The 132,377-nt window shown below is 43.0% G+C and overlaps 1 protein-coding gene across 6 annotated transcripts; it reads right to left on the bottom strand.

Annotated features, from left to right (window-relative positions):
* Positions 1-13,314: 13,314 nt before the first annotated feature.
* LOC118388428 (prickle-like protein 2) lies at positions 13,315-125,655 on the bottom strand. 6 transcript variants are annotated; one of them, XM_035777503.2, is made up of 11 exons: positions 125,293-125,655; positions 124,567-124,650; positions 117,189-117,237; positions 116,847-116,960; positions 25,638-25,821; positions 19,952-20,065; positions 19,649-19,786; positions 18,735-18,938; positions 17,815-18,001; positions 15,811-16,668; positions 13,315-14,804 (listed from the first exon to the last, which is right to left on the bottom strand). In XM_035777503.2, the coding sequence occupies exons 5-11, from the start codon at positions 25,767-25,769 to the stop codon at positions 13,897-13,899; spliced, it is 2,541 nt and encodes an 846-aa protein (XP_035633396.1). In that variant the 5' UTR covers positions 25,770-25,821; positions 116,847-116,960; positions 117,189-117,237; positions 124,567-124,650; positions 125,293-125,655; the 3' UTR covers positions 13,315-13,896. The 6 variants fall into 6 exon arrangements, with proteins under 6 accessions (XP_035633396.1, XP_035633400.1, XP_035633399.1 ...); XM_035777507.2 differs by lacking the exons at positions 116,847-116,960; positions 117,189-117,237 and adding exons at positions 74,410-74,504; positions 74,728-74,832; XM_035777506.2 differs by lacking the exons at positions 116,847-116,960; positions 117,189-117,237.
* Between the last annotated feature and the right edge of the window lie 6,722 nt (positions 125,656-132,377).

Here is a 132,377-nt window from a genome sequence, read left to right as displayed (position 1 = left end):
GCTCCCGTAATGATGTGGCTGGGTCTTTGATGGAATTTACTTTTCCAGTATGGTTGTGAACCTGCTGGCTCTGAGAGGGCTCCCCATCTCCCCCTTATCATTGGCTGCCAGCTGCTGCCAGGCACAGGGTCTTCATTCGCAGTTAAAGGCGCTAGGTGCACAGCTCCCATTCAGGGATGGGGAGTGATTGATGTTATCTTAGATGGGTGAGATGTTTCCCCGGCGTCCCACTGTTGTGCGTTATCTCTAGAGGGGATTCATTAGAGGTACCATAGTGACGACCTAACCGTTTCTCCTCACTGACCTGCCTGCCTGGCCAATGGGCTGTTTTTACTCTTAGAAAATAGAAAATGCTGACTGAGGTAACAATCATGGACACATACAGTATAATAGACATTTCCATCTGAGCGTATGTGTCAAATAAAGGGTTGGACTTAGACCAAACAATGTTCATGACAAGTGCAATGTGGTATATTTCAACTGTAAATAATAGTAGATTGATCTTGGGAAGATTAATGCTTAAATATGACAAAATTGAGCGTTCGTGATAAACCAATATGGTCTATTATTTATTGTGCTGTAGTGAGACCAAGTTCAACAGATGGCAGAGTTAATCTGCATTGTGAAAACAACTTAATTCAAGGCATAACAGCACAGACGTTGTGGCACAGTAATATACACGCAACATGCAACGATGTCAAAGATTCTACTGAATTACAGTTCATATAAGGAACTCAGTCAGTTTAAATTCATTAGGCCGTAATCTATGGATTTCACATGACTTGGAATACAGATATGCATCTGTTGATCACAGATACCTTTAAAAAAGTGTGTACAGATCCTTGCAGCATGGGGCCATGCATTGTCATGCTGAAACATGAGGTGATGGCGACTGATGAAATGCACGACAATGGGATTCAGGATCTCGTCACGGCATTAATTCACTGTCTTCATATTGCCATCGATAAAATGCAATTGTGTTCATTGTACGTAGCTTATGCCTGCCCATACCCCCAACAGGGGGCACTTTGTTCACAACGTTGACATCAGCAAACCACTTGCCCACATGACGCCATACACGCTGTCTGCCATCTGCAGTGTACTGTTGAAACCGGGATTCATCCGTGAAGAGCATAGTTCTCCAGCATGTCAGTGGTCATTGAAGGTGAGCATTTGCCCACTGATGTTGGTTACAATGCCAAACTGCAGTCAGCATGCCAATTGCACACTCCCTCAAAACTTGAGAAATCTGTGGCATTGTATTGTGTGACAAAACTGCACATTTTAGAGTGACCTTCTCTTGTTCCCAGCTTCTTGATATGCCACTCCTGTCAGGTGGATGGCAAAGGAGAAATGCTCACTAACAGGGATGTAAACAAATTTGTGCACAAAATGTTAGAGAAATAAGCTTTTTGTGCTTATGGAACATTTCTGGGATCTTATTTCAGCTCATGAAACATGGGCCCAACACTTTACATGTTGCGTTTATATTTTTGTTCAGTGTACATTCACACTAACATCTTTTGAGGGAATCAGTGATAAAAATAGGTTTGGTTGACTGATACTGCTTCTCAATGCGTCACAATACAACAAAATGCATTTTTTTGAAAGGACAACCATTAAGGTCAGTTCATATGATCACTGAAGAACCATTTTGCTGAAGTGAAAATGATATTATCCCAAAACCACTGTACAAGGTCATACCGTGAAAGATACATTTTAAAATGTCTGGTGCTATTTTTAGGACTTTTACTGGCTTCAATAAACTCCTGCCTCTGCACATAATGGAAAAGCCGGCTCCAGTAGCTGTTCCTCATGGACACAGAGGTGAAATGTGGGCCAAGCACTCAGTAACAATATTGCAAACAAAACTTACAAGGCATTCATGGTAGTTCCGTAAAATGACCTAGTTTAGATCTACAGTATATGACTGAAACCTCCTGGCCACACAGATATACACTGAGTGTACAAAACATTATGAAAACCTTAATATTGAGTTGCACCCCCTTTTTCCCTCAGAACAGCCTCAATTCATTGGGGTATGGACTACAAGGTGTCGAAAGTGTTCCACAGAGATCAAATCAAATGTTATTTGTCACATGCGCTGAATACAAATTTACCGTGAAATGCTTACTTGCAAGCCCTTAACCAACAATGCAGTTCAAGAAATTACTAAATAGACTAAAGTAAAAATAAATAAAATCATAAGTAACAAGACAATTACATAACAATACAGGGGGTGCCGGTACAGAGTCAATGTGCTGGGGTACAAGTTAGTTGAGGTAATTTGTACATGTAGATAGGAGTAGAAGCAGTGTAAAAACAAGGGGGGTCATTTGATTAATTGTTCAGCAGTCTTATGACTTGGGGGTAGAAGCTGATAAGGAGCCTTTTGAATCTATACTTACCGCTTGTCGTTCGGTAGCAGAGAGAACAGTCTATGACTTAAGTGACTGGAGTCTTTGCCAATTTTTTGGGCCTTCATCTGACACCGCCTAGAATATAGGTCCTGGATGGCAGGAAGCTTGGCCTCAGTGATGTAGTGGGCCGTACGCACTAGCCTCTGTAGCTCCTTAAGGTCAGATGCCGAGCAGTTGCCATATCAGACGGTGATGCAACAGGTCAGGATGCTCTCGATGGTGCAGCTGTAGAACTTTCTGAGGATCTGTGGACCCATGCCAAATCCTTTCAGTCTTCTGAGGGGGGAAAGGTGTTGTTGTGCCCTCTTTCAACTGTCTTGATGTGTTTGGACCATGATAGTTTGTTATCTTAGTGATGAGCTTTGTGGGCACTATGGTGTTGAACGCTAAGCTGTAGTCAATGAACAGCATTCTCACGTAGGTGTTCCTTTTGTCAAGGTGGGAAAAGGCAGTGTGGTGTGCAATTTAGATTGCGTCATCTGTGGATCTGTTGGGGCGGTATGTGAATTGGAGTGGGTCTAGGGTTTCCGGAATGAGTCTTTCAAAGCACTTCATGACTACGGACGTGAGTGCTTCGGGTTATCTTCGCTGTCTTGGGCACAGGGACTATGTTGGTCTGCTGGAAACATGTAGGTATTAGACTCGGTCAGGGAGAGGTTTAAAATGTCAGTGAAGACACTTGCCAGTTGGTCTGCGCATGCTTTGAGTACATGTCCTGGCAATCCATCTGGCCCCGCGGTTTTGTAAATGTTGACCTGTTTAAAGGTCTTGTTCACATTGGCAATGGAGAGCGTGATCACACAGTCGTCCGGAACAGCTGGTGCTCTCATGCATGCTTCAGTGTTGTGGGGGTGACGTCATCGATGCACTTATTGATGAAGCCTGTGGCTGAGGTGGTATACTCCTCAATGCCATTGGATAAATCCTGGAGCATATTCCAGTCTGTGTTGGCAAAACAGTCCTGTAGCGTAGCATCCGCGTCATATGACCACTTCCGTCTTGAGCGAGTCACTGGTACTTTCTGCTTTAGTTTTTTCTTGTAAGCAGGAGTATAGATTTGCCAAATGGAGGGCGAGGGAGAGCTTTGTATGCATCTCTGTGTGTGGAGTAAAGGTGGTCTAGAGTTTTTTTCCCTCTGGTTGCACATGACATGCTGGTAGAAATGAGGTAAAACGGATTTAAGTTTGCCTGCATTAAAGTCCCCGGCCACTAAGAGCGCCACTTCTGGATGAGCATTTTCTTGTTTGCTTATGGCCTTATATAGCTCGTTGAGTGCGGCCTTAGTGACGCCATTGGTTTGTGGTGGTAAATAGACGTCTACGAATAATATAGATGAGAAATCTCTTGGTAGATAGTGTGGTCTACAGCTTATCATGAGGTTTTCTTCCTCAGGCAAGTAGTACCTCGAGACTCCTTCAATATTAGACATCTCGCCCCAGCAGTTATTGACTGGTCCTTCTGTAGCTCAGTTGGTAGAGCATGGCGCTTGTAACGCCAGGGTAGTGGGTTCAATCCCCGGGACCACCCATACGTAGAATGTATGCACACATGACTGTAGCGTCTGCTAAATGGCATATATTATTATTATATTATAAATGGACACACACCCCCTCCCATCGCCTTACCAGACGTATCTGCTCTTTCCTGCTGATACACAGAAAATCCAGCCAGCTCTATATTATGTGTCATCGCCCAGCCACGACTCGTTGAAACATAATATATTACACTTTTTAATGTTTCGTTGGTAGGATAGACTTAATCATATATTTTCCAATGATTCCATGTTGACCAATAATACGGAGGGTAGTGGTGGTTTACCCACTCGCTGGTGAATTTTCACAAGGCACCCCGACCTCCTCCCCCCTTTTCTCAGTATTTTCTTCACACAAATGGCATTTGGGCCTGGTCTCGACAAAGCAGTATATCCTTCATGTCGGACTCATTAAAGAAAAACATCTTCATCCAGTTTGAGATGAGTAAACACTGTTCTGATGTCCAGACGCTGTTTTCGGTCATAAGAGACTGTAGCAGCAACATTATCTACAAAATGCGTTACAAACAATGCAAAAAAACAAAACTAAATGATGCTGTGTCAAGTTGGCTGGAGGACCATTCTTGATACACACAGGAAACTGTTGTGCATGAAAAACCCAACAGTGTTGCAGTTCTTGACACATTCAAATCGGTGTGCCTGGCACCTACTACCGTACCCCATTCAAAGGAACTTAAATCTTTGCCTATCCACCCTGACATAAATAAGGGAGTATAGCTTTAACCTTGATTCACCTGGTCAGTCTATATCATGGAAAGAGTAGGTGTTCCTAATGTTTTGTACACTCAGTGCATAGTGCCTCAAACATTTTTGCATTGTGCAATAACAGTTTAAAGAGTATTTAAACCCATAACCTGGGATGGGATCAAACAACGCAATAGCAACCTTGTATGAATCACTCTAGGTAATGAGTGCCAGCCTGGTGATGAATAAAGAAAAGTATGTCCTGGAATGAAAACATCACCGACACTCTCTGCCTCATTTACATCTGAGGGCTAAAGTGGTCAACCCATTATACTGGGAAAGAGAGAGGGGGGTGAGAGAGAGCAAAAGAGAGAGAGAGCGAAAGAAAGAGGGTTATTAAAGAGAGAGCGAGAGAGAGAGGTTTTGGTTGTGGTGATTTAGTGCAGGTGGCACACAGATGGGAACCCTCTGGGACCTGGGGCTCATTAATGAGTTACTGCCAGAGGGCCTGGGGACGTGACACCATGAACCAGACGGAGCCCTCTATCGTGGCGGTATAAAGATACCCGGTGTGTCACTCTCCATTAACATGAGATGTCTCCCAGTTGTTTAATTTGTGGATTACTACCCAGCCCCAAGCTGGCACAGTTTCACTGTGGATGTGGCAGATCAGGAAAAAACACATTATGAAGGGAAATGCTGCATGATGTGTTACAAATTCTAGCTAGGTGGCTAATGTTACAGTGCCTTGCAAAAGTATTCATCCCCCTTGGCGTTTTTCCTATTTTGTTGCATTACAACCTGTAATTTAAATGGATTTTTATTTTGTATTTCACAAAATAGCCCAAATTGGTGAAGTGTAATGAAGAAAATAACTTAAAAAAAATACAAACTGACGTGGTGCGTGCATATGTATTCACCCCCTTTGCTATGAAGCCCCTAAATAAGATCTGGTGCAAAAATTACCTTCAGAAGTCACATAATTAGTTAAATAAAGTCCACCTGTGTGCAATCTAAGTGTCACATGATCTGTCACATGATCTCAGTACATGTACACCATTTATGAAAGGCCCCAGAGTCTGCAACACCACTAAGCAAGTGGTGGCACCATGAATACCAAGGAGCTCTCCAAACAGGTCAGGGACAATGTTGTGGAGAAGTACAGATCAGGGTTGTGTTATGAAAAAATATCAGAAACTTTGAACATCCCACGGAGCACCATTAAATCCATTCAAAACATTTTTAAAGAATATCGCACCACAACAAACCTGCCAAGAGAGGGCCGCCCACCAAAACTCACAGACCAGGAAAGGAGGGCATTAGGGGGCACTATTTTCATTTTTGGAAAAATAACGTTCCCAAAGTAAACAGGCTATTTTGTCAGTACATGATGCTAGAATATGCATATAATTGACAGCTTTGGACAGAAAACACTAAAGTTTCCAGAACTGTAAAAATATTATCTGTGAGTATAACAGAACTGATATTGCAGGCGAAAGCCTGAGAAAAATCCAATCAGGATGGAACTCTTATTTAGAAAGATCTGCGTTCCTATGCGTCCCTATTAAGCAGTGAATGAGATATCAACCAGATTCCTTTTTCTATGGCTTCCCTAATGTGTCTAGTGTCACAATACATAGTTTCAGACTTTTATTTTGAAAAATGAGCCTGAACGTCAGTGGTCAGCTGGAGGCTGACGCTTTTTGGAAAAAAGGAATATTTGCTATCTAACTGGGAGTCTCGTGAGTGAAAACATTTGAAGATCATCAAAGGTAAACTATTTAATTTGATTGCTTTTCTGATTTTCTGCTTTGGCTGTAAAGCATAATTTCAAAAGAGATGACAGGGTGATTAACAAAAGGCTAAGCTGTGTTTCAATATATTTCACTTGTGATTTCATGAATATGAATATTTTCTAGTAATATTTATGTCTGTTGCGTTATGCTAATTGGTGTCAGTTGATGACAATTCTCCCGGATCCGGGATGGGTAGATCCAAGTTTAATCAAAGAGACCAAAGATAACCCCGAAGGAGCTGTCCACAGGACAACTTTAAGCCGCACACTCCACAGAGCTCAGCTTTACGGAAGAGTGGTCAGAAAAAAGCCATCGCTTAAAGAAATAAATAAGCAAACATTTTTGGTGTTCGCCAAAAGGCATGTGGGAGACTCCCCAAACATATGGAAGAAGGTACTCACTCTGGTCAGATTAGACTAAATTTGAGCTTTTTGGCCATCAAGGAAAACGTTATGTCTGGTGCAAACCCAACACCTCTCATCACCCCCAGAACACCATCCCCAGTGAAACATGGTGGTGGCAGCATCATGCTGTGGGGATGTTTTTCCATCGACTGGGACTGGGAAACTGGTCAGTATTGAAGGAATGATGGATGGTGCTAAATACAGGGGAGAAAAAAAAGTCTTCCAGAGATTTAAAGAAACATGAGTGGTTTAAGGAGAAACATTTAAATGTCTTGGAATGGCCTAGTCAAAGCCCAGACCTCAATCCAATTGAGAATCTTTGGTATGACTGAATTGCTGTACATCAGCGAAACCCATCCAACTTGAAGGAGCTGGAGCAGTTTTGACTTGAAGAATGGGCAAAAATCTGAGTGGCTAGATGTGCCAAGCTTATAAATCAAATCTAATTTTATTTGTCACATACATATGGTTAGCAGATGTTAATGCGAGTGTAGTGAAATGGTTGTGCTTCTAGTTCCGACAATGCAGTAATAACCAACAAGTAATCTAACCTAACAATTCCACAACTACATTTACATTACATTTAAGTCATTTAGCAGACGCTCTTATCCAGAGCGACTTACAAATTGGTGCATACACCTTATGACAACCAGTGGAACAGCCACTTGCATCTAAATCTTGTTGGGGGAGAAGTGTAAAGGGATAAAGAATATGTACATAAAGATATATGAATGAGTGATGGTACAGAATGGCATAGGCAAGATGCAGCAGATGGTATCGAGTACAGTATATACATATGAGATGAGTAATGTAGGGTATGTAAACAAAGTGGCATAGTTTAAAGTGGCTAGTGAACATGTATTACATAAAGATGCAGTAGATGATAGAGTACAATATATACATATACATATGAGATGAGTAATGTTGGGTATGTAAACATTATATTGACTCTGGGGAGGGGTGAATAGTTATGCACATCCAAATGTGTTGTCTTATTTCTTGTTTGTTGCAAAATATTCTTTATTGTGAATCTTCAAAGTGGTAGGCATGTTGTGTAAATCAAGTGATACAACCCCCCAAAAATCAACAAATGCCAAGGGGGGTGAATACTTTTTGCAAGCCACTGTAGCTAGCTGGCTAATGTTAGTTAGGCTAGGGGTTAGGGCTAAGTTTAGTTACGTTAAAGGGTTAAGGTTAGGGGAAGTGTTATCTGAAAGGGTTAAGGTCAGGGTTAGGCGAGGGTTAGCTAAAAGGGTTAGGGGAAGGGTTAGCTAACAGGCTAAGTAGTTGCAAAATAGCTCAACAGCAGTAAGTATTTAAAGTTCTACCTCAACTACTCCAGTATCCCAGCAAATTGTAAAATTGGTACCTGTGTTTAACTTACATTATCCATTTTTTTCTTCCTTTCTTTATTTCTCATGTTTTGTTATACTATTTTTATATTGAATACTACACTGTTGGGAAAGGCTTGCAAGTCACGCATTTCACAAATAAAAACGTGAAACTTGAAGGTCCTGTGTAGATTGTATTTTCAACCAGCAACTATCAGGAAATAACACTGATCAAATGTTTTCACAATTTTACAGTGTTAGTTTCATCAGCTGTTGTACAATATGATATAACACACAGAATTGCACTGAGCCTTTTTAAAGCCTGGATTAAAGTGAGAGTTAAAGAAGGCTGTGGATGGAGAACAGTTTAAGGCGAGGATGAGGATGAGGACTGGGTTGGAGCTAAGCTTAGGTTCATGAGTTCAGTTGAGTGGAGGTCCAATTCCTACCTGCTATGACCTTGATTAACACTTTTGGTATAATTCACTTAATTCATGGGACACTTCACAATTTCTCACCTTTGTATTTTGGTGGGCAGCTGGAATGAGATGTGGGTCCAGTATGTCCCCCAGTTTTTGATCTGAAACTGGGTAAGAGTTAAAGCAGTGCGGGGGGGATGCCCAGTGAGTTGAGGTATAGCAGATGGAGTTAATACCAGATAGAGGGGTTACTGACTGTCACCCTGTATTAACACAACATCCTCAGGAGATGGGTCAGGCTCAGGACAGCCAAAGGCACTCATGCACAACTTTGTGAGGGAGCGGGTCCTGTTGTTTAGGAGAGGACTCTGGGTGGTCATCAGAGAATGAAATACCCTGCTTGTTCCTGAACCGCAGAGTCAGGATTAAGGGTCATATTGGCCAATTCTCCAAAAACATCCAGCTTTAGTCAGTGGAATACAGAGAAAACCTGCAAATCTCTCTGTATCAATATCATCTACATCGGAGGTTGACAAATTGCAGTTCAGCCTTTAATTGTTTTTATATCTTCTCAGCTAACAAAATCACTTTATTCCATATTGATTCATCAATCTCAATGTCAGCTACTATCAAAGGCCAGGTATGAGGCTACTTTTATCGCTGTGCAGTTTGTGTGTGTGTTATGGTGATTTCTTACCATGGTAATTGGACACACGACGAGGGGTAGACAGCCAGGAAAAGCCTCAGCCATTCCTGTCACGCATCTTCACCAGCTAAATAACTGAATCAGGCTATTTCAGTCCCCTCTGAGTGGAGCTGTAATTTGGTGCCGTTTTGGTCCTGTACTCTCTACATACAGCAGATAGGCAGGCGCCTTCTCTGTGCTGGCCTTGAAGATCACTTAATCGCTTTACCTTCCTCAGGGATCTCAGCAAACAGGAGAATTATCCGTCTTTATGTCTCAGCTGATAACCTTATAAATTGCCACTTCCCATGATGTGCATACCTCCCAGTTAACCAAGACAGAGCTTAGTGTTCCCAGAACAGCCTCTGACACACAAGAATAGAAAGATGTGTTCTGTGTTAACCACTGGACAACGTGCTAGTTTTATTCAGTCATGGTCATGATACAGGAACAGCCTCTGGATTTCAGACTCTCTCTGTGTTTCATCCTATGAATCTCTGTCTGCTAACTTTAGCGTCATCACATGACTGAGTTCCGTGCATGCCAGGGCCAATGGAATGTCAGGAACATTGGTTAATTGGCAGTCACATGCTACAGACATTCTATTTAGAATCATTTGAATGCTCTTCATGAGCCCTACACTGGCCATGAGAGAGTCAGTCAGTCAGAAGGACAAACAGAAATTCAGCAAAAAAATAAACAACCCTTTTTCAGAACCCTGTCTTTCAAAGATAATTCGTAAAAATCCAAATAACTTCACAGATCTTCATTGTAAAGGATTTAAACACTGTTTCCCATGCTTGTTCAATGAACCATAAACAATTAATGAACATGCACCTGTGGAACGGTCGTGAAGACACTAACAGCTTACAGACGGTAGGCAATTAAGGTCACAGTTATGAAAACTTAAGAGGCCTTTCTACTGACTGAAAAACACAGAAAGAAAGATGCCCAGGGTCCACGCTCATCTGTGTGAACATGCCTTAGGCATGCTGCAAGTAGGCATGAGGACAGCAGATGTGGCAAGGGCAATAAATTACAATGTCTGTACCATGAAACGCCTAAGACAGCGCTGCAGGGAGACAGGACGGACAGTTGATCGTCCTCGCAGTGGCAGATCACGTGTAACAACACCTGCACAGGATCGGTACATCCGAACATCACACCTGCGGGACAGGATGGCAACAACAACTCCCCGAGTTACACCAGGAACACACAATCCCTCCATCAGTGCTCAGACTGTCAGCAGTAGGCTGAGAGAGGCTGGACTGAGGGCTTGTAGGCCTGTTGTAAAGGCAGGTCCTCACCAGACATCACCAGCAACAACGTCGCCTATGGGCACAAACCCACCGTCACTGGACCAGACAGGACTGGCAAAAAGTGCTCTTCACTGACGAGTCGTGGTTTTGTCTCACCAAGGGTGATGGTCAGATTTGCGTTTATCATTGAAGGAATGAGAGTTCCATTGAGGCCTGTACTCTGGAGAGGGATCGATTTTGAGGTGGAGGGTCCGTCATGGTCTGGGGCGGTGTGTCACAGCACCATCGGACTGATCTTGTTGTCATTGCAGGAAATCTCAACGCTGTGCGTTACAGGGAAGACATCCTCTCTCATGTGGCACCCTTCCTGCAGGCTCATCCTTCCAGCATGACAATGCTACCAGCCATACTGCTCGTTCTGTGCGTGATTGTCAGTGTTCTGCCATGACCAGCGAAGAGCCCGGCTCTCAATCCCATTGAGCACGTCTGAGACCTGTTGGATCGGAGGGTGAGGGCTAGGGCCATTCCCCCCAGAAATGTCCGGGAACAGGCAGGTGCGTTAGTGGAACAGTAGGGTAACATCTCACAGCAAGAACTGGCAAATCTGGTGCAGGAGATGCACTGCAGTACTTAATGCAGCTGGTGGCCACACCAGATACTGACTGTTACTTTTGATTTTGACCCCCCCCCCCCCCCCCTGTTCAGGGACACATTATTCACATGTCTGTGGAACTTGTTCAGTTTATGTCCCAGGTTTTGAATCTTATGTTCATACAAATATGTACACATGTTGAGTTTCCTGAAAATAAACGCAGTTGACAGTGAGGACGATTATGTTTTTGCTGAGTTTATAACACACATGCCTTTGTTAGCAGTCTCCTCAGTAACAGGTGGTCAATCACACTTCTTTTCACTCTGTTGACCTGCAGCAGTTTAGCTTCATTTGAAATATGTGATCGTCATTAGCTTAGGCATGATCAACTTCATTCTGCAATTAAAATGCAAATTGAAAAGACACAAGCTGTTTTCAAGTTGCTTTGAATGTTACATACTTCGACACTTTGTGCTTTTCACAAGCCCCATACAAACTCCCTATGACAAACACAAGTATAGAAGTATTCAAACCACATTCCCATAAGAATGTACTGTGTAAATACATGGACCACAACATTCAGTGAGACAAATAACAAAGATGATATTACCAGAGGGTAGCCTAGTGGTTAGAGCGTTGGGCCAATAATGGAAAAGTTGCTGGATCAAATCCCAGAGCTGACATGGTAAAAATCTGTCCTTCTGCCTGAGCAAGGCAGTTAACCCACTGTTCACTGGGCGCCATGGACATTGATTAAGGCAGCCTGATTCAGAGGGGTTGGGTTAAATGCGGAAGACACATTCAGCTGGACAACTGACTAGGTATCCCACTTTCCCAGAGCCATATATGGGATGTTTGTTCTCTCCAGTGTAATCTTCCTGGAGTCAGCTGGCCCCCAGTGGACCAGACCACTGACCTGCATCAACACAACTCAGGGATTATCTACTCCTCTATGGTGTGTAGCCCAGAAAGCAATTGGCTTACAATCTGTGGTGCCTCTCATCTCAGCTTTAATTAAGCACGTGGAAAAGACACTTGTTCTCAGTGCCAAACCATTGACACACACACTGACTGCACAACCCCTCTGTCCTTGGGTAAAGGCCCACAGGGATGAGAAGATATGTAGACGAAATGAATAAATATATGGTTTGGGTTAATGAAGTAAGGCTGTGTGCGCTGATGAGTTTTGAAACATGTGTTCCGTTAGATTAATACACAGATGACTGGTGACAAAAGGGGGGTTTGTTTTTTCCACTACTCATTTCTTTGGTGACAATGTGCATCTCTGCGGGTATGACTTAATGGCAGTGGCCTAGGGGCTCAGTAAAACAGGGGTAAAAAGACAGAACAGAAATGTGTCTCAAGTTTGTGCCGCTGTTTTTGTCATAACAGTCAACAAAATGAGAACTCCTCTCTCGCCCTTTGTCATTTGACCACAGCAAAACATAACAATGAAAGACAGCCTCTAAAAGGAACCTACATAAACACATACTAATGCCCCCAACATGTCAGTAGCATTGGTCTTCAATCACTTTTAATCTAGAGCGTGTAGTTAAATACCTATAGTTTTGAGACCTGCAGCAGAGGGGAGGGTGTGGAGTGGACACAGATTACGAGGGCCCGAGACCTAGCTAGCGTAATCCTCTGACCACACTGACACAGTCCAATTTATTGCCCTGCTACTTCACCTTTCAAACACAAACTTAACCTGGATCTCTTGTCTAAGTGTAAAAGTAGAAAACGGGAGAATAAAACGACGAGAAGTAAACTACTCCTGTCATTTTGGATGTAAAGGTTATATTAATTGAGGAGACAGCTTGTGAGTTACAAACTGCGCTTCAGTGAAGACCATATGAATCCCATTAGCATAGCTTTTAATGCATTAATTCATGGAGATGTATCATCAGCACATCATTTATCTGGGTTTATGATGAGCTCAGCTGGAGCTCACAGACATCTGTTTACAAACAGTGCTGTAAAGGCCCATTAATCACAATATTTGTAACACTTGACTCATGACCTCATGGGGGTAATGACATTTACAGAGAGGTGTGCTTTTGCCATGTTCTCATTCATTTTAGCACTGAGCAGATGGTGAGCGTGACTGTTCAGTGGTAGACATAGCTTCACATGAACCCACCAGTCTCCAGTGAGGGTACGGACACCTGTCAATCTCTCTCTGAAATGCTATTTTATTCCAATGCAGGACAACATCAGTACATTAACAGGCATGCAGTTTCTATTTCTACATTATAGATATTCAATACATAAATGATTCTATACAAAATATAAAAATATGTGGGACATCATTTACATCGTATTTACATTACTTCCTTAATTTAGTGAATTAATTAATTTAGTTATATACAGCCTATAAACTTGAGTATAATGGTATACACCTAATCACATTGCATGAAATAGCTGGACCTTACTAAACTGTCTGTACCTTACTGTTGCTGAATGGAAATGACATTATTATTACGATTGCACATTGTCTTTGATAAACATGGTGACAGACAAGCATAGCGCAGAGTGAGAGTCAGAGAAATATAATCAGTACTCGGGATATCTTATTCTGAAACATTAAATGGATAAACATGCAAAACATTCTGTCAACGGTTTACCCAACTGCATATCAAACATTGTCAATCTCACAATACCCAACTTCAGACTTATTTTCTGAACAGATGAACTATGTTAGTGTATACTGGGGAGGGAGGGCACATTGTCTTGACTCTTGCCATGTACCGAATGTTAAGAGATTATGCAATTCTTGCTTTTCCGGCGTTTCCGGGTGTGCAGCTGTCCTCCTCTGCCGCTCATTTGGTGCGGTCCGCCCACCCCTGTGGAGCTGTACTTGTGGAGGAGCTCCTGGCTGCTTAGGTACCTGAGCTGCACGGGCCTAGGAATGGGCTCTCCCAGGAAGTAGCCCTCGTCATCTGACTCAGATGATGAAGAGCAGGTGGAGCACCACTCATCCTCATAGTCGTCCCATGAGTAGGGCCCGGCAAGACGGCGGTGGGCACCTGGGTTCTGCAGGGTGAGGTCAGAGGTGGTGCGAGGGCACTGCCGGAACGGCTCCGGCCCCCTGCACCTCCCCCTTGCACCCCCAAACAGGTCCCTGGCGCCCCGGGGAGGGGGGAATTGGTCATAATCCTCTCTGACTCTCAGCTGGGGCCTCTCCCTGCGCTCAGCGGCCAGGTGCAGGGCATTCTCCGAGCGGGAGCGTCTGGAGCGACGGGACCGGTGGTGGTGGTGTTTACGGCGCTGAGGGGTGTCTTCAGGGGCAGCCATGTCCGGGCCCTCTCCTTGTCTCCGGGTGCGCTCGCTGATGGGCGGGAGGCGTGCAGCATTAGCGCTGCTCACCAGGCTGACCCTGTCCTCCTCCTGGTAGGTGAAGCCGGGGGGCAAGTGGCCCATCCCCATGCCCAGGCCCGGGGGCTCACAGTACTGCAGAGGATACTGCACCGGGGGCTCCAGCTCCATGTAGGGCTGGCCTGAGGTCAGGCTGCGCAGAGACTCAGAACTGTGGAACTGGACCGAGGAGTTGAGGGTGCCAATGTTGCTCTTCTCTGACACGTTCATGCCAGAGTCTTTGCTCAGGTCGGGCATAGAGAAACGAGACAGGTGCTCCTGGCGCTTCCCTCCATCTGCTGACGTTCCTTCAGAGAGAGAAGAGGGATTAGTCAGTGGTCAACTTCATCAGTTGTCCTCATTATGGTCATTAGGAGTGTGCTGACATTGCTATACTCGTATTCCTAATCGTATCCGTAAGTTGACAGTTGATAGTCAGATCGAATGGTACTCGTGATAGGAAAAACGGAAGTGTTTTAATATACCCAAATAAATGGTGGGCAAAATACCTCCTTGCATGTTCTCACTACAAAAAAGCTGCAGATTAGGAGCAGTGCGCAGAGGGGTGGGTGTGTATATGTCCTCAACTTGCAGTGGGCAGCCAAGTTTGCTGTCACTCAGTCAGAATGTGCATTAGCATTTCATATTTTTTCCCGACCCTTGCCCCACTTGTTAGATATTATGCACATTGATAGCATGATAGCAAACGTCTTCGCCATGTGATTTATCATAGTAGCAGCAGAAATCTAAATGATCTGAAAACACGTGAGGGAAAGTGATCGAGTGAAATTATGAAGCGAGTAGATGGAGAAATACAGCTTCACTCTATCCAAATCAGAGCAGCAGAATCATTGTCCCGCCCGCCCTTCTCTTTACAGACAGGAAAACTAGCCAGTTATTCAGAGCACACACATGACCGACTCAAATAGAGCACCGCATGGTTTAGAAACTCTGTTTCTGACTGACATGAGAAAGATGCTTGTTGGCATATTTTTTTTCTCCTGATCACTGATAATGACAAAAAAGACTTGAATCATAATCATATCCAGAAAATTGCCCATATTCGTTACGATACTCAATTTGTCAGACTAATTGGCACTCCCCTGAATATCATTACTACATCAGGATAGTAGTCGGTTATAACCATCAATATAATAGACATTACACTCTTATGTGAACGATACTTGTTTCGTTAGCCCCAGATCGGTTGCAGTATTATGTGAGAAATAAAATGTCCTGAGCAGTAAAATATATTGCTTCAAATATAATCACATGAATTCATCTTCACGTGATGGTGAATTTTGAATGAGTTACCTGTAGCGTTGGACAGGGTGAGTGACTCCATGGAACCCGTGGGTGTCTGCTCTAGGGGAGTGAGCTGCTCCGTGAAGCTAAGTGCACTGATGGGGTTCCTGCTGCGCCCCATCTGGGGAGGCCCCACCTCCCTGTCCCTCTGGTTCTCCCTCTGGAACACATGCAGACTGACTGAGCGCTTGTCAGAGAAGCCATTGTGGGGTGAGGAGCTGTGGGGTACATCAATGCTTTGCTGGGGTTTCAGTTTGGGGGAGTAGTAGTTGACTGAGTCCTTGTGGAACCAGTTCTCATTCATAGAGTGGCCCTTAACGGCTGAGATGAGCGGCCTCTTGGGGACACCCGTCTCCTTGGACCTGGGGTCTGGTTGGCTGCCCTGCCCGGGGGAGGTGGAGTTATAAGCAGTCCTGACGTTGCATTGGCTGAGCAGCTGGAGTGGAGTGGGTGTTGCTGTATGGTCTGATCGGCCCTCGTAGGGGTACGTGTCGCCTCCCTGTCCCTGGCTCTTCCATTCCGGCTCACGGGTCAGACTGGGCGTCTGGCTGGACAGACTCAGCAGGTCCATCTGTAAGGAGAGAGGGTCCACCTCGCCCGAAAACCGCCCCGCCTGACCCCTGTTCTTCCCAGCCTTGGAGCTGCGGTGGGGCTCTCGAGTGGAGTGTGTGCTCTGGAAGGCAGAGTCTGAGGAGTCTGACCCGTTAGGCTCACCTCCAAGGCTGCAGGAGCGTGAGCAGAAGATTTGTCCCTGTTTGGGCAGGAAGGGGCGACCTAGGAGGGAGCACTTACAGCGGGCACAGCAGAAACAGCCCTCTGTGGCGTGCCAGTGCTGCCCGTCATACGTCATCTGGCCCTGGTCAATGCCTGCGGGAAAGAGTGGAAAGACTTGTTAGCATATAAGCCAAAATGTCCATGAAAAAGTCCCAATACATTTGACTGTTTTGCTCAGTAATGCTTAGGGTCAATGCCTGCAACAGAAAACCCTCAAAAGTAATCATTGTAGAAATACTGTTGCTGGGGAATGTGAAAGAGAAAGTGCTATAAGCAGCTAGGCAAATTGAGGCTAATCAAATACAAAACATGAGCTAAATATTCTAGAGGGAGAACTCATATCCGAATCAAAAGATAACGATATCATCCCTAAACTGGATTTAAAAAAAAAACTGTAGTAGCAAATTATAAGTAAACTTGAGTGAAGAAAGGCTTTGGGGCTATGACACTTAGCTGAGTTTACTCATTATGTACCATGCCTGGCACTGTATAAACACATTGCATTTGAAGTATGTTTGGAATTTCCGGGGAGAATGGTCCTAGGCTAATGGCTGCCATCTGGTTTCAACGTGTTTTTTGATGGTTTCAATTTATAATCAGTTTTACTCAAATACTTTCTTTATCCTGTATAACAAATAATTACAGAGCTGCATGTCTGTCTGTTGAGGGCCATGCCAGATCACAGCTGGGGATCCTGTTGAGGGATAAACCAGCAGCTCTCTGGACTGAGAGGAACACACAGAGCTTGCACTGGGCCAACTGGTGATACGGTGCTGGGTTTACCCTCCAAAATAAGTTATTCTACTCAGAACAGGGTTGGTTAACCTACAGAAAATAATGTGTGAAACATGTATCTGAATACATTTGAAATTGTATTGATTTCACACACTGATCTTTTTCCCCTTTGTGAAAACGGTCTTAAGTTCACATAGTCCGTATTTAAGGACAATACGGTATCTGCATGCCAGTGTTGCATTAAGTCCTACCCACAGTTACTCTCAGCTAAAAGCAGGTAATCTCTGCACCATTGCAAATTTCTCCCTGAAATGTTTCTCCAAGCTAAATCCAGGTCATTCCTCTGTTCTCTATTACCATTACAGAAATCCTTCAGCTGAAAGAGCGTCAGTGAAATCATCTAGCTTTGCATATGCCAGTGCTCTAGCGCTCAAGAATAGGATTCACGTATTGGACCTAGGGCCCTGCGTTGGCTCTGATGGATGGGTTGGGTGTGTGGCATACCAATGTGCTCCCCACAGGAGTCACAGTACTCTGCATAGAGGGACTGAAAACAGCTGCAGCAGTAGGGCCGGCCCTCCTTCATGATGTACCGCTGGCCACCCAGCATCGTCTCACACTCGAAACAGCAGAAGTGCTTCATGTGCCAGTGCCTGCCCTCCGCCTCCGTGCACTCGTCCGCAAAGATGATCTACAGACGGAGAGAGGGAAGAGGGATGGGGAAGGTATCATTTATCATGCTGCTTTTTCTCTGAGGCAAGGCCCTTCTCACCCAATTACAGAGAATGACAGGACAAAGACATAAAGGCCTCGCTGCCTGCTGCTGTAGACCTCTCCCTCCTGCATACTGACAGACACCGTCCTACTGTATTACACCACTTTTACAACCCACTCTTTGGGATCATGTGTATGGAGATCAAATTGGAAATAATGCTTAATTATTCCCATATTATAGCAATGTATTTCAAGACAACACCATATAGGTCTCTTCTGTTTACCCATCTCTAAATCATCTATTGTGTTTTGCATGGCAGTTTTTAAAAAATGTATTTTTATTGAACCTTTATTAAACTAGGCAAGTCAGATAAGAACAAATTATTATTTACAATGACGGCCTACCCCGGCCAAAACCCTAACCCATACGACGCTGGGCCAATTGTGGGCCGCTCTATGGGACTCCCAATCACGGCCGGCTGTGATACAGCCTGGAATCGAACCAGGGTCTGTAGTGATACCTCAAGCACTGAGATGAAGTGCCTTAGACCGCTGCGCCACTCGGGAGCCCAGTTAGTGTCATAGTATTCAATATAATATTTGCTGGAAGGCCTATGAAAGGTTTAGTATCAGAGAGGATTGTGACTGCGTGGGTGTACTGTATGTGTGTTTGTGTGCCTGTGGGTGTGTTTAGCGGGGTATGCACTCACCTCGTCACATGCGGAGCAGCGTGGTTTGAGTCTCTCTGCGTGGTGCCGACCACAGTAGATCTTCCCTTCCTGGTAGAAGTAGATGAGGTCCACCAGCAGCTCGTCACACATGCTGCACACAAAGCAGCCAGGGTGCCAACACACGCCGTGGCCCGCCCGCGACGCAAACACTGCAATGTCACCTCCGTTTATCTGCCCCCCACACTGAGAGATGGTCAGAGACAGAGATGGTGGAGGGGAGAGATGGGGGAGGAGAAAGAGACATGGGGGAGGAGAAAGAGACATGGTGGAGGAGAGAGAAAAAGGGAGGAGGGAGAGGAGAGGAAGGGGAGAGGAAGATTAGAGGAGAAGAAAGGTACAGGGAGTGGGAATGAGTGGGGTTTAACAGCGAGAGATGGTAGGGAGGGGAGAAAGGAGGGAGATGGAGTGAAGGAGACAGAGTGACAATGAGAGAAAGGTCAGGGAGTGCAGCAGAGATTTAGAGGGGTGGGAGAAAGAGGGAGAGGAGAAAGTTACAAACAGTCGGGGAAACACAAGACCCTCAAGTCTACCATTGGTGAAAGACAGGGTCATAACTTGAATGTGAGGCTCCATTATATGAGCTGCTTTTAAATGTCAGCTGAGCACTTCACGTGGTGAATCACAATAAAAGTGAGAAATGTCTCTGGGTACTTAGAATCTGTTAGATTCTACCACAAAAGAGATGTGCATGTCCCTCACCTTCATAGTCATTTCCTTTGATAACCTGCTAAAGTTTTTTTCTTTCTTGTGAGAGATCCCTCATAGTGATGTGACTATACACGTATTTCTATCATATCTCACCAACTATAGCCACTGATGTATAACGTCTGTCCTGCCTCTGCCCTACTCATCATGTGAGTGCACCAGTCCCAGTCTCGCAGGAGTCAGTGTACCTGCTCACAAATCACTCCGGTCATCGTCACAGGAAACGGTCTCACACTACCGCGGCCCAGATTATCTCGTTTCCGTTGGTTACTGAAGAGTTTGAGCTCCCGCTTCTCCTCATCGTCCAGAGTGTTACAGTAACGTACCTGGAAAACACACACAGATTGTTAAAATAAATGGCAGCAGAGAAACACAAACTCTGTAGTTTGTTGTAATTATTAAGCTAGAGACATACGTTACAATGTCACTGTGACAAATGACCCCTTTCCAACGTCTTTGTGCCCAGGGGCCCGTGAGGCAGGGGGTCTCACCTCATTGTCGTGGGGGGGCAGCTGATGGAGGAGCTGTTTGATGCGGTGCTTCTCTCCTGGGCTGTTTACATAGGGCACCTTGTCCTCAGGCAGGGAACTGTAGTACTGATGAACCTGACGGGAGAGAAACAGACTTGTCAGGCCACCACTACGGTAAGCTGTCAGATCCACCACTACGGTAAGCTGTCAGAGCCACCACTACGGTAAGCTGTCAGAGCCACCACTACGGTAAGCTGTCAGATCCACCACTACGGTAAGCTGTCAGATCCACCACTACGGTAAGCTGTCAGATCCACCACTACGGTAAGCTGTCAGAGCCACCACTACGGTAAGCTGTCAGATCCACCACTACGGTAAGCTGTCAGATCCACCACTACGGTAAGCTGTCAGAGCCACCACTACGGTAAGCTGTCAGAGCCACCACTACGGTAAGCTGTCAGATCCACCACTACGGTAAGCTGTCAGAGCCACCACTACGGTAAGCTGTCAGAGCCACCACTACGGTAAGCTGTCAGAGCCACCACTACGGTAAGCTGTCAGAGCCACCATTACGGTAAGCTGTCAGAGCCACCACTACGGTAAGCTGTCAGAGCCACCACTACGGTAAGCTGTCAGAGCCACCACTACGGTAAGCTGTCAGAGCCACCACTACGGTAAGCTGTCAGAGCCACCACTACGGTAAGCTGTCAGAGCCACCACTACGGTAAGCTGTCAGAGCCACCACTACGGTAAGCTGTCAGATCCACCACTACGGTAAGCTGTCAGATCCACCACTACGGTAAGCTGTCAGAGCCACCACTACGGTAAGCTGTCAGAGCCACCACTACGGTAAGCTGTCAGAGCCACCACTACGGTAAGCTGTCAGATCCACCACTACGGTAAGCCGTCAGAGCCACCAACACGGTAAGCTGTCAGAGCCACCACTACGGTAAGCTGTCAGAGCCACCACTACGGTAAGCTGTCAGAGCCACCACTACGGTAAGCTGTCAGAGCCACCACTACGGTAAGCTGTCAGAGCCACCACTACGGTAAGCTGTCAGAGCCACCACTACGGTAAGCTGTCAGATCCACCACTACGGTAAGCTGTCAGAGCCACCACTACGGTAAGCTGTCAGAGCCACCACTACGGTAAGCTGTCAGAGCCACCACTACGGTAAGCTGTCAGAGCCACCACTACGGTAAGCTGTCAGAGCCACCACTACGGTAAGCTGTCAGAGCCACCACTACGGTAAGCTGTCAGAGCCACCACTACGGTAAGCTGTCAGATCCACCACTACGGTAAGCTGTCAGATCCACCACTACGGTAAGCTGTCAGAGCCACCACTACGGTAAGCTGTCAGAGCCACCACTACGGTAAGCTGTCAGAGCCACCACTACGGTAAGCTGTCAGATCCACCACTACAGTAAGCTGTCAGAGCGGCTAACAGATCGCTGCAGCTTTACACAGCCCATCTGTAAATAACCCAGCCAACCAACTACCTACCTCATCACCATATTTGTTTTTGATTTTCTGCTCTTTTGCACACCAGTATTTCTACTTGCACATCCTCATCTACACATATATAATTACTACACCACTATGGCCTATTTATTGCCTTACCTCCTTACTCCATTTGTACACACTGTATATAGACTTTTCTATTGTGGTATTGACTGTACGTTTGTTTATCCCATGTTTAACTCTGTGTTGTTGTTTGTGTCGCACTGCTTTGCTTTATCTTGGCCAGGTCGCAGTTGTAAATGAGAACTTGTTCTCAACTGGCCTGCCAGGTTAAATAAAGGTGAAATATATATATATATATATATATATATATATATTTTTTTTTAATACCAGTGACATGGTACAAAGATTAGGCTACAAGTAGCAAATGAACATTTATTGGAATCATGTAGGCTATTTGAGGAAGGAGAACATTTATATCTGCAGTGTGACTCTAACCCTACCACAAGAACACACATACATGCAGCACATACACACAAGGACACACACACATATACAATCACTTTGATTTATGACCCTCCGATGCAGTCTTAATGGAATCTGGCTTTTTATTCCCTCCCAGCATGTTGACATGAGAATGCAATGCATTACCCCTCGACATCACACACACACACCACACCACACACACACACACACACAGATGAACCGTGTTTGTGTCAGACAGAGGATTAATACTAACCCCACTATTCAAAATGACTGCTACATTCTTTACATTATGCCGGCCAACAATGTACATCATTTTGGTAGAAATGTATTACAGTCTCTCCATTATAGAGTAACAGAGGGGCAGAACAGAATGGGAGCCAGCGGTCTTCACTTGCGTTGATGTCAGGAGCATCGAGCGCCAGAGGATGGAGCAAAAGAGAGAGAGAGAGAGAGAGAGCGAGAGAGAAGGGGGCCAGGGTACAGGAGAGGCAATCAATATGTGCTGACCACAGAGCCACAGGCAAGCCCATTTTAATAGTCTATGTACCCAATAAATGGATCTTTGGACTGGAACCTATCGGCTTTGTCCTTGGGTGCGATACAAAGGGCCTGCTACCACAACAATAAGAATAGCCCTGAATAATGAAGAAAGTCTTCTGCATTTAATAAATACAAATATATACACTACCGTTCAAAAGTTGGGTCACTTAGAAATGTCCTTGTTTTTGAAAGAAAAGCAATTTTATGTCCATTAAGATAACATCAAATTGATCAGAAATACAGTGTAGACATTGTTAATTTTGTAAAAGACTATTGTAGCAGGAAATGGCAGATGTTTTATGGAATATCAACAAAGGCGTACCGAGGCCCATTATCAGCAACCATCACTCCTGTGTTCCAATGGCACGTTGTGTTAGCTAATCCAAGTTTATAATTTTAAAAGGCTAATTAATCATTAGAAAACCCTTTAGCAATTATGTTAGCACAGCTGAAAACCTTTTTTTTTTTATTAAATAAGTAATAAAACTGGCCTTCTTTAGACTCGTTGAGTATCTGGAGCATTAGCATCTGTGGGTTTGATTACAGGCTCAAAATGGCCAGAAACAAAGAACTTTCTTCTGAAACTAATCAGTCTATTCTTGAAAATAAGTATTTGTGTGTATGTATGTATGTATGTATGTATGTATGTATGTATGTATGTATGTATGTATGTATGTATGTATGTATGTATGTATGTGTGTCTGTGTGTGTCTGTGTGTGTCTGTGTGTGTCTGTGTGTGTGTGTGTGTGTGTGTGTGTGTGTGTGTGTGTGTGTGTGTAGCCTCTGGATTATCTATAATCTCTGATGTCGAAATATATACCCAAACACACTACAACATGTTCTATGACCGCTGGAAATAGTCTGTGATTCTTGGAAATAAAACTAGGTGCATGTTTATTGTGGGTTACACTTTTAACTTTTATGCATGTCCAGGGTGAAACGTCCCCCTTTTATAAGTGTGTGCTGCTTTAAGTGCAACTCAATTCCTCTGGTTGTGTTTTGGTTGGCTTGGCTCAGGTCGAATAGGGAAGCGGCTCAGGGATCCTTGCATATTTCATGAAACAACAACTGTGGTCAAGCCCTGATACATCAGAGAACACACAGACACACACCCACGAAGACCAAGCCCTGATAAATCACTTAACACACAGACACACACACCAACGGAGACCAAGCCCTGATAAATAACTGAACACACGTCCAACAACAACCACTGGCCTATACACTTGAGGCCCAACACACACACACTGTGGTAGAGATGTGTGGAGCAGGACACACATCCACACTCCCCAAAGCCAGTTAGGACGAGCAGATTAGGATAATAATAGTAATCAGGGGCATGGAAACTAAATGTAGTAAGATTCAATCTGCTTTCTAATTGTATGGAGAATGTATTACTTTTAAAGGGTAAATCAAATGGCAGAGTTTTGGGGTTTATTTTGGAAACCAACAGAACAGAGTCCTCCCCCCACACCTGTTTTTCATCATTGTTCACTGGCAAGACTGACAGCGTTTAGGACACAATCAAAGTCCAGTCCTGAAACATGCAACAGTGAGTGTTTATTGGACATACCATACTTTAACAAAACACCATTGCAACAGCCCATCACGCATGAAGGAAGGACAGGTAAAGAACAAGAAGGCCCGCACACTGTTAAATCGCAACTTTATTGACAACAATATGATCCGAAACGGATCTTCGTCAGGTCAAGACGGAAGGACTGCCATTCCAAAGTACAATGAATGGTAACAGGCTGCCATTTCCTTCAACGTGAGTGTAGACATTGTCTTTACAGCTACAAAAACAATGAAATAGTCAAAGCTTTTTGGTTTAATTTCCTCTTGGATGAGCAGGCAGATTCTTCCTCGTCTCTTGTGACAAGGTAAAAGCAACGGGAGACAGACTGAGTGACCTGCCTTTCCAAAAGCAGAGAGACATCAGTAACGGCTGCTTAGTAACACATTTGGCCTGAACTTCCCTGTATCCTGGCAATGTCCTGACATTTTATTAGCTCTGACATCAAAGGAGAGAGTGTATATTGGCTGGACCTTCCTGAGGCCAGAACCAATAACTTCTCAGCACAGTCAATAATGGCAGTCTTATAAAAATAAGAACTTGTAGTTGAAATGCAGCCGAGAATCCTTCAGTTTCACATTACCAATACAATTTAGCTACATACATGCATCCAGGCGTTCATATCATTGCAGAGCAAGGGGAAAACATGTTTAGCTATCCCCGGAAACACTGTTTGGTGGAATGGCTCCCACTATCTTTGTGGAAAATATGTTACAGAATGGTGACTTGACACTAAATAGGATGTTCCTCTTCCTGACAGAGCAGTGGGACTGGGTCCCTGAGGAGAAACCTAAACCAGGAGCTCAGATTCTACAGATTAACTGGTATTTTTCTCTCTCTCTCTCTGGGCAGGGCTGGGTTTGGACGTTGAAAACACATTTCTATGACTCGACTGACTTGAATGTCAGGTTGGGAAAAGCTCAACTGTATACCTGGATACTCAATGTGCATATGTAACCAACAGTAAATCCTGCAAAATATAGCCTTTTCCCTCAATGCAAAGCCACTCCTATAACTGCAACACGCCCACTCTTATTGCCCTACTGCTTTAGAAATCTATCAGTCAGTCTATCCTTGCCGGGCTCCATTTTGGCAGGCTGGTGTTACGCTGCTTTTAAAGGGGGGCTTAATTGACTGGAGGTCACATGTGACTCTTGGGGATGAAAAATGGCGGTGCTCAGCCTTCGGCGACTGAAATGGGGGACTAGTTAACAGAATATTGACCACCCGATTGCACAAGCAATAAGGCTTCCTTTCAGTTCATCAAGAAAATGAAACTCACATCTATAAAAAGGTTTTATTGTCCAATAACAAGCACACACACACGCACACCTTCGGTACACAAGAGCCTTGTAAAGATGGTTTTTTGGATGCTCACAGGGCATGTAATATATTTCTGCATATCCCAGCTTAACAGAGTCAACAATGGGCTTGTGAAATCACGAGTAAACAGTTTGCAAGCAGAATTAATGAGATATTCACTCAACCACTGGCATCATATAATCCTTGTTAACCTATCAGCTTACTTGAACACCACACACGCAATATAAGATGGCAAGTAGAACTGTACACAGAGGAGATGGAATAGTGAAAGCAAACCATACTCCTTTTTGAGTCCCCGGTGTGTGTGTGTCTATCATACCTGTTCAGGTTTGAGCCCCGGGGGCACCCAGGCATACTCCTCCAGCGCGCAGCCTGAGTCGTCGTCTGAGGTGGAGTTCCTCTGGAAGTCGTACATCAGCTTAGTGATGGTCTTCTCCATCTCCAGAGGCATGGCCGTCACCACATGCTTGTCACGGTGGCACTTACAGTGGACACAGATGTTCCTACAGGACACAGGGACAAAGCAGAAGTCAGTTATCAAAGCTTACAGTGGACACAGATCTTTCTACAGGACACTGGGACAGCGAGCTGAGGTCAGTGATAAGATACCAAAGCTATAATTGAGTGGACATGTCTTTTCTTCAGGAAGAATAGAAAAGTGAGAAACTGTTATCCAAATCAAATTGTATTTGTCATATACACATGGTTATAGTCCAAGCTTAGTGATATAAAACACTGTCAGCAACCAACCAGGACTTGTGCCTTGTACGTATGGCAAAATGTGGGTTGAGTTCAGACCTCTCTCGATGTCCATCTTTGTTTTGAGGGGTTTCCATTGCAAAGCAACAAAGCATGTGAAATCTAATCTCCATGGCAACAAAGCATGTGAAATCTAATCTCCATGGCAATGAAGCATGTTAACTCCACACAGTTCAAGGGCCAGGGTTCACATGTTTTACAGAGAGAGCAGGATCTCAGAGACATTCTAGCTCCCACAATCCTCTAGGTAACACCAGTGAGGACATAACGACAAACAGGTTAGGGAAATGATTCGCCGAGCTACTGACAGTGATGGAAAGCAGTACTATAAATACACATTTCTCCTCCTGTCTTTACAAGGTTAGCTTCAAGTGGTTTCAGATGCTCAAACAGGATAAAAATCTGTTCTCATTAATCAAGAACCATGCAACAGATTAACACACCCACACAAGGTATCCGTTTGTTCGCATACAGAACAAGGATAGCAAATTTAGGTATAATACATGTGACTAGAGCCTTTTTTCACCCTCACCCTTTAAAACAGAATAAACTAAAGTTGTGAACTAGGCCACACACACACACACACACACACACACACATACACACACTGAAACTCTGTCCAGGCAGCAGACCCTGTAACCATTGGACACAGAGGGAGGCCCGCGGGTTGTATCCACTGACTTCTACTGCCCCTCAGGTAGCCAATCAAAAACAAATCAAAAGTTTATTGGTCACATACACAGTTTAGCAGATGTTAAAGCGTGTGCAGGGAAATGCTTGTGTTACTAGCGCCTAACAATGCAGTAAAATGTCAAATAATTGCACAAATAATCACACACACACAAAAGAAAATTAAGAATGATTTTTTATCACGAAATGTCATAACTAATCCAATTAACAAGCCAAAGACTGTAAAAGTAATCTGTAAAAGTAAGCCAAATGCAGTCTATATATATATACACCAGATGAACCTACACAAGATATACTAAGAATGTTATGTACAGAAGTAGATATATTATAGAGTGAGCTATGTCAAGAATCCAGTATATAAATAAATATGTGGTGTGTATAAACAGTGTAATTAAAATAGTAGAAATATTAGAACGAGTAATGTCAAGAATTATTTCGACATATTTAAATACACAGTACAAAACACCATGGCAAAATGGACGGAATTGCAGGAAATTAGCTTCCAGAACAGAGTCTGGAATATAAATGTGTGTAAATGGTGTATAGCAGTGGCGGTCAGTGCCGTTTAAGATGAGGGAGGCCGATTTTTTTAAATGAACATGGCCTTTTTTCTACTAGAGCATATTGGATGACTGTCATTCATATTTCATTCACCCTGCTCAATGTAACATTGATAGGTTTAAGATACAACATGATACTAAACATTTTCCTATACCCATCATAATGTTGCTATTGCTAATCTAGGGTGTAATTAGTCCAACAGTTGCAATTGGACAAATTCAGGTAAGTTTATCCCCTTCCTTCCGTTTAAGAATAGTTTTTCTACAGAATCGGCGGAAGGAATACATCCTTGATCACCACAAACACAGTTCATTTTCATAGCAGCCACATACAAACAGCACAATCATTTGCTTGTTGTAGAATTCCTTCTCGGACCTTCTCATCCTCTCACCTTTTCCCCACAGCTGTCTGTGACGAAGCAACAAAAAAAAACAAGCCAAACCTTCATACCATAAACGCTGTCTGCTACACACAGACAACATCGTTGTAACCAGAGGTCGACCGATTATGATTTTTCAATGCCGATACCGATTATTGGAGGACCCCAAAAAAAGCAGATGCCGATTAAATCGGCCGATTTTTATATATATATATATATATTTTTATATATATATATATATATATTTGTAATAATGACAATTACAATATTGAATGAACACGTATTTTAACTTAATATAATACATAAATAAAATCTATGGTCTCAAAAAAATATTGAAACATGTTTCATTTGGTTTAAATAATTCAAAAACACAGTGTTGGAGAAGAAAGTAAATGTGCAATATGTGCCATGTAAAAAGCTAATGTTTAAGTTCCTTGTTCAGAACATACAGTTGAAGTCAGAAGTTTACATACACTTAGGTTGGAGTCATTAAAACTAGTTTTTCAACCAGTCCACAAATTTCTTTTTAACAAACTATAGTTTTGGCAAGTCGGTTAGGAAATCGACTTTGTGCATGACACAAGTCATTTTACAACAATTGTTTACAGACAGATTATTTCACTATCACAATTCCATTGGGTCAGAAATGTACATACACTAAATTGACTGTGCCTTTAAACAGCGTGGAAAATTCCACAAAATTATGCCATGGCTTTAGAAGCTTCTGATAGGCTAATTGACATCATTTGAGTCATTTGGAGGTGTACCTGTGGATGTATTTCAATGCATACCTTCAAACTCTGCTTGACATCATGGGAAAATCAAAAGAAATAAGCCAAGACCTCAGAATTTTTTTGTAGACATCCACAAGTCTGGTTCATCCTTGGGAGAAATTTCCAAACGCCTGAAGGTACGTTCATCTGTACAAACAATAGTACGCCAGTATAAACACCACGGGACCAGCCGTCAGAATGATGTCTCCTTCCTGAGCAGTATGTCTCCTAGAGATTAATGTACTTAGGTGCAAAAAGTACAAATCAATCCCAGAACAACAGCAAAGGACCTTGTGAAGATGCTGGAGGAAACAGGTACAAAAGTATCTATATCCAAAGTAAAAACAAGTCAAATATGGACATAACCTGAAAGGCCACTCAGCAAGGAAGAAGCCACTGCTCCAAAACCGCCATAAAAAAAGCCAGACTACGGTTTGCAACTGCACATGGGGACAAAGATCAAACTTGTAGGAGAAATGTCCTCTGGTCTGATGAAAAACAAATATAATTGTTTGACCATAATGACCACCGTTATGTTTGGAGGAAAAAGTGGGAGGCTTGCAAGCCGAAGAACACCATCCCAACCGTGAAGCACGGGGGTGGCAGCATCATGTTGTGGGAGTGCTTTGCTGCAGGAGGGACTGGTGCACTTCACAAAAGAGACGGCATCATGAGGATGGAAAATTGGAGATATATTGAAGCAACATTACAAGACATCGGTCAGGAAGTTAAAGCTTGGTCGCAAATGGGTCTTCCAAATGGGCAATGACCCAAAGCATACTTCCAAAGTTGTGGCAAAATGGCTTAAAGACAACAAATTCAAGGTTTTGGAGTGGCCATTACAAAGCCCTGACCTCAATCCTATAGAAAATGTGTGGGCAGTATTGAAAAAGCATGTGCAAGCAAGGAGGCCTACAAACCGGACTCAGTTACACCAGCTCTGTCAGGAGGAATGGGCCAAAATTCATCCAACTTTTTGTGGGAAGCTTGTGCTACCCGAAACGTTTGACCCAAGTTAAACAATTTAAAAGGCGATGCTACCAAATACTAATTGAGTGCATGTAAATCTCTCTCTCGCTCTCAGTTCATATTGCAAGAGCTCTGATGGGTTGGAGGACATCCTCCAGAAGTTGTCATTACTACTGTGTAAGTCTATGGAAGGGGGCAAGAACTGTGAGCTTTCTAGGTTTTGTATTGAAGTCAATGTATCCAGAGGAGGACGGAAGCTAGCTGTCCTCTGGCTTACACCATGGTTCTACCCCAGAGAGCGCTGTTGAGGCTACTGTAGACTTTCATTGCAAAACAATGTGTTCTAATCAATGATTTGGCAACATGTGAATATATTTAGTATAGTTTTTTCTAAAAATTACAACTTCGGTAATATTTATGAAATTCAATGAAGAGGATGGTCCTCCCCTACCTCCTCTGAGGAGCCTCCACTGGTGTATAGCGACAGTATGTGAATAGAAAAGGTGTACAGCAGTAGTTACAGCCTTCAAAAAGTATTCATATCCCTTGACTTATTCCACATTTTGTTGTGTTACAGCCTGAATTCAAAATAGATTCAAAAACATTAAGTTCTCACCCATCTACAGATAATAACCCGTAATGACAAAGTGGAAACATTTGTAGAAATTTGTGGAAACATATTTAAAATTAAATACAGGAATACCTCATTTACATAAGTATTCAGACCCCTGAGTAAATACATTGTAGAAACACCTTTGGCAGTGATTACAGCTGTGATACCTTCTGGGTGAGTCTCTAAGAATTTTCCAGACCCATTTTTCTTTTCAAATTCTTCAAGCACTGTCAAACGAGTTCCTGATCAATTGCTAGACAGCCATTTTCAGGTCTTTCCATAGATTTTCAAGTAGATTTAATTAAGAACTAACTCAGCCACTAAGGAACATTCACTGTCTATTTGGTAAGCAACTCCAGTGTAGATTTGGCTTTGTGTTTTAGGTTATTGTCCTGTTGAAAGGTGAATTCATCTCCCAGTGTCTGGTGGAAAGCAGACAACCAGGTTATCCTCTAGGATTTTGCCTGTGCTTAGCGCCATTCCGTTTATTTTTTAAGTCGATTACAAGCATACCCCTAACATGATGCAGCCATCACTATGCGTGGAAATATGGAGAGTGGTCCTCAGTAATTTGCTTTTTTGTAATTGCCACAAACATAACACTTTGTATTCAGGACAAAAAACGTATTGCTTTGTCACATTCTTTGCAGTATTACTTTAGTTCTTTGTTACAAACAGGATGTATGTTTTGGAATATTTTTTATTCTGTAAATGCTTTCTTCCATTCACTCTGTCATTTAGGTTAGTTTTGTGGAGTAACTACAATGTTGTTGATCCATCCTCAGTTTTCTCCTATCACAGCAAGAGAGGTGTCCTTCCTCTCCGTCAACTGAGTTAGGAAGGATTGCTGTATCTTTGTAGTGACTGGGAACATTAATACACCATCCAAAGTATAATTAATAACTTCACCATGCTAAAAGGGATATTCAATGTCAGATGTTTACTTGTACCCATCTACCAATAGGTGCCCATTTGAAAGGCATTGGGAAATCTTCCTGGTCTTTGTGGTTGAATCTGTGTTCACTACTTGACTGAGGGACCTTACAGATAATTGTGTGCGGGGTACAGAGATAGGGTAGTAATTGAAAAAATCATATATTAAACATTATTATTGCACACAGAGTGGGTCCATGCAACTTATGTGACTTGTTAAGCACATATTTAGGATTGCCATAAAAGGGGTAGGGACTGGTATTAATTATGGGTGCCAGTATTGTTTACATGTAGGTGCATGAGCTCCACAATACATTTGAGCTAATGTTCTATAAAAGGAATAGGAGCTTAAGCAGTAGAAATTTGAGGTGCCGGTACTCAGCTCCAGTGAGCACCTGTCCAAGTCAAGCACTGGTTAAATAAACTAGTGATGCATGGCTGGGGACCACTACATACATCTCTGCTTCTTCACTACCCTTGGGCAAGGGCAATCTACCTGATCTCCTGGAGGTGATTGGCTTCAGAGCAGTGTGCATGAATATTAAATCAACATATGAATGAATACTGATATGCCAAGACATCTCATCTATGAATATTGATGGGAGTGGTAGGTAGTACATGGAGTCAGGCCTCGGTTTTCAGACTAAGTCATCAGCTCTCTGACAACCAGCCCGTCCATACAGGAGAGGGAGAATTAAACAGCCCATCCTAGCAGTGGGACACCTAGCCTGGGGCTACAGAGTCCTCTCATTACAATACAGCAGTTCTCCATCATTACTAATGGATGTGGGATTAGAGACACATGTACGTACGTACACACACTGTACAAAAAAATCTAGTTGTTTCAACTAATTATTATTCAATTGACTGATTCCAGTCTTTTTAGTTTCCTCAACTTTTCGATCAAAGTGTTTATTTTTTTTATTTTGATTGAATATTAAAACATACAATCTACTTGCAGTGAACATTCACATTACATTCAGTCATCAAACAGACTCCCATCCAGAGCGACCCACAGAAGCAACCAGGGTCAACGCCCTGCCCAAGGGCACATTTAAAGATCTCCCACAAGGTCAAAACATGGACCCGAACCAGCCACCTATCCGCCACAAAAATCATAACAGCAAGGCCAACTGAATACGTTTGAGTGCATGTATGGCACTATTTACAAAATAAATCTCAGTTCTGTTATAACTATTTTATTTATCATAGTGATTAACATTAACACAGAGTAATATGCCCCACTAACAGACAACTATACAGAAAACCTTTAAATTGCTGAAATAAGTCAATCAAATCAATAGTCAGATTAACTGATAATTGACACAGACATGGTGGCAAAGCAGGAAGATCCCAGGTGAGGACGTGTTGAATAGTAATTACTGTATACATGCACAATGTAATCATATTGGTCAAATATGTAAGTTTAAAACATTGTATGTCAAAGCACTGTCTGTGTGTAACTAGTTCCACAGCCATTTTTTTATGAAGATACCAAAATAATAATATCTAGTTGAATGAACATGTGAGTCAAGTTGAGCAAAAACAAGTTTTAAGTTAACTTAATTTGTGCCGAAGTTCTCTCAAGTTGGAGTTTGCGCCAACTAAAAATGTTAAGTTCAGGTAACACTGACCGAAAAGTAGAACCAGTGGAACCAGTGACTTAATCATTTTACAGTATGCACATATATGCACACACACCAACATACTAAATGTACGTTAGAACACGGAGAGATGATTCAGAGGGTACAAAAACATGACAAATAAAATAGAATAAACCCATTACACACACATCTCCCAATCCTTTTCATGCAAGGGGCTCATTCTGCCTTTGGGTGGAGAACAGGCTTGGAGATAGGGGTTTAAATATAGCCTGGAGGAGTACATTGGGCATGGGGGAGAGTGTTTCACACTGCATTCCCGGAGTGTCTCCGTTTTAAAACGATACAGACAGAGGCCTTATAAACACCAACCCAATTGTTCTCATCGTCTTTGAACTGGACATGGGAGCACGAGGGTTGGAGTCCAATGGGACCCGTGAGCCTGTCTCTCTCCAGATGTAAAGGGCCATCATCCAGTGATTCACCTTCCAAACATCTGATCTCCCTGCATCAGGATTGGCAGAGATATCCCCAGGGCCTAAGCCCCTGATTTACAACAAGGTGCACATCACTGGGATTTCTATCCTGAAACAATACCCCATGTTACACTGGTCATCTACATGACTTCAATACAAGCCAAGTATATAACCAACGCTTTCTAAAAAAAACTCCACAAAGTAAAAGGTAAGAAAATGAAATAAATGAAGTAGACTGGCTTTTCCTCTCCTGGGGCAGATAAAGCCTTCCATGGTCAGAGCAGAACACAGCAGGAAGCTTCTAATGACTGGAAGTTATCTGAGTGGACAGTAATCGCTGAGACTGTGATGTAAGCAGACAATCAGTCACCACCACAGTGTTAATCATTGCATTGCTCCTCTACATCACCCTGGCAACAGCCAAGTTAAACAGCTACACTCTGACACACTGCACCGTCAGTCAGTAGACACACCCAACCCGTAAAGACCCTGTCCACTGGTGAAGCTAACGCCCAAGAAATGACTGACCCACACACAGACAAGTTCTTACTAGACTAGAGATACTTATTGTTTTGTTTTCCAGTATTATTCACCACTGTGGAACTCTTAATAACCACCTATGGACTGGTTGGTACAAATCCTCTGCCAAGTCAGGGACATCTCAAGAGGTTGGGTTGATGTGGTGGTGCCATTCATTTAACAAACCCAATATTAACAGTTTCATTTGCCATAGGGCAAGGTGTCATGCAGGCTCTTAAACACCTCCTCTAAAGTGTTCAACACATCCACAACCCTTGCCTTCGAGAAAAACAGCCATGGAGCTGAGTGGGCTTGATGTGGTATCCGAAAGGAACCCCATTCCCGACGAATTCCAGAGCAGCTCCCAGAACCGCTGCTGTGTTTGTGTCATCATTCCAGACAGCATGTTTAAATGGCAGCTCAGAGGAACAGCTGCTGTGTTTCTGTGTCATCATTCCAGACAGCATGTTTAAATGGCAGCTCAGAGGAACAGCTGCTGTGTTTCTGTGTCATCATTCCAGACAGCATGTTTAAATGGCAGCTCAGAGGAACAGCTGCTGTGTTTCTGTGTCATCATTCCAGACAGCATGTTTCAATGGCAGCTCAGAGGAACAGCTGCTGTGTTTCTGTGTCCTCATTCCAGACAGCATGTTTAAATGGCTGCTCAGAGGAACAGCTGCTGTGTTTCTGTGTCATCATTCCAGACAGCATGTTTAAATGGCAGCTCAGAGGAACAGCTGCTGTGTTTCTGTGTCATCATTCCAGACAGCATGTTTAAATGGCAGCTCAGAGGAACAGCTGCTGTGTTTCTGTGTCCTCATTCCAGACAGCATGTTTAAATGGCTGCTCAGAGGAACAGCTGCTGTGTTTCTGTGTCATCATTCCAGACAGCATGTTTAAATGGCAGCTCAGAGGAACAGCTGCTGTGTTTCTGTGTCCTCATTCCAGACAGCATGTTTAAATGGCTGCTCAGAGGAACAGCTGCTGTGTTTCTGTGTCATCATTCCAGACAGCATGTTTCAATGGCAGCTCAGAGGAACAGCTGCTGTGTTTCTGTGTCCTCATTCCAGACAGCATGTTTAAATGGCAGCTCACAGGAACAGCTGCTGTGTTTCTGTGTCATCATTCCAGACAGCATGTTTAAATGGCAGCTCAGAGGAACAGCTGCTGTGTTTCTGTGTCATCATTCCAGACAGCATGTTTAAATGGCAGCTCAGAGGAGAGGAGAAGGAGAAAAAATGTTCAGAGGAACAGCTGGAGGCAGGCAGCAGCCAAATTTCTATTATTTCTGCTTCTTTTGTTTTCTCTGGACAGGCAGGGAGGACAGATTATTTCTCTATTTTTTAAATGCCTTTTGTTCTGAGATCAGATGGGCATTTCCTTTCAGTGTATTTAGTCTTAAATTGTCCTAATTTGGTCATTTATTGAAGCAGACATGTTCATCTTTAATCAGTGTTAAACTGGATTGCACTACATACCAAAGAGGAATCAAACAAAAAAAGGTGTTTATTAGTAGCTAATTACTGGCGACTCAATCCAATATATTCAATCTAATGGAGATTGGGCCTGCACCCACCTGCCGCAATAAATATTAATCCATTATTCTTGTCCAACACACACACATTCCATAAAATATACATTGACTGAACACTATCAAAGAATGTACGTGGCCTCCCGGGTGGCGCAGTGGTTAAGGGTGCTGTACTACAGCGGCAGCTGTGCAATTGGCCTAGCGTCGTCCGGGTTAGGGAGGGCTTGGTCGGTAGGGATGTCCCATCGCGCACCAGCGACTCCTGTGGCGGGCCGGGCGCAGTGCGCGCTAACCAAGGTTGCCAGGTACACGGTGTTTCCTCCAGCACATTGGTGCGGCTGGCTTCCGGGTTGGATGTGCGCTGTGTTAAGAAGCAGTACGGCTGGTTGGGTTGTGTATCGGAGGACGCATGACTTTCAACCTTCGTCTCTCCCGAGCCCGTACGGGAGTTGTAGCGATGAGACAAGATAGTAGCTACTACAACAATTGGACACCACAAAATTGGGGAGAAAAAGGGGTAAAAAATAAAAATATAATAAAAAAAGACGTAATCTCACTACACCTTTATATAATTTGTAAAGGTTTAGTGTCAGAAGTGCAGGAAGTGAGAGAGGACTATATATTTATGTAACATTAACTGAGGATGGCAGCTTTATACCAGATGACCATGTTACTTGTTCGGTAACTGCTACTGGTACAGATGCATGGTATGTCACATGTGGGCAGGTTTTCAGGCTCCTGAGACCTCAGTCCTTATACGGAACTGTAGCTATGCTGTTCTCATGCGATATTATCAAACTGTCATTGGGGAACCCATCTGTGCAAACTATCTGCAAGTTTGAAATGCTAACAGACACAACTAGTCTAAACATGGTTTAAAACTGTGGACCAGATTAAACAATCTCATGGTGTTGAAAGGGGATGGTCAAAAACCAACTGATATTATTTTGCACATCAAGACTGATAAGATGGTTGGTTGCCTATGAGCCGAGGCTACCTGTAGTCTAAATGTCTGTTTCAGAGCAATGCAGCCTGATATCTCCATTGCCCCTGGACTCTCGGGCCAGCTGCTGGAGTGTCCCATTATTCATTATTCCACAAAATCCGTTCATATGCTAATCCAAAATGACCTATCCGGACTCAATCAATCCCGCGGCCGGCCACGTCCAGACCACAGAGCCAACACAACAAAGACTAATCCCACTGGAAAAAAAATGGTTAGTTTGACCGCCGCGCCACGAAGAGTATAAAGAGAAAATGGTTAACAACACATCCATTACGGAGGATAGTCTATGAGTCAGTAAGGTGAAAATGAGTGAGACCGTCAGTGCAACTATTGCGTACGAGCAAAAAAAATGTAACGTTAAAAAAAAAAAATCTATTACAGAATAATCAGTGTAATTGCTTAGTAGTTGCAATGTAAATATGATTGCCTAGTTCTAAATCATGAATAGGCCTACCTAGTCGTTAAAATACATTTCACCTCATACCTCATTGATGTTGATATGATTTAGTTTAAATCGAGCACACCACGAATGAGCCACAGACTACATTGTAGCACACATCTTGCAGTCAGGAAATATCAAACCCTTTCTAAACACGACCTTTCAACGGCAGTAAAAGTTCACTCAAACTGGAAATGCTGATTAAACTTGGCCACAGTTTAAAACCTGAAATAGATACTGTCTTGAAGGTCCGGACACAGCAGAGCGCAAAGATAGCCTTGTCAGCTGTGTAAATAACATATTGATACAAAATAACGGAGCCACAAACGGTAAAATGTAGTCAATGCTTACCTTATCACCAAGTAGGTGTGAGGGAGAGCATGGCTATGCACCCGGTGATAATAGCTTTCAACCACACTTTCCTCATTGCAAGCCTTTTCATAGTCTACTATTCCTGCTACACAATTTTACGAATCCGGCACTCTCACTCTCTGGTCAGTGCGAAGGCGCAATCTGTTCCTCTAAACTCTGTCCTCTTCGCTCTGCGAGCCTTTTTGTCAAGCTGTTCTGCAAACACATTCACCAAGCGCAAGGATTGGTAAAGCGACACAAAACCCAATAAGCGGTTAAACACAAATACCCCTACATTTAGTCCACCTACATTGAGATAATGCAATAGCCTTAACTTTGTAGATTACGTTTAGAACGAATCCAAAACAATAATTTACGGAGGCAGCAACAGAAAGCTAGAAAGTTGAAAAACGATCCAAAGGGACTCCTTTACCGTATGCGCTTAGTTAAGGAGCGCTGAGCAGGGGACTTGCTCACCCCGAGTGACTGGCTGAATAACGGAGTAGCCAGGACCACCGCACCCCCACCCCTCCCGAATGCTAATGACCATCAGTGATGTCAGCAAGTCACCATCCCAACACTGGTATAATTAGCGGCGTGAATGACTGGTGTTTTGGAGTCATTTGCATGCAAATCAAACAATTTCACTGAATCAACTGCCCCAGGGCAGCCAGCTAGAGAGCGATAAAAGGAATAGAAGGACCATGCGATATTGGAGGGATTGCCAAAGACTCCAGCCACCCTAGTCATAAGACTGTTCTCTCTGCTACCGCACGGCAAGCGGTACCGGAGCGCCAAGTCTAGGTCCAAAAGCCTTAACAGCTTCTACCCCCAAACCATAAGACTCATGAACAGCTAATCAAACGGCTATCCAAACTCTTTGCATTGCCTGCCCCCCCGCCCCTCCCCACATTTTTACACTGCTGCTACTCTCTGTTTATTACATATGCAGTCATTTTACCTCTACCTGCATGTACATATTACCTCAATTACCTTGACAAACTGGTGCCCCTGCACATTGACTCTGTACCGGTATCCCCTGTATGTAGCCTCTCTACTGTTATCTTTTTGTTGCTCATCATTTTTTTGTTCATTTCTATTTTCTTATTTTTTTCTTATTTTTTTTAACTTCAGTTTATTTTAGTAAAGACTTTCTTTACACTTATTCTTCTTAAAACTGCATTGTTGGTTAAGGTAAGGGCTTGTAAGTAAGCATTTCACTATACCTGTTGTATTCGGTGCATGTGACAAACATTGATTTGGAAACAAAATGCATAACAATTACCAAAATAATGGAGGAGAATGGAGAAGGGTTATAGATAGCCTATAGCTCACAGAACACTGGTGTGGAATAGAGTAAGGTAACCAAACGTTTTTTGTATTTCATTAGGATCCCCATTAGCTTTTGCAAAAGCAGAAGCTACTCTTCCCCCTGCCCTTATTTCCCAATACACTGTAGCCGAAGAGGTCCTATTATATACTGCTTAGTTAGTTATCAAATGTTTATCAACCGATTTAGAAGAAATACATTGTTTCAAGGCCTCTCAAATAGCTTCCCGAGCATTGGACTAGTAACTGAAAGGTTGCAAGTTCGAATCCCCGAGCTGACAAGGTACAAATGTGTCATTCTGCCCCTGAACAAGGCAGTTAACCCACTGTTCCCAGGCCGTCGTTGAAGATAAGAATTGACTGACTTGCCTAGTTAAATAAAGGTCCAATAAATAATACAAAAACAGAAGTGAACAATAGAGTTCACCTTTCAGCTCTTCCACAACAGTGAGTATGAGGGGATGGAGACAGGCAAGACAGTTACTGAACACTAGACAATTGAAACATAGTTTAGAGACAAAACAACTTCCAAATGTAGAAACAATGACATACAGTATAAGCAGTTGTAAGAACTATAAACTGGGTGATAGGGTTCTGTCGGTTTGGGACCAAAATAAATAGTTACACTTTTGGAATGAAATCAGTGTTTCAAGTTGTAAACCAAAATATTAATTTGACTTACTCTCTAACTTTTGTATAATTTCAGCCAGTAGTTTTGAAAGTGGTGCTCAGGAGCCAAAAGTGGTACCCGTTTTTTTGTGTACCCAATTGTGTACTACGTCATCCATTTAGTGTGATATGTTATGAGTTTCGCCATTTATATTATATCATACACATAAAGCAATTTGTGTGATATGTTCCAAATCCAATTCCTGAAATACGTTTCAAATTTGTTGGGCTTTAGATCCCGGAGTGCATTTAAAAAAAAACATTTTTAAAAATAAAACCCCCTTTTTCTCCCCAATTTCATGGTATCCAATTGTTAGTAATTACTATCTTGTCTCATCGCTACAACTCCCGTACGGGCTCGGGAGAGATGGAGGTCGAAAGCCATGCATCCTCCGAAACACAACCCAACCAAGCCGCACTGCTTCTTAACACAGCACATCCAACCTGGAAGCCAGCCACACCAATGTGTCGGAAGAAACACCGTGCACCTTGGTTACTGTGCACTGCCACAGGAGTCGCTGGTGCGCGATGAGACAAGGATATCCCTACCGGCCAAACCCTCCCTAACCCGGACGACGCTAGGCCAATTGTGCATCGCCCCACGAACCTCTAGGTCGCGGCCGGCTGCGACAGAGCCTGGGCACAAACCTAGAGTCTCTGGTGACAAAGGTAGCGCTGCGATGCAGTGCCCTAGACCACTGCGCCACCCGGGAGGCCGCCCGGAGTGCATCTTTAACTATGGAAAGTCAATCAACATTAATTCTTCCATTTGGGATGTGATTTGGTATTGATCGGTTTATTTGTGGACTCAACCTGCAATTAAAAGGGACTAAATAAACAGGCTGATTGTTCTCTACTAGATTCATTATATCTGGGCTATTTTGGTTAGTCGTAATTTACAAACACTTGCATGGCTCTAAGCTTGTAATACTATCTGAGCTCCTTTCCAGAATCAGTGTTAGGAGTGTTTAACAATGTCTGACTGCTGCTGCTAATTTGCTTATTTGTCTTGCATTGAATGTGGTTGATTTCAAAGGGGAAACAGTGCAACGAGGGGGAGTTTGTAATTAAATCAAGATGTGTTTATTCTTCCTCAAAAGCCTCTGCACTGCTTTAGCCAAGAGCCAAAAAGTAAAGTAAAAAAACAAAACACTTTGAAACAGTGGTTGAACGCTGTTTAAACAGTTTGTGAAGCTGGTAAAACCAGCCGGTGGCTCTGAATGACCTCCACAGTTTGAGGAAGACGCAGTCTTCTTTCCGTTCTCCTTTACCTCCTTGAGTCAGCCTACAGCTTTTGCTCCCAATGCTGTGTCTGGCTTGGATTCCATCTTCACACGTGGCAGACCGCCTCTCCCTGGCCTGCACGTCTTTTAGCCCCACACACAAGAGTATCAATTGCCCCTTATCCTGAACTTAAGGCCTTTCCACAGGATTTTATGAGGAACTGTAAGTGACTGCGTCCCCACTCCTCATAGCCACAGAGCGGATCAGCTGGTCTGGGGACCGTTGCTAACCTCATATGGGCTCTGCACTTTCCCAATAAACTTATCCAGGGCCTGTAACTGCTTTAATGCTCTAATAAAAATGTAGAGGCCAGCTTGGGAAACATGCCACAGATAACATTTACTTTACTGTAGGCATGCAGTTCCTCTGCATGGTCATTTTAGTCGAGGGGTACAAGTTACTCCCTTCAAAAGCATGTAGGAGCATATCAGTGCTTTTGTCCCTATCAAAGCACAAGATGAACGATAGTGCATACTTACTGCCCCGAGGGATGAACAAGCCATGTCAAATATGTTTTATAGTTGCACTTCCTGAGAGGATCTTATCATACACCAATATTATATAAACCTTACCAAGGAACAAACAAAAAGCAACAAGAAAAAAATTATCTGTCACTATAACAAAGAGCAATGGCTCCAATGGCCCGAGTTGACCCACAACCTCATGTAACACCACCCTCTTCTCTCCTTTCATGTGGGAAATGCTGATGATGACTATCACTGAGTCAACACCAAGGCAGCTGAATCTCACCCCAACAGCTGATCACTAAGGAGAGAAGAGAGAGCAAGAGAGGAGAGATAGAGAAAATAAATTGAGAGAGAGAGAGAGCAAGAGAAAATAGAGGGAGAGAGAGAGCAACAGAGAGAGCAAGCGAGAGAGAGAGAAAGAAAGAACACTCCTTTTCTGGTGTGTATAGATATCTACATTCTGGTGTGTATAGATATCTACATTCCTTTTTAGTGACTGGGCTGGGCTTGCATCAAAGCAGTTGGGACCAACAAGCAAGTTAGATTGATCCAACTTCCTTTCCCACAGACTAGACATATTTCCAGCCTCAGATAGGGATTTAGGGGGTTGGAGTAATTCCCCAAATCTCTGCTACCGCTTTTAGAAGTCTCTTCTAGCGCGTTTACCCATGTACTCTATCCTTAGAGTAGAGGGTCTGAGGCTGTGTATGGATACAAAGCTCACGAGCACTTCTACAATAGTGTTCACAGCAGATAAGTGACTATTACACACGCCATGTTGAATGTTAAATGGATTAATTCCACACGGTTTGAGCGGCATAATTGTATTTTTATAGGGGGAGAGAAAAGTTTAGCCAGTTTGTTGAAATTATAATTTGCTTGGGGGTTCGTGAACAGGGAGAGAGTGTGTTGTCCTGCTCCAACTCCATTCATGGAGGGGCCCTCGGCTCTGGAGTGATCTTGAGGAGAGGCTCCTGATGGGTAGGCTATTTCTGCCCCTGCTGGCCCACTTAAAACAAGAGGTCTTCAGCATGGAGAAACGTGTAGCTAGGGCCCCATCCATCTCAAGCCACAGGAAGCCTGGCTTTCAGGGGCTGTGGAGCACGTTCCTCAGTCCACAGTACCCTACTCTACCTCTGTCTCTCTGAGTTTTCCCAGTCCTACATGCGGATTCTGATTAAAAACATAACTGGGTCACACTTTCCTCTGGTTGAAAAAGGGGTGGGACGTAGTAAAGGTATGCGTAGATGCACAGGGAAATGTCGACTGATAAACATGAAAAATGTAGAAAGAAATGGTTTTACATCAACGTGAAATAGGAAAATTAAAGTGAACCACCTGCTGTCTAAACCTCCCACACCAAACATACAAGGGCAGTTTCATGACTAAGCTCCCATTCATCCACCAGTGGGAGGAATAATCCATAGTCATGTCGGCCATGTGGGTGTCAGTACCTCAATGGGTGATCACTCCCATTCAGTCAGACTGCAGGGTTCTGGAACACCATACATCTCTCCTCCTTGGAGCTCCGCAGCCCTCTCCTTTCTCCCTGCAGTCGCCATGCGGAGAGGAGTGACCAGATGTTCATTAATAAAGGATATGATCACCCTCATTAGGGTGACCACAGCAGTGCAACAACCCAGCAGCTTGATACATTATTGCCTCATTCTGTTTGAGAACGTCACACCACACAATACCCAATACTAAAGCCTCAGACACACTCTACAACACCACAGACAGGTATGCAGAACAACAGTACATGCTGATAATGCATACTACTTGAAGAGAGAAATAGAAGATGCAAAATTGAACACAATATGTGGTCTAGGACAAAGACGTAGACTTGTTTTCACGTTGAACATCAATAGAGAGTAAAAATCCTCAGGTCGGTCGGCCCAGTGATTTAAACACAGCCGTGTGATTATCTTCTTCTATTTAAGCCAATCACTTGGGTAGTGCTCCAATTTCTCCAGAGGCTCCTGTAACGGTTTAAACTTGAGCCATCCAAACCTTTAGTTAAATAAACCCTTGCTCAAGTATGCCATGTTTAAATATTTAGTTTGAGAAAGACTGGCTGGAAGGAGAGAAGGATCAGTCAAACAGTGGTGGGTCTGATTGAGCGGTTCTGTCTGTCCATTCTAGTCCAGGACCAGGAGGGAGTACAGTGCTCTGCTTATGTCCACTTACAGCTCCGTTTGATTTGCAATTTGTTATCAACACAATTCAAGGCCATGGCAGAACATTCCTCAGACAACTGTCTAGAGGACACTTTTCCTCCTTGTTGTTGCACGAATAAGAACATGTAGTAGACTAAAAAAACAGAACATAAGTCATGCTTACTAAGTTTTTACAAATTACATGTAAAAAATCTGTCAGATGTTATTTGTGCAGTAAGTAGGAACTGAAAGTATGTTCCTATTCAATTTCCAATGGCAAAGACAATATAGGGAAAAGAGATGGGAAAAAATAAAAAATAAATCTGAACAGTTAGTCCTCGGGGTTTTGCCTGCTACATAAGTTATGTTATACTCACAGACATGATTCAAACAGTTTAAGAAACTTCAGTGTGTTTTCTATCCAAATCTATACATAATATGCATATCTTATATTCTTGGCATGAGTAGCAGGAAGTTGAAATTGGGCACGCTATTTATCCAAAAGTGAAAATTCTGCCCCCTAGCTTTAACCTTGAAGTTAAGAACAAATGCTTATTTACAATGACAGCCTACAACTCATGCAACAGCAGCCACACACACACAGTCTGGTAAATGTATCAGGGTTAGGGATCAGGGAGGGCGTGAATCAGAGCCCAGGACGGACTGATATAGCTTCCTGTTACAGGAGTGAGAGTGCGAGAGAGATTGCGAGAGAGAGACCTAGCGAAAACCAGGATGCTCTTTTATTCATCTGTAGGAAAACCATTAGCTCATGCTTTAAACAGAGAATAGCACATCTGAAAAATCGGATCAGTCCTATCAGCCTGCAACATGCCTATTACAAACACCAAGCTCCAGTCAGTTTGATCGGTTGGTGTTGTCAAAATATGATTGGTTAGAAACTTTCACACAGGCCCATATCTTGCAGCATTAGTAGAGCCAGTTTGCTACCGTCAAGCCCATCTGAACTCTATGTAGACCTACACAGGAATAGGAAAACAGACCGGCTTACTCACCAATCCACTTCCACCCTCCCCTTTTCACCTCAATAACCCTAAAGCGTTTCACTTACATCACTATCTCACAGGGGAATTATGCTTTTAGTACTACAGGCTATTTTGGATTAAAATTAATTTAAGTGATGAGGTTTTTCAGAATAAAGTAAAAGCGAAGGTGTGTAGAGTCAGGACTGAATAGACTTGTCTGATATGAACAGATGACATTGGAGAAGGAGAAAAGGGGGATTTAATACACTGAATCTTATTTCAGAGCTTACCTAAGTGGCCAATAGAAATATAAAGAGGATGACTTCCTGACCACACAACAGAGGTTCTGTGAGGGGGGTCCTCATCCAATCAACAGTGTTTCATCTCAACCAACCCTGAAATAAAACAACCACCCATCCAATTCACCAACTACAAAAACAACAGTTCACTTTGGTCAGGCCATTTATTCCACCCAAGGTCCATTTCACTATCAGATTTCCTGCAATAAGCTGTGATGACACACGCTCCATGTCGATATGACCACAGCTGCTTTCTCCACAGGAGCTGTCTTGCCCAGCTCCGGTGGCAGTTATGGACCGGTAACTGAAGAGAAATTGGCATTTTAGGATCAACAGAGTATGTGTCAGGGGAGGAAGTTATCCAGATTTTCATACCACTTCCATACAATAACGGGGTATACGATATTAACGAATGTGCAAACAGGGGGCACTAGTTCACACACACACACACACACACACACACACACACACACACACACACACACACACACACACACACACACACACACACACACACACACACACACACACACACACACACACACACACACACACACAGAGAGAGTTAAAGTCAGAAGTTTACATACACCATAGCCAAATACATTTAAACTCAGTTTTTCACAATTCCTGACATTTAATCCTAATAAAAATTCCCTGTCTTAGGTCAATTAGCATCACCACTTTATTTTAAGAATGTGAAATGTCAGAATAATAGTAGAGATAATTACTTATTTCAGCCTTTATTTCTTTCATCACATTCCCAGTGGGTCAGAAGTTTAAATACACTCGATTAGAATTTGGGTCGCATTGACTTTAAATTGTTTAACTTGGGTTAAATGTTTCGGGTAGCCTTCCACAAGCTTCCCACAATAAATTGGGTGAATTTTGGCCCATTCCTCCTGACAAAGCTGGTGTAAATGAGTCAGGATTGTAGGCCTCCTTGCTCGCACATGCTTGGCCACAGTCCTGGCCACAAATTTTCTATGGGATTTTTTTATTTGACCTTTATTTAACTAGGCACTTGCTAAGAACAACTTCTTATTTTCGATGACGGCCTAGGAACAGTGGGTTAACTGCCTGTTCAGGGGCAGAACGACAGACTTGCCAGCTCGGGTAGTTTTGAACTTGCAACCTTCCGGTTGCTAGTCCACCACTCTAACCATTAGGCTACCCTGCCGATTGAGGTCAGGGCTTTGTGATGGCCACTCCAATACCTTGAATTTGTTGTCCTTAAGCCATTTTGCCACAACTTTGGAAGTATGCTTGGGGTCATTGTCCATTTGGAAGACCCATTTGCGACCAAGCTTTAACTTCCTGACGGATTTCTTGAGATGTTGCTTCAATATATCCACATAATTTTCCTCCCTCGTGATGCCATCTATTTTGTGAAGTGCAACAGTCCCTCCAGCAGCAAAGCGCTCCCACAACATGATGCTGCCACCCCCGTGCTTCATGGTTCTTTGGCTTGCAAGCCTCCCCCTTTTTCCTCCAAACATAACGATGGTCATTATGGCCAAACAGTTTTATTTTTGTTTCATCAAACCAGAGGACATTTCTCCAAAAAGTACAATCATTGTCCCCATGTGCAATTGCCAACTGTAGTCTGGCTTTTTTTATGGCGGTTTTGGAGCAGTGGCTTCTTCCTTGCTGAGTGGCCTTTCAGGTTATGTCGATATAGGACTCGTTTTACTGTGGATATAGATACTTTTGTACCAGTTTCCTCCAGCATCTTCACAACGTCCTTTGCTGTTGTTCTGGGATTTATTTGTAGTTTTCGCACCAAAGTACGTTCATCTCTAGGAGACAGAATTAGCCTCCTTCCTGAACAGTATGATGGCTGCCTGGTCCCATGGTGTTTATACTTGCGTACGATTGTTTGTACAGATAAGCGTGGTACCTTCAGGCGTTTGGAAACTGCTCCCAAGGATGAACCAGACTTGTGGGGGTCTACAATTGTTTTGTGAGGTCTTGGCTGATTTCTTTTGATTTTCCCATGATGTCAAGCAGAGGCACTGAGTTTGAAGGTATGCCTTGAAATACATACACAAGTACACCTCCAATTGACTCAAATGATGTCAATTAGCCTATCAGAAGCTTCTAAAGCCATGACATAATTTTCTGGAATTTTCCAAGCTGTTTAAAGGCACAGTCAACTTAGTGTATGTAAACTTCTGACCCACTGGAATTGCGATACAGTGAATTATCTGTTGGTAAACAAGTGTTGTAAAATTACTTGTGTCATGCACAAAGTAGATGTCCTAACCGACTTGCCAAAACTATAGTTTGTTTAAAAGAAATTTGTGGAGTGGTTGAAAAATTAGTTTTAATAACTCCAACCTAATTCCGACTTCAACTGTGCACGCACGCACCCACACACAAAACTATGAAGTCATTAGGGATCTTGATCCAGGAGGGATTGAATGTCTCTGCTGTAACCAACAAGCTTGATCTTGACATCTAGCCACTTAGCTACAAATTAGCAAACCAAATGCATAGCTGGAGCCCTGAGGTGGATATAATTTAGTTCACATCTAAGATTTCTAATAGTTATACTTATAAGCAGTGTCATAGTGTCACGCAGCCCCCACCCCAAACATCTATGTACATATATATATTTTTTTAAAGATATTGGTATTTTGAAATATCCCGGTATAAGGTATAAACAGTATATCGCCCAAGCGATAGTATTTGTTGTGTTGAGACTCGGTGTGTTAGCAACGCAAGGACTGATTGGAGAAGGTCTGAGACAGCACTAAGGAATAAGGAATAGATGACTCATTCAGCATCCACGTATACTGTGTAATCATGAAAACTCAGCAGAACACACAAATACACGCACACACACTCACTCACAGACAATCCAACAAAAGGTAGAGGCATTGAGACACTCAGGAGCCCCTCCACCATGTTCCACAGAACACTGCCGTTACTGCTACTCTTCCATCTGTCTGTTCCTGCTACTCACTGTAGCTTCTATTACTTCCCCTTGTGTAGACTTTGGCCCATTAGAAATCAGTGAGAGAGCAACACCCTGAGAAGAACTAAATGACCCAGGCACAAGGCTGTTTATATGATCCCGGCCTGCCATTCGCCCCTGCTTATTTGAACTACGAACAGCACCATCCATGTGTGTGTGGAGGGGGAAGGCAAGGTCGGCTATTCTAAAGCATATCCTGTGTCCTGCCCCTTTCACACCCCTCCACGCTCTTAGCACACTTTTCACAGCGCGTTTATCTCCCAGCAGGCGCCGGCACTCCTTTGCTTCTCCAGGCACAGATAGTCCTCTGTGTGCCCAGCCTGGGTTGCACGGCAGACGCCCCACTGCCTTCCTGAAGCCACAGAGCACTGTGACCCACATATGGGTAGTACTCTTTCAGCTTTTGACCACTGCCTGCTAGTCCCTCTCCAGATCCCTCCACTGCACAATGCCAGTGACTATGCATGGAGATTACTCAAAGCAGCCCCTGTGATGAAGGAGGGAGACTGGAGGAATAGTGGGTTTGGGATGGGGTTGGTAACAGTGCCTAGGGGTAGGGGAGGATGAGAGAGTGTATCGTCAATGAACCCAACGTTTTAATCCACAGCCTGGAAGGACTGTGCCACCAAGCCAGATACTGTGGAATCTCAAAAGAACACGCATGCGCGCACAGACAAATAGATAGATGTCTGTACAATATTGAGTTAACTTTTCGTAGTTTACTTTTTGTGGGTGTGAATGTACTGAGATGTAAAATAGCAGACATTTAGCTAGGCTGACATTTATGAAGGACTGGTGGGCTGTGATTTAGCTGCTTTCAGTTGCGATTTCTGACTCCCAACTATCCATGTGTGGGTTTCTCTAAAATAGCAACTCATACATTAATGGCAAGAAATAGACTGTTCAGTATGATGTGGGAATATTGACCAGGAAAATCAGATAGCAATGCTGTCACATTTGACATAAGACTACGTTATGAATCTAATGTTTCAGGCTCCACCCATTCTCAGTTACACACTAGTTTTACACAGTGTATATGTGCAATCATTAGAAAAATATAACCTAGCAACTGAATGTCAGTTGAGGTCTGTTTTGGGTTAAAGTGATTTTCCTTCTGAAGACTTCAACCCTCTGTAGATATCCCCTAAAGGCCCTTTGACTTGTTGGACTCGTTGACCATTTACTTGCAGGTGGAATGTTTAACTACTGCAAATGTTTCCTACTCACCTCTGTTGCTATGCCTAGCATCTGTAGCTCCCACCAGTTACTTTATACAGAAACACACTCACATATACATGACCAGCTGAGATTATTACTCATTTCCATCAGCTTCACTACACATACCATTTGTTTTCTTATTGTGCAATGCTTTTCCAGAAGAGCTTGGGCTAAACTACAAAATAAGAACATTTAATGGTTTGGAATTGGACACGGCAGTTTGATTTCAAAAAGCCCCTTTTACATTAAGGGAAAATCAGCCTGAATTCCAAATCCAATTGAATTAATCCTTGTATTGAATTTAAGAAAAATGTGCTTGGTGCCACAGCTCTGGTATGTAGGCCAGTGTATTAGTGGGCAGAGTAAAGCCTGCTGCTATGATACAGGCTGCAGTGCTACTGGTCTGCCAGCCAGAAGACAGCGCTGCCTGGGGTCCAGTTGAATGACCCTCAGCCTGCCCACCCAGCTTTAAAGAGGATGAGGAGGTCAGAGAAAACAGACTGCGAGAGGGAGAGAGAGAGAGAGACTGCGAGAGAGAGAGAGAGACTGCGAGAGAGAGAGAGAGAGAGAGAGAGAGAGAGAGAGAGAGAGAGAGAGAGAGAGAGAGAGAGAGAGAGAGAGAGAGAGAGAGAGAGAGAGAGAGAGAGAGAGAGAGAGAGAGAGAGAGAGAGAGAGAGAGAGAGAGAGAGAGAGAGAGAGAGAGAGAGAGAGAGAGAGAGAGAGAGAGAGAGAGAGAGACTGCGAGAGAGAGAGATAGAGGGAATGAAAGAGAAAGAGCGAGAGAGGGGGAGAGGGAAAGCGAAAGAGAGAGAGAATTGAAGAGAAAAAGCAGTGGAAGAGAAGTCATTCATCTGACATGGTGCCACCAGGAGTTGGTATTTGGCTGGCTACAAGTAATTAGAATACATTTCCCCATGGAGTGTATCACATTATTGAAACCTTCCATTGACAGATCATTCTGGTTTTCTCATCATAAGACTTCTGTATGTCCCTTATTGCTTTTAGAGGGAGGCCATTAATCTACACAGGGGCTGGAGGGGTGAGGTTACTGACATGGACCAACCAATGAGAGTTCCTCTCTGTCTCACAGTGCAGAGCCCTTGGCCATCACTAAATCACCGCCCTCAGTCAAGATGACTTCCCGTGGGCCCTAGGGCCCTCTGCTGTGCCGACACCTCCAGGGAGAGCGTGAAGAAAGCTTTGGACTATGTACAGACTCAGTGAGCATAGCCTTGCTATTGAGGTAGCCTGCCTTATCTTGAGAGCCAGGACTGCCTATGTACACAATGCCCACAAAATGAGGTGAAACTGAGCTGCACTTCCTAACCTCCTGCCAAATGTGTGACTATATTAGAGACACATATTTCCCTCAGATTACACAGACCAACAAAAAATATGATCAACTCCCATATCTATTGGGTGAATTACCAGTGTTGTCAGAATAATATGTCAACCAGTGAAGAACAAACACCACTGTAAATACAACCAATATTTATGTTGATTTATTTTCCCTTTGGTACTTTAACTATTTGCACATCGTTTTAACACTGTACATAGCCATAATATTACATTTGAATTGTCTCTATTCCTCCAAAGTGTGTCATGTTTACTGTTAATATTTTATTCTTTATTTCACTTTTGTTCATGATCTATTTCACTTGCTTTGGCAATGTAAACATATGGTTGCCATGCCAATAAAGCCATTTGAATTGAATTGATAATATACCTGGCATTAATTTGCCCTTTGATCAGAGGTATATTAGTATTCGGCTGGCCTGACCAAGCCTGGTCTCTCTGTGTCCCCTAAGGCCACGGACCTGATCAGCCCTCTGTTTCATCTCACCTTAAACTCTATTGATTTCTCCTAAAATGCAGAGCCTTTAGTCTTTCATGTGGACATAGGGGAGGACGTCCATTTCCTTGACCATTTCCAATAAATACATTGGAATAGGCTGGGAAAAGTATTAACTGAGAGAGCAGCTTCAGTCTCTTAAAAAAAATGTGAAAATGGACAGATGATCACGAGAAATGGTTAGATAACTCTAAAAATAAAAACAAGCAGTATAAGATGTCTCCCAAATTGGAAAAGATGATGACATAGCAGAAACCAGAGTGTTGCACAAAAAGCTTGAACAACACTTGAACCCTGCCATCTGAGACACATTTAGTATGTGCAAATTATTACATATTTCTCAAAAATAATATTTGAGATGTCCTTAATCTGTTGATGCAAGTTTACTCCTATTGAATGTTATATTCTAAGCATAAGTAAGCAAAGTATAGTATAGTGAAGAAGCCCAAACCCAGGGGATGCCACCCCCTCTGAGCACCCCCCACGTCAGCCACCCCGATAGTCCTGTCATGACGTGGCCCTCTTTGGGGATAGCGAGTACCATCCTCCTCTCTCTCTCTCTCACCACCTCTCTATCTTCCCAATAGACCCAGGCTCTGTTATGCAGGTCATAAATTCCTAGAGGAGTCTCTCCTCATGACCAGACAGTATAGAAAGAAAGTTTCACAGGAGAACAAAGGAAACTCTTCCGCATCACAGAACTTGAGAACTGAACAATGTCTGTCCATGTTTTGGAGAATGTGTACACGGTTGGGGGAGAATCCAGCTAGGACCGGTCCATTTCATTTAATGTTTGTGAAACTCATGAGAGACAATACAGCCACATTACCATAACTCTGTTTATACAAGGGTCTCAGTTGTGAGGCTTGCATCTAATTGTTGTGTAAAATGAATGACTAAAGATGAAACTTTGTGAAATGATGTAATGTGATTTTAAACTGTTTAATGAAGGAAACTCCAATTCCCTTTGGAGTTTAACTAAGTCATAGGCCCGCCCCATGAGCACAGACATTGATCTAGTGTCATGGGACAGCTCTTTCCTACTGTTCTGGATATAACCCCCACCTTGGGAATTTCCCTTGAGACCAGCTTACCTCGATTACCGAGAGGGCTAAGGTTTGAGTAGAGACCATGCATTCCACGTTTATGAATTCTTAACCATACCACGTGGTTAAAATTGGAGAATATCGATCCAACAGAATAAGAGCTACTCTTCGATACTAAATTACTATTCTGCAGCTATAAATTATGTACCCGTGAATGCGAGGACCGACAACCACCGAAACATCTATTCTATAAGGACATTTCTGAATGGGACTCTGAAGTACCCATTCTAACCACGAAAGACAGGCTGATTAACTTCCAACAGAAAGGACTATTCCAACAGAGATCACGACGACACACTGAGAGTAAATATATATATTGTTTGAAATTGTTCCAGAATGAGTGAGCGTTCATGTGCGAAGGATTAGCATTTCAATTATTATAATTATCAACCGTGTAGTGTCTTTTGTCTTTCGCGCCCTTCCACCCTGCTACCATGAAAATACTTCCACCCTGCTACCATACAGCAGGTAAACACAAGTATTTCCTGTGACAGTGCCTCAAAACCAAATGTTTACCTGGCCCACCACTCCAATCTGGACTAGAACAGCCATTACGACCAGGTCCACCTATACAAGGCAGCAGTGCCCACCTTCGCCAGCACCCTAAAGGACATCACCCTCAACTGCAGCCCCAACACCACACACAGGAGCAACAGATAAATAGACACCGCGCCCAGATCAGCAAGACACTCTCCCAGACCTACGGGACCCTCCCCGGACCTACATATAGAGGACCCACAGCGAGCGGACCTACCTACATCTAGACCACAGCACCACATCCACATACCAACCAATCAATACCCCCCCCCAAACCAACCATGCCCACACCCCATATAGGCCACCTCAGATCAGACCTATGCCGCTCGTGCCCACCCCGTTCCCCCCACTCCCATGAAGAGGGCCTCAACATGAAAGTCACGCATACGATCAGGCAGTGAGCAGGCAAACAGGCCCAACCCCCACTTTTATACTAGCCCAAGCCAATGGCATGTACCAGATGCTCAGCAGGCTCTGCTTACACTTACTGGTCTGATGCCAAACAACACGACTAACATTATTGGACACTTTATGGGCCGCAACGCCTTCACTATCTCATCCTGGAATATCCAAGGCCTGAGGTCATCTGCCTTTGGCCTAAAGAGCAGGATCCTGGACTTCAAAGAAATCAGAAATACAGACATGGTCATCCTACAAGAAACATGGTATAGAGGAGATGGACCCACTAGTTGCCCTCTAGGTTAAAGAGAGCTGGTAGTCCCATTCACCAAACTACCAGGTGTGAAACAGGGAAGGGACTCAGGTTGTATGCTAATTTGGTATATAGCAGACCTAACTCACTATTAAATTAATCAAAACAGGAACATTTTACATTTGGTTAGAAATTCTCAGAGAAAAATGTCCTCCTGTGTGCTACCTATATCCCCACACTAGAATCCCCATACTTTGCCTAGTTAAATAACATTACATTTACATTTAAGTCATTTAGCAGACGCTCTTATCCAGAGCGACTTACAAATTGGTGCATTCACCTTATGACATCCAGTAGAATAGTCACTTTAAAATAATGCATCTAAATCTTAAAGGGGGGTGAGAAGGATTACTTATCCTATCCTAGGTACATTTGTTCCATAAATAAAATGTAACATTTAAAATATATATATATATATATATAATAATAATAATAATAATAATAATAATAATAATAATAGACAGCTTCTCCATCCTGGAGGGGGAAATCAATCATTTCCAGACCCAGGGACATGTACTAGTCTGTGCGACCTAAATGCCAGAACTGGACAAAAACCTGACACCCTCAGCACACAAGGGGACACACACCTACCTGAAGGTGACAGCATTCCCTCCTCTATATGCCCCAATAAGCACAACTACAACAACATAATCAACAAAAATAGGTCACAACTCCTGCAGCTCTGTCGCATGCTGGGTATAGTAAATGGTAGGCTTCGAGGGGACTCCTACGGCAAGTACACCTATAGCTCATCTCTTGGCAGTAGTACTGTAGACTACTTCATCACTGTCCTCAAAACAGAGTCTTTCAAAGCGTTCATAGTGAGCCCACCGACACCCCTATCAGATCACAGCAAAATCATGGTCTACTTGAACAGAGCAATACTCAATCATGAGGCATCAAAGCCAAAGGAACTGAATAATATTAAGAAAGGAAGGAAAATAGTGTGGAAACCTAACAAAAAACAATTAGGTAACAACAAATTCAATCCTTTTCAGATAACTTCCTGGACAAAATGTTTCACTGCAATAGTGAAGGTGTAAACCTAAATATATTTGACCTTTCAGCTTCCCTATCAAAAAAAAACGTGACTGACCCAAACTTAAGGAAAGCTTTGACTATGTATGGACTCAGTGAGCATTGCCTTGCTATTGAGAAAGGCCGCCGTAGGCAGACCTAGCTCTCAAGAGAAGACTGTATAATATGTGCACACTGCCCACAAAATGAGGTGAAAACTGAGCTGCACTTCCTAACCTCCTGCCAAATGTGTGACCATATTAGAGACACATATTTACCTCAGATTATACAGACCCAAAGAATTTGAAAACAACCCCAATTTTGATAAACTCCCATATCTATTGGGTGAATTACCAGTGTGCCATCACAGCAGTGAGATGTGTGATAACTCTTACCACAAAAGGGCAACCAGTGAAGAACAAACACCATTGGAAATACAACCCATATTTAAGTTGATTTATTTTCCCTTTTGTACAGAGAAACCAACCAAGCAGAAATTCCAAAACAAGCCCCTTCACACTCCCAGCATTCTCAGCTGCAAATTACCGTTTTAGAGCAGAGGGGTGAAATGTGGCACCCCCTTGGCTGGCAAGCTGTGTAAACTTTATAGATCCTGTGTCGAACCACAAACACATCTCTTAAACTTGGGGAAGCCCTCCATGTGCTCACAAACTCAGCACAAAACAACCAGTATGGCTGGTGGCATTGTCATGCTGGAGGGTCATGTCAGGATGAGCCTGCAGGAAGGGTGCCACATGAGGAAGGAGGATGTCTTCCCTGTAACACACCGCGTTGAGATTGCCTGCAATGACAACAAGCTCAGTCCGATGATGCTGTGACACACCGCCCCAGACCATGATGGACTTCCACCTCGATCCCAATCCAGAGTACAGGGCTCAGTGTAACGCTCATTCCTTCAACGATAAACGCGAATCAATCACCCTTGGTGAGACAAAACTGCAACTCGTCAGTGAAGAGCACTTTTTGCCAGTCCTGTCTAGTCCAGCGACGGTGGGTTTGTGCCCATAGGCGACGTTGTTGCCGGTGATGTCTGGTGTGGATCTGCCTTACAATAGGCCTACAAGCCCTCAGTCCAGCCTCTCTTAGCCCATTGTGGACAGTCTGAGCACTGATGGAGGGATTGTACATTCTTGGAGTAACTGGGGAGTTGTTGTTGCCATCCTGTACCTGTCGCGCAAGTATGATGTTCGGCTGTACCGATCCTGTGCAGGTGTTGTTAACATGTGGTCTGCTACTGCAAGGACGATCAGCTGTCCGTCCTGTCTCCCTGTCTTAGGCGTCTCACAGTACAGACATGGCAATTTAATGCCCTAGCCACATCTGTAGTCCTCATGCCTCCTTACAGCATGCCTAAGGCACGTTCACGCAGATGAGCAGGGACCCTGGGCATCTTTCTTTTGGTGTTTTTCAGAGTCAGTAGAAAGGCCTCTTTGGTGTCCTAAGTCTTCATAACTGTGACCTTATTTGCCTACCATCTGTAAGATGTTAGTGTCTTAAATCTCACTAGTGTATGTGGGACGCCACCTGGCCAACATCCAGTGAAATTGCAGAGCGCCAAATTCAAATACAGAAATACTCATTATAAAAATTCAGAAAACATACAAGTATTTTACATAGGTTTAAAGATTATGTTCTTGTGAATCCAACCACGGTGTCAGATTTCAAAAATGCTTTACGGCGAAAGCATACCTTACGATTATTTGAGAACATCGCCCAGCAGACAAATCATTACAAACAGTAACCAGCCAAGTAGAAGAGTCACAAAAGTCAGAAATAGAGATAAAATTAACCCCTTACCTTTGATGATCTTCACATGGTTACACTCAGTAGACATTCATTTACTCAATAAATGTTTGTTTTGTTTGATAAAGTCTCTATTTATATCCAAAAACCTCAGTTTTGTTCGCACGCTTTCTTCAGTAATCCACAGGCTCAAACACAGTCACAACAGGAAGACAAAAAAATCCAAATTGTATCCGTAAAGTTCATAGAAACATGTCAAACGATGTTTATATTCAGTTCACAGGTTGTTTTTAGACTAAATAATCAATAATATTTAAACCGGACAATAACGTCATCAATATAAAAGGTAAACAAGAAAGGCACACTCTCGGGATTGCTCATGAAAACGCTCTGTGACACTGCAGGGTCCACTCATTCAGACTGCTCTTACTCCCTAATTTTTCAGAATACAAGCCTGAACCAAATTCTAAAGACTGTTGACATCTAGTGGAAGGCATAGGAACTGCAATTTGAGTCCTAAATCAATGGATACTGTAATGGCATTGAATAGAAAACTACAACAACAAAATAATCCTACTTTCTGGATGGATTTTTCTCAGGTTTTCACCTGCCAAATCAGTTCTGTTATACACACAGACACGATTTTAACAGTTTTGGAAACTTTGGAGTGTTTTCTATCCAAATCTGCCAATATATGCATATCCTATTTTCTGGGCCTGAGAAGCAGGCAGTTTAATTTGGGCATGCTTTTCATCCAAAATTCCCCCTACCCTATAGATAAGTTTAACGACCATTCCACAGGTGCATAATATAATAATAATAATAATAATAATATATGCCATTTAGCTGACGCTTTTATCCAAAGCGACTTACAGTCATGTGTGCATACATTCTACGTATGGGTGGTCCCGGGAATCGAACCCACTACCCTGGCGTTACAAGCGCCATGCTCTACCAACTGAGCCACAGAAGGACCACTGCATGTTCATTAATTGTTGATGGTTCATTGAACAAGCATGGGAAACAGTGTTTAACCTGTTAGTCCACTAGGGGCATTATTTCATTTTTGGATAAAAAGACGTGCCCGTTTTAAGCGCAATATTTTGTCACGAAAAGATGCTCGACTATGCTTGGAATTGATAGTTTTGGAAAGAAGACACTCTGACGTTTCCAGAACTGCAAAGATTTTCACTGTGAGTGCCGTTGAACAAAAGCTTCAGGCAGAACCAAGATGTTTGAGTGCCCAGGAAATGAACAGGATTTCTGAAGCTACGTTTTCCATGATCGCCTTATATGGCTGTGAATGCGACAGGAATGAACGGACACTTTCTATCGTTTCCCCAAGGTGTCTGCAGCATTGTGACGTATTTGTAGGCATATCATTGGAAGATTGACCATAAGAGACTACAATTGCCAAGTGTCCCGCACGGTGTCTGCGTGGAAATTGGTGCGCAAAAGTCAGCTACCAGTATTTTTCCATCCGAATCAGAAAAGAATGCAGGCTTCCAGGGACGGCATTTCAATGAAGAGATATATGACAAAACACCTTGAGGATTGATTCAAACAACGTTTTCCATGTTTCAGTCGATATTATGGAGTTAATTCGGAAAAAAGTTTGACGTGTAGGTGACTGAATTTTCGGTTAGTTTCGGTAGCCAAATGCATAGTAACAAAACGGAACGTTGTGTCCTACACAAGAATCTTTCAGGAAAAACTGGACATCTGCTATGTAACTGAGAGTCTCCTCATTGAAACATCTGAAGTTCTTCAAAGGTAAATTATTTTATTTGATCCCTTTGCTGGTTTTTGTGAATATGTTGCGTGCTAAATGCTAACGCTAAATGCTAAGCTAGCTATCACCACTCTTACACAAATTATTGATTTTCTCTGGTTCTAAAGCATATTTTGAAAATCTGAGACGACAGGATTGTTAAGAAAAGGATAAGCTTGAGAGCAGGCATATTTATTTCATTTCATTTGCGATTTTTAGAAATCGCTAACGTTGCGTTATGGTAATGAGCTTGAGGCTGTAGTAACGCGACCGCATGCGGGATGGGGCGGATTATGAGGTTAAAACCTTTACAATGAAGATCGGTAAAGTTATTTGGATTTTTACGAATTAACTTTGAAAGACAGGGTCCTGAAAAAGGGACGTTTCTTTTTTTGCTGAGTTCATGTACATATTGCAAATAAAAAAACACAGACAAAGTAGACATTATGGACTACAAGGGCAATTTGTATGGACAGACCTAAGAAACGCACCTATTATCAAAAGTCACGATAACCTACAGTATATGATAGGAAGCCAAGTTCAATGTGTCACATACAGGCAGTCAAAGAAGTCAATGACATTAACTTGAAGCTTAAAACAGACAGTTGGCCTAAATTGAACACGTCACATTGGATGCTACTGTAGGCTGAATGATACAACAGCTATTTCCATTTTAAAATGCAGATCTCCTCTAGAGCAGTGATGTTTTGGGGCTGTTGCTGGGCAATACGGACTTTCAACTCCCTCCAAAGATGTTCTATGGGGTTGAGATCTGGAGACTGGCTAGGCCACTCCAGGACCTTGAAATGCTTCTTACGGATCATTGTCATGCTGAAAGACCCAGCCACGTTTCATCTTCAATGCCCTTGCTGATGGAAGGAGATTTTCACTCAAAATCTCACGATACATGGCCCCATTCATTCTTTCCTCTACACGGATCAGTTGTCCTTGTCCCTTTGCAGAAAAACAGCCCCAAAGAATGATGTTTCCACCCCCATGCTTCACAGTAGGTATGGTGTTCTTTGGATGCAACTCAGCATTCTTTGTCCTCCAAACACGACAAGTTTTTTACCAAAAAGTTATATTTTGGTTTCATCTGACCATATGACATTCTCCCAATCTTCTTCTGGATCATCCAAATGCTCTCTAGCAAACTTCAGACGGGCTTGGACATGTACTGGCTTAACTTATTGGATATAGGGGGCGCTCTTTTAATTTATGGATAAAAAAACGTTCCCGTTTTAAACAAGATATTTTGTCATGAAAAGATGCTTGACTATGCATATAATTGACAGCTTTGGAAAGAAAACTCTGACGTTTCCAAAACTGCAAAGATATTATCTGTGAGTGCCACAGAACTGATGCTACAGGCAAAACCAAGATGAAATTTCAAACAGGAAATGCCCCAGATTTTGAAGGATCTGTATTCCAATGTCTCCTTATATGGTTGTGTGCGCAAGGAATGAGCCTACAATTTCTGTCGTTTCCCCAAGGTGTCTGCAGCATTGTGACATATTTGTAGGCATATCATTGGAAGATTGACCATAAGAGACTACTTTACCAGGTGCTCGCTTGGTGTCCTCCGTTGCAATTATTGCGTAATCTCCAGCTGCGTGTATTTTTCTATTTGCGTCAGAGGAGAAACCCAACTGCCACGAATGACTTATCATCGAATAGATATGTGAAAAACACCTTGAGGATTGATTCTAAACAACGTTTGCCATGTTTCTGTCGATATTATGGAGTTAATTTGGAAAAAAGTTTGGCGTTGTAATGACTGAATTTTCATTTTTCTTTCTTAGTCAAACGTGATTTACAAAACGGAGCGATTTCTCCTACACAAATAGTCTTTTTGGAAAAACTGAACATTTGCTATCTAACTGAGAGTCTCCTCATTGAAAACATCCGCAGTTCCTCAAAGGTAAATTATTTTATTTGAATGCTTTTCTTGTTTTTGTGAAAATGTTGCCTGCTGAATGCTAGGCTTAATGCTATGCTAGCTATCAATACTCTTACACAAATGCTTGTGTAGCTATGGTTGAAAAGCATATTTTTAAAATCTGAGATGACAGTGTTGTTAACAAAAGGCTACGCTTGTGAGCCAATATATTTATTTAATTTCATTTGCGATTTTCATGAATAGTTAACGTTGCGTTATGGTAATGAGCTTGAGGCTATGATTACGCTCCCGGATACGGGATTGCTCAACGCAAGAAGTTAAGCAGGGGGACACGTCTGGCACTGCAGGATTTGAGTCCCCGGCGGCGTAGTGTGTTACTTATGGTAGGCTTTGTTACTTTGGTCCCAGCTCTCTGCAGGTCATTCACTAGGTCCTGCCGTGTGGTTCTAGGATTTTTGCTCACCGTTCTTGTGATCATTTTGACCCTACGGGGTGAGATCTTGCGTGGAGCCCCAGATCGAGGGAGATTATCAGTGGTCTTGTATGTCTTCCATTTCCTAATAATTGCTCCCACAGTTGATTTCTTCAAACCAAACTGCTTACCTATTGCAGATGCAGTCTTCCCAGCCTGGTGCAAGTCTACAATTTTGTTTCTGGTGTCCTTTGACAGCTCTTTGGTCTTGGCCATAGTGGAGTTTGGAGTGTGACTGTTTGAGGTCGTGGACAGGTGTCTTTTATACTGATAACAAGTTCAAACAGGTGCCATTAATACAGGTAACGAGTGAAGGACAGAGGAGCCTCTTAAAGAAGAAGTTACAAGTCTGTGAGAGCCAGAAATCTTGCTTGTTTGTAGGTGACCAAATACTTATTGTCCACCATAATTTGCAAATAAATTCATTAAAAATCCTATAATGCGATTTTCTGGATTTTTTTTCTCATTTTATCTGTCATAGTTGAAGTGTACCTATGATGAGAATTACAGGCCTCTCATCTTTTTAAGTGGGAGAACTTGCACAATTGGTGGCTGACTAAATACTTTTTTGCCCCACTGTATGTGGGGCAATACTTTGGAACAGCTTTCCAAAGTTAAAATCACTTTGTGCTGGTTTTTACAATATTTTATGTACAACATTTGTTTTTTCTTTTTAAAATTATTATTTTTATTGTTTAAAAAAATTTGCTCAGAAGACTTAGGGGGCCAAATAAATTCACCCATGGCACCAGTTGGAGCTGGTGTAGTACGTATTGGCAGAGTTTGCAAAACAAATGCCCCCCCCAACTGATACAAACCAACATGATATCATTATGTCAGGTAGGCCTAATTTGTAATCAACATTTAATTGGGAAGTTTTTTGGGGAAAGCCTTTAGAAATGTTCATTCAAACAGAGGATGATGACTGAACTGCCCATTGCAATTAGCTTACTAACCAAGACTCCGGACCAAACCTTTCAATACCTGGTTTACATTGTTGCCTTAGTTAGCATTTACTGGTAGATCTCATAAGTTGAAACGTATTTCCTACCTACCCTACCAGCTACCCTACCAGCCACTGGTTGGCCTGAGGTGGGCCCACCACATCTGGTGTCCCTGTGGTGGGTGGGACCAGACCACAGTCCACGGTTCAGCCAAACAGCCCAGAGGTCAGGGACATACTATAACTACAGCACAACACACACCCAGAGAGGCAGTCACTGTTGGGTGACGGGTGTAGGCTGGGCTTAGAAAGAGAAAGTCCTATCCCACAGCTATAGGGGTAGGGGGATGGAAAGAGATACATCATACTGTGCATCAACTACATTTACATTTGAGTCATTTAGCAGACATTCTTATCCAGAGCGACTTACATTACTGAGTGCATACATTTGTGTACTATTTCGCACGGATACTATTTTGTGCTGATTGTACATACGAATTGCACAGACACAAAAAAACGTTGTCCTCCATAGAATAGGGACGTTGGCGGGTTAAAGAAAATGAACAAAATACAGGGAGAGAAAGCAGAAGTGTGGATATGAGACTAAGGGGCTGGGCTTTCCTGTCACCCACATCAAGGTCAGGTATTTCTGCTGTGTCCTTGAGAAAAGCTCTCCACCTCCACCACCTCAGAATGTATCCAGCTGAATACATATGGCCACCTAAAGCACTTCATCAACTATAATGTACCATAACAACCAAGCAAATGGCCACGGACTAGTCTCAGATGGGGAAATTATGATAAACAGCCCATAATCAGTCTAATAAAACAGTGCAAGAATCAGAATGTGACAGGATCGATGCAGTGTGGTACGGTCTAAGGGAGAGTAATTAGGTGGTGATTCATTCTGTGTCTCAGTGGTGATTCATTCGGTGTCTCTTTCATTGTCTGATCCCTGTATCACACTGAGAGGCAGCTAATTGCCTGGAGGTGACATTAACACCCAGCAGTGACTCACCACTGTCACTGTGTCCTGCCTGTCCTACCATTTGAAGGCTCTCGCTCTGTGACAGGGACATACACAGCAGCGTGACAGGGACAGCTTTTACTGTACCAATGTCACACCACACAAATGTGATGAGAAAGGACTGAGAACATTACAATGAACTGTAGAGAACAAAAAGTCAGCAGCACCAAAGGGATGGTAGTGTCTGTTTTTTTGTTGTTCTTACTTAGAAGAGGGGGCTTTGGCTGTGTGATACAATAATACAAAACACACCCATGTTGTAGCATCTTTGTTTAATGTGGAATGTGACAGATTTGGGTTATGTGAGATGTGGGGGAGGTGTTTGTGTAATGTGTGTGTGTGTGTGTGTGTGTGTGTGTGTGTGTGTGTGTGTGTGTGTGTGTGTGTGTGTGTGTGTGTGTGTGTGTGTGTGTGTGTGTGTGTGAGAGAGGGAGAGAGAGAGAATAGAGCAGATGATTATACAACATGACAAAGCTTGGAACATGATTTAAGGCGAGGCATCACATTAACATGGTTCCAGCTCAGTGTCCTTCATTAGGAAGGGAATAGTCCTGTCCTCAGACCAGCAGGAAACCACACAGCGATGACACTGGGGACAGGCATAATCACCTGCAAATGGAAGACCGATGGGGCACATTTTCGATGGGGCACATTTTCAACATATCGACTTGTAGCCAAACAGAATCACGCTGTGCTATTGCTGTCTCTTAGGGGGGTCAGCCATTGTGTACTGCTGGTTGCACATGATTGTTTATTTGCTGTGGCACACCAAAAGGTTCCCCCAACCGCTTACGAAGTGATTCACAAACAGAAAGAGAGGTTACTGGGTACATTTGTCTGTGTTTGCGTGTAGGGGAAAGATGGTTTTGCGGTCGAAGCGGTTCATTAATAGCATAAATGTGTTTTCTATTTTCTCTGCGTGTTTGTGGGCGGAACAATTTTCAGCCACATGCAGTGCTGTCTGTGGGGGGCGGGGGGGTCCATCGATGACATCAGAGGTCAGGCAGGAAGGAATTTTAAAGACCAACACTCAAAACCAAACCCAACCCACACTCCCTATTGCCCCCCCATCTCCATGGCAAAACAAGTATTTTACCTCCCGACACGCACTCCCGACACACACACACCTAAACACATCTAAACCAATGTGTAGGAAGTCTCTCCCGCTGTTGATTTTTTTCGACTACCACAACGGCAGAGGGGTGTTTCAGAGAGCGACAAGATTGAGGTAATTGTCCAGATTCAAAGGAGGGCCTCTCTTTACGTGCTGTTTTATGACGCAGACACAGACAGACACCACAGGGTCGTCGTGGCTACAGTCACCATGGGGTCAGAGATGGGGGAGAGGAAAAGCTATTTTTCCCCACACACTAACATTGAACCAGAGCAAACAGTGGACTCTCCCTGGGACCCGATGTAAAGGAAAGGCAGTTACTACTTCACAGCTTCATGCCACCTCATATTTCTTAGTGCTGGCTGATGTGGAAGTTTTAAATAAATGCAATTTGCAATACAACATTAGGAAGATTTTAAGTAATGATATTGGCAGCTTCCCTATTTTATGTTTTTCAGGCTGTGAGAGTTTCCAGGGGTGTTGTTCAGCTGTGTAATGTGTTTTTCCCAAATACAACATACAGTAAGAGATCAAATAATGGGGCTCAATCTGGCAAACACACACACATGCAGCACACTAAGTAGACACACACACACACACACACACACACACACACACACACACACACACACACACACACACACACACACACACACACACACACACACACACACACACACACACACACACACACACACACACACACACACACACACACACACACACACACTTGAAAGTCATCAGAATTCTCCCTAAACAGATCCAGTTCTTCCAATTAGGCTGCTTGCAGGTCTATGGGCCCCTCTGGAGCCCCAGTGAAGCGTGGAACATTAATAATGGGTCTGGAGACAGGCCTTATCACTAGCGCTGCAGCTCCAGCCAACCTCAATTACCTCATAAATGCTTAGCAAGTCCAGCAAAACAATACCGCAGGGGCGAGCAAGGCCACACTCACTGCTCAGACACATGTACACACACACACACACACACATACACACACACACCTCCCAAAAACAACAGTTTCAGCACTATTCACTAATAGGCTTTTAATACTCCGGTTGGGAAGTTCAGATCAAAGATACTTTAAGTTATGAGACTGATTGAGAATTCTAAATATAAAGAATAGGAACATAGACAGGATATTATACTGCAATATAACAAACACATCAAGTGTGGAAATATGAGCAAATATGTGGCAAATTATGGTGGAATTGCTTTAGTGAGAAGACGAGGGATTGGGGTTGTAATTAATGTGTGTACATGCATCTGCTGTGTACTGTATGTGCATTTTTGTCTGTGTGTGTGTATACTCTGCCCTGTTATTTATTTCATACTGGACCCTCTAGTGTTTGATGGACAGGCAGTCTTCCCACGAGTGTGTGGACTGTGGAGGTGTGTTGAGCTCAGACACATTATAATTATCCTCAGCCTCACCAGTTCTTAACGCGGTCACACAAACATTGACCTTTACAATGCCAGCCATCTCTCGCTTCTTTCTTTCTTGGTCCATCTCTCTTTTTCTACGGTATGCACTGTTTCTTTCACTTTATGTCAGTCTCTTTCTTGGTTTCTATATGCTTCCCACTTTCCCTACATCTCTCTCGTTTGTTTTTTTCTCCCTCTCAACACACAGAAACATACATCAACCACACACTGTATGCACCCTCCATTACCCAGCCAGTATCTTAGACCGATCTGGCACTCTGTGTAACGTAGCAACATGTTGGGCTAAAGACAGAGGTTCAAGTGTGTAATAACCTTCCCCTGCATTCCACCCTTCTGTCCTAAACCCCGCCCACTCAGGATTTGGGAAAACAATTAGGAGGAGAGACGGATCACAGACTTCTGGAAATGACTTCATGAAACCATTTTCCTTGTCCCCGAAGTGGAGAGGAGAGGGGAAATGGAGAGTGAGAGAGAGACTGCTGAATGCTAAAGGCTGAGTTCACCAGGCTGGAGTTTGTTTGTGTTGCTCTACTTCAGGGACGGGCAATGGGTGACCATGTAGCCCCCTTTTGTAGGAACTCAGTCAGGGTCTCAACTTACTGTTGAGAGTTAGAATAGTATAAAATATATATTTATGTTTTATTGTCAAATACACTGTATCGATGCAGTGAATAGAGCCCCCAAAAGGCCAGGGCAGCTCTGTGTGGCTGTGGGTACTGTGAACCCTCATGATGACTTCAGATTTCTTGTGGTCCCCACCCCCATCAAAGTTGCCTATCCCTGGTCTACTTCATGGTGAGTCAAAGCACATATACCCCCATCATCTCTACACTCTTAGAAAAGGGTTCTGCGGCTGTCCCCATAGGATAACCCTGTTTGGTTCCACGTAGTACCCTTTTTGGTTCCAGGTAGAACTATTTTGGGTTCCATGTAGTACCCTCTGTGGAAAGGGTTCTACATGGAATCCAAAAGGGTTCTACATGGAACCAAAAGGGGTTCGTTAAAGGGTTCTCCTATGGGGACAGCTGAAGAACCCTTTCTGTTTCTAGATGGCACCTTTCTTTTCTATGAGTGTACCGCCATCACCACTACAACCTCCATCACGATAAGGCAGGTCATAGCCTGGTTCTGCTGGGCCTCGGCTACACAGGGCTGGCTGGGCTGGGCTAGAGACACTCCCTAGAGATATTTGAACACAGACCCATATTGAACATGCTACCAAAGAACACATAGTCAATCTACAGTACTGGATCCCTCGCACAGTCACATAGATTTACTAACTTGCCATCGCTAAACATGGCAAGTTAGAGTAAAACTGTTTTAGCCACACTGTACTATCAGAACAAAATAACTCAAATAACTTGAAAGTAGAGTGTTTCTGAGTGTATCCATACTATAACAGGTCTGCTCCTATGGGCTTCAGATGGATGAAGGTCAGGGGAAGTCACATACTGGGGGTTGCTTTAGTGATCTCTGGTGCATACGGGGAAATTAGGTCATTCCTCAGCAGGAACAAACTCATATGCAGGTGCCCTACAGGGAACAGGGAAGCCTATGGGAATGCCTTATGCATGTAATGTATGTGTGTTTACAACTATATGCCAAGAGTGGTTAGCATTCTGGGTGAGGACCACTTTATACCCTGAGTCCCTCCCGTATATCTCTTAGAGGGGTGCAGTGGCATGGAGGGTGGGTGGCTAGGTGGTTGATGAGGTGGCAGGGTGAGAGAGATCTTGAATCGTGCACCAGCTAGTCATGTAGGAGTGGGCATGGCCTGGACTGCCTGCTCCATATGGTCTTTACATTAGTGGCACACTGGGAAAACTCAGACCAACACTGCACACTCCTCACTAATGTATGTAGGATCTTAATTTGAGCAAGTTTGCTGCAGCAGGAAAATAATCCTGCAGCAACAAAACATGTGAATTATTATGTGGATTATAACTAATGGACATTTTTTGTAGGGGCTGATACAGTTGTTATGGCAAATCAAGTTTGAAATTTTAAAGTGGAAATTACAAACTTTAGAAGCCTTTTTAAACATCTAATACATTACAAGTTTGCATTTCCTTCTGTGTAGAAAAATTCTCAGCAAAAGAGTGATGAACTTAAGATCCTATATCTGAATGCACATGTATACATATATGTACTGTAAACACACATATGCACACACACACATTATCCTTGTGCTACTTTCCAGTGAAAGATTCTCCCCTCCCCTTTTCCACTGGGATGAATATGAGAAAGCCTCGGTCCACACAGTCACTGCAAACCTAACCTCTCCTCCCTCTCAATCAAATCAAATCAAAAATGTATTTTCCACGTACACTGTTTAGCAGATGTTATAGCGGGTGCAGCGAAATGCTTGTTACTAGCTCCTAACAATGCAGTAAAACGTCAAACAAGTACACACAAAAAATTAAATAAAAGAACATCAGGACAAATCTAATGAACACCCCAAATAGCACTACACAACCACTATAAAAGTTCCTCTGACTCAAACATGTTCAGGCCTTCTATGGAATAGATGACAGAATGAGATTATGTTAAAGGAAAGGCACAACAACAGGAAGTATGAAGACAGAGACGCTTTGTGTCAATCAAGTGACACGTGCAGGCTAAGAGACAGATCCCATGTAACAGCAGCCACACACACACACCTCCTGCAGCTCCTCCTCCTAAGGAAGGCAGAGGGCCATGTCTCCCAACACGTCAGTGCTGTGTGGGCCTCGGGGACCCGGGTCCAGACAGACCACTTAATTAACAAACACTCCCCCCATCCCATCACACACACCCTGGCCCAAACCGTACTGATTGACACTGGCATATGGAATTCACAGGAGGGTTCTATTTCTGGGGCTAGGTGTTGACACTAAGGGTTACACCTTCACTAGCAAAACAGCCACACCTCAGGTGCAGGAGAAAGGTTTGCTTTGGCTGCTGCGTGAGGTTTTCATGCTTTAATCTCATAGAACGCTGCTGACTCTGTGTCTCTTCATCTTTCATGATATTATCTAACATCTGGTCTTTAAAAAAATGATCCTGCTTCTTTTCTCTTTATTTCTTCCCTCTCCCTCTCAATCCCTCTCTTTCTCTCTCTCTTTCTCAATCCCTCTCTCCCATACACACTGTTGTTATTTCACTGTCATCTTACAAAAATGCCTTACTAACGTTTTTTGCACACTTAAGATTCACTGTTACACATCTTGAGGACTAACAGAATAACATCTCAGTGAGAAAGTGCCACAACAAGCCACAGAAGACCCCCCCCCCGTTGTTTCCTCCAGAGAGTTATTGACATGTGTTCTCTTCCATCCTCCCCTTTGAGAGAACCACACTGCCTTCGACATCACAGCCCTGTCTGGGGTTGCAAAGGTACCGGTAATTTACCAAAGTTACCGGAATCGTCAGTAAATTCGGTAATTAATAGAAAATATATGGCAATCCATCATTGGATTTGGTAATTTATACTTGAATAACTTTTAAAGATGCACCACTCTGAAATTGTTCTGCCATTTCCTGGTAAAATTCTAATAGTTCTCCTAATTTCAGTTTATGTGACAAAACAAGCAAGTATAGTGTAGAGAATCATTGAACCATCTAAACCGCTGTGAAATACATTTTCCATAAGAAAAAATATTGTATTTTCAGCTGTTTGAAGCGGGCTTAGAAAACAAAGTAAAAGAAGCAAAAAACTTTAGCACGGGAAGCATAGAAATAGTGCACATAGAATAGATCTACAGCTTCTTAGACTTGCTTTCAATAAGAATGACAAATCTATAACTCAAATTTTGATGTGAATTCTGTCAGGTCACCTAAAAAGTTATATTTCAGCTTTTAAAAAAATGTATTTATATAAAAGTATTCATTGTCCATTAGTTCAGTAGATCTGGTTCTAGAGAAAATAGCCAATTAATGAAAAAATATCTAATCAAGAATTACATTATTTTCAATTACTTCTGCAACTCGTCCAACTAATGACTTTTTTTCACAAATGCCACCAGTTTGACACCAAAACATTGACTACAAATACATAGACATAGCAAAAACAATATAAAGGATATTCATGCTGAAACCCTCATATTAAACACCAAAGGTATTCAATTAGTTGATCATGTTATACAGCTTTTTCATTCCATTTTTTATTTTAAAATCTTATTTAATTATTTTATATATTTTACATGCGATAAAGCCAGAGATAATTACATACACCTGTGATAATCCAAGGTACACTAGATGTTTTGTGATAGATTACATAAAATCCTTGAAAGATACCAGACTTCTGGTAGTTTACTGGTAAACTTTGAAAGTTTCCAGTAAAATACCCTCCCTTTGCAACCCTAGCCCTGTCACACTGAACAATAGCATGCGCAAAGTAACCCACCCTGCCAGGGCCAGGTAGGACTCACCCTGTATATATGGAGAGAATCAGAGCACACTTTATGCAGATGAGAGCTGTGTGTGTTTCTCCATGGCATGATAGAGCGAGGCCTGCTCTGTGCCAAGGCTGCAGTTTTCTCCAGCCAGAGGGAGACGAGCACAGATACATCATTATGGCCTCATTTATCACCCATGGGACATCTTGGCAGCGTTCCTCACTCCCACTCTCTCTCTCTCCTTTTCTACTTACCTCCCTCCCTAAATCTTTGTCCCTCTTTCTGTCTTCTCCCTCTCATACTAAACTCCCTATTTCTCCCCTTTATTAATGTAGTTACTTCCCTCCTATCTATCCGGTCTTTTGGCTGTGGGGACGGAAGGTAGACTAGCGGTTAGGTTAGGTGTTGGGTCAGTAACCGAAAGGTCGCTGGTTTGAATCCCAGAGCAAGGTGTACAAATCTGTTCTTCTGCCCTTGAGCAAGGCAGTTAACCCCCAACAACTGCTTCCTGGGTGCCGATGACATGGATGTTAAGGCAGCGTCCCACACCATCCTGATTCAGGGGGGTTGGGTTAAATATGGAAGACACATTTTGGTTGAATGCATTCAGTTGTGCAACTGACTAACAACCTCCTATCCCTCTTTCTGTCTCTAAATGCCTCTCCTAGCTCCCACCACCGTTCCTCCTCTCTGGTAACCCAATAACCTTCAACCTGTCAGGCTGTTTTCACTCCAGCACTCCCCCTTTCCTCCTCCTCCTGCTGCTCTCCGTGCCAGTGGGTGCCCTCTGCACTCTGCTTGCCTCATCTGTCCTCTGTGAGCATCGCGTGACAATTGGGAAATATGGGGATTCACTGATGCATTTTCAGTGTGTGTGTGTGTGTATTGGAAGCCTGAGGGTGGTATCATTGGCACCTGGTGACGTCCACAGCCTCATGGGTCCTGTGGGTGGCACGTGGGAGAGGGGTGGGGAGCACAATGAGCATCAACAGCACCTGGTGGGTGGCACTCTGAAGTCTGTGCTTTCCTTTATATATACAGTGCCTTGCGAAAGTATTCGGCCCCCTTGAACTTTGCGACCTTTTGCCACATTTCAGGCTTCAAACATGAAGATGTAAAACTGTATTTTTTTGTGAAGAATCAACAACAAGTGGGACACAATCATGAAGTGGAACGACATTTATTGGATATTTCAAACTTTTTTAACACATACACACACACATTTCCAATAATAAATAAATATATATATGTATGTATGTATGTATGTATGTATGTATGTATGTATGTATGTATGTATGTATGTATGTATGTATGTATACACACACACACACACACACACACACACACACACACACACACACACACACACACACACACACACACACACACACACACACACACACACACACACACACACACACACACACACACACACACACACACACACACACACCTTACGTTGCACACTGAAGCCATCTGCAATGCAGTCAGTGCACAGAGACCTGGGTGTCTACAGAGCCCCAAGTTCTGCCGCCATATAAACCAACCGTCTCATAAAAACCCTGCCTCCCACCCACACCTTTGCCCTCCCCCCAGAGCCCTGCCTGTGAGCTTTAGGACCACAGGGTTGGCGACCACCACTACCTGCAATAACATATGGATGGCATTCTGTCCAATTAGGGCTCAGTCGCTGTAGATGAACATCATTAGTCCCTCTGGTCCTGTATTTAACTTAGGGAAGCTTGACATTATAAACAGGAGATAAAAGGAGAAAGTATAATGACCGTAACGAGCCTGGGTCTGCTGTGATGATGCTTCTCCTAAGAGACAGATGCAACTTCCCAGGATCCGTAGCAGCAGAGTTAAATGCCCAGGGGTTGCTACTCCACAGTGCTGTCATAAAGTGTGTTGTGGCGTGGCTGATCGCAATTTGACCTTCTGGTAAAGAAGCAAGCCCCACTTAACGGGACTTCTGACTTCATGGCATGCCATTTTCCTCCCTCCTCTCAACAGAGCCCTGACCCACTGCTCTTTGGCATGTGGTGTGTGCTATATAGAAACCTTTAAAACAGCCACGTCTGATGCGTGTTGTCAGACAACTAAGCCAATGGGAGAAAATTAATAGAACTCCTTTACATTCTCTGAAGACAGAAAATACAACTTCTTTACACATGTGTTCCCGACTGAAACCAAGTGGTTCTCTCTTTCTGACACTGGTCACACTGACAATTATTTTGTAAACTTGGATTGCATCTCCGCAGTCCCACAGCTCTAGCTAGCTAACCACCACCATGCCCCAGGCCAGATAGGGAAAGGAAGATATACGCCATGCCTTTGGGATTTGCTCAATGTGACCTGACATATGACACAACAACATTAACACATGACCCCAGGACTCATTTGCCCAAAGCACTCTTCTAAAGCAGGCCTGTCAGTCTGAAAAATGAGCACCCATCATCCAGTCGTTACAGGTTATAGGCCAATCTGTGTGGAATCAAGACAGAAATAGGAAATGCAGATGCTTGAAATATTCTAGGAGCAGAATCATAACCACCAAACTGTTCATGTAGTCTACTTTCCAGTGTAAACTGGTGAGCGTTAGGAGTGGTGTGCTTGGCAACTAGTATTCTGTCCCCTAAGCAAACATGAAGGAAACACAAAGAAATTGTTTGGGAGTTAAGCCCAATTAACAGAGCTTTAGCACAATGGCTCAGCTGTGTCTCTCATCTTTTCATTAACTCAAGCAGAGAGATCTGAGGCTGCTCTCTCTCCAATGAAACTCCAATATAGCCTTTCATGTGTAATGAACCCACGGTTAGGAGTAAGACCTTACCAATTTAACGATTTACAAACCACTTTCACCAGAATGTAAAGAGATGGCTGATGGAGATAGTTAAATATCTGCATCATCTAAGGCTTCTTCAATGACTGATTATCTACACTATAGCTCAGACAAAGAGAGATCCTTTGTGGGTGTGTGCGGCAATGCGTGAGTTTTTGAGTGAGTGAGTCTGTGCGTGCCTGCATATGCGTGAGCAATGCAGTCTATCAACTAACAGTCTATCCAAGTCACAATAGACTGACGTGACCATCCTCTGTAGAAAAGGCAGCACTGGCAGATTTCAGTTTCATCTCTGTCAGCACAACTATAAAAAAGTTTCAGTCAACAAGGTAGAAGTAGAGGGGATGAAGGTCTTGCGTTCTAAGCCAACTATCTCACATTTACATTCCCCTAGGGGGAAATCTGCTAAGACTATTCTGTATAAAAGAAGCCAGCAGAGAAAGCCCTATTGTAATGTCATTCGAGCTAGTTGGATTTGACATGATTTCCATGAGATTTTATGATAATGTGTTTAATTCTATGAAACATAGTCTGGTTTAGCGAGGAAACAATCTGAAAATGAGAGGACTGGGTGAGTAGAGGGAATAGAAAAATGTGTTCTGGTTAGATCCATGACAGAGAGATGAGAGAGGAGAGCAGTGGTTTGGCTGGCACATAGAGGGTCTCACTCTCTTTATCCCTCTTCTTTCTCTCTCACTTTTCCTTCTGTCTCCACTCCTTTCCCCTCAATCTGGCCTCATCGTTTCAGTATCCCTTCTTTCTCCCCCCTCACTCAGCCCTCTCTCTGCACCTCACTCTTATCCCTCTCTTTCAGCACCTCCCTTGTCTCCCCCCTCTACATTTATCTCTCCCTCACTCCCCCTCTTCCACCCTCTCAAATCAAATTCAGGCTGCTTTATCCTCTCTCCCCTCTAGAGTTGTTGAAGGAAGGCCTTGTGTTTGACAGACAGGTCCAGAGTGCAGTCACCTTCCTGGCCTGTGCTATCAGATGGCAGGCTTGGAAGTACTGAGTGGCAGGCTGGTTAGTCAACCCGCTTTCTTGGCTCTCTGGCAGATTCAAGTGTGGTGGGTGTCGAGCCTAACACTGGAGACAAAGATACGGTTGGCTTAGCACACAAAGAAAATCTAATAAAAATTATGTTGGACATGTGTAATATAAACATACTAAATGTCACTCAGATGCAATTATTTGAAATTCCATGTATAGATGGAATGAATTTGTTCATGTTGATGTTGGCGCACGCTTCTCTATTTTCCCCAGTTACAAGCTGTCGGCCTACACTGTGACATCACTACAGAGGCAGTCTGCATTGTGAGCTCACTGAGGGGTTCCCGGCTCTGTTTCCATATCAATGTCGCTCATGTCGCCCTTGTTCAAACTCTTGTCAGTGGACAGTTGACTGGTGTTATATTTGGTTACGTTGTTATACTAGAACAGGAGGAGCTACAACAGTAACAGACTAAAGATGGATTTTTAATTTTACCTTTATTTTACTAGGCAAGTCAGTTAAGACCAAATTCTTATTTTCAATGACGGCCTAGGAACAGTTGGTTAACTGCCTGTTCAGGGGCAGAACGACAGATTTGTACCTTGTCAGCTCGGGGATTCGAACTTGCTACCTTTCGGTTACTAGTCCAACGCTCTAACCACTAGGCTACCCTGATTGGCAGCATTAAACCAAAGTGTCTGAGATTAAATATGATTCAAGATTAAATCTGCCCGCTGGTTTGGCTCGTGGCGAGTTGTGCCCAGGACATTGATCAGTAAACAGCATTAGAGCAGAAAATGGGGCTGGCAGCACACCCACTCTTTAAATCAATGGGCACACCTACCACCTGGAGAGCCTCTAAAGATCAACACACCACATCCATCCAGCCCATTGTCTTTCACTCTCTCTCCCTCCTTTAATCTTCCCCTCCTCTGCGCTCAGCAGAGTCCTCTTCCTGGGGGTATTGTATTGAAAGGAGGCTGTTTGTCCTGGGTCTGTGTGGATTGATGCAGTCAGCACTAGCCTTCAGTGTGTAGCTCTAAGTAAAGGTTCAAATGGCCAGTTGGAACCCAAAATGGGATTAACTTTCCAAGATTCTTATCTAGCTGACAGTTTTACATCTGCCCCTGTTGATACCACTTTCAATCAAAATATCTGTTCTATTTTCCTGGTTTAACCACTGCCTCTAAATCAGTCAACATGGAGGCCATTTTAGGGACAGAAAGGGCGTGTTCAGGAAGCCACAGCCTGTTATGTGTCAAACCCTATTCTTCTCCCTACTAGGCCTGTGCCAGCCACTCACACCCGGGGGCCATAAACATTGAGTGCAGGCACATCTATGTGGAATGTACCTCGCGATTTATAGACACTCACACGGACAATAAAGACGGCAAACCCAGCAGTGTATAGCTCAGATATAAACTGTACTTTAACTTGTCATATCTGACATGATTTGAAGCATAACACACACCAAAAGCCTTTGATATAAATGCCTAGACTACAATGATATTCAACACCAACTACACACAACCTTAACGCACAACCCTAATACACTCACACACCTTGTTGCTGAGACAATAGTATGCCCCCTGTCCCTGCTATAGTCCCATATAAGTGGAGTTAAAAATAAAAGAGGAAGGTATGTCACACAGCTGTGAGATGCAGGGAGATGTGTGCTGTCAGTCCACTTAAATCACAACAGCTGAGATGACAGGAGACTGCTTTTACACAGCCTTTTCCCTTCTCTCTCCCTCTTTCTTCCCGCTGTTTCCTTCTTTTTTCTGTCTCCCTCTTTTTACTGTACTCACCCTTTGACTATTTTCCATCTCTCACTCCAAAGATAAAGCTACCCACTCCCAACACCTTACCTGGCAGGCTCTACAGAGCCTAAGAGAACGGAAGGACATGCTTCAAAAGATGTTGACATCACAAATGTCACAAGCCTTTCACACATTACTAACACACACACACACAAAATCTGAATCCCACAAAATCTCACGACAACAAAAGGCTTATAGAGACACAGAAATGTATTTCCAAATAACCTAAAATACCAGTTGTGTACACATTTGCCTAAAGAAGCACAAGTCAGTCAATCACTAAATTGGACATAACAGAGAGAAAAGCTAGGAAACTTACATAAGTGTATCCAGGCAGAGATTCCATGGCTGTCAGTTTGTGTGTGTGTGAAATGGCATGTTTGCTACAGAGTTGAATTAATATGTAAAAGTTACTCACCACTTCCCCTCCAGCTGGCTGAGCAGTGCAGGGACTGGGGATCATGCAGTTAAACGACAGAGGCTCTCAGAGGATAATCACTGCAGCACGATAGCCTGAAAACACTTTCAACGTTTATGTAATTGAAAAAGTCTGTTCCTCTCTCAGATGAGCAACCAGGAGAGAAGGGTGAGAGAGAGAGACTGACATGGAGATGATTGCCTTGAGTGTGTTGCTGATCTGAAGGGGAAGATTGCACTAGACTGCAACCAGTGGATCAACCATACGGGTGCATGGAGTGAGAGAAGGAGGGACAGAGAGAGGGAAAGAGCTGCTCACCAGAGGAATGTGATCAGGGATGATCACCAAGCTAGGAGCTGAGCAGGCAGGCTCCTTAGCCAGGACCCCCAGTTAGCATGGAGGTCAGATTGCCACAGTGGAAAGCTAGGGAAAAGAGGACTAATCAACATGTTGTGCCATATAAAAAGGACAGTAACTTCAGGTTTCATTGTGGTATTTTACTCTCCTCTACCTACTGAAAAGACTGGAGCGGAGCAGAGTGGAGAAACTGGGTACAGCTACTGCCAGCATCTTTTCACTATAATCCACCTCTACTTCCACATACCTGTCTGCACAGTGCTGAACTGGATGGAAACATCTGCTATAATACTTTCTGTAGAGCCAGATCTTATGTGATGTGCAGCTAGTAACGCTCTATTGGTTTAACTACAAGAGAGCTACAGTTGAAGTCGGACGTTTACATACACTTAGGTTGGAGTCATAACTAGTTTTTCAACCACTCCACAAATGTCTTGTTAACAAACTATAGTTTTTCCAAGTCGGTTAGGACATCTACATTCTGCATGACACAAGTCATTTTTCCAACAATTGTTTACAGACAGATTATTTCACTTATAATTCACGGTATCACAATTCCAGTGGGTCAGAAGTTTAGATACACTAAGTTGACTGTGCCTTTAAACAGCTTGGAAAATTCCAGAAAATTATGCCATGGCTTTAGAAGCTTCTGATAAGCTAATTGACATAATTTGAGCCAATTGGAGGTGTACCTGTGGATGTATTTCAAGGCCTACCTTCAAACTCAGTGCCTCTGCTTGACATCATGGGAAAATCTAAAGAAATCAGCCAAGACCTCACAAAACAATTGTAGACATCCACAAGTCTGGTTCATCCTTTGGAGCAATTTCCAAACGCCTGAAGGTACCACATTCATCTGTACAAACAATAGTACGCAAGTATAAACACCATGGCCGCCATACCGCTCAGGAAGGAGACGCGTTCTGTCTCCTAGAGATGAACGTACTTCTTGCACTTTTTGCACCATCCCAATCCCAGAACAGCAGCAAAGGACATTGTGAAGATGCTAGAGGAAACAGGTACAAAAGTATCTATATCCATAGTAAAACAAGGCCTATATCGACATAACCTGAAAGGCCGCTCAGCAAGGAGGAAGCACTGCTCCAAAACTGCCATAAAAAAAGCCAGATAGTACTTTTTGGAGAAATGTCCTCTGGTCTGAGGAAACAAAAACAGAACTGTTTGCCCATAATGACCATCGTTATGTTTGGAGGAAAAAGGGGGAGGCTTGCAAGCCGAAGAACACCATCCCAACTGTGAAGCACGGGGGTGGCAGCATCATGTTGAGGGGGTGCTATGCTGCAGGAGGGACTGGTGCACTTCACAAAATAGATTGCAGCATGAGGAAGGAAAATTATGTGGATATATTGAAGCAACATCTCAAGACATCAGTCAGGAAGTGAAAGCTTGGTCGCAAATGGGTCTTCCAAATGGACAATGACCCCAATCTTACTTCCAAAGTTGTGGCAAAATGGCTTAAGGACAACAAAGTTAAACTATTGGAGTGGCCATCACAAAGCCCTGACCTCAATCCGAAAGAACATTTGTGGGCAGAACTGAAAAAGCGTGTGTGAGCAAGAAGGCATACAAACCTGATTCCGTTGCACCAGCTCTGTCAGGAGGAATGGGCCAACATTCACCCAACTTATTGTGGGAAGCTTGTGGAAGGCTACCCGAAATGTTTGACCCAAGTTAAACAATCCCCGTGTGATTGGCATGGGGAGAGGTGATGCTACCAAATTCTAATTGAGTGTATGTAAACTCCTGACCCACTGGGAATGTGATGAAAGAAATAAAGGCTGAAATAAATCATTCGCTCTACTATTATTCTGGCATTTCACATTCTTAAAATAAAGTGGTGATCCTAACTGACCTAAGACAGGGAATTTGTACGAGGATTAAATGTCAGGAATTGTGAAAAATGGAGTTTGAATGTATTTGGCTAAGGTGTATGTCAACTTCCGACTTCAACTGTGCACACATCTTAAATGGAGTGTAACCTCATCTTACCATACGCCTCTCCATGCCAAACATCTTCTCTCCCCAAACTGCCCCCTCTTCCCATGCCAATCACATGACCAATAAATATAGGAACAGGACCTGTAGAGCATGTGAGTACCGGTTAAATCAGAGCCATTTATCACTAGAGAGCCAGAGTGAGGTTTCTGGACCTGTCAGTAGTGTGCTGTGGGTAGAATATGATTGGTTCTACAGCAGCGCTCTACACTGTACAACTACTGTGATTCATTCCCATAAATCCATATGGATTTCTGTGGTGGAGGACAAGAATCACACCAGGAGAGCAGCACGCACTCATACCTGACAACTAGTGCCAGTGTTCTCTTTACAACCATCATCACCCTCATGCTCGTGCACACGCCCGCCCACACACACACACAGCTATGAACATTCCCCAGCAGCGTGTGTGTATGCCACTTAACATTAATGTACTGTATATTAGCCCAGTACTAGGCAACAAGCCACACTCAACCTCAATGAATGTCTCAGATGTTGCCATTTTTTGCTACTATGGACAGCTGCATGCTAAAGTGCATCATAATTTATGCATGACACTGAGAAATATCTAATGTCCAAAACAAGCTTTGGATCACTAGTAAAGACTCAATTTTGGAAAATACTGGCAGCTGTGTTTATGTCTTAACTTGTGTTCGTATTATAGTCGAGCCACACGATTGTATGCATTGGTTGAAGCTCAATGTTAAAGTCAAATCTCCCTGCCATCATAGCTAAGCCAATATAACATCAATGTGGAATTCGCAAGTCAACTTGATTTGAGGTACACAACACTCTCCCCACCTCTTGTGATGATCCGTCCGGCCTTTACCGAGAACCACAATACCAGATTTTTGACTGGGTCGTTAGCACTACGGTCGTCAGATTCTTTTGATTTCCCTAACCGAGCTCAAATTCTAGACGTTGGATTAAAACGAGGCTACAGCACTCATACGGTGACCATTAGACTTAGATCCATTGGACTGAATAAGTTTGTAGGTGCAACAGTTTTTATTAAATTCACCGCTTTCGCGTGCACATTTCTGCCCAATATAAAACTAACGATGTGCGCTATCTTCTTGCAGCATTTCTGACCACACTTACATATTTTCAGCCAAATCTCATAATTCTAAAACTGGGTACAACTCAGTTGCTGCGCAACAGTAGCAGCTAGCAGTAGAAGGCTAGCAGCTGGAGCTAGATAGCTCAAATCAAATTTTATTGGTCACATGCGCCGAATACAACAGGTGTAGACCTTACAATGAAATGCTTACTTACGAGCCCCTAACCAACAACGCAGTTTTAAAAAATATGGATAAGAATAAGAGATAAAAGTAACAAGTAATTAAAGAGCAGCAGTAAAATTACAATAGCGAGACTATATACAGGGGGGTACCGATACAGAATCAATGTGCGGGGGCACCGGTTAGTTGAGGTAGTGTGTACATTTAGGTAGCGTTATTGAAGTGACTATGCATAGATGACAACAGAGAGTAGCAGTGGTGTAAAGGGGGGCGCACTGCAAATAGTCTGGGTAGCCATTTGACTAGATGTTCAGGAGTCTTATGGCTTGGGAGTAGAAGCTGTTTAGTAGCATCTTGGACCTAGACTTGGCATTCCGGTACCGCTTGCCGTGCGGTAGCAGAGAGAATAGTCTGACTAGGGTCTATTTTTAGGGCCTTCCTTTGACACCGCCTGGTATGGTGGTCCCGGATGGCAGGAAGCTTAGCCCCAGTGTTGTACTATGGCCAAGCTAACACCAGTTGGATGTGAAGCAGAAGGTAGCTAGCTAGGTATATTTAGCTATGGAAAGTTTTTCATATGGCTTTCAGAAAACTGCTGACCTGGACACTTGCGTGTAGTCAGGGGACAAACAAATAAGCTCATGAATGTCCTTGGCTGAAGTTATATACACCAAACTCTGGGGAAACTGTCACACTTCAAATTTACAATACATGCACACAGCAGAACAAATGTCGCTGTTAGAACATCCAGAGGAAATTCGATCCCTTACCATGTGCATTAATTCAGTACGCTCCCTCCTTTCTCAACACAATTTATTCTTGTCATTATAATCCAAATGTACACTGACTGATCAACACAGTGTCAAGTTACGTTACAATGTCTTCCCAAAAAGCATCCAGGTAAAACAACATGATGATCTGGGGATCCTTTCGCAATCTGTTCACAGTCAAAAGAAAATGTTATGACTGATAACTTGGTTAGCTATGTAATAAAAATGAGACCATTTTCAACACATCAACTGTTTGACTATTTGGTTTTTAACCAAGCAAGAAAAAAAATGTACTCAGTACTGATTGAATGTTTGACAATGTTTTTGTTATCACCAGACTGTCAGACTGTCCATTTAAATAGTGTCAAGTTGACTATCTATAATGGATAGCTTCACAGCCCTGGGATTTGAAGGTCCTGGGTTTGCCTACCGCAGACCCGCTCCCCACCTCCGTTTCCCGACACACACACCAACAGCGTGTGCTTATTGTTATTTACTTGGTGTCTCTTAAAAGAGCCTTTGGGCTCGTTGGGCATCATTGAGTGGCAAGGGTCAGAGTGTGATGTGTACTAGTACTATTGTGGTGTCTTGCTACCATGGAGGAGAGAACAGTGGAGAGACCAGTTCTCAAACTCTCAAGGAAGTGGTCGTTGTCCTCACTGTCAGATGCACGCCATCCCTATGGTACAAATGCACTTGATAAGTTTTACAGATTGTAAATGTTTCTCCTTTTCAGGCACCACCTTCTGTCATTTGAGAAGCATGAAATTTGTCAAGCTGGCCTATGTGGAGCTGACAAATGACTTACGCTTATTCACATGCCCACTATCAGTAGTACTTATGTATGTTCTATTCCCAACCTGTGAGTACTCACATCTGTTTCTTATATTTATACTGCCATTTATAAATGTGGGAATGTGTGCTATTTTACTGGAGTTGGACAGCGGTGTACAGCATTAATAAGAACGGTTGTAGCTAAAGGATTTAGAGCACCTATCCATTGTCAGATTTGTACGTACGTATTCTTAAGTGTTTTGTACTTGTCTAATGACTTTGTATTTTACAGATGCTTCTCAGCCGTTTGTCATTTGTTTGTTTTAGGAGTTACCAAAATTGCTATTGACTAGCCACAGGGTTATACAGGCTTTTTTGTTCAAGCCCAGTGCTACCACACCTGATTCTACGAACTGTTCATCAAGACCTCAGCTGTTCATCGAGAATCAGGTTTGTTAAAACTGGGCATGAACAAGAAAGCCTGCATAACCCTGTAACTCTTCAAGAGCAATTGTGGCCATGCTTGAATTCTATGTATAAAGTTTACTATATCTGATGAATGTACGTTTGATTGTAAATGGTATATTTTATACTAATTCACGATAGTTTACAGGTAATGTAGTACTAGGCCTTACTTCAGTAAACTTTAAAGTACATTTCCATGTAAATAGGTAATGGGTAGATTATTATTTTGTGTATTTTACAGGAGCCATCTCAATTGTCTTGTTAAGAGATCAGGGAACAAATGTCTAGTTTACTCCATATTGGCGTAAATGGGTTTCAGTTTTTTTCACTTCCCTCTGGAAAAACAGCTGTCAATATTAAATGAATACTAATAACTACATTATTTCTGTTGCCATTTGTCATTGTGTACTTTTACTTTACTTGTATTGCTTTGTTTAGCTGTATTATAATGTTTTATAATCACCTTCAGATGTAAAATCCATGGAAATTAAAAACTAAAAACTACATTGGTCTGAAAAAGAAACAAAATTCAGATGAGCACCACAATGCATACTTCACCCATGCTCTACCAACACACAGCTTTGACTTACTACAGTAGCTATGCTGGTCTATTGTACTTCCAACAATGTGTAGGCAGGTTGCTTAGGATTCACTCTTCAGCGGGATAACGGACAATGGTGTCCTGCGATTAAAATAACATACACACACATTTACATTTACATTTAAGTCATTTAGCAGACGCTCTTATCCAGAGCGACTTACAAATTGGTGCATACACCTTATGACAACCAGTGGAACAGCCACTTGCATCTAAATCTTGTTGGGGGGGGAGAAGGATTACCTACCCTTACTTACCCTATCCTAGGTATTCCTTGAAGAGGTGGGGTTTCAGGTGTCTCCGGAAGGTGGTGATTGACTCCGCTGTCCTGGCGTCGTGAGGGAGTTTGTTCCACCATTGGGGGCCAGAGCAGCGAACAGTTTTGACTGGGCTGAGCGGGAACTGTACTTCCTCAGTGGTAGGGAGGCGAGCAGGCCAGAGGTGGATGAACGCAGTGCCCTTGTTTGGGTGTAGGGCCTGATCAGAGCCTGGAGGTACTGAGGTGCCGTTCCCCTCACAGCTCCGTAGGCGAGCACCATGGTCTTGTAGCGGATGCGAGCTTCAACTGGAAGCCAGTGGAGAGAGCGGAGGAGCGGGGTGACGTGAGAGAACTTGGGAAGGTTGAACACCAGACGGGCTGCGGCGTTCTGGATGAGTTGTAGGGGTTTAATGGCACAGGCAGGGAGCCCAGCCAACAGCGAGTTGCAGTAATCAAGACGGGAGATGACAAGTGCCTGGATTAGGACCTGCGCCGCTTCCTGTGTGAGGCAGGGTCGTACTCTGCGGATGTTGTAGAGCATGAACCTACAGGAACGGGACACCGCCTTGATGTTAGTTGAGAACGTCAGGGTGTTGTCCAGGATCACGCCAAGGTTCTTAGCGCTCTGGGAGGAGGACACAATGGAGTTGTCAACCGTGATGGCGAGATCATGGAACGGGCAGTCCTTCCCCGGGAGGAAGAGGAGCTCCGTCTTGCTGAGGTTCAGCTTGAGGTGGTGATCCGTCATCCACACTGATATGTCTGCCAGACATGCAGAGATGCGATTCGCCACCTGGTCATCAGAAGGGGGAAAGGAGAAGATTAATTGTGTGTCGTCTGCATAGCAATGATAGGAGAGACCATGTGAGGTTATGACAGAGCCAAGTGACTTGGTGTATAGCGAGAATAAGAGAGGGCCTAGAACAGAGCCCTGGGGGACACCAGTGGTGAGAGCGCGTGGTGAGGAGACAGATTCTCGCCACGCCACCTGGTAGGAGCGACCTGTCAGGTAGGACGCAATCCAAGCGTGGGCCGCGCCGGAGATGCCCAACTCGGAGAGGGTGGAGAGGAGGATCTGATGGTTCACAGTATCGAAGGCAGCCGATAGGTCTAGAAGGATGAGAGCAGAGGAGAGAGAGTTAGCTTTAGCAGTGCGGAGCGCCTCCGTGATACAGAGAAGAGCAGTCTCAGTTGAATGACTAGTCTTGAAACCTGACTGATTTGGATCAAGAAGGTCATTCTGAGAGAGATAGCGGTAGAGCTGGCCAAGGACGGCACGCTCAAGAGTTTTGGAGAGAAAAGAGAGAAGGGATACTGGTCTGTAGTTGTTGACATCGGAGGGATCGAGTGTAGGTTTTTTCAGAAGGGGTGCAACTCTCGCTCTCTTGAAGACGGGAGGGACGTAGCCAGCGGTCAGGGATGAGTTGATGAGCGAGGTGAGGTAAGGGAGAAGGTCTCCGGAAATGGTCTGGAGAAGAGAGGAGGGGATAGGGTCAAGCGGGCAGGTTGTTGGGCGGCCGGCCGTCACAAGACGCGAGATTTCATCTGGAGAGAGAGGGGAGAAAGAGGTCAGAGCATAGGGTAGGGCAGTGTGAGCAGAACCAGCGGTGTCGTTTGACTTAGCAAACGAGGATCGGATGTCATCGACCTTCTTTTCAAAATGGTTGACGAAGTCATCTGCAGAGAGGAGGAGGGAGGGGGGAGGATTCAGGAGGGAGGAGAAGGTGGCAAAGAGCTTCCTAGGGTTAGAGGCAGATGCTTGGAACTTAGAATGGTAGAAAGTGGCTTTAGCAGCAGAGACAGAGGAGGAAAATGTAGAGAGGAGGGAGTGAAAGGATGCCAGGTCCGCAGGGAGGCGAGTTTTCCTCCATTTCCGCTCGGCTGCCCGGAGCCCTGTTCTGTGAGCTCGCAATGAGTCGTCGAGCCACGGAGCGGGAGGGGAGGACCGAGCCGGCCTGGAGGATAGGGGACATAGGGAGTCAAAGGATGCAGTAAGGGAGGAGAGGAGGGTTGAGGAGGCAGAATCAGGAGATAGGTTGGAGAAAGTTTGAGCAGAGGGAAGAGAAGATAGGATGGAAGAGGAGAGAGTAGCGGGGGAGAGAGCGAAGGTTGGGACGGCGCGATACCATCCGAGTAGGGGCAGTGTGGGAAGTGTTGGATGAGAGCGAGAGGGAAAAGGATACAAGGTAGTGGTCGGAGACTTGGAGGGGAGTTGCAATGAGGTTAGTGGAAGAACAGCATCTAGTAAAGATGAGGTCAAGCGTATTGCCTGCCTTGTGAGTAGGGGGAAGGTGAGAGGGTGAGGTCAAAAGAGGAGAGGAGTGGAAAGAAGGAGGCAGAGAGGAATGAGTCAAAGGTAGACGTGGGGAGGTTAAAGTCGCCCAGAACTGTGAGAGGTGAGCCGTCCTCAGGAAAGGAGCTTATCAAGGCATCAAGCTCATTGATGAACTCTCCAAGGGAACCTGGAGGGCGATAAATGATAAGGATGTTAAGCTTGAAAGGGCTGGTAACTGTGACAGCATGGAATTCAAAGGAGGCAATAGACAGATGGGTAAAAACGTTCAAAAGTTTGGGGTCACTTAGAAATGTTCTTTTAGAAAGAAAAGCACATTTTATGTCCATTAAAATAACATAAAATTGATCAGAAATATAGTGTAGACATTGTTAATGTTGTAAATGACTATTGTAGCTGGAAACGGCTGATTTTTTAATGGAATATCTACATACTGTAGGCGTACAGAGGCCCATTATCAGCAACCATCACTCCTGTGTTCCAATGGCACATTGTGTTAGCTAATCCAAGTTAACATTTTAAAAAGGCTAATTGATCATTAGAAAACTCTTTAGCAATTATGTCAGCACAAAAACAAGGACCCCAAACTTTTGAACGGTAGTATATATATATAGATAGATATAATTAGGCTGTTTGTATTTTTAGACATAGGCCGATTGTAAATGTGTATTGTAGCGTCATCATCTTTATTGCAAAAAGATTGATAAATACCAGTGTTGTAGCACTTGAGAGCAGTCTTGGGTCTGGTCTTGAGACCACATTGAGTGTCTCGGTGTCTTGAGTCGGTCTCGGAAAGGGAGGACTCATCATTTCTTCCAGAGACCAGCGGAGTAAAACAAACTCTGAATTATTAGCTTCCACTCAGTCAGTGCATAAAACCGCTTTGCCAGGCCAAATATATACACTCCATTCTTGAAACATGAACATTTTACTGCAGTGGGCTAAATCAGGATCACAGAGGTATTCTTGGTAGTCTTAAACAAATATACTTAGAAACAAAAGTACAGTATACACCTCGTTATGGCCTTTAAAAAAAGTAGACACCTGTACCATGTCAGATATACAGTTGACATTTATTCAATTTTTAGTTTGCATCCCAATATTGCACTTTATACACATCACATAATACTGAAATATAATAACACTGACAAACACCAGATTTTTTGTTGTTGTATATAAATATAATCTTTATTAATTATGCAAGTACAGAAATAATAACGTAAAGTAACAATGTTTATTACAGCAACAGGGTAAAGGTACAGGACGCCAGGCAGGGTCAGGGGTAGGCAGAGTGGTCAGGCGCGGGGGGGCTCAGGGTCAGGACAGGTAAGGGTCAAAACCAGGAGAACGAGAAAAGAGAGACTGGGGAAAAGCAGGTGCTGATACAAAAACCGCTGATAACTCGACAAACAAGACGAACTGGCAGACAAACAGGAACACCGGTATAAATACACAGGGGATAATTGGAAAGATGGGCAACCACTGGAGGGGGGTGGAGACAATCACAAAGACAGGTGAAACCGCTCAGGGTGTGAAACACACAAGTTATTTTCAAAGATAAAAAAAAAACTATTCCACCACCACTCTTGCTGTTGAAAGTGATTCTTGAAAAGGGAGAGGCTAACAAATTAGCAACATCCTCTTCGATACACCTGCTGGAGCCGCTGCAAACTAGCCTACAACAAAAACTAGCAAGCTAGACCGTGGGACAACTACTGCTCACAATTGCGCAGTGTTTTTACGTTTTTGTGAAAACAGTCACACCCATTTCAAGTCAAAATGTGATTGGTTGATTACACTGTCACTCAACATTTTTCCCTTAATACATTTGAATGGCAGATGCCTTCTATCTAGCTTCTGGTGCCTTGCCAATGGCTGACTTGGCTAGCTATATTTATCTCCCCTGAGAGACCACCAAAGAAAAATCCACATTGGATCTTTTTTCTCTTTAGTCTTAACTTTCCAACTAAAACCGAAGAGATTAAATCAGAACATCATTGAAAATAATAATAATATTTGATAAATCCTTACCCCTTCTCTGAAGGCATAAAGGCCCTCATTGTTTCCCACTGTGTTTGGGTTAGTAATACATTTGTAGACTGTCTCTATTTTCCCTCAGCATACATTTTATGTACACCATTCTGAATGTCTAAAGAATCCATATGTTGTTCTGAAATATGAACACAGAAATATTGGACATTTTGAACTCTGTTATGGTGGCAATTTGACAATATTGCCACCATGAATTGGACTCGCATTTTTTGGTCTCGGATCCCTCGTCCCCTTCCCGGTCTGGACTCTTGTCTCGACCCCTTCTGGTCTTGGTCTTGACTCGGAATAGATTTTCTCCGGCCTTGGATCGGTCTCACTTTAGGTGGTGTCCAACACAACACTAACAAATACACACATAACTTTAAGCTGCTACATAGTCATATGACAGAGGTAATGAACTGTCCATTGTTCAGCACAGGATATGATAAAACAGGACCATGCTTGAAAAGTATTACTCTGGTAAGCTAACGGTTACAGAAATGAGGAATGCATACAGGCTCTATAGACCTCTATATCTTTATGAGTGACTGTGTCAAACACACCACCTCCTGTTATGTTGGGTACCTACTGACTCAAAAATGTGTTATGGATAATGTACTTTCAATTACATGTATTTTTAAAATAAATATTGAAGGAAATACAGGCAGGCACCACATTACTACATGACAAAACTGCTCATTCAATCAAGCCTGATGGTGTTGTAAGTATAAAACTAAAGCTTGCTTTCATTAAAAAAAAAAAAGAAAGCTTAAAATGGTAGTGGGAATGGGGTAATGTCTTAGTGTGGGGTGGGAAGAATGCTATACATTACCTTGTATCTGGTATAAATCACATTATTGTGGGAGAACCTCCTCTAAGAGTATGAATTAGGCTGTTTGAAAAGGTTTGAATCCTAAGCAACATGCCTACACATGGTTGGAAGTACCATAGACTGTAGGCTGGAAAACCTTGCTAGAGCATGGGTGAAGTACGCATTGTGTTGCTCATGTGAATTTCAGACCAATGCCTACTTCTCACTGAAAACAGTTTTTTGCTTTTAATCGCAACAAGGTTAGTGTATGTGGTCATGCAGAGGAAATGCTAAAGACGTGACTCTCCCCTCCTCCACCCCATCCCTCCATCACCCATCCCCCTGCCCACAGAGGTTAACTCGTTGTCTGCCCCTCAGGACTAAATTAAGTGATCAATCAATTGCACAGTCTCACTGAGAGAGGGGAACATGGGCCAACAGCACACACATTCTGTAGAGTGGTAGAGGCAGCTAACTGCCCGAGTGAAAGGAGAGTGTGTGTTTATTACAAGCTGTTCTGAGATACTCATCGCCTTATAAGGGGACTTGAAAAAAAGACATGACTATTATAACATGCAAAAATAAACAGCATGGTACAATGTAATACAAATGATTAAAAAAATGTCACAGACTACTCATCAAGAGTCTTTGATATACCCATAGTGCACCAAAGAATTGTGGGTTGGCAACTTGGCAAAGGTAATCAATGGTGACGGAAGTAATGAGCTGGTTGGTACAAGATAGTTAGTGCCCACATATCTGAATCAATATTCTCTTCTCACCCATACCGGTGAAAGGAGAGAGCAAAGACCAATATAACACAATAACACGGCTGTAGCTATTAAAGCCATCTCTCACAAAGTAAATGTGTCACGCAGACAATGGGCTTTGACATCCCATACACATAACAGAGAATCCTCACGATTAAGAACTCTGCTTCCGTCTCTTGCTGGGAATCTGCTTTCTTCTCCGATTCTGAAGCCATTAGAGAGACAGCTGGCAGACAGAGTGACATGGTACATGTATCAAAAGAACCCCATTGCTTCAGCCTACAGTATAAGCATGAGTTTAGACTGTAGTAGAGCATTAGGAGCTCATATAGAGCAGAATCCTGTCTGAGACTACCCTGATACAGAGCCTAACCACAGCAAGGAGTGTGCTAAGGATGGAAGCTCTGATCCAGGCTATCCACACTGGGCCAATTACGGGCTCGGACTGTCAGCTCACTGGCACATTACCATGCCTAGGTTACCCTTTCAGACCCCAGAGGAGAGGCCCGCTTCAGGCGTCCTCATGCTTCCCATCTGAAACATTTAGAGCATATATTATGAAAACATTGTGACGTTTTCGTTCCTTTAGGTCTCCGGCAAGGTTTTTTTGGGCTGTTTGTGCGCACATTTTCTTTGCTGAGGCAAGCCCAAGTTTGGTAACTGAAGTCTACGCCCCTTCGTCAGTGATTGATCAACAGTAGGGATTCTTCAATTAAGTGTTTGTTGTCATTCAACAAGAGATGACTCGTTTTCATGTAAACATTTTCACTTGAGAAATAATGCACCAAACATCTTAGTTAGATGTAAAATTGTGCGACTAAGACCTCCTTGGCAAAAACAACAAAATGAATTATCTTAGGTTAGTTCTGAGAGAGACAAAAAGTACTATTGCTGCTTTTTCCTCGTTTTTCAAGGGAAGGTATTTTAAGGGAGTAGGCGAGGCACAGACGTACACTTCGCCTAGCCATTCTGCTAGGAGCAAACCAAACCTAGTACGCCTTTAGACCACAGGCTGACCGTCAGCCAAGATGGAGAGAGAGAGAGGGGGAGGTGAAGAAAGGAGAGAGAGACCAATCCCCCCCTCTCTGCACTGCCCTGGCAGTGAGCCCTTTGGCAGGCCCTCTGGTATCCATTGCGTCTGGGTAATACTGGGGGTGGAAGGCGATGTGGGAGGGGGCTGAAAATCACCCAAAATGACAGATGAGAAGAGAGCAAGGTTAAACCAACACTGAAACTTTGGAACGAGTTTCATGCAATCCATTGAGAGAGAGACACAGGGAGAGATAGAGAGATGTAGAGAAATACAGAGAGAGAGATATAGAGCGAGATGGGGGGGAATGAGATCTACAGTATGACTGCAGAACAAAGTTAGCCGAGGTCAGAGAGAAGACAGATGTCTCTGACAGCTGTTTCTGATCTGTGTATTCTCAGAACAAAGGGAGATGAGAAAAGTTTAAATGACAGAAGTCAACCTGGGGAAAGTCCACACTAGAACCCCTGAGGCAAAGAGTCATACTGTATATAGATAAACTACTGTATGTAAAGGCGATAAGTTCGCCCCTGTAGTGCAGGGCTCAAGGGGTTAAAGTCCAGCGGTGTTCCTGCCACTTAGTTTCACAATGCCCAGCTTTTTTGCCTCTCCAGAAAGCCAATGAAAATGCCAGGCTGCGGTTTAGACGTTCCAGAACACAGACTCTGGGGACTGGGATCAGAGCTGGGGATCAAGCCACTGCTACAAAAGGCTCAAGTCCATCCTTTCATCCCTCCCTCCACCCTTCATAGTCTCCTCCGTCCATCTACTCCTCCTCTCCAGACATGTCCTCTCTCCAGGGATAGTTGGAGGCGCGCACACACACGCATAGTCTGTGACAGTAAAGAGGCAGCCTCTGTCCCAGACTTGTCAGTCAGTGTGTCTTTATTAACCGCTGGCCGGCTGAGCCCCTCCCCTCCCGACAGAGGAAGAGAGCTCACAGTACACACAAGCTAATGAGCTATACACAGTAGTCTGTCAACCACATCTGTCAATCACACTCAGCATCAAGGCGGGGAGTCGCATAGAGAAATCAGTGTCTGTTTAAAATAATATAACGAACTGGTCGATTCTGGGGACAGTGAGCGTTGTAGCAGTGATCGTTATTATGTTGATTAGAGTTTATAATTTTGGTCATTTCAGTTAGTGGAGGAGATGGAGAGAGTGATAGAGATTGAGGGAGCCTTGACCTCATCCTAACCTTACGCCATAAACAGACAGTGATGATAAAGCCTGGGTGTCTCATCTCATTCCCCCTGTCTACTGGCCACACGTTTCACCTGAAAGGATAGGTCAAAGCTATTCAACATGGTGGAGATAGATGGCTCCATAACTATGTAGATGAGGCTCCAGAATACTGTTCTCTCAAGGGTAGCACTCTTTCAGATCTGTGGTCACCAAAGGAAACTAAAACAAGACTATGTCCTGTTAGAACCCTGATCTATCCATCGAGTTGGGAGTGTTCTCGCCACAGTGAACAGGAGGTGAGAGGGTCATGGGGCTGGGACTCCTGAGTCAGTTCCCGGCAGCCAGTCCTCGGAAGGAGGGAGATACTGACTGCATAACCACAGAATGCAGCCAGTCAGCCAGTCAGCCAGCCAGCCCATCACAGCGGAGCTACAGCTCTAGACCTCTGCTGCCACTGATTATAGACCGTCCATCTGCTACACATTCACAGGGTGGGCATTGAGCACGATCCATTTACTGCCTCATCTCTGCGGCATCCTTTATTATACATCATGGGATTCATTCAGAGAGGTTGTTAGAGACAGTGGCTCTCAGAAGGTCTTCAACCACACCGAGGTCAGATCCAGTGACACATAATCCAGCTACCCCTGACTAACATCTCTAACCTACAGCAGTGAATGGGCTATGCACTAAGTAAGCAAACTCTAGTTAGCGTGTTTGGATTATCTCTCTGTGTTAAGGGGGATGATGACGTTAAGTCTTCTATGACCAATGCTCTAATAATGTACACATCTCCACAGAGAGTCATGATGAAAGGACAAGGGTAAGAAGAGGCATCTGAAAGGTCACAAATCAACAAGGCCCACTGGGAGAACGACAAAGCTTATTTCACTGGAGTCTGGGGCGGCAATAAAATACAGAATATGGAAAGAAGATGATTTTTGCTTGTGTCTTCCACACATTTGAGATGCCTTAGTTTGGCAGCCAGAGAGCGTGTGATGAGCTGTGGTAAAGACCACTGCCTCGCGAATCCTAACAATGCATTTTCTTCTGATGTCCTGGGGGTATAAACACATGAAATGCTTTTTTGCTCATCAGCAAGCACATCTGAGAACAGCCAAACCAATCTCTCCAAACCCAATCTACAATGATGCAAAACACATGCTCCCTCCTTTCCTTCCTCCTCTCATCTAAAACACATTGCCTCCCTCAAAAGTGTCCCGAACAAATGCAAGTGGTCGCGCCCATATAATCGAACAGTCCCCCCTTCACCCCTGGTCACTGGGGACCAGCACTGTGTGACATGATGACATTATCAATCAGCAGATATTGATTCTATTGACAGTGTCCATAAGAGTCCCTGATGTTACCTCCCACTCTTCCTCTCCTCCTTCTTCATGCTTCTCTCCCTAAACATTTCATCCTCCATGCTTCTCTCCCTAAACATTTCATCCTCCATCTTTGAGTCCACATCTTTCTCTTAATTTTCACTTCATCTCTCCCTTCCTCACATGCTCAGTCTATAGAGCCTATCTACTAACCCAATCAGACAGCACAAAATAATACTTTCCTTGGGGGCCACTGTGTATAGCCTTATGAATATTTAACTTACTATGATTCACTTTCTGTGCATGCATAATGCACAGGTTAGCATTCTTTGTCATGAATCTGGTTCTTGAGGCAGCTCTGCAGTGGTCACTAGCTGGCACAAAGTCATAAAATCTCATTTCAAACCTAACCTTAACCACACTGCTAACATTAACGCCTAACCACACTGCTAACCCTAATGCCTAACCTGAACCTTAAATACATTTTTACAATGTAGCCTATTTTGACTTTGCAGCTGGCCTAACTAAGGGGGAAATCGCTCAGTTCTGCCTCCAGGACAAGACTCATGGCAATAAATGTCAACCTGCGCATAATGCAGTGACTGTTTAAAGAAGAGGGTATCAAATTAGGGAAAATAAGACGCTGAAAATGAACTAAAATTGAAAATGAGATCACAGTAGGCCGGTAAAACCCCTAGAAGAAAACAGATCTCTTCTGACAGAGAACTGCTAAGATGTAAGCAATGAGGGAGAGCCATTAGTGAGGCTAGAATCTGAACTGGACAGGAAGCAGAGGGCGAAATTACACTCCAGAGGAAGACAGAGCCGTTTTACACACTATCAGAGGGATGGAAAAGGCAATAAGCTCCCTGACAGCAACGTGTAAACTTCATGAAGCCAGTGTCAGTTCCTCTCCCAGTTCCGCATGAGCGATTTTTATCTCTCCGAAAAGCACGGTCCTCCTCACGCCTATCATACTGCTCCCCCCACCCCCCTATCCCTCCGCACAGAACAGAGAAATACCGGTGATGCATTTACATGTGCCACATGGGATGGCCAGAATCCAATTTCACACAGACAGATGTCATATATTAGACTCTCCAAGGAAGCCAAACATCTATTCAGCCGAACATCCTATCCTTTGAGAGAGAACGAACAGACAGAGAAAAGGAGTAAGGGAGAGAGCTAGAGCAAGACCATAGACCTTCCCTCTGATCTTTGGGGTAGGCATGTAGGAGAGGAACAATGGGATGATCAGTGGGCCCTGGAAAGCAGGCACTCAAAGGCTACCTTTGTCTGTGAAGTGAGGAGCGGGACAGCAGGCCCCAACACACATGAACGTAAAAGAGAACACAGAGCGGAGACCTTAACAATAAGCAATAGAAGCAGCGACAGAGTGGGGTCACTTCACTGTAATGTGACCTGGCTACTGTAGCCATCTATCCCTCTTTCACAATTACACCAGCCAGTCAACCAGCCCCTTCTCCTTACAATTCAATCACTTCTCCAATGAAAGGCTATTAAATTGCTATTTTACTTTCTGGCGTATTTAAAGAACTTGGAACAATAAGTGGTTGTCCGATCAGCTATTATGATGTGATGGTGCTGACCTGTACAAGTCAGTTTGAAAGGAGAGGGCTGGATGGGAGATGGAATAGGAATATGTGTAGTCAATTGAAGAACTGGTCCTCAAAGACATGAGGGATTTGACTGGCTGAGGAACAAAAATCTGCTCTACATGACTACATAACCATTAACACCAAAATAATATGATGTATTTTGTTTAATGATGTATACTATGTAGTCTAATATTTCAAGACAAATATTCGACACAGGAAGCAAAATCTCATTATGCATGCACACTGTAGGTACACTCGTATAAGGACCCTCTCAAATAGGCGTCCATATCTGTAATTACTGTCTTATAGGTCAGCTATGGGATGACAGACAGCAGGCGAGACACCACCAAGTGAGCTGACGCGAGGCATCTCTCTATGGACCTGGGGGATAGTGATCGCTCACGCACGAACAAATGCACGCATGCAAGCACACACATCACTCTCCCACTTTCCCTCAGTGCTGGGGTGTCCTATCTGGGTCCAGGTCTGGCTGTTCATGGTTCAGGGCTTCTAACTCAGATGAGCTGCTGATTCCCTAGTGGCAGAAAACAGATTATACGTTTTAATAAGATTTATCACCACCCTGGTGAAGGTTGAACATGGGCAGAAACACAAATTCAGGGAATGATTCATTTTAGATTTGGAATTTTGCCTCTCTGGCTCGGTCCTTCTACAGTACAGTATGTGCTGGTAGCACAGTAAGTACTGAAGCTGTCCTGAAACTACAAAAATGTGAGGGAGCAAGATACATTTCTGGGGACAGAAAAGGCGAGTCAAACAAGTGAAAATCCAGAGGGAGAGAAAATAATATTAGGTAGGTTTATCCTTACTTTATGTTCTATTCTCCAGATCACTCAGTCTTCTCACTCACTCTAATTCCCTGTCTTTCCCTCTCTCACCCACACATCACTTGTTTAACCCTTAATGTCTTGAGGAAGGCTGTAGTGATCTAGCTGATAAACTAATGGACCTCTTTGTCTAATCATTTTCACCCTAACATTAGGACTAGGTCTGCCCGATCAGACCCTGTTGAGCCTTATAAAGTAGACAGACAGACAGACAGACAAAACAAAGCGTTGTCCTGCCCCAAGGGAGTTTTACAAATGACTTGAATGATTAGATGATTGGAAAAATGGATGAGTGGAATGAATAGTTCATTAGATATTTATATGGATCTGCACATTTGTGGAAGCTAAAAATACAGTATCAGGTGATGGAAAACACTCCCGTCTTCTCGCTTCTCCTTTTGTGCTGTTTAGATCACAGACTACTCTTTTCTCCACAGCTTGACAGTTTATACTGTACACACCAGACAATTGATACTGCTGAAACCCACAATGTAGCACAAAGTATAGCTATCTTGGAAGACAAATCTATGCTTTTCCATGTTAAATACAGCATCTGTCTTCTGCCTGACTGATGAGTATGAGTGGAGAGGAGCAGACAGGAGTGGTGAAAAGGGATGAGCGAGAGGGGGCACATGGGATCAGGTTAGAGAGCTGTCATTGTACTGATTCTCGAATCACGTCTGTACCATGGAAACAAGCATTCAGGATAGATTCACCTCTCTGCCTCATTCCTTCTCAGGCTCAATGTCTTCCCTGCCGCCTCCTTGCTCCAGGGTTCCATACTGTGATCAAAACAGTCACATTTGTGACCGTTTGACTGGCAGTGTGATACACGTTTTACTGGTTGCTAGCAAAAAATAAATGTTTTACCTGGTTACGTTAGTTTTTGGTTCAGAATTAACTTCTTTTTAATCATCATGATTTATTCAAACAGTAATGTGCAATTGACCACAAACAAACCAACTTTATGAAAAGGCAACAACGGCATGGGATTGTCCCAGTCTGTGCGTCAGGGCTCGACATACAGGAGAGGTTTTGGAAAACCTCCGGGCCAGCCGCCAGTAAACAATAATATTGTAATAATGCTATTTTTAATATAGGCTATCTAATTGATTATAAAAAACAGATGGATCCCCGAAGCTGTTTGTTCATTATGTTGATTATTTATCACACGCGCTGCACATATATAGCCTATAGAAATGATATTGGGCAGAGAGAGTTCGCTGCTCTCAAACAGCTGGTTGTTGCGTGGAGTGAAGACCGACAGAGGTAAGGATAGGAAAGCGGTGGAAATGATGTTCCAAGTTATGATATATACCAGTAAATGCTAAAGGTAAGAATGGGTATGAAAAACAGGTATTTAAAAAGTTAAAAGTAACAGTTGGCTTTTCTAGGCTTTTCCATCCATAAAAAGTCAGTCATTGAAGTTACAGTACCTTCAGAATGTATTCACACCCCTTGACTTTTTCCACATTTTGTTACAGCCTGAATTTAAAATGGATTGAATTGAGATTTGTTGGTCACTGGCATACAAGCAATACCTCATCATTATGTTTGACATTTCTACAAATTAATAAAAATGAAAAGCTGAAATGTCTAGAGTCAAAAACTATTCAACCTCTGTTATTTTAAGCCTAACTACATTCAGGAGTGAAATGTGCTTATTAACAAGTCATAATAAGTTGCATGGACTCACTTTGTATGCAATAATAGGGGTTAACATGTTTTTTGAATGACTACCTCATCTCTGTAACCAACACAAACAATTATCTGTAAGGTCCCTCAGTCGAACAGTGAATTTCAAACACAGAGTCAACCACAAAGACCAGGGAGGTTTTCCAATGCCTCGCAAAGAAGGGTACCTATCTTTGGATAAAAAAGGTAGGTAAACTAAACAGACATTAAATATCCCTTTGAGCAGGGTGAAATTATTGATTACTTTGGATGGTGTATCAATATTTCCCAGTCACTACAAAGATACAGGCGTCCTTCCTAGCTCAGTGGCCTTAGAGGATGGAAACCCCACAGGGATGTCACCATGAGGCCAATGGTGACACAGTTACATAGTTGAATGGCTGTGACAGGAGAAAGCTGGGGATGGATGAACAACATTGTAGTTACTCAACAAGACTAATCTAATTGACAGAGTAAAAAGAAGGAAGCCTGTACAGAATAAAAATATTCCAAAATATGCATCCTGTTTGCAACAAGGCACTAAAGTAATACTGCAAAAAAACTGGCAAAGAAATTAATTTTTGGCTTGAATACAAAGTGTTATGTTTGGGACATATAAAACACATTACTGGAGTACCTGAGTACCACTCTCCATATTTTCATATAGTGGTGTCTGCATCATGTTATGGGTATGCTTGTAATTGTTAAGGACTGGGGAGTTTTTCCAAGATATAAATGAAACGGAATGGAGCAAAACACAGGAAAAATCCTAGACAAAAATCTGGTTCAGTATGCTTTCCACCAGACACTTGGAGGTGAATTAACTTTTCAGCAGGACAATAACCTAAAACACAAGGCCAAATCTACATTGAAGTTGCTTACCAAGAAGACAGTGAATGTTCCTGAGTGGCCGAGTTACAGTATAATTTAAATCTGCTTCAACATTTATGGCAAGACCTGAAAATGGTTGTCAAGAAATGATCAACAACCAATTTGACAGAGCTTGAAACAAACATTTTGAAAATAATAAATTAGCAAATGTTGCACAATCCAGGTGTGGAAAGCTCTTAGAGAATTACCCAGAAAGACTCTCAGCTGTAATCACTGTCAAAGGTGGTTCTAACATGTATTGACTCAGGGGGGTGAATACTTATATAATCAAGGTATATTTGTGTTCTATTTTTCATTGATTTTCTTTTTTGCAAATGTTAGAATTTGACAACAAAATGTGGAAAAAAGTAAAGGAGTGTGAATACTTTCTGAAGGCTGTATGATAGCTGATTTAGAAGTTCTACTGCTCCACATAATTATTCTGGGATTTCATATCTGATCTGTTTCCCACCGTTTCAATGGAAAGGTGTTGTGCTTTTTGTGGTAAAACCACATATGGTTATTATGAGCACGACAACATCAAATGTTGGTTCAACTTGGTTTTCTATACAGACCGGTCCATTACAAAAGGGAACATGGTTTTTGGATGCTTTCTCGTTTTAAAACATAATACAGTAACACCTCAAAACTCGTCAACATCTGAAATGGCGTGACTGACTAGCGAGCACTTGCACAGACTTCATTAATGTGTTTGTGTTGGGAGCATGCATGTATTTAGTCAGGCAATGTCCACATTACTATGACATTTTAGAATGTAAAAATTATGTGAACGTCAATGCATAATGCCATTGGGTAGGCCTATTAAAAAATACATCAAGTACTCATTCATACTTTTTCTATAAAGACAATTACAACAATTAAATATAAAATGTAGAAGTATTTTTTTCATTCGCCACAGTAGCTTTCAGTTGGCACTGGACCGGTGTGCCACTGATAAATTTACCTGACTGTGGATCCCTGCTGTGTGCGTAGGGCCTATTTGTCTACCACTTTGTGTAGCCATTAGTGATGCTAATGATAGCCCAACTTTTTCAGGTAGATGGAAAGGCAATTAATAGGTATATACACAAAGTAGCACTCTGCCAGATTCTACCTGGCAGAATATTTATTATTTGCATCAATCCAGTGGCCATTTGTTTTGAAAAATCCATCACAAGTTTGCTACACATGATTTGAATTAGAGGGTAAATATATACACTGCTCAAAAAAATAAAAGGGAACACTAAAATAACACATCCTAGATCTGAATGAATGAAATATTCTTATTAAATACTTTTGTCTTTACATAGTTGAATGTGCTGACAACAAAATCACACAAAAATGATCAATGGAAATCAAATTTATCAACACATGGAGGTCTGGATTTGGAGTCACACAAAATTAAAGTGGAAAACCACACTACAGGCTGATCCAACTTTGATGTAATGTCCTTAAAAGTCCAAATGAGGCTCAGTAGTGTGTGTGGCCTCCACGTTCCTGTATGACCTCCCTACAACGCCTGGGCATGCTCCTGATGAGGTGGCGGATGGTCTCCTGAGGGATCTCCTCCCAGATCTTGACTAAAGCATCCGCCAACTCATGGACAGTCTGTGGTGCAACGTGGTGTTGGTGGATGGAGCGAAACATGATGTCCCAGATGTGCTCAATTGGATTCAGGTCTGGGGAACGGGCAGGCCAGTCCATAGCATCAATGCCTTCCTCTTGCAGGAACTGCTGACACACTCCAGCCACATGAGGTCTAGCATTGTCTTGCATTAGGAGGAACCCAGGGCCAACCGCACCAGCATATGGTCTCACAAGGGGTCTGAGGATCTCATCTCAGTACCTAATGGCAGTCAGGCTACCTCTGGCGAGCACATGGAGGGCTGTGCGGCCCCCCAAAGAAATGCCACCCCACACCATGACTGATCCACCGCCAAACTGGTCATGCTGGAGGATGTTGCAGGCAGCAGAACGTTCTCCACAGCGTCTCCAGACTCTGTCACGTCTGTCACATGTGCTCAGTGTGAACCTGCTTTCATCTGTGAAGAGCACAGGGCGCCAGTGGTGAATTTGCCAATCTTGGTGTTCTCTGTCAAATGTCAAACGTCCTGCACGGTGTTGCGCTGTAAGCACAACCCCCACTTGTGGACGTCGGGCCCTCATACCACCCACATGGAGTCTGATTCTGACCGTTTGAGCAGACACATGCACATTTGTGGCCTGCTGGAGGTCATTTTGCAGGGCTCCTCCTTGCACAAAGGCGGAGGTAGCAGTCCTGCTGCTGGGTTGTTGCCCTCCTACGGCCTCCTCCACGTCTCCTGATGTACTGGCCTGTCTCCTGGTAGCGCCTCCAAGCTCTGGACACGACGCTGACAGACACAGCAAACCTTGCCACAGCTCGCATTTATGTGCCATCCTGGATGAGCTGCACTACCTTAGCCACTTGTGTGGGTTGTAGACTCCGTCTCATGCTACCACTAGAGTGAAAGCACCGCCAGCATTCAAAAGTAACCAAAACATCATCCAGGAAGCATAGGAACTGAGAAGTGGTCTGTGGTCCCCACCTGCAGAACCACTCCTTTATTGGGGGTGTCTTGCTAATTGCCTATAATTTCCACCTGTTGTCTATTCCATTTGCACAACAGCATGTGAAATTTAATGTCAATCAGTGTTGCTTCCTAAGTGGACAGTTTGATTTCACAGAAGTGTGATTGACTCGGAGTTACATTGTGTTGTTTAAGTGTTCCCTTTTTTTTTTTTTTTTTTTTTGCAGTGTATATATATATATATATATATATATAGTTTTTTACCAGACCTCCAGAATGGTCCCCTGATGTGGTTTAAGTATTATCGTGGACTTAGAAAAACAACTGAATTGGATGTTCTATTTTAAAAAAGTGTGATTTTGAGAACGAATACATGAAAAAAACTTGGGAACAGTCCTTCTCCACACCTCATTTTGGTATCAGTATAATATTTTCAGATTCTGCCCTTTTTGCAGGAAAGAACACATGGCACTTTAAATTATGCAATAAAATATTTGGAACTATTTTAACAGTGTATTTTCTTTATTGTCACAGTGAACCTATCCAAATAGGTCATGCTAATTTAAAATATGGCGTGTCATTATTAGAATGGTTCCGTTTGGAATGCATGTACTTCCGGCGCCGACAGAGATGTCCGCCTCGCTTCGCGATCCTAGGAAACTATACAGTTTTGTTTTTTTTACGTGTTATTTCTTACATTAGTACCCCAGGTCATCTTAGGTTTCATTACATACAGTCGAGAAGAACTACTGAATATAAGATCAGCGTCAACTCACCATCAGTACGACCAAGAATATGATTTTCGCAAAGCGGATCCTGTGTTCTGCCTTTCAACCAGGACAACGGAATGTATCCCAGCCGGCGACCCAAAAAAACGACTCCGTAAAAGAGGGAAACGAGGCGGTCTTCTGGTCAGACTCCGGAGACGGGCACATCATGCACCACTCCCTGGCATTCATCTCGCCAATGTGCAGTCTCTTGACAACAAGGTTGATGAAATCCGAGCAAGGGTAGCATTCCAGAGGGACATCAGAGACTAACGTTCTTTGCTTCACGGAAACATGGCTCACCGGAGAGACGCTATCGGAGGCGGTGCAGCCAGCGGGTTTCTCCACGCATCGCGCCGACAGAAACAAACATCTTTCTGGTAAGATGAGGGGCGGGGGCGTATGCCCTATGGCTAACGAGACGTGGTGTGATCACAAGAAACATACAGAAACTCAAATCCTTCTGTTCACCTGATTTAGAATTCCTCACAATCAAATGTCGACCGCATTATCTACCAAGAGAATTCTCTTCGATTATTAATCACAGCCGTATTCCCCCCAAAGCAGACACATCGATGGCTCTGAACTAACTTTATTTGACTCTTTGCAAACTGGAATCCATACATCCTGAGGCTGCATTCATTGTAGCTGGGGATTTTAACAAGGCTAATCTGAAAAGCTGACCACGACTCCATTTTGCTGATCCCTGCCTACAGACAGAAACTAAAACAAGAAGCTCCCACGCTGAGGTCTGTCCAACGCTGGTCAACCAAGCTGATTCCACACTCCAAGACTGCTTCCATCACGTGGACTGGGATATGTTTCGTATTCCGTCAGATAACAACATTGATGAATACGCTGATTCGGTGTGCGAGTTCATTGGAACGTGCGTTGAAGATGTCGTTCCCATAGCAACGATTAAAACATTCCCTAACCAGAAACCGTGGATTGATGGCAGCATTCGCGTGAAACTGAAAGCGCGAACCACTGCTTTTAACCAGGGAAAGGTGACTGGTAACATGACCGAATACAAACAGTGCAGCTATTCCCTCCGCAAGGCTATCAAACAAGCTAAGCGTCAGTATAGAGACAAAGTAGAATCTCAACGGCTCAGACTCAAGAGGTATGTGGCAGGGTCTACAGTCAATCACTGACTACAAGAAGAAAACCAGCCCAGTCACGGACCAGGATGTCTTGCTCCCAGGCAGATTAAATAACTTTTTTGCTCGCTTTGAGGACAATACAGTGCCACTGACACGGCCTGCAACGAAAACATGCGGACTCTCCTTCACTGCAGCCGAGGTGAGTAGAACATTTAAACGTGTTAACCCTCGCAAGGCTGCAGGCCAAGACGGCATCCCCAGCCGCGCCTTCAGAGCATGCGCAGACCAGCTGGCCGGTGTGTTTACGGACATATTCAATCAATCCCTATACCAGTCTGCTGTTCCCACATGCTTCAAGAGGGCCACCATTGTTCCTGTTCCCAAGAAAGCTAAGGTAACTGAGCTAAACGACTACCGCCCCGTAGCACTCACTTCCGTCATCATGAAGTGCTTTGAGAGACTAGTCAAGGACCATATCACCTCCACCCTACCTGACACCCTAGACCCACTCCAATTTGCTTACCGCCCAAATAGGTCCACAGATGATGCAATCTCAACCACACTGCACACTGCCCTAACCCATCTGGACAAGAGGAATACCTATGTGAGAATGCTGTTCATCGACTACAGCTCGGCATTCAACACCATAGTACCTTCCAAACTCGAGACCCTGGGTCTCGACCCCGCCCTGTGCAACTGGGTACTGGACTTCCTGACGGGCCGCCCCCAGGTGGTGAGGGTAGGCAACAACATCTCCACCCCGCTGATCCTCAACACTGGGGCCCCACAAGGGTGCGTTCTGAGCCCTCTCCTGTACTCCCTGTTCACCCACGACTGCGTGGCCACGCACGCCTCCAACTCAATCATCAAGTTTGCGGATGACACAACAGTGGTAGGCTTGATTACCAACAACGACGATACGGCCTACAGGGAGGAGGTGAGGGCCCTCGGCGTGTAAATTCGGCTCGTCACCAAAAGCACTCACAAACTTCTACAGATGCACAATCGAGAGCATCCTGGCGGGCTGTATCACCGCCTGGTACGGCAACTGCTCCGCTCACAACCGTAAGGCTCTCCAGAGGGTAGTGAGGTCTGCACAACGCATCACCGGGGGCAAACCACCTGCCCTCCAGGACACCTACACCACCCGATGTTACAGGAAGGCCATAAAGATCATCAAGGACAACAACCACCCGAGCCACTGCCTGTTCACCCCGCTATCATCCAGAAGGCGAGGTCAGTACTGGTGCATCAAAGCTGGGCCCGAGAGACTGGAAAACAGCTTCTATCTCAAGGCCATCAGACTGTTAAACAGCCACCACCAACATTGAGTGGCTGCTGCCAACACACTGACTCAACTCCAGCCACTTTAATAATGGGAAATGTAAAATATATCACTAGCCACTTTAAACAATGCTACCTAATATAATGTTTACATACCCTACATTATTCATCTCATATGTATATGTATATACTGTACTCCATATCATCTACTGCATCCTTATGTAATACATGTTCACTAGCCACTTTAACTATGCCACTTTGTTTACATACTCATCTCATATGTATATACTGTACTCGATACCATCTACTGTATCTTGCCTATGCTGCTCTGTACAATCACTCATTCATATATCTTTATGTACATATTCTTTATCCCCTTACACTGTGTATAAGACAGTAGTTTTGAAATTGTTAGTTAGATTACTTGTTGGTTATTACTGCATTGTCGGAACTGGAAGCACAAGCATTTCGCTACACTCGCATTAACATCTGCTAACCATGTGTATGTGACAAATAAAATTTGATTTGATCTGACATTACGGGACATAGGCCAGTTCATTATCAATTACAGGTGTTTTTGTAAAAAAACTATAATAATAAATGATCATTTAAAAAATATATATATTACCGATTCAAAATATATATATATATATTTTTTCTTTAAAATCGGTGAGATCAAATCATGTGCTGATGCCACCAACTGAATAAGTTGGTAGCAGCAGGGCCACCAGGAAAAAAGTTAGTGTAGAAACCCTGCCTTGCTCCCTCTCTCGGCCTCTCTTTCTCCCTCTCACAGACCTTCTTTCTCTCCTTCACTCTCAATCTGTCCATCTCTGCTAACCCCTGGCTATACTCTCTATCTGAACAGAAATCATCAATAGACAGCTATTTGGTCCTGCATTTCACACACAAAAAGGAAGGATGACACTTTATTGAAAGTCTATTTCAGAGCTCAGACAGCCATAGACTGATGTCACAGGCCAAGTACCGCAGCACAGCTCTCTCTAAACAGTAGTCCATGATGACAAAGTTAGACTAATAAACTCTTAAATAAGATGGCCCCATTTCACAAAATATATTCATTGCACTAGCATTGCATATTTTTCACCTGAAAAAAGACTGCCCCGTTCCTAAAAAATATTAACATTTTGGGAAAATGGAGCTCATTAGCTGGAAGTGAACTTGTTTTTTTTTTGCACTACAAAGGTTAGCAACTAGCAGATGCAAATCAATGTGAGCGAGAGATAAACAGAAAGAGGGCACAACTTCAAAGTGGCCTGGTGAGATAATGATTCCTTCTGTTGATCATGCAACAGGTCATCATAAATAACCCTTCCCATGGAGACTTACCCAGACTCTGCTGTAAAGCAGCCAATTTACACACATAAAACATGCATATAGACACACACACGGAAGCGCAAACACAAATGCATGCACACACACCAGCAAAGCCAATATTTTCTTCAGGAAGTAGCTAAAGTTAAGGGTTAAGGTTGTTAAATATCCAGAGCACCAACTTTTCAAACTTTCAACGATGATTTACGTTCTGTTCCCTTGTACCTGCAGTCAGAGTCCATTTCCTTTAGTTCAAAGCCAGACTGCATCTCCTCTGAGCCAGGTGGACTAATTAAAGATGACATTAAATAAAGCTAACACCGTCCACTTGGCATCTGCCTCTTACCAAGATCCCACCCAGCCTCCCTGTTTCACCAGCCTCACCCAGGCTACCTGCCCTGTTTCTCCCAGGTTTCACACCGGGCTGACTGCTCTCACACTCCAGGCAGCCCATCGGACCAGAGAAGCTCAGAGAGGGAAATGGCTGATGAAGCTCACCTGGGTCATTACACCCAATATAGTCAGATTATGACTGGTGAAGGAGAACAGCCAACCTACACTGTACTTATGCTCACACCAACATTGTGTATACACAACTACACAGTCCATGTGGTGGAGCCGTTTTATATTAGCCACTTGGAAGGTAAACTTTTACAGACGCGAGGGGTGCACACCGTTGGCTTATGCTGCTGCTCTGGCAGGGTTTGTGAGCAGCAGCATATGGGAGATATTTTAGTCACAACACAAATCACTAAGTAGTTCAGTCTGTTGAGCAGAGCTCTTAGCTTCGATGCTCCTCAACTCCTGGATTTGAACAATGCTGACGCTGGAGAAAGCTCTGCATACATCCCCAGACTGTACCCTTCATATCCTTCACTGTGTCCTAATGAGGTAATAATAATAATAATAATATATAATAGTTTTAGGACAGAGGTATTAGGAATGGACTAGTTTTTCATTCATTACCATCTCTGTGAGAGCTTGGAAAGATCAACAAGGCAGAGCCTGACAAAATGCTAAAAAAAAGTAGCCTGACTTCCAGCTCAGCGCAATGTGTGCATTTGTATTACTACTGTGTGTGTGTGTGTGTGTGTGTGAGTGAGATGGCACAGGAGCGGAAATCTGAAAAGCACATAGCATATCCAACACTATAAGACCCATGCAGTGCAGAAGCCTGCCAGAGAATTTCTTTCACGACACCTTTTCTCCACAGAACCCCCTAGGAAAGATGCTACCCAACCATTTTGGAATAAAACAAGGTTGAGATGTGTTATGTGTATAAAATCTATCCCAGTGTCGAGAAATCTCCATGTAGAAATGTCTCCCACAGTCAAAGTATGAAAAGTACTATTCAGTCTGCCTCTAACGGATTCAAATGTTTTCTACTTAAAATAACTACAGAGAACAAGTGACCTAAGACCCCACCAATCCACCAGTAATAAGACCAAGAATGCGGCTCGTAATGACCTCCTTCCATCTGATGTGAGTCAAACATACACTGCTCAGGCTCAGTGGGGAAAGAGTGAGAATGGCTACATGAATGTGTCTGATTGGCCATTGAGTAGCTCTGGACCTGGACTGGACTGTAGAGGCATCTGATTGGTATTAGTAAGGAGAGCGATGCCTGGTCTTGATGAGCGTGCTGTCATTAGACTGGGATGTGAAGGCCACAGGGTGCTGGACAGGGGGTCACTGTGGGGTCCTACAGCCTCATACTGACTTCTGATTAATGAACTTGGTAGCCATTACCCAGCAGGCCAACGAGACGATTGTCAATTACAAATCGAAATAGGTCAAATGGCCTAGACATATGTAAAATGATATGTTGTCCTGCAAGCTATCCGTTAACCTGTTAAGTCGACCCTCTACTTTTTCGAACATTCTGTTAAAAATCGCGCAACATTTCAGCGCCCTGCTACTCAGGCCAGGAATATAGTATATGCATATGATTAGTATGTGTGGATAGAAAACACTCAGACGTTTATAAAACTGGTTAAATCACGGCTGTGACTATAACAGAACGTGCGTTTCATCGAAAAGTGCAGGAACATCTGATCACTGAAAATGGAAATAAATATCCATCCGCGACTTCAAGGAATTGTTCAAAGTGAACCGAATTAAATGAGGCCGAGGTTGCAGTGCCTACAGCTTCCACACGTTGTCTAGAGTCTTGTCATTTGATTCGCAATTGATTCTTGGTCTAACCGAATCAAGGGAATCGATTCCCTCCGGTCTCCGACCGGATGTTTTGGTCGAGCTCTCTCCAAGACATTTTTTCGAAACAGACACCTATAGAATTGACATCGCCTCCTGATGAATTTTATCGCTTATTAACGTGTACTAATACCTAAAGTTGCATTACAAAAGTATTTCGAAGTGTTTTGTGAAAGTTTATCGTCGACTTTTTGAATTTAAAAAAATTACGTTACGAAACGCTATTTTTTTCCGTTTATCACACAGTCTTCATAGATCGATATCTAGGCAATATATGGACCGATTTAATCGAAAAAAAGACCCAATAGTGATTATGGGACATCTAGGAGTGCCAACAAAGAAGATGGTCAAAGGTAATGAATGTTTTATATTTTATTGTGCGGTTTGTGTAGCGCCGAATATGCTAATTATTTTGTTTACGTCCCCTGCGGGTCATTTGGGGTGTTACATGCTATCAGATAATAGCTTCTCATGCTTTCGCCGAAAAGCATTTTAAAAATCTGACGTGTTGCCTGGATTCACAACGAGTGTAGCTTTAATTCAATACCCTGCATGTGTATTTTAATGAACGTTTGAGTTTTTCCAGAGCTCTAGATGGGACGCCTGCGTGCCAGGTAGGAGCAAGAGGTTAAGAGAATGTAGAGACTGAATGAAGTCCGTTTGCACCATGATTTTAGATAACCAGTCATTTTTCCCAAACACAACACCACATTCTACATCCATTGCTAGTGTGTCTACTTTGAAACCCGAGTATGTGTCCCCCCCAACACACACTCACACCAAAATAGCTTCCACATGTGGACCTTTGACTAGTGCTTGACCCTATTAACCCAAAACAAGGCCTACTAATGACACCTCACTCCTGGTCCCAGCTCAGCTGATTCACTGACTGATAGTCACACACTGACAGACAGACAGAGACAGCCAGACAGACGGGTCCTATCAGAGCTGGTTCCTCATCTGCTCTATGTTGACCAGGAGGAGGTCAAACAACAGATGGTGGGCAAAGGATTACTGCAAACTCTGTCACAGTCGAGTTTAAGTTAAGCACAGCTCCTCAGCACAATCACCAAGCTGATTATTGAACTATATGCAACCTAGTGTGTGCGCATGCGTCTGTGTGTAGAGAGACTTGTAAAAGAAACCCACCCAAATACAATGAAGAACTCTCATCATGTACCCTTTTATTTAGAGGACCCTAATCATACACTCATGTTCAGAAAACAAGGATCTGGGATTGACTGGCACAGAACCAGCAGAGTCTTATCACCTTTACATATGATATCAAATCCTAACCAAACACCAAATCTGATCTACCCAAGCTATGGAACCCCTTATTACACAACAGAAAGCCTGAAGATCTACCTCAGAGATTTCAGAAAAATAATAATTTGTAGCTCTTTAAGGAGATTACAAATATTTTGATCGCCCTAAATTGGAGCGCATTATCACACAAGGAAAGAAGGGAGGCACAGGGAGGGAGAAGCCTTTGAACAGGGAAGAGGGGGGAATCATGACGAGTCTGAAAATAGCCTGATAATTTGTGGTCTGACACAGAAGGCGTCTGATGTAGCGGATGGATCCACAGCTCTGAACAGGAGAGAGATACCTCTTCAGAAATACATCAATTCCAGTGTGCAGAGAGCACAGATATCCAACAGTCTCCGCTGGCTTGATCATCAGCACGAGAGGCTTGACAATAAACACACACAGGCCACCACAACAACCTGGCTTGCTGAGAATTGTACCCAGGTCAATCAATACAAACGTCAGACTGAAGGATGTACAAATGAATAGCTCCCACCCAGGTATTGTGCAAGTACATAAGGCCTCAACAATAGGTGGGTAAAAAGCTAGGAAACAACCTTTTAGGAATAGAGGAGTCAATTATTACACTTTTGTAATGGTTTTGAAATCAACATTGTCATACGCCCCATAATTTTGCTCTAAGGTGCTAGGTAACAGAAAAACACAGACCAAACCATTGTAACAAGGATGTATGGGAACAATAGCTATGTGTAGGAACATTTACTTTCTTTTTACTTTTGTAATAGCTGCCATGACACAGTACTGTGGCTTTGAAATCCCAGCGGTTCTTAGCCAAGCACACTGACTTCAGGGTCTTTATCCAAGCTAAAGACCCTGAAGATCACTTACAGCTGTCTGCCTGAACACAATTCCCTGAGAAGCCCCTCTGAAATAATATTATGATTGTGGCCCTTCGGGGCCCATTTCCAATACAGAAGGACTGTGGTATATTGGTCTCTCCCTCATCATTAGAACCTACTGGAGTTCACAGGTGCTGGCTGGTCCAAATCCAAGTCTAGCAGGCAAGGCCTGATGACTGTCTCAGTGATGAGGCTGCCTGTACTGGGCCAGGGCCTTTGTGGGTGTAGAGACAGACTCTTTGTGTTTGGGCAGAAAGTCTGTCCACCGACCACTCAATTGTCTCACACCATTAAAATCAGCCACGACAGTCCATCACCTCAGACTAATATATGCACTGGTTTCTTCTATGGCTAACCCAATGAGGCGTGCACACATGTACAGGATAAGAGCGTCTGCTAAATGACTTAAATGTTAAATGTTAAAGTCGGAAGTTTACATACACCTTCGCCAAATACATTTAAACTCAGTTTTTCACAATTCCTGACATTGAATCCTAGTAAATATTAGGATCACCATTTTATTTTAAGAATGTGAAATGTCAGAATAATAGAGAATTATTTATTTCAGCTTTTATTTCTTTCATCACATTCCCAGTGGGTCAGAAGTTTACATACATTCAATTAGTATTTGATAGCATTGTCTTTAAATTGTTTAACTTGGGTCAAATGTTTCGGTAGCCTTCCACAAGCCTCCCACAATAAATTGGGTGTAACTGAGTCAGGTTTGTAGGCCTCCTTGCTCGCACACACTTTTTCAGTTTTGTCCACACATTTTCTATAGGATTAAGGTCAGGGCTTTGTGATGGCCACTCCAATAGCTTGACTTTGTTGTCCTTAAGCAATTTTGCCACAACTTTGGAAGTATGCTTGGGTCATTGTCCATTTGGAAGACCCATTTGGGACCAACCTTTAACTGATGTCCTGAGATGTTGCTTCAATATATCCACAAAATGTTCCTGCCTAATGATGCCATCTATTTTGTGAAGTGCACCAGTCCGTCCTGCAGCAAAGCACCTCCACAACATGATGCTACCACCCCAGAGCTTCATGGTTGGGATGGTGTTCTTCGGCTCGCAAGCCTTCCACTTTTCCTCCAAACATAACAATGGTCATTATGGCCAAACAGTTCTATTTTCTTTCCTCAGACGAGGCAATTTCTCCAAAAAGTACAATCTCTGTCCCCATGTGCAGTTGCAAACCGTAGTCTGGCTTTTTAATGGCGCTCTTGGGAGCAGTGGCTTCTTCCTTGCTGAGCGGCCTTTCAGGTTACGTCGATATAGGACTCGTTTTACTGTGGATATAGATACTTCTGTACCAGTTTCCTCCAGTATCTTCACAAGATCCTTTGCTGTTGTTCTGGGATTGATTTGCACTTTTCGCACCAAAGTATGTTCATCTCTAGGAGACCGAACGAGTCTCCTTCCTGAGCGGTATGACGGCTGCGTGGTCCCATGGTGTTTATACTTGCGTGCTATTGTTTGTACAGATTAACATGGTACCTTCAGGCTTTTGGAAATTGCTCCCAAGGATGAACCAGACTTGTGGAGGTCTACAATTGTTTTTTGAGGTCTTGGCTGATTTCTTTTGATTTTCCCATGATGTTAAGCAAAGAGACACTGAGTTTGATGGTAGGCCTTGAAAGACATCCACAGGCACACCTCCAATTGACTCAAATTATGTAAATTAGCCTATCAGAAGCTTCTAAAGCCATGACATAATTTTCTAGAATTTTCCATGCACAAAGTAGATGTCCTAACCGACTTGCCAAAACTATAGTTTGTTAACAAGAAATTTGTGGAGTGGTTGAAAAACATGTAAACTTCTGACTTCAACTGTACATGTAAACACAAAAGCCATATTTTTTAAAGACTGTTGACTGAGAAATATTGATCCTTGTTAGTAAAAGAATGAATTGTCACAGTGAGTCACAGTAGAAGAGAAGACTTGGGTTTATTTAATTCAAAACCGTCACCTTCTGGCCTATAGACACTAACAAAATGCGCGCGCACACGCACACGCACACACACACACACACACACACACACACACACCTTGTAGTCCAAATGCATTATTCACTGTAAAAGGTGCACAGCTTGCCAGAGTTTGAGCATTTACAATTCAAACAGGGCAGAGGCTGAGTCTGCATTGAGAGAGGCTGTGGCACCAATCTACATACAGGACGTGCCTGACATACCAGATGAAGAGGTGGTGAGAGACCCAGAGAAGAATAGGGAGTGGAGGGAGATAGAGGAACAGGAAGCAAGAGAGAGAGAGGAAGAGGGGAGGTATAGTGAGCAAGAGAGATTGAAATAGAAGAAGGAAGAGAGAAAGAATCTTTTGCATAAGTGCATAACTGAGGCTTCACATGATATGATGTCTGTCACATGATGTCCCTCGCTGACGTAGGCGGAGGGTGAGGCCTTAACAGTCACAAGGCGATTTCTCTGCTACCCTTGCAAACCTGGACCCCTGGAACAAAGACACAGTCTCTGTGTGTGTGTCTACTGGGACATTGCAGTCTCAGCCATCAGTTCGTTGAGATGTATTTGTTTTAGATGTAATAATAAAAGGTCAACTTTGAGACACAGATAAGGCCACTGTTCCTCTCAGGAGGACCAGCTTCACATTTACACAACACAGACATTCATGCCCAGGCCAACAGTCCCTACAGACTCTCTGGGGCTCCCATAGACATTCATCAAAACACACTGAATTGGACCATATGAATGGATAGATACACAAGCTGACAGAAGACCCATGTCAAGCATCAACTCTTTAACAATTAAGATATGGAAACGCCCTCCTAATATGGAGGAACACACACACAAACCTTTGGACGTCCTTCTGTCACAGGACGAGATTAGCCATTGAGCACCTGCTCACACCCCCAGCCTGTACAGATGTAAGATATTCATTTGAGCCAGTTTGTTGCAGGAAAATAATCCTAAAGCAACAGGAAATGTGAATTATTATGTGGATTATAATCAATGCACATTTTAGAAAATAAAGTCTGAAATTTCATAATGGGAAATTAAAGTTCAGAAGCCTTTTTAAACCTCAAATACACCAAAAGTTCTCCTGCAACAGGCAGATCAAATGAAGATTAACATCTGTATGGTATGGTGACACACACATGCCACTAAACCCCACCTGTCAGAGTGACAAAGAGAACACCTTGGAGTGGAACACCTCGGACGACAGGAGTGGAACACCTCAAACGATGTCAGACCCCCCGCCTATCCTTCTCCGATATACAGACACCTCTTCTTCCAACACAACCCATAATGGCCCTACATTTAATACATATCACTTTCACTCTTTTGTTCCTATCTGGAGTGAAAGGAAATATTTTGGACCGCTCATCCCAGAGTGGATACCAGTGCAGGAACATTTACACATGCATCATGGTTCTGGATCCAGTCATCATAGTCAGCCTCCCTAGTAAAACACATTAGGAGACAAACAAACAGAGATTCTGATTCAAACCAGATGGCCAGATGCAGCAACAGGGCTTGGTGAACTGCACTGTGAAACCCATACGGGCCGGCTGAGGTTAAGTCACCGTTTATAGGTGATATTTCTCAACAAGACATGACAATGGATTCCCAATTTATAGGTCACAAAATGCCTTTTTATGGCTAAGGCGTCACCCCTTTTACCTAAACAGTTTACATTTTACTCAGCATACTTGTATACAGCATTCATTATGTGTGTATTTGGCTTCAATCAGCAGACATTAGAGGCAAAAAGAGGAAGAAGAGGATTTAAGTAAATAAATAAGACCAGGCCTGCTCATTAGAATCAAACGAGAAAGAAATTACACCCCAAAAGACTGTTAAATATGTGAGCCTTTGATCGCTGCCCTAAATGAGCAAGATCCACTCTACAGAAAGGAATGTGTGCGTGTGATGATATAGACTGAGGCTTGCTTTACAGAGAGGGGTTTAACTGAGGTAAAGCTAACCTAACTCTAAAAGTATGCAGCACAGAGCCATGAGTCAAGAGCACAGACCCAGAGACCAGGGAACTATTAGTCTGAACATTCAGCAGTCCAGGTGTTGACAGCTTGAGGAAACACGTCACCTCTACCGTATAGAAGAAAGTCTGATGAAGATTTAGTAGAAAGGTAGAGACATTTTGTATAATAAGGTTTAAACTAGGGTAAAGCACAAATAAGTGTCGATGCTTTTTACACTGTATCGTGCAGTAAAATATTGTCTGTATAATTTGGTATCTGTTTGTTATCACATTGGATTTTTACTGTATGTTCATAAGAATGGAGAGCGGGATGGTTTTCCAATATTTTACTGAACAGAAAGCCAAGTTCATCACTTGCTTTGCAGCTGAATTAGTTATCGTGAAGCATACTACTAGATTATAGGTACACTAGACCACTATGGAACATTCACAACATTGCATGTGTCTGACAGGATCCAGCCTGGTGAAATGTAAACAGAGTCCCCCTGGCTTGGCCTGCCTCTCTGTCCACTGTCCTGCGTGTGAGAAGACCACAGAGCAGAGGATTATGGAGGGGAAATGGATGTTAGTTAAAAGCTGACCTCTGACATTGATACAACAGTCTTTTGATTCGCTGGATCAGGGTGTTCTGTTCTCTGGTGTGGGCTTTAAATGCAAGCTGTCACTTAAATAAAGTCATTATCTAGGTTTTGTCTGAGCGTCAACTGGATAAAGATGATAAATCCCTCCCCAATGTGATTCTGTATGGTTTGTTCTATTCGTGACAGAAAGCCAAACAGACAGTTGTCAGATTGTTGGTTTGTTTGAAACTGCCAAAAGCATAGAAAGTGCTGTTCCACATTAGTGACACCACATCAGGATCCTGCGAGAGTGTGGTTAGAGAGTGATGATTTCACACCTACGATGTGTAATCCCTCCTCCATGATGTCTCAGTCCCCAGTGAGCCTGCAGTATTCTCCTGGTTAACTTTAACACATGACAACCTGCATATTCACCACATCACTCTGCTGGGTTGGTGGCAGTGTGGTGGTACTGAACTTACAATAACCTGTGATGCCATGGACTGGACTGATTCTGGTCGTTAGATATGACATCCTATTAATAGTCAAAGCTAATTTGAACACGTTCAACTTCAAACTGAGTGAAAGAAGAACGCTGCCTGCTAGCTCAAACTACAAGGATATCAGGTTGAGAGATAAATCACTGAGTGGCCTAAACATGAAAAATGGCCTTGACTTGTTAGTTATATAGTCTCCTATTTCACAAGACACAAGGTCCTAAACTTTTCAATTGCAATGCAGACTTTATGAGTTCAATAACTCTATGTGACTCTGCTACACTGAGACAGTCCAGACAAACCGTGGGTCATTTATTTACATACCAAACTATCAAACCCTCAACAGACCAGTAAAGGGTTTGCTTTTCATTGTTAGATGTTATTGCACTGTTGGAGATAGCAAAATGCTTGTGTTCCTACACCCGCAAAAACTTTCTGCTATGTGTGTGTATGCGACCAATAACATTTGATTTGATTTGATTCTGCAGTGTCAATGACACATTTTAGGAGGGGACCCTTACCTGATGTCAATTACTTGAAATGAAACACTATCCCTCACAAAGTGCTTCATTCTTAGAACTGTCTGGCTTATCTTAAAAAAAAGGTTGAGGTTCGTTGAAGCTTATCTACATGAACTCAATCCAAGTTCCTCACTCAGTCTCAACTTTACAGCGATGCAGTGAGCTGGATCAAGCGAACGCTGAAGAGCAATACTGAGCTGTTCTCAGGACGTGTAGTACGACTAAGCAGATTATTAGGACAAAACAAGGTCACTGGAGTCCAAAGCCAATTCAATTCACAAAATAGCTATTTTTCCTCTCTCCTACTGCCTTCCTTCTTCTAGCTGTTAATCTGGCTGTGTTGTATAGGCCCTGCCTGTTGGCTCTCTGACCATAGCCATTACCATTATTAGGGTGACAATGTTATTCTGGGCTGGCCAGTTGTCAAGGCACCAACAGGCACCAGCAGCCACTCACACACATCTCCTTGGGAATTAGTCAATTTACACAAATAAATGTGTCCCTACAAGAGAGAGCATCTGCGTTGCATTCAAATATGCAGTGCTATACGGAGTTGCTGGAGCAAGAGTTCGGGTTTCTTGTGCAATAATTCTCCTCTAGGATTGGAGGATTTAATAGGGTGATATTGGTAAGGCCTACTGAAGGAACCTCACATGGTGCTCATTCTGAAATACTCTTAACGCTGCCTCCCATCTCCCACTCGCTACCGCAGGCACACATGCACGTACACACACAACCTTTTAAACATGTTACATCCATAAACATGGTGTAGAATAGTCTTAAAAGTCTCATGTTCTCAAGTTTCAGGTGGAAGACCATTACAGTGCCCAGTGGTGACATTACTATCAAACGGAGATACACTGGTTACACTATTCTTGTGGGGACCTAAAATCCCCAAATGGTCCCCACAAAGATAGTAAAATTCTCCCTTGTGGGGACATTTTCCCACACCCCCATGAGGAAAAATGCTATTTTAAGCTTAGGGGTTAGGTTTAGAGTTTGGGTTAGGGGTTAAGGTTAGGGTTATGGTCAGGGTTAGCAGTTAAGGATTTTGAATGGAAATTAATTTTAGCTCCCCACGAGGATAGAAGAACATAGCATGCGTGTGTGTGTGTCAGTTTGTGAAGGAATGTGTGATTGTGTTGCCCTGAGTGTCATGGTGTTCAGTGTCCCTCATGAGGACATTTCCCATGTCCCCATGAGGACAAAGGCTATTTTAATCTTAGGGGTTAGGTTGTTATGTTTAGGGTTACAATTAGGATTAGGGGTTAAGGTAGGGTTACGGTAAATAGGTTTAGGGTTAGGGTAAATAGGTTTAGGGTTAGGGTAAATAGAATTTGGAATGGTAATTAATTTTAGGTCCCCACGAGGATATTAGAACATAACATGCGTGTGCAGGTACATGTTGTGTGTGTGTGAGGTTGTGAAGGAGAGGATGTGCGTGTTTGTTTTGGGGTGTTCAGGATCTCTCGAAGCCGTACGTTGTCCCTTCTCTGATCACAGGAAGCTGGCAGTGCCTCAGACCTCCTATTAGAGGCAACTTCCTGACCTCTCCCTCTCCTTTCAGATGGACTGATAAGCAGAGTCCAGAAAAGCAGAGCGGCTACTCTTTCATCTATGAAACACAGGGCTCACTAGCGTCCTCCTGGCTATTAATAGACACGCACACAAAGTATGGACGCTTAAACACCTCAATATGCATAGCCAAGAGAAAAAGGCTTCTGTATGTATAGAATCTTTGGGACATCATAAAATGTTGACCGGTGATGAAGGACCTTTCTGTTCTCTATAATATTCCTCCTCTGTTTTGTTGTTGAGCTTTGACGATATCTGCTACTGCGTCACTCATGGATTCTGCTGTGTGCTTTGAGTCATTGTGAGCTGTGGATGTGATGGGGACCAAAAATAACACTTCGCCCACTCCTCGGATGATGCAGAATACGCAGTATGAAAAGCCTGAGCATGAGGGAATAGATGCAACACAGTCCGCAAGACATCTTGGGCCAGATACAAGCAAACCTACACACCAGAACATGTTCATTTTAGCTTATAAACATTCATTTATTACACCACTTCAAATATGATTTAACATTTAAACAATGTGATGTACCACTGTGTTGGTTAGATTGAATTGTACCATGGTCATGCTTGCAGCTCAATACGCTACTAAAAGGCAACCAATATCCAGTCAGTTGGCTAAATCAATAAACCATTCCAATACATCAACACTGACTGCTGTGTCATCAAATAAATTTTTTGTGACTAAACAAATGAATACTGCTCCAATGAAAATAGGAAGTGCCACCATTTTCCATCCCAGAGGGAAACATTTAAGTGAAAGTGTTAAAATGTCTATTGTTTTGTCTTTTATCCACCTGACTTGGGCCCCTCTTCTGATTTGTTTGTTATGTTGATTATATATACATTATATGGATATAAAAAAATAATTGAATCGACAGTGAGAAACTAACTTTCTGGCCATATTGGTGATGAAAATGCCAGGCGATAACGTCAGATACAACACTTACCTCTGCTGGTGACTCTGGGCTAGGGCTGAAATCTATCCTAATACTTTAAATAACAACTAGGTGGTGTAACAGCAAACTCAACATCCTGCGTATAGGACTCATCGGAGTTCACCAGAGTAAGGGGACTGTAGATGAACATAAGGTAAAAGTTAGACTGCTGAACATGCCAATAGTCACAGGAATGTCATGGGAAGTGGAGAGGGGCTGGTAATTAGGTGAGGGGACAGAGATAGATACACCAGAAACACAGCTGTGGCGGTATCTTAGCCAGTGTGTGTGAGTGTGTCAGCGCTGGCCTTTGACCCTGGCCTAAGGGACACAGAGATAATGACTGCATCGCCTGATGTTAACGGGAAAACATGTCAAATGACATGAATGAACAGTGCAAACCCTAACAAGTGTGGGCGGGTGGAAATTGTAGGCTGTGGTACGTAGTGAAGTCAGTGTGTGACTGACGGCTGCGAGACTCCCCCTTTATTCCAGGTGACAGTTCATTAAGCCAGGATCAGCACCAGTGGAGATGCAGGCGGAATAAGTCCTCTAGACTCCAAAGCAGAGCAGAACACTGCCTTCATGGCTAGAAACTACTGGGGAAGGAGCTCTCCGGGAAAATCCAGGATTTATTCACATCAAGGGGGAGAGTGCATTGATCTATTTATTCTCCTAATTTCAGAGTGGAACAAACATGTAAACAGCAACCACAAGGTTTTTATGCAAATCGAACAAAATCACGAGGACGAATGTTTTCCTACAGGAATGTAAAGTTACAATGACAGTCAAAGTTACAAATCGATTCAGAATACCAAATGCACTTCTCCAGACATTGGGATTCACTTGCCCTCTCCCTCTCTCCTACATACTGTAGATAAGCTGGTCTACATCACTATCTAGTGAGTCTGTCTCTCTCTGGGTCAGAGGGATTTTCGGATGCCTATCTGTCTCAGTCCAATACACAGAGTGCTTGGCACCTGTTCAGTATGACCTCTAATAACAGTCTAGGAAAATAGATGGGGATCAGACTAAAGCAACAAGACACACAGAGATACCCCTAGTCTGGCACAAGATTACAATATGTTTTTGTTCAGGAATCAGCTGTGGAACACACACAGTGCCATGAGGACCATCTCTCATGGTTGTTAAAAACATGTAATTGCAGATCACTATTAAGAAATGATAACACAATAATAAAAGCTGGGTGACCATTTTTAAACATCCATATTTGATAGCTATTGCTGCAAACTAATTGCCCTTTAGGACAAAGGATATGTACTCCAGTCTAGTCTGTATGAGACATGTTCGCCTCCCTGTGGAAAAATAAAAGCGTTTCAACACTGAGACAGTAAACACAAACAACTAAGTGAAGGTGGAGAACAAGACTCCTCAGAGCTTAAAACAAGATCTGGTCCCATAGAATTAGAAAACAATGAAAGTTACCCCACAACACTGAATAAAAGGTTTTGAACATCCCAGAATGAAAAGCACCTACTCAAAATGCAAGTCACCACAATGCTGAGTCAACACAAAGAGAGCCTGTTTTGGCTTGTGACTTCTGGGCTCTCTGATTATGTGGGTTTTCTGGCACTGGCACACTGGCCAGTCCACAGCGTCAAAGTCAGGGTAAAGACCCTACTTGTGTTGTCTGCCCGGGCCAAGACATTAATCAACAGCACTTCAATTTGGCTTTATGGCTGTTTTAGAGAACAAGATGCACAAGTCGATGGGTTGTAGGAATGTGAAGCCTTATACACTACCACAATTATAGTATAGTTAACATTTGCACAGCATACACTAATGACTTCAAATATTTAATTTATGTTAGGGAGTAAACATTATTTATAATAAGGGTTACATGGATGGCTCTCCCGTCAGCAAAATATATTGTACCTAAACCCTCCCTGAACGCTTGAAAAAAAAAAAAAAAGTGGCCCTCGTTTAAACCCTAAATAATAATTCAAACAAAGTGGATAACAGAAAACATGTCTACCGTTTACCCTCAATTCTTGGACAGACCAAACGGTTCTTCATCCTGTAAGCATTACATGGCAACGCAGGAATTTTGATAGCGCACAGGGCTGAGGGCCAGAAGGTTGTGGGTTTGCAGACAACTGTGGACAAGAATAGGGTGGAAAGATACAATGTTTTTACTATAAATGTTATGAATCTATCATCGTATTTGCAGGTCTGAGAGAAGAAAAAAAAAATTGCCTTTTATAAAAATTTGATGCAATTCTACATAATTTTCAACATTAGCGGGATATTATTTTAATACCACACAAATTCATGAAATTACAGGCTAGGGAATGGACAGATAGCTAGGCCTGTGTTCATCTTACCATATTTATCCAATGGCAAATTAGTGTCTTGTTCGCCACGAAACTGTCCCTGTTGGCAAATAATTAAAAATGAGACGTCATGCAGAAACATTAAGCTTTAATTTCTGGCTACTCTTCTTCCGTGGCTTAACCCAATGAGAGGTCACAAGTGTTTCCCTAAAAGCTGTCTGGGTTTTAGGGCTGTCTCCAATTGGTCTAAATTTTAAATCATGTCTTAATCCATTTTTTTTCTATTTAATGAGGCAAGTCAGTTAAGAACAAAAGTATTTTTTACAATGTCATATATAGACACACCCTATGTGTTTTAATGAAATCAACTAGATACAGTGCTTTCGAAATGTATTCACACCCCTAGACTTTTTCCACATTTTGTTACAGCCTTATTCTATAATGGACTAAATAAAAATAAATAAAACCGAAATACCATATTTACACAACTATTCAAACCCTTTGCTATGAGACTTTCAAATTGAGCTCAGGTGCATCCTTTTTCCATTGATCATCCTTGAGATGTTTCTCCAACTTGGAATCCACCTGTGGTAAATTAAATTAATTGACAAGATTTGGAAAGGCACACACCTGTCTATATAAGGTTCCACAGTTGACAGTGCATGTCAGAGTGAAAACCAAGCCATGAGGTCGAAGGAATTGTCCGTAGAATGCCGAGACTGGATTGTGTCGAGGCACAGATCTGTGAAGGGTACCAAACCATTTCTGCAGCATTGACTGTCTGCAAGAACAGTGGCCTGGATTATTCTTAAATGGGAGAAGTTTAGAACCACCGAGACTCTTCCTAGAGCTGGCCGCCCGACCAAACTGAGCAATCGGGGGAGAAGGGCCTTGGTCAGGGAGGTGACCAAGAACCCGATGGTCACTCTGACAGAGATCCAGAGTTCCTCTGTGGAGATGGGAGAACTTTCCAGAAGGGCAACAATCTCTGCTGCACTCCACCAATCAGGCCTTTATGGTAGAGTGGGCAGACGGATGCCACTCCTCAGTAAAAAAGGCACATGACAGCCCGCTTGGAGTTAGCCAAAAGGCACCTAAAGACTCTCAGACCATGAGAAACAAGATTCTTTGGCCTGATTGCCAAGCATCACGTCTAGAGGAAACCTGTCACCATCCCTATGGTGAAGCATGGTGGTGGCAGCATCATGCTGTGGGGTTGTTTTTCAGTGGCAGGGACTGAGAGACTAGTCTGGATCGAGGCAAAGATGAACAGAGCAAAGTATAAAGAGATCCTTGATGAAAACCTGCTCCAGAGCGCTCAGGACCTCTGACTGGGGCGAAGATTCACCCTCCAACAGGACAACGACCCCAAGCACACAGTCAAGACAAAGCAGGAGTGGCTTCGGGAGAAGTCTATGAATCTCCTTGAGTGGCCCAGCCAGAGCCCGGACATGAACCCGGTCTAACATATCTGGAGAGAACAAAAAAAATAGCTGTGCAGCAAAACCCCCCTCCAACCTGACAGAGCTTGAGAGAATCTGCAGAGAAGAATGGCAGAACCTCCCCAAATACAGGTGTGCCGAGCTTGTAGCGTCATACCCAAGAAGACTCTAAGCTGTAATTGCTGCCAAAGGTGCTTCAACAAAGTACTGAATAAAGGGTCTGAATACTTATGTAAATGTGATATTTATGGTTTTTATTTTTAATAAATTAGCCAAAATTCCTAAACACCTGTTTTTGCTTTGTCATTATGGGGTGTAGATAATAAAAACATATGTTCTAGAATAAGGCTTAACCTAACAAATTGTGGAAAAAGTCAACGCACTGTATGCATTGAGCATGTCTGATGCTTTAAGCTCACTGTTCGATGAAATAACACTCAAATGACTCAAGAGGGAGCCAGAGATCAAGGTCATTAAAAAAAACCTGACCCGACTATCCACATGCTCCTACTGGTTTTCGCAGATTCTGCCTTACTCTCCTGAAGTTGCCGGTAATAGGCTACATGAGGAGTCAGAAAACTTTCATGTGTAATGCCAATTTATCTTACCATTTCTACTGATCTGCGTGCCAGTTATGGTTTTCATATGTACATTTGTAGAACGGTTTAATTTCATTATTATAATAAAGTCTTCGTATCTCAAAAATCACTGTCACGTGGTTAATCAAAATTCTATCTAAATGAAAATTATGCAAACCTAAAAAAGTAACTTCTATTGCCAACTATGTAAAAAATAGCCTATAAAGCTAACAAATAAAAACATTGCAGCCTGCAGGTAGAAAATATCCTGATAAAAATAAATATATCACATTGGCTATGCACAGCCTGTCTGCAACGAACTTGAAACACTATCAGGTTGGGTCTGGCCTGAAGCTTCTTGCAACAATGTAAGACATATTTTGGGCCCTCAGAGTTACCCGAGCCAGTGAGCTTGGGACAGATACAGCTGTAGGCTATTTGCGCAAGGGATAAGAAGTAATCAGGTAGGCCTATTTTATGACATTTCCACTGGGTCACAACACAGTCATCAGATTACCATATTGCAAATAAGAATACAAACACATCCGTCATGTAATCATTAGCTTAAATGATGACACCCTTGTAACAGAAAACACACATACACGGATTTCATCTCCCTGAGCAGCGTAAAGCATCTGTTACAGGTGTCATAGATAGCAGCATCATTACAATTTGGATCTCATCCAGACTAAAGATATAATTTCCCCTCTCCAGGTAGACAAACACAGAAAGGCCATAAAGAGCAGCGCTTACAACACAATATTTCAACATGACTGGAGATCAAAGGAGAGCGCTGGATAGGAGAGACACTGTACTAATAAAACAGGCTCTTATCTGGGGAGTAGTCCTTCCACAATGACCTCTGTTTGCATCACATGGGGTGACTTTTAGATACAGCTAACCCTGGCTCATCTCAACTTTTAACATGCCACTCCATTGGAATTCACGAGCCGTCCGATTGGCCCTCGGTGTCTCAGCGGGTTACCACATGCTTCCCCGTTTCCGTGACCACCATATCTAATGGAACGTTTAATAATTTAAAAAAAAGAATTACAGCCAATCAAAGACAGCTTCTCCCTCTTGAGCCCATAGAGAAGCTTTCAGAGAAGCAACTGATCTTGACCCAGCCTTTGATGCAGAGAGAGAGGAGTAAGAGAGTAAGAGAGCTAGAAAGGGAGGGGAAAAAGAGGGAGGATAGGCTCCCAACCCTGTCAGAGGATCTGTAAAGGTCAAACTATGATTAATTTCAGGGTTAAAGAGTTCTCTGGGTTTGTATTATTGCTGAGCAAAAACCCTCCGGCGCTGTCAAAACACAGGCGTTTAAAATTGGATCCTCTTAAATGACAAAGACAAAACATTCAATTTACACAATAAAAAACCGCCACAACATCTCATTTGCCTCCTGACCTAAATGAGTGTTACCACACGGCACAGATGTTGCTGCTTACCACTTCAAAGGACACAGGGAGTGGAGGAGATAGGGATTTGGTCCAATAATTACCAGTAAACCTCTTCAGGGCTTTCACTGGAGGTTGGCATCCATCTCCATGCCAATACTGACACTACATGGTAAATCCAACAGGCCTATTGTGTGGTGGTGGCCACCAGGGTCTCTCCCCCCGCCCGCCCGCCTTAGTGCTGTGGCCTCTTCAGAATTAAAAACGAGAGGGTCCTCTTTAAAGGGACATTCATATGCCAAACCAGGCTGACAGTTTTATTTGACCGGGCTACTTGTTAACATGATGAATAGCAAGGTGGGTCTGTGTTATGCAGATCAGATGGGGTTACTGTGAGGACAGACATCAGTGGGCCTTTAGGGCGCTCACTGAGGCCGGATTAAAACTCAAACACCCTCCATATCCCTTCTCCTCTGATTTTACTCCAACTTGGGTTTCAGCTTCGGCCAGTGGTGCATACAAGAGTAGGCTTTTTCCAAATACCAAGACTAACCTATTGTACTACGTGAATTAAGATACCGCACGAAGAAATTACTGCAAATGGGAAGACTTTGCAGGAGTTACAGTAAAATTACTATAACCTGCCCTAGTATTAACTACTGGTCAAGTGTTAACATTCAAGCACCCTTATCATTGGCAGTGGTGCGCCAACATGCCTTGGCAGTGCGTTAGCTGAGTTATCGAACATGCCTTGGCAGTGCGTTAGGGGAGTTATCGAACACAGCTTTAAAACACACCAGTGGAGAGTTAAGTGGGTCACACGATCAGGCTGATCAGATATCTGCTCTCACACAGTGCTCATGTTAATAAGCTCTGTAATGAGTCTCATTAGCACGGAACAAAATCAATCAAGCCAACGGCTAGCATTAATAATTCAAAGGAGCACGTTGTGCAAGTTAAATCCACTCCTGTCTTCCCCTATCCTAACCTCCCCTGCCTACAACTGCCAACTCTGGTTACACAGCTACACTGGCTCTCTGACACACTTGCATTAGGGTTAGTAATGTGCAGCTACTTTTCATCAGAATATATTGGCATTATTGAAATGGACAGATTGAATTGTTCTGAAGCCAGAGGCAAATCAAACTAATCCCCTGAATCAATACAACTTGGCATACAGCAGTCTATCCATCCTGTAGTCTATCCATCCTGTAGTCTATCCATCCTGTAGTCTATTCATCCTGTAGTCTATCCATCCTGTAGTCTATCCATCCTGTAGTCTATCCATCCTGTAGTCTATCCATCCTGTAGTCTATCCATCCTGTAGTCTATTCATCCTGTAGTCTATCCATCCTGTAGTCTATCCATCCTGTAGTCTATCCATCCTGTAGTCTATCCATCCTGTAGTCTATCCATCCTGTAGTCTATCCATCCTGTAGTCTATTCATCCTGTAGTCTATTCATCCTGTAGTCTATCCATCCTGTAGTCTATTCATCCTGTAGTCTGTTCATCCTGTAGTCTATCCATCCTGTAGTCTATCCATCCTGTAGTCTATCCATCCTGTAGTCTATCCATCCTGTAGTCTATCCATCCTTTAGTCTATCCATCCTGTAGTCTATTCATCCTGTAGTCTATCCATCCTGTAGTCTATTCATCCTGTAGTCTATCCATCCTGTAGTCTATTCATCCTGTAGTCTATCCATCCTGTAGTCTATCCATCCTGTAGTCTATCCATCCTGTAGTCTATCCATCCTGTAGTCTATCCATCCTGTAGTCTATCCATCCTGTAGTCTATCCATCCTGTAGTCTATTCATCCTGTAGTCCATTTAGAAGACAGTAGCTCACAGTAACGCATAACGTATTCCCGTTTGCATACATTGCTTTTCTGAGAACAAATCATGTTATACTAAAGTGACGAATTCTTATTGGAGTTTTCCTTTAGTCAATCTTTTTCAGAAAGAGTGTGAGAAACTGAGTGTGATTGGTTGGATGAAAGCTCAACAGTGGTCGGTGAAGAATCTGGTCAGTAGTAGACCTGAGTAATTTAAAATGGATGGCACTTGACTGGGCCTTCAATAGGACCTGAATGGGACCAGCCAACACAATAAAACCACTGCGGAAGAGTAGGTATAAAACCCCTGGACACCAGCTTAGCGGAAGCTTCTTTATAGCACAGAAGAAGGAAAGAAGCAAAAAAAACTGCCGCGAACTCTTCCTGAAATCTCAAGCTCCTGAACATTTAGAAAAGCATCAATATTTTGGACAATTCTGGAGATACACATGTTAAAGTGTAGGGAATGGTAGGGGGATGTGGATCTCAGCGCTTACTTAGCCCAGTCCCTTTTACTGTTAGTTATTCATTTCTGAGAGTTCAACACAGTTCTTTACATGGCCTGGCTTTCCCAACCTCCTTGGCTTTCCTCCAGACTCACACAGTGCATGTCATCAAAGAGGGTGCTATTGTGCAACTATGTCTCTGACATCAGCAACAGTGGCTGTTTAAAGGCTGTTATAGAGAACAAGATATATATATATATATACACATTTTTTTTTTAAATAGCCCAGTCCCAATCCCAACCCATATACACCATGAGCATCATCAATAATTTCCCAGGGAGACAATTCAAGGTCTGGTTTTGGCAGTCTTGCAGGTCCCTGTGTTGACTTAGCAGTTTTGGCACTCTTAGTTAATAAACAGCAGGGTTATATAGTAGCCTAGCTACAGTACTGTCTATACTATGTACGCACCTGCCTTCTCCGATGACCTAATCTCCAACACTGAGGTCAGCTAAAGTCCACATTCAAAATAAAACACCCATATCTACATCAATCGGCATGAAAACATACTTTGCTGAGAACCAGGGAGGAAGAGACTGGTTGGAGTGTTTTCTTTTAGAAAGGAACAAAGGAGTTCAGTGATGTTCATAGCCATAAAGTTCCCTCGCACTGTTCTAGCTTCTGCACACAAAGCAGAGTTTTCAAGGCCGTCTGTAAGAAATGTCTGCCGTTGGGTTGGTTTGTCGGGAAAAGGTTTACTTTTATTGTGGCACTGCAAACACAGGCAATTAAAGGCACATTCCAGAGGTTGGCTGTTGCCCTGTAATAGTTTACAGAATGGAGGCCTGATGAGCCTCTGCCAAGACTGGCAGCCCCTCCTCTCTCAGTGTAGACCCTCTTTTACAGACAGACCAGGCTTGGCCTTCATTAGGGCTGCTTACATTGCTGATAGAGAGGACATGTCGCATAGAGGGATGTCTACTTTTTCTTGGAAGAAATTAAACCATCATGTAGAGGTAAAAGTTATTGCTTTCAATAATCGAAGAGTGCCCCGATTTAACACTGAAAAGAGCTTTTGCTTGTCCCACACAGTTTAACTAATAATTTTTGTAATAAAGTTTGCACACACACAGTTCAACTATTTTAAACAGTTCTGGAAAATGAATGTTGTCTTAATATATAGCCTCATAGTGAATCATACCTAAACACAATACAGTTTATAAGTGCTGCATATGAAAGTCTACCCAACGCTCATTCCTTTCACTCAAAAACAAATACAAGCGGAGAGTGTGTGTAGAATGATTGCTTCAAATATCCCATACTGCATAAATGGCTTTCTTAAAGTCAACTTATGTTAGGGCACACAGATCATGAACAATGCCTTGCTGACTCTGATATGCATGGCTGAGTCCATTAAAACCTTAACACATGAGGGCTTCAGTAACTCACAGGTGTCCTCCAGACCAGTGCTCTAGCAGAGAAGGAAGTGTCCAATGCCTCAAACTGGAATAGAGATATGGTCTATACTATTCAAGAGCAGTATGTATTCAGAGTTTCCTCAGGATGTTTTCTCAAACAAGGAGCCAGCACTATTCCACCTTACCAACTACCACGACTGAATCTTTTAACTGATACTAACTGAAGTTTTTGGCAGGCAGGGAGGGAGTAGAGAGATGCCCTGTAAAAGTAAGGGTAAGTGTATAAATAGAGAAGGAGAGAGAGAGGGTCCCTACCTCCATTGGTGCAGAATGAAGCCCGGTCACTGGTCTCCACACACGTTACACAGCTGTTCACTCTGATTCAGAAAGGGTGTTCAGCTAGTGACAGAGAGAAGAACCGATATATGATACCTCCTTCTATAACGCATCTCTTCATCAAACACATACAATATGCTGTCTCTCACATGACAACAATTCACATTGGGACAGAGTAGGTTTACAGATTATCTCGAAAGGCATCGAAATTTTGAGACATTACAATGACATAAATCCAGGTGCATTAGGCCCTACTCCCTTTGAGTATATGACCTGGGCAAAATTCCCCCAAAATACCACTGATACAAAGAAAATATGTTGGAAAAAAATATAGTTCTGTGCCTCAGTCTAACAGTTCATAAAAACAGAAGTCTCTATGAAAGGTTTGACAAAGTATGCGTATTGGCGTAGAATACAAAACCAACTATTCATCAGCAGGCCAATTAATGAGACTTAATTAGTCTTTGATTTGTATTGGTGGATGCGTTATCTTTCCCGAGCAGATGTAACTTCCCCACGGAAACGGTACAAAGAGGATTGCACTGCTTTGCCGATTGAGAAACAAAGTCCACAGACTGCATTTACACAGCACAGTGTTTGTGGAAACTGGTAACCACACTGATGCCGTTGTCATGCAAGCATCGTTTTATTATATTTCTGCAAAAACGTGGGATCCTATGAAAAACGACAACTTGCATCACTCACCGTTCTACTGGATTCTCTCTTCTTGGAGCTGCGAGTGAACATACCAGTCTTGTTCCAGGACGGTGGGATGAGAACTGAGACCAATAAAGCAAAAGGTACACTTGAAGAGTGTCCGCGCACGTTCGTAAACAAATCGTGGCGCTCGACTTTCCTCAAACAGAGAGCCCTGCCCTCGCGTTTCATTCATCAATGAAGAAGCGCGGTTTCCGGATACTCCAGCTCTACCTTATTGCCTCCAATAGAAGCAGCAAATTCCGCAGAATATATTCGTATTCACAGCTAAATATTGCAAGTAACACTTTACACTGTCGTTATTAATTACATTTCTAAAAGTAAAGTGTTAACCACGTTCATTAGGCTACATAGAATCAAAATGTAATTGACATTACAAGTGAATTGTCAGAGTATTTTTCCATCATATAGGCCTACTGTATGAAATAAACTAAACAGTTGGAAAACTTTGCCTTTGAATCGTTCATGAGTTTTCCTATGCTAATGTTTTACTGTCAGACTGTAACCAAGCCAACCCAAGAAACTCCCCTTCTCAAACACAGAACTGAGGACTCACTTCACTGTATTCTCTCCAAGTCACATTTGGTCAGAAATTATACAATTTTCCACCATTTGTTTGATGAAGTGTCCAACTTTTTCCTCCCACTCTGGAATTTCCCATTTCAATTTCCTGTGAGGTATAGCAGGCAGAGTTGGCTCTCCAACAAGTGCTTGCCATTCACCACCAGAGAAAAGCTTTGCCGCATCACCAAGACTCAGGCAGACAGACTCAATGCACTCGAGAGCTTTGAGTCCCAAGGCTTTTCCTCTCAAAGGAGAATTCTTCACAGAGAGCAGAGCCATGTTAAGAATATCACTGCAATAATCTCCATGCTCAGGGCTCTATTCACTTTACTGGGCAATTGTATATATATATTTTTTAAAATCTTAGATTCATTCAAAGGATGGTATTACTGCCTAATATATTATACAACTCATTGAATTCCCTCTTGGCTTTTCTCTATCTTCAACATGCTCATGTACCACTCAATTCACTACATTTCTATGTGCTTACCTTGCTTCACTTCCCACAATGTTCAGACATCTTCAACACTTTTGTTCAGACATCTTCAACACTTTTGTTCAGACATCTTCAGACATCTTCAACACTTTTGAATCTGGAACTAGGTTGCACTACTCTGAAGAAGTCAGCGCTGTCTACTGTTTGAAGGTGAGAGCTTTGATCTTAAGACTTCCTCTCTCCTGTGGACTAAAACGTCCACAATGTTCCACATCAGCAGGCTCTATACAGACAGAGAGAGATATATACGCACGCTCGCGCGCTCACACACACACACACAGTTTGTGTATGTACAGCAATGATGGTGATGGTGGTGGCGGCTGTTCTACAAGGTGTTTTATCTGCCACTGGGTTTACCATAATCCTGATGTTATCTAAAAACAGGATGAGGATCATCATGGTCGAGGTGTCTCATTTATTTTTTCCAGGGCATGCCATGATTTTTTACCTCACAATTTTCAGTGTTCAGAAATAAAATGTCCTTAGGATAAAGGACACATGTGTTGGGAATGTACAGTAGAGCCCCAGGACCTATAAGGACCGAGGTCACTGTTTAATCTGTGTGGGAAGATCTGGGAATATGTCTGATTTGAGCACACACAGGCACAGACATAGACAGACACAGATGCAAGCACAGGTACAGATGCAGACACAGACACAGACAACCATAACCCCCCCCCCTCCCCACACACACACACACCTGATTCTACACAATGGTTAGATATAAACTGTAGTTCAAAATAAAAAAATACAAACATGGAATAGAATAGAAATTGTTTCTAAATATTCACTCCAGTACAAGATGATGATGATGTGAAACCATGTAATCTATACATAATACACACAAAACACATATTCCACATTGACAGGGGACTCCAACCACTCCCAGCATAAAATGTGCTCTAAAAAAATATGAACATGCAGTCTGCACAGCTCCACGAGGTTAGATTAAAGAAACAGCTGAACTTGCTCTACTGCATAATTCAGAGGTAACTCTCCCTGCACTGCTGCAGGGGGAAATGTCAAAGCCTTCCAATGGAATACTGCATACTAAGGTGGTTTTAGTAGCAACCCCACAAAGGGGTTTTCTGTCTGTTACCACTTAGTTAGCATGGCACAGGGCTCTGGTTGGTGATACAGGGTGCAGTGACGCTGAACTCACCCGAAGGGGAGGAGGCAACAGTTCAGGTGGGACACTGCGGCTGCTCTAACCCTAGGCTAAACACTTTACCTGGATAATTATATCAACCCACCTATTTAGCAGTCTGTTCCAGATTGAGTATTGCCAGAGGATATGAGTGAGCATGTGGTTGTGTATGAATTGCTGATAAGGTTAGATTGAGCTCAAGTCATAGCACCTCATATAAGTACTCATGGAAACAGATTCCATGTGATTAGGATGCCAATAAAACAGTAGATACGTGTCCACTGAGAGATTGTAACTCATAAGCATATTAGAAAGTGATTGGAGAAACAAGTTAATTACCCAGTTTACCTTGTAGGTGTCAGAGTAGTTGTTCGATCTTCTCCTTTTGACAGTGATATTTGAAGTTGGAGCTGTGAATGACAGTGTGATCCTAGCACCTGGGCTCCGTAGACTTACAGGTGTTTGCTGGGTCTTGTTAAAACAGAACATGCCTACGTAAGGAAGGATCCATGGAGATGGTAAACAGTAACCATACCAGGTGAGTTGGAGGGCGCGCAAGCACACACACACATACACACATTCTACTGGCAGAGATGTCGTTCTAAGTAACATAGCTACACATGCTTTTAAAAACAATCAATCAAATGCTCATAACCATAACCAACATCTATTTTTCTGGCATCATGTTAGTGCTGAACCAATGACCATAACATATTACAGAGGACCTACCTCCTACATTGGAAAACATGAGATTGAATGGGCTGTTTAATTTAACCTGAGGTCTGGGGGAATGTCCATACATCTGGTCAATGTGGGTTGCTACAGTACATTGGATGTTATCTCTCTGAGGATTGATACTCTGCCAAAGACCAGTGGTTTTGTTTAGATAATGACATGGTCATGGTCCTTGTATATTAGATCCACAACATACCCACAGAAGTGCTACATCACAAACTGTCTGGACACGAAAACAACTGGTTTCAGACCAACCTTATTACATTGAATGCAATATCTACTGTAAGCTACTGTCGTGTCTTTGGCATCATTAAAGGTGAAGACTGTTATTTTATTAAATCAATTCTCTGTAATTATTTTTATGTGATTAAACTAATCATGTGAATGTAATTAACTAGGAAGTCGGGGCACCAAGGAAAATCTTCAGATTACAAAGTTATAATTTTCCTAATATAACTCTTCAGATATTTTAATATCTGATCAATTAGTCTTCTAATTAATGAATTATTCTTCATCTCACTTTAGTCTCATTCCAAACGTCGTAAATTGTTGGTTATCTGCACGAACCCAGCCTTTACTATGAATCATCCATACACCAATTGGCTTAACCTGTTAAGTCGACCCTCTACTTTTTCGAACATTCTGTTAAAAATCGTGCAACATTTCAGCGCCCTGCTACTCAGGCCAGGAATATAGTATATGCATATGATTAGTATGTGTGGATAGAAAACACTCAGACGTTTATAAAACTGTTTAAATCACGGCTGTGACTATAACAGAACGCGCGTTTCATCGAAAAGTGCAGGAATATCTGATCACTGAAATTGAAAAAAATATCCATCCGCGACTTCAAGGAATTGTTCAAAGTGAATCGAATTAAATGAGGCCGAGGTTGCAGTGCCTACAGCTTCCACACGTTGTCTAGAGTCTTGTCATTTGATTCACAATTGATTCTTGGTCTAACCGAATCAAGGGAATCGATTCCCTCCGGTCTCCGACCGGATGTTTTGGTCGAGCTCTCTCCAAGACATTTTTTCGAAACAGACACCTATAGAATTGACATCGCCTCCTGATTAATTGTATTGCTTATTAACGTGTACTAATACCTAAAGTTGCATTACAAAAGTATTTCGAAGTGTTTTGTGAAAGTTTATCATCGACTTTTTGAATTTTAAAAAATGACATTACGTTATGAAACACTATTTTTTCCGTTTATCACACAGTCTTCATAGATCGATATCTAGGCTATATATGGACCGATTTAATCGAAAAAAAGACCCAATAGTGATTATGGGACATCTAGGAGTGCCAACAAAGAAGATGGTCAAAGGTAATGAATGTTTTATATTTTATTTGTGCGGTTTGTGTAGCGACGACTATGCTAATTATTTTGTTTACGTCCCCTGCGGGTCTTTTGGGGTGTTACATGCTATCAGATAATAGCTTCTCATGCTTTCGCCGAAAAGCATTTTAAAAATCGGACTTGTTGCCTGGATTCACAACGAGTGTAGCTTTAATTCAATACCCTGCATGTGTATTTTAATGAACGTTTGAGTTTTAACTAATACTATTAGCATTTAGCGTAGCGCATTTGCATTTCCAGAGCTCTAGATGGGATGCCTGCGTGCCAGGTAGGACCAAGAGGTTAATCATTTATTTAATAACTAACTAAATAATCACAGAAATGCATAAACAAACAACACAGTAGATATGGTTACAAGGAAATGATAGGGGAGGTTCCCTAGTGGGCTAAGCAGATATGATGGCTTGGTGGACAAAGGGAAGTGGGTGTGGACTGAAAACATGCGGGAAAGACAAATGGAATCACTATACAGTTGATAATTATATTAATTGAAATGCTAATCCTTTGTACATGAACGCTCACTCATTCAGGTATAATTGCAATTAATATATATTTACGCCCAGTGTGTCGTCGTGATTTCTGTTGGAATCCGGTCCTTCTGCAGAGAGTCAGTTCATCAGCATCTCTCTCTGCTTCCCTGAAAATCAAAGTATTTTGTGGTTAGAATGGATACTTCAGAGTACCATTCAGAAATGTTCTCATAGAATAGATGTTTTGGCGGTTGTCTGTCTCGCATCCCAGGTTGACATAATTTCTAGCTGCAGACTAGTAATTAGAATCTAAGATTTGCTCTTATTCTGTTGGGATTGATTGTCTCAGAATTTAACCATTTCCACCTGTGTAGCCAATACTCCATGTGGTATGGTTAGGAATTCAACAACCATTGCACCCTTAGCTTATGCTGAGGTTTTTGTGGTCTGAAGAATATTTCCTCAGGAGGGGTTTTTATTTGTAACAATAGGAAAGTGCGGTTCATGTCGCCAGATCATGTCTGTGCTCACAGAGGCGGGCCAATGACTTAGTTAAACTTTAAAGGGAATACAATTCTCTCTAAAGGTTTAACATCACAATACATCATTTCACAAATAGTTTCATCTTTACTCATTCATTTTATACAATAATTAGATGCAAACCTCATGATTTTGAAATGTACAGATTCAGAGATATAGTTATGTGTGTTTCCTGTCCTCACTGAGGTCACCAAATGAAACACACTCATCATACCCATCCCTTAAGTGTCCACAGACCATTACCACAAGTGGATATTTTGTTTCAAATTCCCATTTTGGGGATTTAGGAGTTTGCCATGTGAAATCCTTTGTTCTCTCTGTGTCTCTCTTTCTGTATGGCCAGGAGGAGAGTCTCCGCCAGGAATTCATGGCCTGAGATAACAGAACCTGGGTGTAGGAGAGAGTGAGAGAGAGGGGGGGATGCCACAATCTACACCCAGAAAGGGCCACGTCATGACACTACCTACCAAGAATAATTTCCCTGTGAGCATGAAATCTGTCATGTCATTTCCAGGAACAGCTCTGTAGAAACACAAGGTATTCTGGCATGGCACTGTCAGATCCTTCTTCTTGGTAGAATGATGACTTTCTCTCTCCCTCTGTCTCTCCTCACTTTTATGCTACTGTAGACACTCTCTTGCGTTTAATAGAGCCCTCTGGATCTGTTGACAACTAACAGCTAAAAGAATCCGCAAGCTCCCTACAATACACCTGAGATTTGGTGTATTGTAGGCTTGCACAAACTAGCTGGAGCCTCAGCACACAACTTATTTGAATGCATTTTCATGGCGCCCCTTGGTCATAGCATTGGCTTTGTATTCCCAAGTCCCTTTCATGTATGGTTCGTAAGCTACAGTATGACAGACAGTCAACAGCACATGGTCACAGTACTGCACATCTTAGAAAAAACTACCAACCAGTAATTACACCTGGAGGACCAGGTGACTGTCTAGAGCAAACCCCCATAGACAAACAAAGATGGGGGGAGGGTTCACAGAAACATATGCACAGCGTAAATCTGTTTTTTATGGTATGGTCGGGAAAGTGCAATAATGTTAAAGTGATCATCATGAAAGCAATGAGCGCTTTATGGCAGAGGCATGTCTTCTCTCTTGTCTATTCATAGCAAGATCATAGCTATTATTACCTTTATTATTATGTGTTATTTATTATTTTGTGTTATTATGTGTTATTACCTTTCTATTATTTCTCTATTTTCTTTCTGTCTGCATTGTTAGGAAGGACCATGAGTAAACATTTCACCGTTGGTCTACACCTATTGTTCACTAAGCATGTGACAAATAACATATGATTTGATATTATACTTCATAGTGTGATACATCAAGGTTTGTGTATGAAAATTATGTATTAGCATACAATGAGGGGAAAAAAGTATTTGATCCCCTGCTGATTTTGTGCGTTTGCCCACTGACAAAGAAATTATCTGTAACGGCTTTCCTCCTCCTCTTCTGAGGAGGAGTAGTAGGAAGGATCGGAGGACCAAAATGCAGCGTGGTATGTATCCATAATGTAATTTAATGAGAATGAATACAGAATACAAAAAGAACAAGAGAAACAAAATGAAAACCGAAACAGTCCCGAATGGTGCAAACACTGAAACAGAAAAATAATCACCCACACCACACAGGTGGGAAAAGGCTACCTAAGTATGATTCTCAATCAGAGACAACTAACGACACCTGCCTCTGATTGAGAACCATACCAGGCCAAACACAAAAACACCACATAGAAAAAGGA

Source organism: Oncorhynchus keta, chromosome 10 (genome assembly GCF_023373465.1).
Source record: "Oncorhynchus keta strain PuntledgeMale-10-30-2019 chromosome 10, Oket_V2, whole genome shotgun sequence".
Lineage (NCBI taxonomy): Eukaryota > Metazoa > Chordata > Actinopteri > Salmoniformes > Salmonidae > Oncorhynchus > Oncorhynchus keta.
The sequence above is the reverse complement of the archived record's forward strand: the minus strand, read 5'-3'. Positions and strand labels throughout refer to the sequence as shown.

Coding starts and splice junctions, on each gene's coding strand:
- LOC118388428 (XM_035777503.2), bottom strand. CDS start 25,769: ATGCCTCTGGAGATGGAGAAGACCATCACTAAGCTGATGTACGACTTC. Junction 19,787..19,951: donor TGCCCCCCCACGACAATGAG/GTGAGACCCCCT, acceptor TGTGTTTTCCAG/GTACGTTACTGTAACACTCT. Junction 16,669..17,814: donor CTCCTGTGGGGAGCACATTG/GTATGCCACACA, acceptor TCTTTCCCGCAG/GCATTGACCAGGGCCAGATG.